The 143,677-nt window shown below is 41.5% G+C and overlaps 1 protein-coding gene across 3 annotated transcripts; it reads right to left on the bottom strand.

Annotated features, from left to right (window-relative positions):
• Window positions 1-5,578: 5,578 nt before the first annotated feature.
• NPAS2 (neuronal PAS domain protein 2) lies at window positions 5,579-110,274 on the bottom strand. Of its 3 annotated transcripts, none has more exons than XM_060233816.1 (20): window positions 109,616-110,274; window positions 59,449-59,502; window positions 52,763-52,911; window positions 52,067-52,158; window positions 48,107-48,196; window positions 42,430-42,550; window positions 41,297-41,410; window positions 34,472-34,590; window positions 33,212-33,294; window positions 30,629-30,735; window positions 26,369-26,516; window positions 24,670-24,751; window positions 22,032-22,173; window positions 19,512-19,612; window positions 15,971-16,081; window positions 12,645-12,833; window positions 11,615-11,802; window positions 10,694-10,786; window positions 9,394-9,580; window positions 5,579-6,792 (listed from the first exon to the last, which is right to left on the bottom strand). In XM_060233816.1, the coding sequence occupies exons 1-20, from the start codon at window positions 109,879-109,881 to the stop codon at window positions 6,622-6,624; spliced, it is 2,607 nt and encodes an 868-aa protein (XP_060089799.1). In that variant the 5' UTR covers window positions 109,882-110,274; the 3' UTR covers window positions 5,579-6,621. The 3 variants fall into 3 exon arrangements, with proteins under 3 accessions (XP_060089799.1, XP_060089798.1, XP_060089800.1); XM_060233815.1 differs by having other exon boundaries at window positions 15,971-16,117; window positions 109,616-110,273; XM_060233817.1 differs by lacking the exon at window positions 10,694-10,786 and having other exon boundaries at window positions 15,971-16,117; window positions 109,616-110,273.
• Between the last annotated feature and the right edge of the window lie 33,403 nt (window positions 110,275-143,677).

Consider the following 143,677-nt stretch of genomic DNA (forward strand, 5'->3'; position numbering starts at 1 on the left):
TATTGATCCACTTTCCATATAAAGAGGAAAACTACAAGGGATGGTAAAAAAAAAAAGATACAGAGCACCCCATTTCACAAAAGGAATGGGAACAAGCTTGGGGAATATTTCTAAAAATGTCATCTGTGTGTATATATACAAAAAATGTTCAATAGTAAAGTTGTTTGGGGTTCAAATTCATACTGTAGTTGCAAATATGCTCGATTATGACATATCATTGGTACCTAAGGAGTTTTGTTAGGACTGCTGTGAGAAGTTTAGCCACTACTATCATGGCTAAACCCTGTACTGCAAAAGCACAGTACAATCCAGGCTTCAATATTAATAATGGGCTAATACAACAAAATATGAATTGGTCCTAACAACAAAAGCTTCTTGTAAAAAGGAAATGTTAAGACCTCTACGAATAGATTCATGAGGAACTGCATCTTGTCTGCAGCTACTGGGATATTTATTTACTTCATTTATACCTCACTTCTCTCCCCCATTGGAAGCCCAAACTAGTTTACAACATTCTCCTCTATTTTATCCTCATTGCAACCCTGTGAGGTAGGCCAGATTGAGTGCATGTGACTGGCCCAAAATCACCCAGCAAGCTTCTCAGACTCTGTACAACCAGACTTTGTCTTTTATATTAGAATAATAAAAAATGAGGGGGGGGGGGAACGCATGCACATAAGCACAGCAAGAAGCCAAGTTTGTACACATTCCAGTTTAATGTTTAGAAGTGACAACTCGATGCAACTTCCTCCACCAGTCCATCTGGATTTCTACCAGTCCATACACCGTCTGAGAGTCCAGTTACTAAAATTCATCCCGCCTACACAATTCCCTACTCCTAAAGAATAAGCAACTCATTTTCCTTAGGCAATCAATCAACTTGTTTTGGACACACTTAAAAAAACCCCACCAGACCACCAGCATAATATTCTGCAAGACAATCGCCTGCCTTAGATCTTGCATTGCATTGCAAGGTCTATCCCGAGGTCCTTTCTCCGATCGCTATCATACAGAGACCAATAGTTTTTGTTCAGAAGGAGTACTAAAACTATAACGTGGGAAAAGAATCACATCACAACCTTCTAAGCTCCTCCCTTCCGCTCCACCGGCTGCACACACTTTATTCTCAAACTGTTTATAACACTTAAATAATCCAAGGCCCTTTTTAATTCCAAACGCGCTTTTCTCTCGCTTTAGACAAAGAGAGTGACTCTTAAAATCTCCAGCGACCGCAATGCCCCCAAAGTCTCTATGGAGAAAGCTGTCTAGGCCCGGGGGAAGCCACCGGGTGCGAAGCTGGGGGCAGACGGAATCTCGGTTCCTCCTGGCACGATTTCCGCGCCAGCCACAGAAATATCCAGCCCCACAAAAGCGTCACCAACCCAGGCAGCCAAGCCCCACAGAAAATCGCCGACGTGGGTCGCGGAGAGACGGATGGATCCCGATAAGAATCGCCCTCTTTACCAATAACAACTTACCTCGCTCAGGACTAGACCAGAAAGGAAGACGCTAGGGATTCTGGGAGAAAACTAAGGAAGCCGAACTTAACCATAGAGAAGGGAAAAAGCGAGCAGAACACTCTTCCGGGTTGGGAGAGCCTGGAGGGAGTTCTGTTCTATCGCTGCCGGTATTCTGTTGAACTTTTTACCATTCTCAGATACCAAAACCGTGAGAAAAGAGCGAATTCACTCAGTCTGGGGAGGAGGGCTTAAAAAAGGAACGGCTAAGAACTATACCCCAATAGCACTTCTGTCATTAGCTATCCTAGGCTGTATTTCTCTAGACCTCCAGGGAAGCGTTTGCTGTCTCTATGGTCTCTAACGCCACCTCTGATTAAGGTGGGTAGCTGTGTTGGTCTGAAGCAACAGAACAAAGTTTTGAGTCCATTGATTAAGACCAATACTCTCTCTAAGCTGTGGAGTCTTGTTATCAAAAATTCTACTTTGTGAGCTACTGGCATTAAAATTGTGAGCTGCTTCATACATTAGTTTGCTCTGAGACCATTTTTTCCTGAGCCAAGACAAAAATGTGCGAGCTGGAGGCTAGCTCACACTAACACTGTCTAAGACCAACGAAGTTTAACTCTGGGCATAAGCTTTTATGTGCAGGTACACTTTATCAAATACACTGGACTCAAACCTAGTTCTTTGATCTGTTTGTTAACTCTTGTATTTGTATGTTCATTTGCTGCCATTCACAGGCTCTTAACCACTGCTTTAATCCAATCTCAGCTGTACTTATTGCTCAGTTACTTATGCATCTCATTTATTTATTTCATTAGATTTGTATCCCGCTCTCCCCTTAGGGACTCAGGGCAGCCTAACAACATTTTAAAATCAACAATACAGTTTAAAAACAAAACAATATAATAAAACAACAATATACAAACAACACATCACTGCTCAACATATTGCTGACATTATTACTGTGACCATGTTGGTGTTCAGATGTCGGTATCATGATGCAGGTCGGACTGTCAATGCTGTGGTGTCAGTATTATAATGTAGTGGTTGCCTCCCTCAGGTGTTAAATGCGAGCCGAAAGAGTTTGTTCTTGTAGGCCCTGCAGAATCGTAAAAGATCTTGCAGGGCTCTGATTTCTTCTGGGAGGGCATTCCACCATATGGGGGCCGCCACAGAAAAAGCCCTTAATTCTAGCTTGCAACTAACCCCTCCCCTACTTATATGTAATGGTTAGTGGTGACTTCAATTTACAGTATCCGAAGAAGTGTGCATGCACACAAAAGCTTATACCCAGAATTAAACTTTGTTGGGCTTAAAGGTGCCACTGGACTCAAATCTTTATGAGCTCACCTGAACCAAAATTCTGGATGTGCTCATGTGTCCTTTCTCACTGTTTGCTGTGGAGACATTGCTTATAGCAGAACCTTCAGACCCGCCCCTTGGAATCATACTGGGAAGAGCTCAGAGCACCATTGGGGGGTTGGGGATGCAGACTGCAAGTAGTCAGCCAGTAGTGGCAGCTTGCGATGCGTCTTGGAAGTTCTCCCTCTTGCAGGTGTAAGGGGGCTTTTCATTATTTCTTTTGAAGTACTGATCCCAGTGCCATGAGTCAACAGTATGATTCAGTGGCTAAAAAGGCAAATGCAATTTTGGGGTGTATTGACAGAAGCCCCATGGCACAGAGTGGTAAAGCTGCAGTACTGCAGTCCGAACTCTCTGCTTACGACCTGAGTTTGATCCTGGCAGAAGCTGGGTTCAAGTAGGTTGACTTAGCCTTCCATCCTTCCAAGGTCGGTAAAATGAGTACCCAGCTTGCTGGGGGGGGGGGGGGGAATGTAGATGACTGGGGAAGGCAATGGCAAACCACCACGTAAAAAAGTCTGCTGTGACAACGTTGTGATGTGACATCACCCCAGAGTCGAAAATGACTGGTGCTTGCACAAGGGACTACCTTTACCTTTTTAAACAGAAGTACAGTGTCCAGATCACGTGAAGTGACGGTATCGCTTTACTCTGCTCTGGTAATACCTCACCTGGAGTATTGTGTTCAGTTTTGGGCACCACATTTTAAGAAGGATATAGACAAGCTATATAGACAAGCTGGAATGGGTCCAGAGGAAGGCAACAAAGATGGTAAGGGGGTCTGAAGACAAAGTCCTATGAAGAAAGCAGAACAAAATAGGAGTCAAGTTTCACCTTTAAGACCAACTTAGTTTTATTCAGAATGTAAGCTTTTGTGTAATCTCTAAGCATACTTCATCAGACGAGGAATCCAGTGAGCAAAGCCACACGTAGCTGGTAGTCAGTGGCTTAGAATGCAAACTCACATTTTGACATATTACTGTTTTATTGCTTTTGCATGCTCATGCTACTCAGATCAAACGTTTACTCAATTTGTAAATTTTACTATTCTGTCATTGAATCTTAATTTTTTTTTACCATTTTGCATTCTAAGCCACTTCCTACCAGATAATTTTACTATACTGTCATTGGTTCTTAAATTTGTACCAGTTTGCATTCTGAGCCACTGACTACCAGCTACGTGTGGCTTTGCTCACTGTACCGGATTCCTCATCTGATGAAGTGTGCTTACGTTCTGAATAAAACTAAGTTGGTCTTAAAGGTGCCACTTGACTCCTGTTTTGTTCTACTACTTCAGACCAACACGGCTGACTTGATCTATCTACATCCTATGCAGAAAGGTTGAAGGAGCTGGGTATGTTTAGCCTGGAGAGGAGACAACTGAGAGGTGATATGATCACCATCTTCAAGTACTTGAAAGGCTGTCATAGAGGATGGTGTGGAATTGTTTTCTGTTGCCTCAGAAGATAAGACCAAAACCAATGGGCTTAAATTAAATCAGAAGAGTTTCTGGCTCACCATTAGGCAGAACTTCCTGACAGTTAGAGCAGTTCCTCAGTGGAACAGGCTTCCTTGGGAGGTGGTGGGTTCTCCTTCCTTGGAGGTTTTTAAACAGAGGCTAGATGGCCATCTGACAACAATGCTGATCCTGTGAATATAGTGGGAGGTATTTGTGAATTTTCTGCATTGTGCAGAGGGTTGGACAAGATTACCCTGGGGGTCCTTTCCAACTTTCTATGATGTAGAAAAGTAGTACAGCAGGCTTGCCTTTGGATCCATGTCACTTTGAGAATGGGCAAAAGTAGGAGCTAGTGTAGAGGGTTGGACTAGGGGCACTTGGCTTCAGATGTCTTCTTACATTGAACTAACTGGGTGACCTTGGTTCTGTCACTCTCTCTTAGGATAACCTACCTCGCAGGGTTAAGATATAGGGAGAGCAATGCTGTCCATTAATTTACATTTTTTATCCCAACCTTCCTTCAAGTGGCTATGATAATGTACATAGGATAAGAAGTGGGGGCAGAATATGTAAATTATCATAGCTACTTGAAGGAAGGGAAGGATAAAAATACACTAAATTAAAAGAAATGCACATTAATGGATGGCATTTCTCCCCCAATATCTCAGCTGCCAGTCAGAAACAAAAATTACAGTTTAGAAAAGTTGGTGTAGTCCTGTTGAGTACACAAGAGTGAAGTTGGTGCTTAGTTCTTTATTCAACATAGAACTATATGAGCAACCATAAATATAAACCTGACACCACAGAATTAAGCTTTGGGACACCCCAGCTCCCATGATCAATAGATTCTGCTCTCCAGAATGTTCTGCAGTTGGCACCAGCCAAAATCTTTATTTTTGGGGGACATGCAATATGCAGTGCTTGCTGGCCAGTATTACTACTGAGGGACAAAACCAAAATCAGGTTTATTTTTATTCCACAAATTTTATGTCATTGGGAGACTGTCCTGCATGAGTTGCCCCGTCTTCACATGGAACCAATATATATATGTTGCCAAGTCATTCTTCAGGGCATGCACAGCCCACAGGCTGCAACAAACTCTATCAGATGCTGACTGAGAATCAAGCTGCAGGGCTGTTGTTGAAAGCAACATGAGAGAGAAACTGCCTCTACCGAAATATTAGGAATTATTAATATATTCCAAAATATTCACTCCTTGCCCCCCCCAAAAAAAAAGCACAAGAGAAAACTTTAGACTTGTGAAATGAATTGGTAGGTCATATACAAAATAATCTCCACATAATCCCATATAATTTTATTTTATATAGAAATAGGTTGGGTTGGGGTTTTTTTTAACAACAGCTATATAATACACTAACCTTTTATAATTACATAAAATCTTTTTTAAGAAACATCAACATAAAACATACAAAAGTGCAACTCTTTGAATCCTAAAGATCATAATGAAACAGATATGTAATAGTTTGCAGCATTTTCCCATTTAAGGGGTTGTAACACAGTGCATATTTTTTCCAGATGCTTATTCTGTGAAAGGGGCTGTTCAGTTTGTAGGAAACCCTCTTTAAAGTGTATAAAGAGCAGGACAAGTATGCTGAAACAATAGCTGCATGATTGTGCTTAGACTTGCTGTTTATAAATTGTAATCCACTGCATAAACAGAAACTGTCCAGTGTAATTTCTTTAAAACATTAGAAATAATAAGAAGGTAACAGTTGAATACTTTCAGGTTATGGGTCAGAGGACTATATACTGCAGGGCATTGTTTTAATCAATGGCGTTATGTTCTAGGTCACTGGAAGTGCTTGTTTTGGCCACTAGAACAGACTTCTCTTTACTTGAAAGTGCTAGGTTACACTCTTTGTGCAGTTGTGCAAAATAATAAAGTTTACATTTAATAAAATAATCTCTTGTTCTTTCTTCAATAGATCTCTCTGAATGAGTGCTTTTCATATTCAGTCAAAATAGTGAAGGCCAAGTAATTTAGGTCGACTTTTTGGGGAATAGCCAGAGTACTTTCTGGTTAAAGTATTCAGAAGAAGACTCTTCCACTGAGACACACCAGTTTGTGCCCCAGTTTGCATGTGATTGTACAGACTAGTATTACTGTTCATAACACAGTCACAAAATAGTGCAAACATCTGCAAAGTGATTCCCGCTCATTTCTATTGCACTATCCACCACAGTCTGCACTTGACAGTCTCTTTTTATCACAAAGCTTTGAAAAGAACACATGTGCAAAAAGCCAGCATTCCCCCCCACCCCACCCCAGCCGCCATTAAATAAAGCTAACTGTGCACTGATAGTGCTGATGTGATTCTACTGTAGACGTTGTGGCACATTTGAAGATTCTGGCAAACTGATGGTCCTCCTGACTGCAGACTGCTGCAACTGCACCTGGTGGTAGGCAATGCTCCCTTGCTGTGGCGAGTAGGAAGGCAAGATCAGAGAATCTCCTTGCTCACTGTGCAAAGAGCCTACAGGCTGCACCTGCAAACAAAACAAAAATTGGATTCAATCAAAAAACGCAGGCTCTGCTTCCTTATCAGACATATATGGCAAAGGGTTGCTATGCTATTTAAACCTTGCTGACTAGAATCCACCTTTCTTAATAGAAAAGAGCAAGAATCCAGTAGCACCTTAAAGGCTAATAAAATCTGTGGTAGGGGATGAGCTTTTGTGAGTCACTTCTTCAGATACAGCTAGGATGACTTACTCTTTTCTACTGCTAGAGACAAATTAACATGGCTACCCATCTTGATCTATTTCCTCTGCATAGTTAACCCTGTGATGTCTACAGTTGATCCAAAAAGCTTCTGTTACCAGAAATGGTGAAATATTAGATCCTTTAAGCTACTCACAGTTCTAGTTTTCCACAAACTATTTATTCTCCCTAGCCATATCACTGAATAATCAGCTGTGCTGTTCTCTTGCTTCATTATCAATGGGTATCTTTTCCATTATCTCTTACAGCAGCTCCACTCTTCAGTCATATCTGCCCAGGGCATAGCATCATCATAGCAAGATTGTTTCAAGACTGCAACCTTAATCTCACTTGGACACACACAATTCTCCTTATTTCCTTGTCCTGAGCAAATTGAATACTTTTATTTGCTACGTAATTTATCCTGCTCTTCCTCTAAGGAGCTCAGGGCAGCATATCTCCCTCTCCTCCATTTTATGCTCACAACAACCCTCTCATGTAGGTTAGGCTGAGAGCATGACTGGCTCAAAGGCACCCAGAAATCTTAAGAACATAAGAGAAACCATGTTGGATCAGGCCAATGGCCCATCCAGTCCAACACTCTGTGTCACAGAACGGCCAAAAAACCCAAGTGCCATCAAGAGGTCCACCAGAGGGGCTAGAAGACCTGCCACTGTGCCCCCCCAAGCACAAGAATACAGAGCATCACTGCCCCAGACAGAGAGTTCCAACAATCTTCATGGTAGAGTGGGGTGGGGGAGGGGGCGTCCCAACATGGATCACCCAGATCCTAGTCCAACACTCTGCCGCCCCACCCCCAAGGTAGATATTATTTGCATATTAGCTTGTACAAGTTGACCCTTATTTCACATTTTATATTTCCTGTTTCAGTGGGAGCTTGAAGTGAGCTTTTAGGGAGTTTTTGTCTGGTAAAAGAAAAAAACAAAACAAATGAATGCTGAAGCTATCAGGATTAACAAAACAAAAGGAAATTCACAAAACATGAATCCCATTGTGGCATTTCCTGTATAATCAAGACAGTTTGCTCTAGATCTCAAATTGATGTTTGCATAACATGAACAAAATATGAACAAGTTTTTTAAAATCACATTTTTGCCCCATGCTTCCTCAGAGAAGCTTAAGAGAACATACCTGGCTCTTTTTTCTTCCAATTTGTCCTCATAACAACCCTGCGAGATAGGCTATACTGAGAGAATAACCAGCTCACATTGTGACCTTCATAGCTGAGTGGGGATTTGAGCCTAGCTTTCTTCTCATAGTTCAGCCCTCTAATCACTATATTATATCAGACTGGCTTTCTCTGGTTATTACTATAAACTATTTGAAACATAACATTTTCTGAAGAATCAGGGATCTAACAAGAACTGCAGGGCAAGAATGATAACACAAAGACACAAATGTGGCACTAGAACTATTTCAGGACAATGGATGCACTAGAAACAGTATAATCCTCAGCAGAGCTTAAAAGGCTATATATTTAGGAATGTACTGCTAGTGTTTCTTGAGAAATGTCTTAAGAAATTTTGAGATTAGGCAATTAATAAACAATGGCTTTATGTCTCGTAGTATTGCATTTTAATCTCTGTTACTAACATACAAGATGTTTCTTTAGAACAACATGACAAAATACTTTACATTATTGAAAAATGCTCTTCAAATGTTTGCACATGCGCGCCCAGACACAAATTTTTAATGTAGGCTTATCCAAGCATTTAGGTATCTACAGCTATGCCTATTAAAAAGTGGTAAACTCTTTAGCTCAGGTAAATAAGATCATGTGAAAATATGTCCCAAGCTGATGCCTATAAACTTGTAACCAAGCATTTTCTTCTAAAATGTAATTGTTTTTAAAAAGTCAGTGCTTTTAGAATAACAGCAAAATCACACATTAGATGACCTCAAATGGCAAAAAATGAATGTCATCACACAGCAATGTGTGCTCCCCTGCTGAATCTGAGTGTTGTATAGTCTGTGCATGTACTACATCCATATATTTGCCCATGAGCAGCCTATTCCAATAAACACAAAGGTTACAGACAGAGCTTGATCTTACTGTCTTCTTCCCAACACACCGTCATTCTATCTATACATTTACTTGTTTATACCCTGCTTTTCTTCCCAGTGGGGATTCCAAGGCAGCTTACCATTCTCCTGTCCTCCTTTTAATCATCACAACCCTGCAAGGTAGGTTAGGCTAAGAATGTGTGACTGGCTTAAGGTCACCCAGCAAGCTTTCAAGGCAGAGTGGAGTTTCAGACCTGGGTCTCCTACATCCTAGTCCTACAATCCAGCCGCTGTATCACAATTCTATTCCCCTCTCCTTAGAAATACTGGAAAAGGCTTCTGTCATGTATGTTACAGCCCACCTGAAGGTAGCATTGCTGTTGATGCGGTTGATGCTCCAGTTGCATAGGTGGCAGAGATGACGCCTGAGAAGGCTGCGCTGCAGAGAACCCAGGATGTAATACTGCTTGTTCCATCAGCACTATGGGCGCGCTGTTGCCAGAAGCTTCCACTTCCAAACTTTGGAACGCTTGTAGGCTTTGAGAATACCTATCACAGGGGGAAGAAAGTCCAGCAGCACAATTACTATAGGCATATGGAAGGAACAGCAGGTGCTGTTTAAGGAGACTCATCTGTTACTGAGCACATGATGTTAGGCAGTCAAATACATTATTTATGCACAGTATCCCTCTGTTCAGTTGTTCACATTGAAAGCCATTTTAAAAGTGCTTACAAGTACTGGAGGAGCTGGATTGGGGCAAGGCAGAAAAGTACCCAGCTAACTGGGATTAACAAGAAGAAAATGCAGGGATGCACCAAATGGAGCAAAGAGATGAAGAAAAAACAATGGTGCAGTGGGAAGACTATTTTATTCCAATATGTTAATAAACCCTATGCGTGTTTCGCATTAAGCTTCCTTAGGTGGATCTGTGAAACAAAAGAAGCAATGTTCCCACTAAATCAGTTTTCATGGTTTAAACAAGCTGGTTTAGTGGGAGCATTGCTTCTTTCATATTTCACAGATCCCCCTAAGGAAGTTCAGTGCGGAACGTTTTATAAGGTTTATTAACGTACTGAAAGAAAATTGTGTTTCCACTGCACCATTGTTCGTTTCTTAGCTGATGGGGGTTGCAACAGCATAGCCTTTTCTGCTTTTGGGGTTAAGATGTCCTTGCTGTTTTGAGTGATCCAGGTAACTGGGAATATAAACAGAAAGAAACTATGGTCTGAGTTAGGTAAATTGGGTATTTAATGGCACCGTGGCTTCTGTCCATTTTGCATCATTAACTAGACTACTTTTCAAGTAGCCATCCTCAAGTTTCAATACATGCACCCTTTCTTCTAACTGCTATTACATCCCATTAGCACCCTGGTTCTTAGAAAGGTAACAGTCAGGAGGTACAAGAGGAGCTGCATACATGATAAGTGGAAGAGGGAAGTATTCAGCAACTGGGATGTAGGAAACCTCAATCTAAGGGGAGCTTGGCTAGACATATAAACTGTGTGAAGTAGGTACAAAATCTGGTCAGAGAGTGGAGGCATTCCGCCTTTGACATAGTTTGATTAGCCGAAGTACCTCACTGGATGAGTAGTAGTGTCATGATCTCACTCACTTTAAAGGTATTTCAAAACTTATGTTTCCCCCCAATAAATATTACATACTTAGTTTGATGTGAAGCCACATCAATGTCTGATGACTGCCTTGCATGACAGGGACCAGGCATCATTGGCTGAATAGGCTGACTGAGTAAAAGTCTAAGAAACAGAAAATTAAAGAATATTAATTCAATGCCAGTGAAGAACAAGTGAGTTGCATACAAGGGAGAAGGAGAATGGATTGTTCTGCAAAGGCTAGTTAGTTAGTGTATTTGGCAGCCGGGAGACTTGAACGGGCACTGGGTTCAGAGACAGACTTCCATTCATTCTGGAATAAAAAGGAATTTCAGGCCTTATTACCAGTCATGCACACTGCCTGCCACTTCTCTTATAAAATAATGTCATCTTTCACTGGGAGATATCTACACATTGCAATTGCCATGGGACTGTTGCAAAACAGAAATCCTACCACAAATTCTCCACACCACCACCACCACCACCACCACCACCATGTGCAGTATTTACATACCTTTACCACCCAATGTAATCATGTTGTGAATGTTAATAGGACAGGGATACTTCTAAGTTACTACTTGAGCCCACATTCTAGTGGCATCTACTGAGTGTGGGTCACTGGATTTTTTTCACCATCCTCCTATTTGAAAGAGGTATAATGCCCTTCTGATAAAGTGGTACCTAACTTGGAGCAGAGAAGCTTCCTAGTTTACATTCTTTTTTTTCTGCAGAGAAACACTTTTCACTGCAAACTGTTATCTTGCCTATGCTTTCATTAAAGGCCCAAATCTGTGTTCTTCAAAAACTTCCTGATAATCTAGTACCTCTCTCCTTCCTCCAAGATGATAACATGAACATTTGTCTTACTGTTCAAGTTCTTTAGATGATTACTGTATGACAGATAAATGGGCAACAACATCCCTTTTTAAGACAAAAGAAAGAACTCAGCAGTTTGTTATACAATGATTTTACCTCAGCTGTCGGTCGTGGCTGTAGTCTGGAGTACTAAGCCGGTGGCTGCTATCCTGTACAAGCTCAGCAGGTGGAGCTAGACTCACAGTTTGTGAGAGCACAGAAGAGTTGCTAAATTGTGGAGTTAAACTGCGAGAAGAATGGCAGTTCTCTTGCATCCCTTGTGTGGTTCTCACTGATTTCTGATCCTGGAACAGTTAAGAACAGTAATCAAAAGCTTTGAGGGGGATGCAAGGCTTCACTGTGTACATGGAAGGGCACTCACACAAGCAGGAGGGATTTCTGTTGAGATCCCTTCTGCAGTATCTCCAGTGCTGGATTAAACCCTGTGGAGGCTCCTAGGCAGTCAAAATCTCCGTGGGCCCCTTTCAAATAATCTCAAAATTGGAGCGCCCACCCTGCCGCCCATGGCCCCTGCTGCAGCCTGTAAGCACCTTCTTGAAAGCCGCTTTGACAAAGCTGCAGGGAAGAGGCAGAGAGAAACAAATTTGGCAACAACACCAGCAGCAACCGCACCAGGCAAGTTGGGTAAAGAGTGGCTTGGTTGCTGGCTGTGCGTGCAGGCTGGAAGGGCTGCAAGTGGGAAAAACTGGGGGAGAAAGCCAACCCAGCCCCCCTAAAGGTGTGGGGACCCACAGGTCAGTGCCTACTTGGTCTAATTGTTAATCTGGCCCTGAGCCTCTCACACTGCATCATATGCAGATTTCAAGGTTGCCCTGTCCCCCAGAAGCGGATTTTTTTGCTGTGCATTGGTAGGGGAGGTTTTTTTTAATAAATGCATAAAACCAAAGTAAAATGATTATCACAAAATCGTTCGTCCTAATCTCTCATACAGGAGCCTTATGTGATGCATTCTTGTAAGATTTTTAGGACAGCAAAGGGATATTTTGTAAAAATCCACACCCAGAGCAAACTAAATGAGAACTAGAAGAAGGCTTTAACATCATGCCACTTCACTGCTCTAAATGCATATGGCAAGTTTCCCTAATTTTTTTCTCTGTAGGACAGCTGAAGGGTACTGTATATTTACCTGGTTTGATAGGATATTTTCTTCTCTTAATATTTCCTGGTCTGCTGTTTGAGAACTTGCAGCCTGTCCTTGAAGATGAGGCCTTGGAATAACTTGCTGCTGCTGAGAGACCCCCTCCAACTTCCCCTGAGGATCTGGCTGTTGTAGACTGGCAAAATTCAGCGATGCTGTAGACTGCTGTAAAAACATCTGGAAAATGATTTTTTTTTAATGTCAGACAAATTAAATCAAGGAATATAACAATTTCAAAGTTGCAACTTCATGAATAATGTTTATGATGGATTTATTGGAAAAGTCATTTTTATCTAGGACTCTGTTGCAAAAAACAGGTTGAACGTGTTATTGCATTTCCACAGGTGCAGAAACTTCTACCTGCAGAGCATGACTTTCATGGATCCATCCTCTTATAGCAGCCCCAAATGCCCCCCAATCATGTTCCTGGGGATTTGGGGCAACTGTAGGAGGAGGAGGAATGATGAAAATCATGACCAGTGGGTGGATGTTGCTGCACAGGATCCAGGCCGCTGTGTTGACTGACAGGAGTTTTCCCTAGAAGAAGGCAAGAAGGTATAGGGCTGGTTTCATATGATCTGGTACACTAATTAAAGTTCCACCCAGCAGTGGAGGAAACCCTCTACTGACTCATGAAGTCATCTGACCAGTAGAAGACACCCTTTCTGTCAAAGGAAAGCTCCTCTATTAGCTCAATACATCCACAGGTTCCAACCCATAGGTTATATGAACAGGACAAACACAGCTCTCTAACCACGGCCATCTTTGTCACTTCTGGGAATAATGCAAGAACTTAAATGTATGTTGGATGGCATGAGCCCAGGATGACACTTCTCAGTTTTCACATTAAGAACTGGATAATAAGAAACCTGAATAAGAAGTGTTGGAGAATTTATGGCTTGGATCCACCAGAGATTTCTGCAGATGGAATGAATTGTCATCCATGGATCAGGACTACTCAACCTCCTTCTCCTGCTGGAGTCCAAATATACATTCCCCCAACGCAGCTCCTGGGACAAAGGGGACCCCCAGGAAGAAGCATGGGAGGCAGTATGAAGTCTGTAGCAGGAGGAGGAAGTTCAGGAAAAAAATCTCTTTCCTGAAGATGCTTCTTGCTAGAGGATGCAGGGTTTAAATGAATATTTTGGTGTACATATAGCTTAATAATGGCCCCTGTACTTTCTCTGAGCAGACACATTTCCTTTCCCAGCTGAGAAAACACACTGGATTATGTCTCCTTCTAGAAATCATCAGCATCAGTTAGGTCAAGAAAGTAATATAAGGTATATTTTAATTATCTAGCATATACAAATTTAGTTATCTAGAATACACAAATAAAAAGAAGACGCAAATGTGCCTTTAAGTGTTGGTGAAACTGCAATTTGATACCATTTGTTTAAATATTAAAAGCTAAAAAAACTCCCCATAAATGGTCAGTTAAATTGTTCCTAAAATGTAGCCAAACAGGATATATTTCATCCATAATAGCTACATCTGGGTGTGATAAATATAAGGGGTGTGAAAGCGGATTGGGAAGTGGTAGGAATGATGTCAACAAACATCTGTTTCTACCTCATTCAAGGCTGCACCTGTCTCCGCCCCTCCACTTCTCACCCTTTTCCCCATTGTACCTGCACAAAAGTAGACACAGGAGCAATTCTGAGTGCTTTTGTTCCCCACAGCCTATAATCTGGACTCCTGTGGGGTTTCCCCCTTGCGCATGTGGGGGAAAAAATCCCTATGTGGAAGCAGCACAAGTTTCTTTTTACCATGTGGTTAACCTGATAGAGTAATAAGCAGCTGCAGATCCCACTCAACAAAAAATGTTTTTCCCCTTGCTGCATGCAAATCTAAGTAGATAAACCAGAAAGATCACACTTGTGCCATCAACTAATCTTCGGACTCTTCCTGCAGTTTGTCAAGACATGAGAAGCATATTACTAATCTCTCCTAATTGGAACCTCATTAATATTCTCGTGAAAGAAGCAGTGACAGCACTTCTCTCATATCTGGAAACAGACACTATCATATTAGAAAAGCAATTGGAGAAAGCTGTTCCATACATGCTTTTTGGAAAACAGACATTTTAACCATCTGTGCTGATCAAATCAGGAAAATCTTAGCAAGAGCAATTATTTTTTTAAAAAGATGTCAGGAGGGAAGATATCACGCTCAAGTTATAGTTAAGGAACATTTTCTTTCAAGAGAGAGCATGAATTGTAAAGCACTGTTTTACAGATATTGTCTCACTCATGCCCTGGTGTGCATTCTTCCTCAATCTGAAGTAGATTAAAAAGACATTAGGAATATAAGAGAGAAAGGGAGAGCACTCCAAGCAAAGCACATCAAATATAAAAAGAAACAAATACATTCTCTACAATAGAATATCAAAGCCACATTTTCTTTTCCCTTTTTCACAGTTGAGAACAACTCATGAGCAAAGGCAAATATAAAAGTACAGGGGGGGGGTTAGAATCAAAGATTCAAAACATTCAAAATAAACATTCAAAATAAAGCATGCCAATACAAATAGAAGATATTTGATAGCTTGAAAACAAATTTAACCAAGAGCACCTCCTATGGACACCAGACACCCCCCCCCCAGTGGGCGTAGGGGCTTCCATTGCCAGACCCCACCCCCTCCGCCATGCATCAGTTAGCTGGGAGGGCAGAGTTTCTCCAAATACAAGGAACACCCAACATTTCAGCCATATGCCAACATGACTTCAGTGTAACCTGGAAGTGACATAGACATGTTGGGGCAATACTCTGGTTTTGGAGCAAGAACTTTATGTAAACCTAATTCTACTATAGAGTTTTTGCCCAAAAATCAGATCATTGTTCTGACATCCCCAACATGCCTACGTCACTTCTGGCTCACATTGGAAGTCATGTCGGTCCATTACTGAAATGTGCAAAGAAACTCCCAGCTCCCAGTAAGCTCACCCCCCCCATCCCCTACTGGTTGCCTGGAGAGACCTGGCATCCCCTAGCACCTCCATGTATTTTCAAAAAGAGCATCCAACTCAGTTAGAAATCTGCCACACCATATTCATTTCTACCAACCTTACCTACATAAGTGCCATCAAGCTGCAACCAACTATGGCCACCCCAGCAAGGGGTGAGAAAGAGAGGTGGTTTGTCTTTGCCTTTCTCTCCAGAGCCTTCCTTGGTGGTCTCCATCCTTCCCTCCTACCAACCTTAACACAGTATATACCCCATTAAAATACCTCATATATTCCCCCACTGATATGCAAATGCATTACTAGATGGACCCATTGTCCAGGGAACAGGGAAAATGTCACCATGCTCACCTGTATGTTGGACTCCTGTACCATGCAAAGCTGTTGCTGGATTTTCTGCAGCTCCTCCTGCTGCCACTGAATATTTGCTTGCAGGGTACGAGTCCGTTGTTCAAGCTGGTCCTTAATGGTTTGGAACATATTAAACTGGGCTGAGATCTTAAGGGGAAAAAATAAACATTTATGTTGTGTAAACTGTCCTAGTTGTATAAAAAATATCAAGAACTACGCTTTTACATTCTTTTTCTTTTCCTTGGGGCACAAAGAAATCTATTTTCTTTTAAAAAAAAATGCTGCATCCTCTCTAGTGTCTTGTGTTTTAAAGGTGTTACTGCCATTTCATAATCAGTTATCAGAATGGTTTAAACTGAAACTGCATTTTACTTCTTACAGTGGTAAACCAATCAATTATAAGTATAATGCTCTAAAGTATATCTGGGGTCAGCTGTTTCATTTCTAAGAGATTATAGTAGCACAATAATTCATTATAATTAGGAAGTCTCTACTAACTTCATGCTTAGATTTGCAGAAATCAGAAATCATCCATCTTGTACTGAAAGATTTATAATATCTGCAGCAAAAATAAAGCATGATGAACTAAGGAGAAGAAAAATAACAGACCTGGAGTACAAACAGCAGTGGGTGGTACAATATCTAGTTTGATCTTCATACTGGATTTTCCTAAGTGAGCCCCTCCCTCCCTCTAACTATCTATATCTATACAGCATTCAAACATCTCAAGAACTGGATTCAGCCCTGCACAACACTGTAAAGTCACAGCTGGGTCCAGCAACAATGTTGTCCATTCCATAGCAGTCAAAAAGCAAAAATATAGGAAATATAACTGAACAAGGATTTGTAGGATGCATCTCATTTCCCCTCCTTCAATATTTCTTCTTTCCTTTCCTGAAACCCCCTATAGCATCTCCCCTTTTCCTGTTCCTTCTCTCTTTTCCACCCAACAGCCAATTTACATTTATCTGCCCCTCTGTCTTTGGCTTCCTTCTCCCCTCCAGCAGTCCCTCTGTAGGAAAACTGTGGCCCAATTTTGTGATGTTGGTCACTCAGTATCAGGCCCACTTACATGGTAGGGAATCCTCAAGGACTAGTGAGTTGGCACCTCACTTTCCCCTGCATCTCTCACATCACACTATTTCTTCTTGACTTCTTCCTGGCAACCTTTCCTCTTTTCTCCTTCATTCTCTCCTTCTGGGCCATTCACCAACCAATCTTTTATCTGCCTCCCATCTTCAGCTATATTTATTATTTATTTGCTTCATTTATACCCTACCTTTCTCCACACCGCGGACCAAAGCATCTTACATTATTTTCTTCTCTCTTTTTTTTATCCTCACAATAAACCCTGTGAGGTAGGTTAGGCTGAAAGTATGGCCCTTTTCACACTTACCAGTGGAAACCGGAAGAGAGTCGGTATTGTGCCGCTTGCAGTAATCCGAGACAGGGATGGGAGTTTTCAGACACATGTTTTTTTTTCCGATAGGGTTCCGTGATTGAAGCGAGCCATTTCACACTGTTCCGCTCTTATGTCGCTTCCACCAGCGCCAGCCGTTTTTGCCTGCCGGCTCGCGATCTCCAGCTTTTTTTTTTTTTTTGGAACGTCGGGCTAAGATTGCTATAGCGCTATAGCGCTATAGCGACGTATCACACAGCAACACCATAGAGATGGCTAGGCTCTATTGACATAAGTTACCAGGTTTCAGCGGTGGCGATATCTGGCATCTTAATGGAGCCCAGGCATCCCTATGGTGATGCTATTGTGATACATCGCTATAGCGCTATAGTGATCTTAGCCCGACGTTCCCCCCCCCCCAAAAGCCGGAGATCCCGGGCGCCGGCGGGCGAAAAAAGGCGCGAAAACTGCTCCCGGGTTAGATACTGGACATTTCACACAGCACCCCATAGCGATTTCAACCCGGAAGGAGGGGTTGAAAAGTGGAAGAAGCTGCTCTTTGTTTGTAACGACTCAGGCACGCCTCACTACCGGGACAGCCGCGGGAGTGTGTGAAAAGGTGAGAGTATTCCGGTAGCAGCCAGTTACTGAATCGGGTCTGTCTGAAATGCCAGCAGAAACCCGTTACTGTTCAGTAACTGACCAGCTTCCATACCGGAATACATAGACTGTGTGAAAAAGCCCTATATGACTGGCCCAAAATCACCCTTCCATGGCAAGACTGGGGATTCAAACCTGGGTCTCTGAGACCCTGCTCGAAGCTCTAACTGGTTTTCCACCATGGCTTTCATAGGGTGGCTGCTGTTGAACAGCAGCGAGCAGCCATACCTAGTTAAGTCATGTGAGTCTGGTGGTACCAAGTCATTCAGTGGTTGCTGTTAGGCCCAGACCTGGCCCCACTGAGTTCTTCCTCAAAACAGCCCTAGAAAGGACGCTGCCCCCTCCCCCACCTTATACACGCAGGAAACAAGCTCTGAAATGCAGTGGTTACCTAGCAACTGCCATTAAAGGCTTCCATTTTTTTCAAAGCAACAGGCATTCCTTTTATCATTTTGGTTTTTTTTTTAAACTCTGCAGTGTATTTTTTGTTAAGTTTCAAATTTTTCTGTAAACCTGGGGCATTTTTCAGGTTTGTAGAAAGATCTGTCTTGCCTGTTAAGAGCTTTAGTCAGTGAATTTAAGTATCCTCAGATTTGGCTGATAAGGCTATTTGAATATATAAGTAGGGATACTCACAGGGGGAATCCCTTCCCCCTTGTACTTTAATGGCTTTTCCTCCTTCCACAGGGCCCACCAAGGCCTCCCCACTGCCACCACAGATTACCAGCCTTATGTGGCTTCTGGTACTGAGCCCCCCAAGGCTTGTTCTTCCCTATTGACTGACACTGGTTTCTATCCCTCAGCAACCAACATTAAGCAAGGTCTACACAGGTCCTGGCTTCTGTTGCCATGTCCACCAAGATTTCTCCTACTCTCATCATCAATGGGCCTGTTTCCACCCATCCCCCTGACATCCTGGCCTGGCCTCTGTCACCAAGTACTAACGCCTCTCCTCTCCAACAACAATATTGGCAAGCTTGTTCCCACCCCACTGCAGGTGAATCCCACGCAGTTATTGTCCTCTGCAGCTGGACCTGTTGTGGCCTCCTGCCACTGCAGTGCCAACTGATGGAGGAGGAGGAGGAAAAGGAGGTAGGAACATTGCCTGCTCATTTGCTTGGAGGAGGATTTAAACCCCCCAGGATATTTTTAAACTTGTTCAGGTTTTTCTGCAAACCTGCAGAATCCCCCAAGTTTGCCGAACGATCTGTTTTTAGTAAGTGTGGGCCAAATGGATTCAGGTATCCACAGATGAGCCCAGACATGACTATTAGAATATAAGATGATGCCCTAGCATCATGACAAGACTTTATCTTCTGGGTATAGCAAAAGAAAATGGAAAGTAAGGTCTTTCTTTTTTTTTTTTTAAAAAGAGCAAGATTAATGACTGATGGAGTTTAATACTTGAATTTAAAATATGGCTACATGATGGAATTCCTGTTGTTGCTTCTGTTTACTTCAGTGAACATTTTGAAACTTTACCTGAACAGTCGCAGGTTGGCTGGATCGCTGTACTAAGTCCTGGGGCGCCCTGGGGGTTCTTTGTAAGGAAGGAGCCTCTGTGAGGGCCTTTGTAGTAGTGGCTGTAGGAGAATAATCATTTTGATAAAATCTGCTTACTAAGTTATCACTATGACAACTGTTATAGCTGTTATTAATTAATACAAAAAACGACCAGATCCCTGCGACATCCAAATAAGAAGGAAGTCAGCTATAGAATTAACACAGCAATCACTGATACAGGGAACTAGATGAAAGAACTACATCTTAAAATCTCAGGTCTGAGTCACAAGCTTCTTTTCTATTCCTGTTCATGCCTGCAGCATTTTGGCTTTCTTGTGGAACAAACGCATTATTGAAGTTGTCACAGGATTCTTTCATGCTACACTGTACTCGCTTTTTAAAAGTAGACTTCACTACTGAACCAGGAGCAACAGCTACTCCTTTACAAGTATCCTCTCATTTTCTAAGCTCTTCTAGAATTAAAAAGGAAAAAGAACATACACAATCAAGGAAGAACTGCATGCGCAAACACAGCTTCCCCTTCTGTTTTCATCATAGTAGCTCTCCACCACATAAGAGGTGAGCCACTTTTAAAACTGAAAAGTACCTCTGTCACAGCACAAACATGCAAAGCTCTGTCTACATGCAGTCTTTTTCATATGCTCTTGGAGAGGGCAGCTGCAAGATGGCTGAAAGGATACTATTTATGTGTTACTAGGGCACTATAACAATCCATTGCCAACTGATCTATTTCAAATTTTAACAGAACTGAGGCGAAACTAAAGCAAATGTGAATAAAAGAACCAAAAGGGGGGGGGGGGAGGGTTGTCCCAGGAAGTTGCACAGCGGCTGTGATGTTTATGCCCTTGAGAGCCAATGCTGAGTCAGTGCAAAGAATATGTAGAAAGGGAAGTCAGACAAAAAAAAAAAAAACCAGAGGAAAGTGCACAGAAAATTCCCATATGTGAAGACTGCATTGCTAACGTACATGCTTCTGCATTCACAATGCACAGAATTTTCACTACACAGAAGCAACCTAGCAGTAGTTTTCCATAGTCCTAGGCAGAGGTCTTTAATATCACTTTCTACCTGATTCTTGTAATTGGAGATGTGTTTGGGATTGAACCTGGAACTTTCTGCATGCAAAACGGATACTCTATCACTGATCTAGACTAAAGAACACATTCCTCATTAAATCCTCGAAGAACATCATCAGTATTTTCCAGTACTTATCAAGAGGCTTTTCATTCTTTCCAGTGAAAGATGTATAAGCACCAAAGTAATGGTAAAAAAGCAAAGATTAGAATGCGTTTTGTTTTCATTTTGGGGTTCTGGCAAAGGAGTGTGAGGATTACTTAGTCTGAAGCCCAAAAGAATTTAGTGCCCTTAAAAAATCTTTTAAAAAAGTAAAAATTCGATATTGTTATTTAGTATTACCCGATACTGGGCTTTATAACATTATTGTATCATGCACCATAATTTTAAACTACTCTGCCAGATACCTCCTAAACCAGTCAACATATCCAGTTTAAAATCTGTCAGATTGTATGTTCTGCATGTTCTGCAAGCTTCAATAATTTTAGTAGTTTTCACTGCATAACTGTTGTAGCATAGTTGCTGAAAGTATAAACACTGTGCCAGAAAGTTTAAGCAGCTATTTTTAAAGCCCCATTCTACCCATATGTAATTAAAAGAATAATAATACCAATCTACCTTAAGAGGCCATCAGAAGGATGACTTTTAGGAATGCTAATTTTTACACTGGTCCTTCTAGCTGTCCCACAACAATTATGCCATGAAAAGTTTCACTGCCCATTTCCTTGTATTAAGCTTATATTAAAGAGATAAGACGTATTTTTCCTGGCCAATAAGCAAACAGTTACTTTTAACATGAAATACTACAAACACTGAGAGAAAAGGGGCTACATAAATACAAAGTATTATTTAATTTCTAACGTTTAAGTATTATTTAATTTCTAACGTTTATATGAATCAGAATGAATTTCTCATTCTTCTTTATGAAAGGAAAATACTATTTATGATTCTTTTTTGTTGTAGAAGGAAATAGGAAGCTGATGATTGCTTAGTGCTTTCAGTCCACGCTCGGAGCTGCTGGGTTTTAGTAATGTTGATACTAACTAGCTATCTTACTGTCTTTTTTTTCTTAAAACTACTAAATCCCACTTACTGCACCTTTGCATTGTGGAACTGAAATTCTTGTATCATATTGCAGCTGAATCTATCGTTCAGTTTTTTTCTTTTTGATCTTCCTGAATGTTAGCCACCAATCATAAATCTGGATGCTATCTGCATTTTTCCTTCTGTTGGTGATTCTCTTTGTGTGTATACATATTTTCTTTATATATCCTCTCTGTGCATATGTAATATATACATTTTTCTACAAGATAACCTTTGCACTTTTGGTACATTATGATTTATACTGCAATATGTTACAGTGAACATTTTAGAATCAGTATTTGTATAAGAACCACAACTTACATGCTATGTCAGCTAAGGATGTTGTCAAAGATTTGTGTGAACTTTCAGAAGATGCAGAAAGTGTCCGACTGGCGTTGAGAACTGGTACACCTAACTCAAGTGTATTAAAGTGCTGTTGAGGATCCAAGTCTGAACCACTGTCCTTAAAAACAAAGTAAATATTGTATTATATCTGATATTATTTTTGACAGTTTCAAACCTGAGCTTGAGAGTAGTCATAAATCTTCAGTTAGCATATTCATTTAAAATTTGTTCTTTTAAATATTCACTCTTCTGTGGTTATTGGTACACCAATTTTTATAGTCTTCAGCACATAACTTGGCCATTGAAACTGACCTTGATTTTTCTTTCTCAGTGGAGTATTCCCATGGCAGACCAAAAAAGACATAAAGCCAGATTCAGATTTCAGCAACACCTACTGAGAATACAAATATTTGCCCAAGCATCATGACATGACTTGGAATTTCAGTCATTTCTCCACCTGCCCCATGGTAGGTTTGTGTACCAACTAAAATTAATCTCTAGTATTGTTAATACAGTGACTGCCATCTTTTTTCTCTGCTGCCAGCCTTGGATCTGTATTTCTTAACTGGTGCTAGCAAGACACCAGTTAAGAAATACAGATCCAAGGCTGGCAGCAGAGAAAGAAGATGGCAGTCACTGTATTAACAATACTAGAGATTAATTTTAGTTGGTACACAAACCTACCATGGGGCAGGTGGAGAAATGACTGAAATTCCAAGTCATGTCATGATTCTTGGGCAAATATTTGTATTCTCAGTAGGTGTTGCTGAAATCTGAATCTGGCTTTATGTCTATAGCAAGACCTGGTGGTGAAATGTCTATAGCAAGACATTTCACCACCAGGTGGTTTTTGTATTTTTAATAGGGTGCTTTGATCCTTTTTTGGTCAGAAACCTACCAAGAGTGACAGTACAACCTGACACTAGCACCTTTAAAATCTGCATACTTGCTCAGCATTTCATACAAGATAAAGGCACCTTAAGATCATGGTCTGCCACATCCCTTTCTCTCTCTACTCCCACTTTTTAAAAAAATCCAGCCTGAAAAAAACCTTTGGAGAATTCAGAAGAGTGCACACATGGTTTTGCATCATCTTGGTGCTCTTAATAAAATTTAATCTAGTTCCCCTTGTAGCAATTACTGTTCTTTGCTGCTGGGAGGACACCATGAAAGCAGAAACCTTTATATGCCCCTAACTGGTAGACAGGTTTGTGCACGAGAATGCTGCTAAGCCAATATTTCTTGTTCATTATGAAATGCAGGTGATTATTTGAAGCCAAGCCAAGCTTACTGTATAGGAGAGCTGACAGGAAGGAAAGGGAAAGAATCAAAGCAGAAAAGTGGAGTCAAAGGGATGAAAGGTGATGGAATACTTTCAATGTCACAAATGACTAAAGGCTTATCAACTTTAGGGAGTCTGATGAAGGAGTTCTGACTCTCAAAAATCTTAATCCTGAAACTCTTGTTGGTCTTGAAGGTGCTACTGGACTCGAATCCTTTTCCTCATTAATGGTGTTTAAATTAAATTTCCAGGCAACCAAAATTTTAAATTGCTTTGCAAAATATTTATAAGAGATATTAACTACACTAAGCTCTGAAAATATAAATCACTGGAACTCACTGCTTTATATGTTATGTGCTACTGTATAATCTATTTGAAGGGCCTGATGTAGCAAGGAGTGAGCTAAAGCCACTCCCATGAGAATGTCAAACAGTGAGTGAGGATACTGACAGTTCATGAATGGAATTCCCAGCATATTTTTTCTTTAAATGGCAAGTGAATGACAGCCCTCTCTGGACTACAGTGCAAAGGGGATGGGTGCTGCCTATATGATTTTCCTGAACAGATATAGTCCTGCAGAACTGCTATTTATCTTTCTGGGGTAAACATATGGGGTACTTGTATCAGTGCTTAGCTTACAGTGAACTTGCTTTTCATTGCCTGATTGTTCCTAATCTCTGGTCTCTAAAGCATGTGCTCTTTCAAATTTCTGTTCAAGCATAGTAACCAAAAATCTCAATGTGTGGAGGGCTTTGCTGGTCTGTCCCTCACCTTTAAGCAGCCCTTTAAAAATCATTTACAAGAATTATTCATTTGCACAATTGCAGCAGCACAATGACTATACTTCCTGTCATTCCTTTCCAGATGGGAAACAGACTGGCCTGGGTTTAATAATCGTTTATACTAAAATTGGAGTGGATAAAGGCACAGCAACAATGGTGTGGAACAGGAGACAGAAGGCTATTCTTGGCCTCACATGTATCACATACTTTTATTTGTGTGGATATTGATAAGGTTGTTAACTGTCTTTAGTTCTTTATTTTAAAGTTATTCCCGTTAAAATGATATAAATAGTCCTCATTTCAGGTATCATAGCTTTATCATGTCCATTTTAGAAATTCTGTTCCAGAGAACTGAATTCCCAGTCTCTACCATGTCTTGTTCAAATCCTGGGATGCCCCCAAAGTACACTGAACTCACTTGAAAATACCATGAAAACAAATAATTCTAAATCACTAAAATAACTATTCTAGCTTTTGTTGATTTCTGGAATATAAACTGCATAAATCAGAAAATAGTACAAACACACAGAAAGTAGCAACTGGAACATACCTTCAGTACAGAAGAGATGATCTCTGAAGAACCGTCTTTCAAGATCAAATCTTGTTTCCTTTCCACTTGAACATCTGAATAACTGATTTAAAACTATATATTTATGTGAAGAAGTATATTCCACTCAACAATTCAGACAGCTGCTGACTACAGTTTTATTACTGATAAACTCTGCAATTAGAACCCACAGCTCACTTAATCCAGATGAATATAGTAATACTGGCTTGTATCCTACCTATCAAAAAAGTTTGCTTAAAATGCAAACTTTGAAGCTTTCCTCCAGCCTATGGAGCCTCCTTGCAGCTTTTCTGCAGAAGAAAGAGTCACTTAAGGTAGAGGGGGTCTCCTTAGGCTGGGGGGAAGCTTCAGCCTGTGCTGAGTAGATTGGCAGGATACAGACCATCATATTTGGCTTCTGATCATTTTTATTATACATGCAAAAGAACAGAGAGCCTTAGCTGTACTCTTATATATGCTTATTTCAGAGTAAGACCTACAGAAATTCCTGGAGCCTGAGGCAGCTTTCATATTTTACATTCAAGTAAAATCTAATCTATGCACACAACGAATGCTCATTTCAACATTTCATGTTATACAGGTACATATGACAAGCAGCTAAGATAGACTGTAATTCTGCAACATGTGTACTCATAATGACAAACACATCTTTGCTCTTGCACAATCTGTGAAGGAGCACTTGCTGCAAATACATAGGTGTGGGATTGAAACCTTAATTTCAATTGTATTATCTCTAGAGACTAAATAAACATGTTTACACATGCCTTAATCTATCCAGCTTCATATAACTCTAGTACAAAATACATTCTACATATAGTTAAACCTATTAATATCAATAAGGACATCTGTATACTCTTTTAACCTTTGACAGACTTGGATCCTGCTGAAAATAGACTTCTCACCTCCCTGCACAGCTGCAAATGTCCTAAAAAGCTGCTCTTGTGGTACAGGAAATCCTCATGAATAGCACAAAGAGTGAATTGGTGTCTGCCATGAAAGGTGGGAATCAGCAAAAATTGCCCCCTCCTCCCTTTCCGTCAATGGAAATTATCCATAGGATCCAGCCCACAGTTAAATATAATTTTCTTTAGGTCTCAGAGTGTACACTTGCAATACATTTTACAACAGTTGCATATAACGCAACTTCACTGAGATCGCTCCATGTAGTAAGTCATTGTTGTGGAGCAGCTTGCTATGTGGATCTGGCAATGTTCTCTACGCCACAGCAAACTTACAGGACTGCAGTAGCATGGTATAATTGGCAGAAACACACAGTAAACCGTTTGCCATAAGGGGAGTGCCTTATAAGTCGCTGATGCTTTGGGGCATGAGCTGGGATTTAAGCTCACTGATTTACTCTTCCACCATTTTTTAAAAGTCCCCAAAGCTTAGAATACCCGCGTTTCCCTTGACACCAAAGTGGGGAACAGTGGTCATTGTCTTCTATTGCTGTAATGAACAAACTTTTCTGAACCATGTTAAATGTTAGGACTGCAAACAGCAGACCAGCTGGAGGCTGTTTTAAGATCTGTATGGTTGAAGAGAGAAGATAATGAAGTGCAAGAAGATCTAGGTTTACAGAATATCATGCTTTATTAATACAACTCTATTATGTTCTGTTGTTCTATTCTGAGGACCCTAGTATTAGGGACGATAGCAATGTCACTACGTTTCCCCATACCTCACTACTGTGTGTGTGCATACAATGAATTCTGGTTTGGAGTTCCACTGATGGTAGGTAATGTAGTAATGTGTTTGCAGCCAGATCCACTGCTGTCCTTTGGTCAGAAACCGATAGCAGCAAGACTTCCCTTTTCCAAACTGCATCACTATTTGTGGAAAGAGAGAAAATGCACAACTGTTATCACAGATTTCAGAATATGAAAAATATATTTTAAAAAGAATTCTATGAGATTCTCAATGGGTTTCTTGGTAAAAAAAATTTTTCCCAATGGTAGTAACTTTCTCAGTGGCATCTATTCATATAAATGGCATAAATAGAAAAAGAAAACTGCAGATTTATAACCCCCCCCCCTTCTCAGAAACTCAGAGCGGCTTACAATCTCCTATATCTTTCCCCCCCACAACAGACACCCTGTGAGGTGGGTGGGGCTGAGAGGGCTCTCACAGCAGCTGACCTTTCAAGGACAACTCCTGCGATAACTATGGCTAACCCAAGGCCATTCCAGCAGGTGCAGAGGAGTGGGGAATCAAATCCAGTTCTCCCAGATAAGAGTTCGCACACTTAACCACTACACCAAACTGGCAATAACACATGATTATCTGAGTTTGTTTGTTTTATATAGGAGTAATGGCCTTTGTGGTAGTTGGGCATATCAGTCTATATCAGGTACATCCAACAAGTTCAAATATGCATCATGAGGTCATCTACACATGCAGCTGCATCAGCAGCATCCATGGATATTCTCTGTTATGGCATCATTTATTATTGAATAAACCCATGCATTAGCAAACTATGGCTTCCATCTGCTAAGGCACAAAGAACTTTGTTAATTTCTGAATAAAAGCACCTTAGTCCTCCAAACACAAATTCCAGTGAGAAAACTGAAATCACCAAAAGAAGATAGCTGAACAAACATAATTCCATAAGGGGATTTGTCAAGATTTCTCCCTTCCCCACAACTGTCCATTTCTGAAATTACCACTGTAGTTAATTTCATTACAAATTGAAGATTTTATGAGTATCCTACATGAACTGAAATTTTCCTTGATTGGATGCACAGTTTATATATGTATTAGTGCTGGAACGCAGTTCCATCTCTTGAGGAAGCTACAGTGAAACGAAGTCTGATATTAGCTAGCTTACCAATTGGCTGGGACTACATCACCAGAGACCATTGTTTGAACACTTCATTTTTCTGTATCAAGACATGTCTGGAAGAACTTTTTGATGAAATGACTTGATGTAAGATTGGTTTCTCTTTAGAGTCTTTTTCACTGGTTTTTGTTTTGTTAAGATGTACAGTAAATATATAATTGATATTCTCTGATATGGTTCTAATTGCTCATGGTTAAATCTTTTCCATCAATATAAATTATATATACTACTGATTTCTTTGGCTCCAAGCTAGTAACAGCTGAGATCCATCTGTATTAGGGCCAGGGTCGGCTTGCCCACTAGGCAAACTAGGTGGTTGCCTAGGGTGCCGAGAGGCAAGGGGCGCCAAATTGGGTTCCCCCCCTCTGATGCCCAAGGCAACTGGCTAGTTTGCCTCCCACTCCCCCCTGCAGCTGCTGCCGCCAGCCTCCTCCAGCTCACCACTGCCACGCTCTGCTCGCTTGCCCCCCTGCTGCTGCTGCGCTCCGCTCGCTTGCCCCCCTGCTCACCACGACTACAGCCCTACTGGCTTCTAGCAGCCTGTGCATTTGGTTAAACACCAGGAGAAGCCACAGCCCCAACAGCAGCCATACATCTCCCCTTTTTCCTGCCAGAGTTAAATAACTCTACAACTGATCACAGGAGCAGATGAAGAAGATGAAGAAGATATTGGATTTATATCCCGCTCTCCACTCCGAAGAGTCTCAGAGCAGCTCACAATCTCCTTTACCTTCCTCCCCCACAACAGACACCCTGTGAGGTGGGTGGGGCTGAAAGGGCTCTCACAGCAGCTGCCCTTTCAAGGACAACCTCTGCCAGAGCTATGGCTGATCCAAGGCCATTCCAGCAGGTGCAAGTGGAGGAGTGGGGAATCAAACCCGGTTCTCCCAGATAAGAGTCCGCACACTTAACCACTACACCAAACTGGCTCAGCTGAAGGGCCCTTTAAATCTGACAGGAGAGGGAGAGGGGCAGAGACTGACCGCACACCTGAACTCCAAGAGGTGATTTGCTGCTTGAAATAAAGTCAAGTGGGGCCCGCCTTGTGTGCCTCAGTTCCAAGCAAGAGTTGCCACTTCAATTTCAGGTGCACAAACCATGGCCCCACTCACAAAAGCCCTTAAAAGGACCACTCTTTAAGTGCTTTTTGCAAAAGGGGTTTCTCATGCCTGAAGTCCAAGCTGCTATGCTGCTTGGATTTCAGACATATGAGCCCCAGCCCCACTCGCAAAAAGCACCTAAAACAGAGGTGGGGAACGTCCATTCTGAGGGCCGTAAACAGCCCTTGAGATCACTTGGTCTGGCCCTTAGGGACTGCTGGGCCAAGTCAAGCCACATGGTGGCCTTCCTGGGGCCTGGCTGGCCAGCAAGGATTGTGGGACGCAGCTGCACTGTGCAGTGGCCTCCCCAGGGCCAGGCTGGCCAGCAGCGATCATGGGGCCCAGCCGCGCTGCATGGCAGCCTCCCTGGGGCCGGACCGGCCAGCCAGGATCACCGTGGGGCCTGGTAAAGCCTGCCACAGTTCAGGTAAGTTTCCCCCTCATTTCTTTATTTCCCTTTCTTTCTATTTCTTCCCCCCATTTCTTTGTTTCCCTTAATTCCCCTTTCTTAATTCCCCTTTCTTCCCCCCATTTCTTCTGTTTATTTCCTGTTCTCCTCCCCATTTCTTTATTTTCCTTTATTACCTTTTCTTCCTTCCATTTCATTTCCCTTTTTTCCCCCCATTTCTTTCTTTCCCTTTCTCCCTTCTTTCCTTAAGCCCTGGACCTAGGCATTTGTCTAGGGCAGTGGGGTGGACTGTGTGCATGCCAAATTAGGCTCTCCCCACATGACTTGAAATAGAAAAACCATTATTTACATTAATTTTGCTGGCCTGAATTGTTCTCCCTCGGCGGAGCACTGTTTTTAAAGTTGATAATTTTGTACGGCCCGCGAATGATGTTATAAATATCCATATGGCCCTTGGCACAAAAAGGGTTCTCCACCCCTGCCATAGGGTATAAGGGAGCTGAAAAAATTCAGGATTTCCAAAAAACCCTTGAATCTGAATTCAAGTTTTTTCGGGAATTCCAAACCTTTTTTAGTGGGGGGGGGCAACATATTTTTAAAAATCCCCTCCCCCCCCAATTTGTGCATACCTTTAATTATTAGTCATTTGAGTTGTATGAATCAAAATTAAGTCTTATTTTGGGGTATAGAGCACAAAGGTAACTGTCAGGCTGAGGCCCAGTTCAAACGTGACACTAGTCTATGGGATCATTACAGTCAATGAGGAAACAATCTGGGGGTATCCAGGGGTTGGAAGGGGGTTGCTTTGGGGGTAGAGGCACAATTCCAGTGCAGTTTCTGATGCCTATCCTCAAAAGCCTCCCCAGTTTAAAAAAGATTGGACCAGGGGTGCTAGTCTGTGGTCCCTTTAAAAGAGCTTGTGAAACTGCAGCTTCACCAGGAACAACATTTAAAGGGTCCGCACTCTCTTTAAATGATGTTTAACTGCAGCTATCATGTTTTCCAAGATAATGCTGAATTTCCCATATAACCCTGAATTTCCTGGATATTTTTAATGTTTATTAGCCAAAAAAATAAGCAAGCTCTATATCTGGTTGAAAGAATAGCTGGACAAATACCCATATTTTCCAGCTATTTCTTCAGTATGGATAGAGCTGCACTCCCCTACTAACAATTAAACAACAGGACAGAAATAATAGCAATATTTCATTGCACTTGTTTAATTTTGTTTATTCACCTTATGCAAAGCATTAAAATATTCTGTTTCAGCTCTTGTAATTAGGGATAATTAGTGATTCCTGAGTACTGTTGGCAATCTGCATGATTGTGACAGTGTCAACTCTAATTTCAGGTCTGTTAAATAGCTAGGTAATTCAGCAATATGATGAATAAAATATGGCTAAAATTAGCTTATGTGACACAATTAGAACAAATGATGATTTTTAATAACACTCTTTGAACTCTATGATGTGGTCATGAAGGTGATCGGTAAAACAAAATTAAATTCACTGACTAAGTATAGTCAGTCTTTGCTACTCCACAGAGACCAGCATTTCTCTGAATTCCTGTGTGTGCTGCTGATGAAATACTCACGGTGTTCATGGCACCGAGCCAAGAGGTGTAGGTCATCTACATGATAGTAATCATAACCAGAAGTACCCAGCACTTCAAAAGGCAAGTATCCTATGATTGGTGGTGCTCTGTATTAGGAAAAAATACAAATATTTCATTAGTTCACTGAAATAACAACAGCCACACTTTACACCACTCCCTCAACCTTCTCCCTAATAGATGGGCATGCAACCCACAAGTACACAAGAGCATGTTTCATTCTATGGCGTGCAACCAAAGGTGAGAAGGGGGGAAAAACTATTTTGGGTGCTCCAATGTCCAACTCCCCAACTTGTTGTTTTAGAGAAAATAAGGAAAATAGAAGGAAAAACAACAGCAAGGATGTCAAATTTACACCAGGTTAACAAAAAGAACCATCCTCTCATAGTCTTTACCAAGTCTCAGGCAGGAAGAAGGAACATATAAAATAGTACAATATTATAGTACAATAATAACTGTAGATAGTAGTGCTACAGAAGCCTGATAATATTTTTGGTGCACTTTGAAAGCAAGCGTCTCTAACATGAGGTAGTTTAGTTTCTTGATTTCTCTGGCTGTTACACACTATGATCTCAATGAAGTTAGATCTGTTAAGAATGTTTTGTTTGGATGATCCTACTGTTTCATTTTGTAAGGACAAGAGTTGTGCTAGGACGCAGAGAACACCAGGAGCCTCACAAGAACAAATCATGACTTCTGCAAAGAATAGTCCTGCTTCACCAAGTTTTTGAAGTTCTTTGAGAAGGTGAACAAACATATAGACAATGGTGACCCAGTAGACATTACATACGTCAACTTTCAAAAGGCTTTGACAAGGTACCTCACCAAAGACTGATGAGTAAACTCAGGAGTCATGGGATAACAGGATAGGTTCTCTTATGGATTAAAAACTAGTTAATGAACCAAAGAGTAGGAATAAATGGAGAGCTCTCACAGTGGAGGGAAGTAAGCATTTGAGTCCTACAAGGATTGGTATTGGAGCCAGTGCTATTTAATTTGTTCATAAATATTCCAGAATTAAGGGGGGATAATACACAAGTTTGCAAATGATTATTAAAATTATTCAACATATACAATTATTTTAAAAGTACAAACTTATTCAAGATGGTAACAACCAAGGCTGACTGTGAAGAGCTCCAGAAGGATCTCCACAAGTTGGGTGAGTGGGCAACAATGTGGTAGATGAAGGTCAGTGCTTGTAAGTGCAAGGTGATGTGGAACAAAAAATCCCAACTTCAAGTAAGGCTAATGGGGTTTGAACTTGCTGAGAATGAGAGGAGGAAAGATCTTGGGGTTGGAGTGGATAGCTCAGTGAAAGTGTCACTGCAGGGGTGAAAAAAAGACAAACTCTGTGTTGGGAGTTATTAGGAAAGGGATTGAAAACATAACAGCCGATATTTTAATGCCTCAGTATGGCTCTATCGAGTAGTTTCATTTGTTACTATATCTCAAAAAGGATATCACAGAGCTGGAAAAAATATAGAGCAAACAAGATGATTAGGGGGTTGGAGCACCTTCCCCATAAGGAAGAGTTAGAAAAGAGACTAAGGTTTAGAAAATTATGCACAGGGTGGAGATAGTTGAAAAAAAGGAACTTTTTCTCTCTTTCCCAAAATATGAGAACTCAAGAGCATTCGATTAAGCTGATAGGCAGAAGATTCAGGATGGATAAAAGGAAATACTTCTTTACACAGCAAGTGATTAAAATGCGGAATTAGCTGCCAGAGAATGTAGTGATGGCCGCAGGCAAAGAAAGCTTAAAAAGAGGTTAGAAAGATTAATGGAGGACATTATGACTATGGTTAGTGACTAAAACGAACCTTCATGTTCAGAGGTAGTAAGCCTCTAAATTCCAGAGCCAGGAGGCAACATCATGGAAAGGTCTTGGCCTCTATGCCCTGTTTAGGACCGCCAGAGGAACTGGTTGGCCACTGTGAGATGGGATACTGAACTAGATGGATCATTAGTCTGATCCAGCAAGACTCTTCTTATGTCCACATGTTATGTTCTTAACTTACAGTTTGTGGCAACTGATTCCAGTGGAAGACTGAGCTCCCAGCCTGTGTTTGCCTTGTAATATTTACAAGAAAAAATTAGTAGGCAGAAGGAGAGGTGCTTAATCCTTCCTTCACACCTTGATTCCCCAGTTGGTTCTTTCTAACATCCCCCCTCCATCCAGGCTCTGAGACCAGAAATACTACCATTTCGGGGCATTTTCTACTAATGTACACTGCCCTGAAAATGCCTCCCTGTGCTTTAGTAAGCACAGTACTGCTGACACATACTTGACAAGACAATATATACTTCTAAATGAAATTTCCAGGTTATTTTTGTTCTAATACAAACTAATTTAACAGCTGAATTACACGTATGTGGTTTTTCTAGCTGCTCAGTTGCTAGACAGATACATTAGCATAAAAGTTCTCGTATGAGTAGTAGCTATCGTAGTGAGTGACCTTTTGCCAACATAAATCATCTCGCCATCAGACAGAGCAAAACTTTGCAAGTGTTGGCTCATAAGAGCATACAAAAAGTATCACGTACAGTAGCACTATTTGTACTAACCTGTGATCCAGAAATAAAAATTTCCACTCCAAACTGTGTCTCGAAGTAAATTCTTCTAAAGGTTCTTCAGCTACACACATTTCCTGTATTGGAATTAAATTATGTTATTGAGGTCAGAGCTCTGCTTTTTGCTAAATGTCAATGAACTTCAGGTGAGAGGAATACAACAGAAGGTTTAAAAGAAGCACCCATCTATTAGACAGCACTTTATAAGCTCTATATGTAGTTCTGTGGGTCTCATCTGATGCTGAACATTACTGTGGTTGATCAAAATAGAATTTGTAACCTTAAATGCTATTCTGTAGACTGTATTCAGGATGTAATTGTTTTAAAAAAAATACAGCTATTGTACAACATTTGTAAACACAAATGCCCATTTTAAATTTCTGGAGAAATGCCACTGAAAATTGCTTCACTGAGGCCGATTCCAGGTGTCATGTTTGTAAGTGCTACCTAATACATGGATCACCATTGTCTGTACCTCCAACAGATGTCCCGGGAATTTTCTGTCTGACTCAATGGGTTGGATCCAACAAGTAAAATCAAGTAAAGAGCTCTGCATGGACAAAAGCCACATAGGACAGGGGCTGTAGCAAAGTTAGGTTCAGCAAAGCTGGCTGGCTCCAACCCACCGTAACAATGGCAATTTCTGTGATAGTAAACATTATGCTTGAAGGGAGGGAAGGTCACACAACACAGAGGAAGCTCTTTTAAGAAGCTTTAGTGTATTGGTCCATTGTATCCCATTAAAATTCTTAGGGTGCTTTTGCAGGTAAGAGATGCAGTCTGATCACTGCAAGTTATTCTTTTGTCTGTAAAAATGTGCAATTATTTTTGGATATATGACAAATCCACCAATACTATAAGAACTGGCTACCCCCCAAAATAGAGTTCTGCAATGCTCTCTAACACTGATCATGCTTTACAGAGTTCTGAGGGAGCCCATATAACAATATCCTTTTAAATACACTTGTTAGGGTGTCTTTAGACAGTTGCAAGAAAATATTTGCATTATCTCACGGATCTTCCTGCTGAATATTGCTATTTTCTTCTCCACAAATACTTAGTATTTGCCTCTTCCACAAATTCTTAAAATCTTATATGGTCATTACATCATCTCATACCTTATGAAGGATAGCACAATCACTAAATTTATTCTCTTCCCTTCGTACAGGTCCATAAATGGGAAGAAAATGACTGAAAGAACTAGTATTACTGCAGAGACTTAACGTATTCCAAGACACACACATACACACTTGCCTTTAAAAACTGAGGTGTTGCCAGCCGGACAGTAGCAACAAAGCAGACTTGTTTTCCTGCTGGAGTTCTGTAACCTCTTGGAATGGCACCCTCAAAGCCATTACAGGTGGATATAGGCACTGGATGAGAAAATTACATGGCAAAGAGTTGCACCTCTTAGCTTATTTGATGCTACGGATTATTTTACACACTTTAAAAATAGATATTGTTCAAAAATATGTCTTAACTTGCTTTTAAAGTTCCAAAAATCAATCTGGGAAGGAGCATCTATTTTAGATGTATATTAGCTGCATCAGAAAATATATTTTGTTACCTATGCCACAACTTGGTGACATGGGTCTGCACCCATGTCTTCAAATATAGGCTTCAACTTTAAATAGATGGAAAAGAGAAGAAGCACAATATGCAGCAAGTGGGATGAGGTACTGAATATCACAGGTAGTGCCCCGCCCTCAGCTAGGCTTATTTCATCGAAGGTTCCTAAGTAAATTTAGCAGTCATTGGGATAAAAGGACAACTCCACAAACAGGAAACAAATAGTTTTCACAGTGGAAGGTGGTAAGCAGTGGGGTACTGCAGGGCTCAGTACTAGTTCCAATGTGTTTTAACTTATTAATTAATTATTTGGAATTGGGAGTAAGTAGTGAAGTGGCTAAGTTTACAGATGACATTCAGTTGTTCAGGGCAGTGAACACCAGGGAGGATTGTGAGGCACTTTAGAGGGATCTGTCAAGGCTGGACAAGTGGGTGTCAGTGTGGCAAATGAGGTTCAACGTGGATGAGTGCTAAGTGATGCATATTGGGCCAAAAATCCCAACTATAAATAAACATTTATGTGATGCAAACTGCTGGCAACTGACCAGGAGAGAATCAGAAATCTTGGAGTCACGGTGGATAATTCAATGAAAATGTTGACTCAGTGTGCAACTGTGATTTTTAAAAAGAAAAATGCTATGCTGGAGATTATTAGGAAGGGAACTGAAAACAAATCAGCCAGTATCTAATGCCCTTGTATAAATCTATGAGGCTGCTTCATTCGGAATACTGTGTACAGTTCTGATCCCCACACCTCAAAAAAGATATAGCAGTGGAAAAGATGCAAAAAAGGACAACTAAAATGATTAAGGGGATGGAACACTTTCCCTATGAAGAAAGGTTAAAGAGCTTAGGGCTCTTCATCTTGGAGAAATGATGACTGAGGGTGACATGACAGAGGTTTACAAAATTATGCATGGGATAGAGAAGGCAGAGAAAGAAGTATTTTTCTCCCTTTCTCACAATACAAGAACTCATGGGCACTCAATGAAATTGATGAGCAGTAGGTTTACTCATAAAAGGAAGTACTTCTTCAGCAGAGAGTAATTAACATGAGGAATTCACTGCCATAGAAAGTGGTGGCAGGTTACAAGCATATACAGCTTCAAGAGGGGATTAGATAAACATAGAGCAGAGATCCATCAGTAGTTATTTAGCTGCAAGGTGGATGCTCTGTATTCTTGCTACATGGGGAGCAACAGTGGGAGGGCTTCTAAAGTTTTGGCCTCACTGGTAGACGACCTGATGATACCTGGTTTTTGGCCACTGTGTGACACAGAGTGTTGGACTGGATGGGCCAGTGGCCTGATCCAGCAAGGCTCCTCTTATGTTCTTATTTCATGTTTTAGGGCCCAGTTGTGAGAAAAATGGCTCTGTAGAGGAATCTGGAGTGGAGAGTGAACCAAACAGAGAGCAGTCTCCTTCTCCCACCCGCTCCTTTTCTGATTGAAAATCCTCCACACTTTATAGCTACTCAGCATGACCTGCATTTGAAGAAAACTGTCATGTTTTATTTGGCCCTCACAGAAAAAGGAATTAGCATTGGTTTGGGGGGGGGGGTATGACTGCACCTTAAGCTGGCCCCTACAAGCTTCTTAAGGCTACCTTTCTTTTGTTGTTTACCAATAACTGAAAGCTGTGTTAATAAGAATACTGCCTTGTTTTTATAAAACCAAGCTACAGCACCAATGACAAGTGACAGCTATTATTCCCAAGCTTATGATTTATTTATTTTTCCCAGGAGCAGAATTTTTAAAAGAGAGAGAGCTATTCTGTTATGAAAAATCAGCTGCTTCTCCTAAAGTGTGTGTGTGTGTGTGTACAGTATCTATAGTGTGAAACTGGGGAAAAAACAACAGTACAAAATTCTGCTGCGTGACCAGCTACTAGACTTATACTGAAAGAGAAATTGAGGAGGGGGACTTCTACAGAATTTTTTAAAGAAACCTCTCCATGTCAAAATTATACTACATTTTCTTGCTCATTGAAATCAGTATCTGTTTTAGCAAGTTTATTCCGTTATGTCATTTGAATATGTAGCTTGTTTTCAAGAAAGTAGACTTAATTCAGAGAAAAATATATCCACAAGAGATCTACTCTGATTCAGATAACAATTTGCATCTGTAATAAGATGAAGATGCATATTTGGCCTGGGAAAGCTCATTTCCATATGCGCATCACCGAACTATTTCGTACGTGCAAACTTTGTTCAGTGTTCAGAGGGTCTCTGGACCAGGGTATTTAAAGGGAATAAAAAGGCAGCCTACGTCAATAAATTTAGTGTTGGAGAAATCAACAAAAGACATTTATTTTTGCCATGATTTATGGCCTTTTATGTTTCAGTCATACAGTTTGAGATCAACAAGTTATGTGAGGTCAGTGAAGATTCGCATGCTGTGGAATTGGAACAGGCAGAGAGGAGGGGTTTGTTTGTTTTTTAATGCTGAGCATGACCTATTTGGGCCAACACCAGCAACTTTTGAAGCACTGCTCCCTGGAGTGAATTCCAGAAAACAGCTAAAAGAAAATTCAAGCAATAATAAAGTGGAAGCAATAAAGGAGTGATTTCTTTTTTTCAATATTGCTGCATAGCAACCTTTTTATTAGAATACATTGTTAAAAAGTTGAAATAAAATACCAAAATGTAATTCTCAAATAGCTTAAAAGAGCAAGGGTAAAAATACAGCACTTAGAATAATGGTAGCACTTGTGTGGCTGTTGATTTTCTCAGCTAGAAGTTAGAAAGATAAAGGAGTAACTGAACATTAAGCTACTCTCCAAAGCTCTAGCAGATATTCTGACCTTGATTCCAAGATAATACAGATTTAAAAGGAATATTCCAGGGGTGGCCAACGGTAGCTCTCCAGAAGTTTTTTGCCTACAACTCCCATCAGCCCCAGCCATTGGCCATGCTGGCTGGGGCTGATGGGAGTTGTAGGCAAAAAAACTTCTGGAGAGCTACCGTTGGCCAACCATGGAATATTCCATTCCCTGCATCACTTCAACTGAAGAGAAGTGCAGCTAGCTAGAAAGAATCAATTTTGCAGGGTTACATCTTTCTAGATTCATCCTTCATCTAAATCAAGTTTTCTTGCATATTACTCATACTTCTCTATATTGCAATCTTTTTCAGACCATGCTCAGGAGAATCTTCACAGTAAGATTATATCTGTCGTGATTGACACTAGTTTAGTTTAGCTTATTTGAATTATATCCCACCCTCCCCACCAAAGATGGCTTGTACTCATTTTATCTTGCCCTGTAAAGCCAGAGAAAAGCATCCAGGGATCTCAAACTGCATTTTTATTTCCTGGACAAAGTCCTATATAAGATAGGCAGGTGTCTTATTTTGTTTTAGAACATTCTGCAGAATATTCTACATTGGCATTAAGGTTTTGTGTCAGAATGCATAGGTTCTTTGACAGATAAGTCCATGAAGAAAGGAATCTCAGCGGGAGAATTAAAAAAAAAGCCTTATGCACACTGCAGCCATAAAATACCACAAACCCAAGAGCATGCCTACATTGAATGGACTTGGCATCATGAGCTGGTTCTGTTTTTCACTAACTTATAACAGATCTACCTGAATCTTTTTTTGGGCCAAACTTTATGATACATTTTGGGTCAAGTCAGGTCCAGTTCCTTGGGCCAGACTCACTTTCTCTGAAGCCACACAGCAGCTGTGGGGAATGTAATTTTTAAAATTGACAGGAGCCCAGTTCAGCTCTAAATTCGGCTAACCAACATCTACTGGCTGTCCCTGGCCCCAAAGACTTCTGCTTAGCCTCAACCAGGGCCAGGGCATTCTCTGCCCTGGTCTCAGCCTGATGAAACATGTTCTGCTTGAGATGAGGGTCCTGCTGGACCTTCTACTGTTCCACAGGGCCTGTAAAATGGAGCTGTTCCACCAGGCCTTTGGATGAAGTGATAGAAGTCCAATCAAGTTGGCCAACCTTGCTGTAGATCTCCTTCCTATTCTGTCTAGTTTAAGAAGATCTTTAATGGCACAGTGACTTCAGCTTGAGTTCATATTTTTAATCGATGGCTGTCTGCTTTTTATCTGTGTTTCAACTGTTTTAATCTATTGAATTATTGTGCTCAATTTATTGTATCTTGCTTGTAATCTACCCTGAGCCCGCTTGTGGGGAGGGCAGAATAAAATAGGAAGGAGGGAGGGAGGGAGGGAAGGAAGGAAGGAAGGAAGGAAGGAAGGAAGGAAGGAAGGAAGGAAGGAAGGAAGGAAGGAAGGAAGGAAGGAAGGAAGGAAGGAAGGAAGGAAGGAAGGAAATGTTATTTTTTCTAAATATATTAACTCAGAAAAAGCTTCACTAGTGGTTTTAAAGGAACTTCTAATGATTGTTCTGCAGATCAATCATCTTTCATCTTCGCCTTTGTATCATTAAACTCTTTTCAACAACAATATAGAATAGCAGAAGAGAGTACTGGAACAGTGGAATAGTAATAGTTCAAGGGAAGCCTTGCTGTGAGAGGGATTAAAGGCCTTCCAAAGAATGTGATTTTAAAAACCTAAACAGAAGGTTAATAAAATGGCAGATCATTGCTGTAGATGATCCGCTTTGCTGCTTTTGGATGTTAGAAAAAGAAACAACCGATTAAGTACTCTACACAGCAGTTGCAGAATGTGAGAGCGTCCAAGAAATTTTTAAAAATCAAAAACAACAAATGGTGCAAGATGAACAAACTGTGTGTTCATCACTAATTATAATACATGAAATTGCACAAATGTCACAGGCATATTACTGGCTATCTTTCTATAATCACAGTATAAAGTTAAAAGGCGAAGTTTTGTACTTTCCCTAGTACAAAATGTAGATGAGTACTAGAAAAATGCAACCTACCTGCAGTATAAGCCTAGGTTTTAGGGGAAATGGTGACGGAATACAATCAGCAAATACTAACTTTTATTATATATATATAAAATGGAAGAAATGGCCTAAACTTGCAGTCCTAAGTAGAGTTACACTCTTTTATGCCTAGGGACTTTAATGGACATACAATGGTGTAACTCTGCTTAAGATGGTACCATAAGGGGCAAAATACATATAATATCTACCCCATGATCAATGTGGGGATGCAGTTATATGGCAGATTTGAGTTCCCTGTGGGAACACAAATTCAGAAGATCCCACAGGGACCAGATTCAGATAGGGACCACAGAGTGTGAGGAGTGGCTCCTGCTTCCCCCCAATACAATTTTTCTGTCCCAAAAAGCCTGTGCAACCCCCAACAAGGCAAATAATGTCCCAGGGCTATTTGTGGTCAGTAACACAATGCAGGGGAGAGGCAGGAGCCCTTCCCCCTCCTTCTATAGTCCCAATCTGAATTGGGCCCATGTGTACCTTCTAAATTTAGTTCCCATGGGGAATTCACAGATCTAATACAAATTCCAGTGGTGATCACATGGTATTAGTGAAGTTCCTGCATTGTGCTCTGGACTAGATGAACCTGGAGGTTCCTTCCAACTCTGTGATTCAATGATTCGATGATTCTATGGTAGATATAACATGTAGTTTGAAACTTACTAAGCTTAAAATTACATGCAGCATTACAGTCCAATCACAACCATGTTACCTCAGACATAAGTACCTGGGATGAGAGTGAGCGACCTAGCAACCCAGGCAGTGGTGCTACCACAGCTGGAGAGGGCAAACCTGCACCCAGACTTACCCAATCTCCGGGATAGGAAAGGGGCCAAGAAGGTAGGCAGAGCTGCAGACAGACTCTATACCCAGACTTCCTGGGACCCCACCTCTGCCGGGTCTGAAGCAGAAACCAGAGAGATAGCCACCAAGGGTGCCAGTGGGGCTAGGTGTCATTGGGGAGCAGCAACATCCAGAGGAGATGGGACAAGCAGGCGGTAGAAAACTGGACTGCAACACCACACCTGGCAGCACTGCAGCAGGCCAAGGCAGAGCCCAGCTCTGGGAACAAGATAGCAGCAGAAGCAGAGGAGGCAGCCCCAGCAGCAGGGAGCAGATGGGAGCAGGAAGGCCAAGAAGCTGAAGATGGGGTGAGCATGGAAGATATCCAGGGGTGGGTGGAGCCCAGGACTGAGCCAGCAAGTCCCAACCAACCCCAACAGCACCAGGGGGAAGGACAAGAGAAGTGGCCATATACTGGGGGAAGAGGGCAGGGTCAACAGGTGGAGGGTAGGAAATAAAATGGGTCTCCAGCTGACTGATTAGGGAGGAAGACAGCCATTGTGTCCAGGTCATAGAGGGGACTTAGTGGAGAAGGGACAGGGTGAAATAGAACCCCCTCCCCTCTCTTTCTGAGGGTCAAGTAGAAGGTAGGCCACTGCCTGAGGGGACAGGCAGGGTATAACAATAAGTCAAGCCAAACTAAATGAGACTTCCAGTTGTATACTCAGGATTGCCCTTTAGTTTTATCCCATGGAAATGTTTCCTTTTTAAAATAACTACATTTTGCATAGATTTAGTCATTGATTATATTAAAACTGGTTATATTAATAAAGCATCTGGAGCTTACCATGACTGTAAGACAGAAAGTTCCCTACACATTTTATGTATTCATATGTTGGAAATTCCTTTGGGTTCAGACTTCCTCTTAGAAAATGACAGTAAAATTCTAAATCATTGTCAGCTATAATTTTAAAGGAAAAAAAATAAAATATTATTCACAAATTAACCAAGTTGGGAATCATATAGTCAATCAAAGAGAAGTACAGGGTTCAGTCGATGGCCTCAGAGGTCCACAATTTGCTAGAGGTAAGTTGATCGGCTGTTCACATAGATATTTCTCATGCACCTTTTGAAGCTGACAGTTTGTCTCTGACACGCTCTCTTAATAGAGTAGGCTGGGCTTCACAGAACAGAACATTCCCACTTTCCCTCACTGCTGCAACCCATTGAATCATCTCAAATTTCATTCCTGGTGGCCAAAGGACCCTTGGGAACAGCACAGGGGGAAAAGTGGGGGTCTGCAGTGAAAGGGAAAAATCAACATAAATCATTGCCCCATCTTCCAAAGTGATCTTAAGTCTTCAAAAAAATGGGTATAAGTCAATGACTGGTTTCAACTAATACTTCTCCATGAGATAAATCATATTAGTTTATCATAACCAAAAGTAATGCAATACTAAAACCCCACAGTTTGCAGCTTTTAATCAATTTTGCTTTTCAAGCATTTAAAATTATTTATACATTTTTAAAATTTATATTTAAAATTTATATATCATTGATTAGAACATGGCAGCTATCAATAAAATGGATTATGCATCCTATTATTGTGAATTCTTGATTTCACTTTTTTAATAGTAAATAATGTGATTTTAGAAAATAATTAAATATTCCACAAATTATTTTCCCATCCAAATATGTATAGTACACAGCTACAGTTTCCCAAATTGTCCCTAAAGATTCCCCAATGTAACTGTAATGTCAATGCAAAATCAACATAACTGCAAATAGTATTTTTAAAAGTAAAATAAATGTAATTTTAAAATTGTGCAGAAGAATCATTTGTAGTAGACCAGTTTTGCCTAAACATGAAAATGAATATATGAGAAATATGTTTTTAGGCAAAATATACTCAAAGACACCCTGAGCAAGTATTTACAAAAGGAAAAAACCCTCTTAGAACTCTTTGATTTTAACACTCACATTTTAAGTAATTTGATGAGGCAGAATCCACCATAAGCATATGAGAAGATAATATTTTACAAATGTCTGAATGCTGTTGTTCTGGAAGGAAATTTAATAAATTCTTATCCACTACATCAGACTGTAAGAAACAAAAAATACAAATATTACAAAAAAATACAAATATTACAAAAATATCAAAAATTGCCATTCACATTCTGCAGCTATGCTTAGATGAGTAAAACAACTCTAAAAACAACGCCTAATTCTCAAAAAGTATATTAGAAATGTGCATGCAGTTCTATTATTCTAATTGGACTGGAAATTTTGTTGCCAGGATCTAGAGAGAGCTAAGGTGTTGCCTCACATGCATAGATGGGTTGCCAATTTTATTTTCTGGCTGAGAGTCCTCATGCCATATTAAATTCCAGTCAGGTGTGTCCACCCCCCTGCAGGATCAACTTTTAGGGAACATAAGGATTACAGAGTTAAAAGGTAGCCTGTAAAATATTTTTGGACATGTGGAATACCACAAGTAGCACTTCAGTTCCTATCCAGGATTACTAAACAGAAAGCGAATTTTTTTCAGGTGGGTAGTCATGTTAGCCTATAGTAGAAGAACTAAAAAGGATAGCAGGTATGGGGGCCAAGTGGAAACATTCGCCTCTGTCCCTGGTAATGTGCAATGCCAGGTCCATAAATAATAAAACCTCAGTCCTGCAGGATTTTTTTTATCAGGCAGGACATGGACCTGGCTTGCGTGACGGAGACCTGGGTGCGGGATGGGGAGATGGTTGCTCTCTCCCAAGTAGCCCCGCCTGGGTTCTCCATTCTTCACCAGGCTCAGATTAGCGAGCGGGGGGGGGGGGGGGGAGGGGTGGCCGTTTTCATACGGGAGGATTGCTCCTTCAGGGCACTTCCGTCACCAAAGATCATGGGCATAGAGTGTGCTGGCCTGATGTGGGATGTTGGGGAGAGTTTGGAAATCTGGCTGGTGTACCGTCCACCTAACGCCTTACCAACCCTGACGGAGGCTGTAGCAGGCTGGGCATTGGAGCATCCTTGGCTTATAGCCCTTCAATGTCCATGCCGAAGATGCGGCTTCCACTCAGGTGATGGACCTAGTGTTTTCCATGGCAGCACTGGGACTCTCCCAATATATAACAGTGCCCACGCATCGGGTTGGATACACATTAGACCTGATCTTTGCGGCGGGAGTAGTAGATCAGATTTCTGCTGAGGCAGTGCCATGGTCTGACCACTATGCCCTGAGGGCCCGTGTGGATGTTCCACCCCTACCCTGTTTAGGCAGTGAGCAAGTTTTAGCTTGCCCGCGAAACCAGATGGACCCTCTGCGGCTTCAAATGGCTTTACCACCTGTCCCTCTGGTGACTCGTTGGATGAACTGGTGGAGATCTGGAATAACCAGCTCTCTACAGCCTTCGACGAGATCACTCCCCGACGTCCTCTTCATCCTCGTTCACAATCCGCTCTGTGGTATACCACGGAGCTGCGATCGATGAAACGGCGATTAAGACGACTAGAGAGACAATGGCGATGAACTCGCGACGAAGCTACGAGAACATCTTATAAGTCATTTATGCAGACCTATGAGATGGCAGTCCAGGCCACAAAGAAGACTTACTTTGCGTCCCGGATTGCGTCTGCGACCTTGTGCCCAGCACAATGGTTTAGTATAATTCAGTCACTAACAACTTTACTGCAAGGTAAACCAAACATTAGAGAATTGGAAACTGTCTGTGAGGGTTTTGCGAGTTTTTTCGCAGATAAGGTCTCGTCGCTCCAACGAACCTTCCCGCCATAATTGATAAAGTGAAAGAACGTGGAGCACCAAGCACGTCTTCTGGTCCAATTCTACATTCCTTCAATCCACTCAGCCTGGAGGAAGTCAACAGGATCCTTCTCGCTGTATGCCCTACGACCTGTAGGTTGAACCTGTGCCCATACTGGCTTATAAAAGCTAGCCAGGCGTTGCTACGTGAGCCACTGCAAGGTATTGTCAACAGATCCCTGGTAGAAGGGATCTTTCCCACACCTCTTAAAGAGGCTGCGGTCCGTCCCCTCTTGAAAAAAACATCTGCAGATCCGGCCATATTGGTGAACTATCAGCCAGTATCAAACCTTCCCTTTTTGGGTAAAGTTATAGAGCAGGTGGTGGCAATTCAGCTACAGGGATTCCTGGATGACACTCCCATCCAGGTCACGGGATGGAGATGGTTAAGGTCGCCCTCGTAGACGACCTCATGAGACATCTGGATCAGGGCGGCTCAGCGGTGCTGTTATTATTAGATCTGTCAGCCACATTTGAAACGGTTGACCATCAGCTACTAACTAGCTGCCTTGCCGACGTGGAGATTCAGGGGTCCACCTTACAGTGGTTGGCCTCCTTTCTCCAAGATCGGGGACAAAGGGCGGTGATGGAGGAATCATCCCAAAGGCACCCACTTATATGTGGTCTGCCACAGGGTGCGATTCTGTCCCCGATGTTATTTAACATTTTATGCGCTCCCTTGCCCAGATTGTCAGGAGGTATGGGCTGGGATGTCACCAATATGCAGATGACACCCAGCTCTATCTATTTATAGGTGGCCAGTCCGACTGTACTCCGGAAAATCTAGACCTGGCTCTTCAAGCCATAGCATCTTGGCTCAGGCTGAGTTGGCTGAAGTTGAATCCGACGAAGATTCAGTCCGGGGGTGGGGGGAGATCCATATGCCAGCTCTTGATGGGGTGTCACTAATACTGCCTCCTAAGGTCAAGAGCTTGGGTGTGTTTCTTGAGACCTCTCTTACAATGGAGGCCCAGGTAGCAATCACTACTAGATCCACCTTTTTTCATCTTCGGCGGGTGCGGCAGTTGGCCCCTTTCCTGGAGCATGACGACTTAGCAATGGTGATCCATGCTACGGTCACCTCAAGAATAGATCACTGTAATGCTCTCTACATGGTATAAACTTTAATAAGTCAAAGCTCACTTCATCAGTTACACAATTTCTGTAAACAAGGTATGATGATTTCAAGGCCATTTTAAATATTTCTGATCACTGTAATGCTCTCTTGATGCTGACTCAGAAACTACAGCTAGCGCAGAATGCTGCAGCACAGCAGTTAATGGGGCTCCCCTGATGGGAGCACATTCGGCCAGTGCTGAAAGAGCTGCACTGGCTACCTATTGTGTTCTGAGTTCATTTCAAGATGTTGGTATTGACCTTTAAAGCCCTTTATGGTCAGGGGCCTATCTGCAGGACCGCCTTTCTCCGCATGTTCCCCAGAGAGCACTGCTTCAGGGACAACAAATCTATTGTCCATCCCGGGACCAAAGGAGGCTAGGTTGCGTTCGACACGAGCTAGGGCCTTCTCAGTGGCAGCATCAGAATTGTGGAATGTTCTCCCGGAAGCCGTAAGGGTCCTGCAGGATCTTTCCACTTTCCGCAGTGCCTGTAAGACCGAACTGTTCTGACAGGCCTTTGATATCTAGCCGGGAGAGAACTGTCACCTGACATCCTATAGAGTACTAAGTGATCACCATCAGAAAAGAACTCACCTATATTGTAGTGATACAGCACCACGAAATGTTATTAAAATCCTAAATTGTAATTACGTTTTATTGTTTTTTACTGGTTTTAACTTGCGAATATGAATGTTGTCAGCCACCCTGAGTCCACTTGCGGAGAGGGCGGGATAGAAATTTAAAGTAATAAATAAATAAATAGTCCAGTGGCATGCTAAACACCAACAAAATTTCCCACGGTATAAACTTTAATAAGTCAAAGCTCACTTCATCAGTTACACAATTTCTGTAAACAAGGTATGATGATTTCAAGGCCATTTTAAATATTTCTGTCATCCTCTATGACATCATCATCCTTTTTTTGCTATATCAGATATAACATGAAATACAAAAATAAAAACCAAATTATTAGTAAAATAACCAACAGTGATTGCAAACACTGCTGTCATGCAAATATAGTAGTAAAAAATGTCAGCCAATAAAAACATGTTGCCAAGCCTACACACTGTAGCTTACTACAGTACTCAGTGTGCAGCCAATTCTAGCTCCCTCTAGCACTATATAAACCCCAGCCAGGATACCTCTATATCATATGACAGATGTGTGGTATGGGGCTACATCTCTCTGAACTCTTGCTATACGCATTTAGAATAAACATGGAGGAGGTTCAAGACAGGAACCCAAGAGAAAAGACTTTGCACAAACAGCCAAGAAGAAGAACAAGCATTGTTATAGCATACTGCTAACAACAGCATGTATGCAGGCATACAACTTTGGTTGATCTCATGCCACTATAGCCTCACAGCAGATGAGGGTGGGAACAAGGCAATGTCAGGTAGATGTGCCAGCATTGCAATGCTTTGGTAGATTGCTTCCATATATGCAAGGCATGGGAGTGTTGTTGGTGTGCTCTTCTATAACTTGTGGGTCTATAACTTGGCTGTGTTACTGCCAGCACAGGTAGTGATAATGATGCTGGACTGTAATTTGGGAGGCCAAGGTTCAATTCCCTGTTCTACCATGATGCTTGCTGAGTAAGCTTGGTACAGTAACTCTCATTCTGCACAACCTCCCTCACAGGGTTTTTTTTTTTTTTTTTTTGTAAAAATGCAACAGAAGAGGGGGGAATGGTGAATATCAACCACCTTGAGTTTCTTGGAAGAAAGACAGGATTATAACATACTAAATAGACAAACAGATAGATAGGCAGGCCAGTTCCACATGGGTTATGTACCCTGAGTTCAGTGCTGTTGGGAAGAAGCCCCCCCTCCCCAATTCAGCACAACATGACCCCAGTTTTTCTCCTATATTTGTCAAGCCTCACTTTGCTACACAGTTTTGAGAAAGATTGCAGTAAAACCTGTATGGCTGCTGAGTGGGTGGGAAGGTTTGGTTTTTCCCACCCTAAAAGCAGCTTTCATAAACCCCAATGAGGCATACTCATATGAGGTAGAGCCAGATGAGCTGGAGGAAGATACAGGAACACTGTCTAAGACAAATCAGGAAACTCCAGCTCCACAAGCCTTCCCTCAAGCCCAGAACCCCTGGCTTCCAAGGCCATTCCCCAAGAGCCTTTGCCACTGGGAGATCTGGAGCCTCAGGTTCCTGAGGCTGTGCACCAAATTAAGACCTTGCCACTGGGAGACCCAGTAGCAATCCAGTGACAGCTCTCTATTGATTGGTCTGAACTAGGTTCAAGACCACCAGCCCTCCAGGCTCTGCCCTGCAGGATCAGCAGAGACAACAGACCTGTACAGAAGCAGCCCAATGGAGACAAAGCTCATGCTGCAGCTCTTAAGCCAGATCACTGCTCCAACTGACTTAATCCTAGGATTCTGGACCCAATCAAGCTCTGGAAAGATGACTCCCAGGTGCTGTATTCTGAGTGGACTGGGCTATTTACCTTTCAGTCTATTTAAGTCTTAAGCTGGAAGGGGAATGTTTATTGATCAACTAGTTTGCAAAGGTCCAACTCCTGTGCTCTGGCTCCAGTCCCTGAGCTCCAGAGTAGACAGACAGTGATTCCACTGTAGTTTCACTCCCAAATCAATAGGAATTAAGTTAGTTCTCTTTCCATGTGAGGGACTGCCTGATAGCCTATGGTCTGATTCAGAGATATATGGACAGCAAACACACAGTGCATCTAGGCTGAAAACAGTATACTCACTGGCAGATGTCCAAGAAGAGCTGTGATACTGTCAGAAACATACATGATGATTCCATCTGTTGTAACACCAATAACAAACCCATCTAATGCCTAATGATTGAAGGAAAGAAGAATACAGGCATAAATGGCTATAAACTGGTTATTCTCAAATTTCATATATGTATATTTCCAATTCTTGGAAAATCTTTCAAAGAACCACAGCGGTTTAAAAACCAAATACAGATATTTTGTTATTTATTATTTATATTATATTTAAACTGTGCAGTTCCACTAAAACCCATTGAGATAATTTTTCCCTTCCCTTAATAGTTTGGGTTTAATTATCTTCTCTTGTAATGTCGAACTTTCCCATCACTATAATATTTTTGGAGGTCTGGAGCTAAAGCTTTTTGGAGAAACTTATTGGGTGGCGTTTACACTCTTACACACAATGTACACATTATTACTACTAGCTTCTTTTTACACACCTATAAGCTTCAGGTTCGAATCTCCATTTTGCCATGGAAGCTTGCTGGGCCTGTTACACCGTCTCAACCTAACGTACTTCACAAGGTTATTGAGGACAAAACAGAGGCAAGGAGAATTATGCAAGGTGCTTTGAGTCCTAGGGATGTCAGCCCCTATGTCTGGGCGGGGGAAACTCCACCCCCGAACAATGACATCTCCATTTTATGTTGCCAATACAAAGATGCCACATGAAAGTGTTGTAATCACGTCAGGGACCTCGTTGCATCAGTGACTTTCACATGACACAACTGCATCAGTGATGTTGCTGTTTGGGGCAACATCCTTCCAGGAGACTTCCTCCCTTCCCCCTGCTCCCCTTCCAGGAGACTTCCTCCCTTCCCCCACTCACAAGAGGTAAGGACCTATTGAGTTCCCACTGGGAGAAAGGTGGGATATAAATGAAATAAAATAATAAAACAAAATCAACCTGAACAACTTGCCTCCTTGCTTTTAAGACGCTAAGAATTAAAATTAGACATTAGGAGATATGGCACATTTGGACTTTGAACACATTTCACTATTGCAGCTCTGAGCTCAAAGCAGAAATAATCCCCCAGAGGCAGCTAAATTGAGTTTGCTGCCATGGAGATTTTGCTTAAGTAAATAACTTATTTTGAATTCATTATATATTTTGCAGATGGACTGGCATCAATATTTTATAGAAGAATCAAATCAATGTATTCAAACATCATTCTAATTTTTGTATTTCTGTTTGCAAACAGTTTTTATAACATGAAGGTGGCACATTTCTCTGCATTAATTACTCATCAAAACAGACATGGATGCTAGTAACAGGTACAAGACAAGCAGAAATTCACCAGGAGAAGCCCTCCCTGTGCTGTGGATACAATACTGAGGGGGAGAAACTTCACCTGCTAAACTTTTACTTGTTATACAGCTGTCAGGAGAAAGTTCGCAAATCATCATCATTGTGTGTGTATGTGGGGGGGGGGACCATTAAGAAGATATGCCATGAATAATATCTCTTTCTACAGATTCCTATTATAACATCAAAAGGTACCTAAATAGTGTGTATGAGCGGGGGGACTAATCTATACATACACACATAGTGCTAGTGTTCGAAATATCATATATAATTTACATTCAAAAGTGCTAAATATCATTTAAAAACCACAGTTCAATGGTTCTGCATATGAGTACCTAATCCTAATGTAGAGACAAATGTTCAATCATATAACTAAGGGTTAAAATTATATAAAAAGATAAAGGTAGTCCCTTGTGCAAGCACCAGTTGTTTCCAACTCTGGGGTAACATTGCTTTCACAACGTTTTCATGACAGACTTTTTACGGGGTGGTTTGCCATTGCCCTCCCTAGTCATGCACACTTTCCCCCCAGCAAGCTGGGTACTCATTTTATCGACCTTGGAAGGATGGAAGGCTGAGTCCACCTTGAGCCGGTTACCTGAAACCCAGCTTCCGCCAGGATCAAACTCAGGTCCTGAGCAGAGCTTAGGACTGTAGTATAGCAGCTTTACCACTCTGTGCCACGGGGCTCTTTTAAAATTATATAAAATCATATAAATACAGACACAAATAATATCGATATACTAAACCCAATATTGAACCCATTTAGGAAAAAAGCCTTCCTCAGTGGTAAAATTCAAACTGAGTATTCCATAAATTTAACAAGAATATACATAAAACTCATCATACACAGAATGGACAAAAATGAAAGGGGGGAATATGGGCAATTCATCAAGATGTACAATATTGAGGAAAATGTGATGCAACAGAGGAAAGAGAGAGAAATGATGACACCAGGGCCTTTTTTGTGGTAGGAACTCCTTTGCATATTAGGCCACACACCCTCATGCAGCCAATCTCATGGAGTTTACAGAAGGCCCTGTACTAAGAGCCCTGTAAGCTCTTGGAGGATTGGCTACATCAGGGGTGTGCAGCCTAATATGCAAAGGAGTTCCTTCTACAAAGAAGCCCCTGGATGACTCAGGGGTAATCAGCAGCACCTGGGACAGCAGCACCTGTGTTGTCACATTTTCCCCACTTCTACCATTTCCATATATTTAAGGGAGGTGTTGATTCTTTTCTATTTGTACTTGAGTACTCCATTGGAGCTTTGAACATTGCAGATTGGGCCTAAGTAGGTAAATATTGCACAATTTAGTTTTTTCTCTCCCAGTTAGCTACATACCTTTTGTCTAAAATGTAGGAGACCTTTTAATTTGCAATTGTTTAGTCATATGCTTTATGTGTATTTTAGATCCATGGGCAAATGAAATATTATACATCTTGATGAGTTGCCATGTTGCATCTTGAAAGTATTTATCACCACTTACTCCACAGGTGAACAGTGTAAGACAGTGATCCCAGTTTCATATATTTAAAAATATTTAAATTTTCATTTTTTTGTTGCTTAACAGACATATAGATAACTATTTTTCTCCTTTCCCCTCTCTAACATTTTAGGTCCATTCTGTGTATGATACATTTTATGTACATCTTTGTTAAATTTATAAAGTGTTCTGTTGGAATTTTACCATTGAGGAAGGCTTTTAGCTAAAATGTGGTTGGTATTGGGTTTTGCACACGAATATAATTTGTACCTTTTAACCTGTATTTATATGATTGGACATTTGTCTTTATATTAGGATTATGCAGAACAATAGGACTGTGGTTTTTAAATGATATTTTAGCATTTTTGAATATATAATTAACTGTACATTAGCACTATGTGCATACCTATATTTAGGTTTCTTTTGTATCAATCTTTTTGGTTACCTTTCTCTTGTAGAGTTGTGTTTTTCTCCCCATTTGGGTCACATTTAACTAAATAGCAAGAACAGACATTTTCATGTAGAGTATTCAACAAATGGAGTTTAGCCATTTAAAATGTCAAAGCACTCCTGGTTATTGCTATAATAATTATAAATTATTATAATTTGCTGATCTAATATGGTGGCATTTTGGGAACTAATGGTTGCTACACTGTGTATGTTGTGTTTGTTAGCTTCCAAAGCAACCTTGTATCAAACTATTAAGTGCATTATAGTTTAATTAGTCTGATGCAAATTTTTCAAAGTCTGGATTTTTAGCATTGATACTAACTTATAGTGCTTTGATAAGAAAAGACAAAAAAGAGAACAGGTGCTATAATTTTCTTCATGCTATTATAGAGCACCTGCATTATGATTAGCAGGAATGCTACCTGTTGAATTAAAATTAGTTTTTAAAAATACATTTTGCTGCCTAGCTCACTTAAGTTTATTTACTTATTTATCTTCACAGTCTATTTCTGGAAACAGGCATACATGGATACACAATGATCTCTTGCAAAGAAGCAGGTGTTTCCAGTCTTTATTCTGTACCATTCACTCCACCCCTAAAGTTGCCAACTAAAATTATTCTGCTTACAGAACTATAGCCACCATTACTCTGGAAGAATTCATAAGTTTGTCAGAATTGTTTTACTTCACCTCTAACATCAGCTGGGTGAATTCTTCATTACTGAGAAAGGAGGGCTTCCACTCCTGCTGAGCTTCACAGATCTCTGCCTGTGATGAGAATTCTAAACAAATAAAATATCGAGTCACCTATATGCAAAGCAATATACAATGCAGATTAGCGCCACCACTAAACAAGCCCCTCCACAGATTCACATTTTAAGTGGAAGATTTTACATTGGCAAGCAGAACCTGACTTTTACATGGTTGACTTTAACACTGCAATTCATTGGGAAAAATAAAAGCAAAATCCATCTTCTCTTTCAAAGCAAAGCACTGTCACAACTAGTGTTAGGTTAACAGATATGTGAAGCCTATAATGCTTCATGTTGTTGAATTGATATGCTGTTCTTCACCACTGCCTTCACTCCGTATCTACTTACTGAATTTTTATTCTACCCTCCATCTAAAAAGCTCAAGATGGCTAGATAAAAATTTAATACAGAAAAAGTCATGCAGACAGATTATTGACCACTTTGATGAGTCCCACATCTGAAACTTGCTAAAATGGAATGACTCTTCAGCTTATCACACTCACCAGAGTCCTGGTATTTTAAATTTCCTCTCATTCATAATATGACTGCCACTTCTTCTGGTGTGTGATAAGGACACAGGTGCCAGGTTTTAATCTTTAAGGAATTTAAGGAAGCCCCTGTTTTATTTTATTACCATTGTGTTTCTGGAGAAAGCTGATGACTTTTTCAAGCACAGTCGTTTTGTCCATTTTGCGGGTACTTCCTGGAAGCATTGAGCTGAGTTCCTTGATGAGAACATTGAACTGGTCGCGCCTCTTTTTTTCAGATTTGTTGCGTGAAGCCCTGTGAAAAGGAGGAAAGTGGACACAGACGCACAAAATGGAGTCATCAATAATTCTCTTTCATATGGTTTACTAACAAAAGTAGGGTTTTTTACATTAAAATCCAAGGACTAAAATTTGGAATCAGATCAAAATTTCAAAATGTCGTTCTTTTCCCCCTCACCCACTCTAATTTCTTCACTCAGGAATTACAAAGAAAACATCACACAGGGAAAAGAGATTTAAGTTAGGAAATAACAGCACGGGATTCACTGCTTAATGAGTTTAATATTATTTCCATAGTGATTTGGCCACCATGTTGTTATCCTTTTGTTTATTTTCTAGTAAAGCATGTTTTTGGCTGCAATCCAGAGGTGTGCACACACACACACACACACACAAATATTTGGAGAGTTTTTCTCTCAGCAGTTGTCCTCACAAACCTTACCCTTTCCCCAAACTCATGTGAGTTGAAAAAACATCCCACTGTTTCCATTCCATTATTTCAGCTGAGAAAAATATCCTTTTACCAGAGGGTGGGAGAATCTGTTAGATGCCTGAAAGAAAACAGTTCCTAGTTCAATTTTCCTTTCAATGGCCCTTATAACCCAACTCTAATACTGTTGTTCTGTTAGGTAAGATAATATAGAAGCAGCTGCAAGAAGGGTTTTTTTTTCATGTGTGCAAACTATTGGGTCTGTCTCTATAAGTCCCTTTTTATAGAAAAATAACGAACCTTGTATTTTAAGTAAAATTTCTGCTAGTTTGCATGAATACACACACACAAATATGGGAGGGTGAGTGTTTCCACATGAACATTCCACAAGCACATTCCACACATGCTTCTTAGCTTATCTATGAGTCAGAGTTCAAATCTGTTGGCATTCCCTCCAAGTTCTACAAAATGGATGAAGGGGAGGGGATGACAAACGAGTCCTATGTAGGTTAAGTAGAAGGTGATGGATACTGAACCAAAAATCCAAGCTTTAAATACATGCTGCCGCAATCTGAATTGGCAAAGACTGGGAACGAAAGAGATCTGAGGTTGTTGCTGGGAAATCGAAGAATGGAATTGGAACAACTTTCCCAAATGGAAAGAATAGGCCTGCTCCATCTAGAAATGACTAAGGGAGGACATGACACAGTTTTAATCAAATTATGCATGGGTTACAGAAAGTGGATAGAGAACTTTTTTCTCTCTCTCTCTTATAATACTAAAACTTGGGGTCACCCAATGGAGCTGATGGTCACTAGATTTGGGACAGACAAATAACTATTTCTTTATGCAACAAGTAATTACATTGTGGAATTCACTGCCAGGGGATGTAGTCCAGATGGTCCCTCCAACAAACTGGCTGGCCATTGTATGGAACAGGATTATGGTTCAGACACAGGCTGGTTTGATCCAACAGGGCACCTCTTATATTATGTTTTTATGCTTGGTCCTGATGGTCTTGTCTTTGGCTTGCTTGTGAGGACATGGGGTTAATTTTTTTAGCTATCCCATGTCCAGCAGGAGCTGATGCTTGTGCTTTAAATCCCTCTGTCCCTATGTTAAATACATCATCACCATACAGAAAGCATACAAGATATTGGGGTGGGGCAGCTTTTATTCTTCATGATACTATGAGTTATACATAGTAAGGCAGAAAGAGGGCTTGTATTTTTGCCTATGGCCTTGACAAGTGTATTATATGGTTAAGACACCAATAAACATCATCAGTTTATTGCATTAATAAACATGCAGCAGTTGCACAAAGTGAATATTTTTATGATGTCAATTTCACTTTCAAGTCTGTGAAAGCTGTGGGAAAATAAAATTTGCCCTGACTGGTAAGCACCAGGCCTTGGTATGCAGGGACACATATATGAGATAAAGAACATGTGAAAATCATCTTCATTCCATGGTGATTTCACCAGCCAGTGCTTGCAAAGCATACATGCTCCACTACATGCACTGGGGAAGGCTCCGGGTCAACATTTAACATAGTGCCTGAATATAAGAATTTTCAACATATGCTTGTTGCATTTAATTGCATCACTCATGTCCAAAACTCCTCACAAACCGTAAAGAAATGCACATTTTTAATTCTGTATTGCAGACATGCACTTCATTATCTATTATATTACTAGTGAAAAATATTAACCATTTACGCCAGCAGCAATATGCAGGTGAGTAGCTGAGGGGTAAATTGCTACCCTTTTTTAAAAAAATAAGAGAGTGGATTTCTGCATCTTGATAAAGCAAACATTAGAAAAAAGACTGCGAAACTTGGTAACAGAGTAACATGACCTATATTAGTAAAGAAAAGCTGCAGGGAATGAAGAAACAGGAAAAGAGATAAGACTGCATCAAATAGCAATGCTTAGACTAGAAATTCTTAGAAGAAAAATGAAGAAACCAAACCAGATGCAATCTAAAGCTCTGTATAAACCAATTAATCTGCTGACTTCACAAAACTGATAAAATAATCAGGAAGGGGGGGGGATACCAACAGCAAACAGTTGCTGTGAAACTCCAGATGTCAACCAGGTCTGACAGTTATTATAGCCTTTTATTGCACCTGACATTTTTCTACTTTCTACCCCAATGTGAAATGATAGCAATCTCTTTTGTGTGCCTTTTCCAGATTTATTGTATGAGTACATAATACTTGGGTGTTTGTGCCAGGCATTAAATGAAATATGTAATGTTTCCTTGATATAGAGAGAGTTTGTGTTGTTGGAAACATTTCATTTCTCCTTACATTACGCCTTTGACAGTAAGTGGGGCAGAAGGATAGTACACTTGATAGTTCCAAGTGTATATTCTGGTTCCATAACTTGCCTTGTTTTCCTGACCAAAATAGCAGTTATTTTCCCTTGTAGCATTCCATTCCAAATACCACTTCTTGCTTTAGAGAAGAACTTGTCTAAAGCATTTTCCTTTCAGAGATATAGCATCACTTGTACAATGCTTTGAAAGCTTTGAGGGTTGAGCAGCCTCCATTCTACATCTACACCACTATTCCAAGACCAGGAACTTACAGCAGCTATAGTCCTGCACCTGGAATTCAATTAGGACTAAAGCTGCTACTCATCATGATTGGTGGATTGGTGAAGTCCACCAGGAAGCTGGTCCTTATCAGGTATGACAGTGTTAAAGTATCCAAAACTTTGTTTGCAGCTGAAGTTCCTCATAGTGTAGGAAGTAAGGAGCAGATACTTCCCTATCCAACCTTCCTTGCAGAATGCTGTGACATATGTAAAGTATGGAGGATTAGACACACTAAACCAAAACAGAAAAACCCAACACAAAGAAACAACGAAGTTGGGTACCCAAAGGCTGGATGAAAGAAAATTATGAGAAATAAACAAAATATATGTATCTATTAAAAGTGCACTAAAACACTAGTTGAAAAACATAGGCACATTCCACTCTTGAAGCAGCGAATATTTGAACTTAGAAGTCATGAATCTATGTAACATGATACAATTCAATATCTCTAGGACGGTTAAGAGCCATCAACCAATAAAACAGGACCAACAATTCAGTATCTCTAGGTTCTGGTTTAAGATTATCAACCTAGAGATATTGAATTGTTGGTCCTGTTTTATTGGTTCAAGGCTTCAAGCCTAGAGGTATTGAATTGTATCATGTTATACAGATTCAGGACTTCTAAGTTCAAATATTCACTACTTCAAGGGTGGAATGTGCCTATGTTTTTAAAGCAGAGTTTTAGTGCACTTTGGATTAGCCACACTAGTCTTATTTATCCAACAACAGCAAACATCACTTTGACCAATGGGAAAATGCAATTTCCCCAAGACTTAGGTGTTAGCTATAAGCAAGATGTCTACATCCACTCAGACCCAGGTGCCCAAAACCACGATGGGATTATGATGATCGCAGAGATCTGATGATTTCCTTAGGGAGGCAATTTTTACAACTTCTTGATGGGGGTTACACAGATTCCCAAGAGGCCTTTGGGGCCCCAAGGGCCATTTATTATTACACCTTACAAGGAATGAACATTTGCCACCAACCTGCCCTGTGAGTTTCTAGGTGTCATAAAGCATTACTCATTGTGGGACTAATTTATCTCTGGGAATATTTTTATTCATATGAAATATCCTCTTCCATATGTTAAAATCCACAGGCATGAAGCTCAGACTTCACTTCCTATCTATTAAGACTGTTAAGCTGAGGAGAATGTTGGCTAAAAACCTCCCTCATTGTGGCACCTCTCTTCTAGAACCAACTTCCAAATGAGACCCCTCTAAGCCAGTGTTTCCCATTTTCAGGGTCGTGACCCGGTACCAGGTCACAGAAGCCTCACTACCGGGTCACAAGAAAAGCCAAAGCTAGTCCCGCCCCCAGCAAAGCATGACCTCTGCTCTGCTTCCTTCCTTCCCCATCTCTCTGTTGTGCAGAGAAAAGCTAGCCTTGAAGACTGACACAGGCTGCAAAGCCTGTGCTCTGTTTGGCTTCCTTCCTTCGCTCATCTCTCTGTTATGCTACCTTTCACAGCAATTCCCCAGGGTTTCAGCCAAAGAAAAGTATGAAAAATAGCTGTCGAAAGGTTTTTTTGAAACCAAGCAAGCTTGGTTATAGCTTGAGTCAGGGTTCTAGTAGTAGCAGCTGAAGGAATGGCCTACTAAATGTTTCAGCATATTTTGAGGTAGAGTAGCTGCCAGGGCCTAGTGTGGGTGATACACAGTGCTGTCATTCCTGATGGCAATGGCAACAGCACTCTCAACTGTATACACTGCCAGTGCTGTTGAGGAAGGGGTGTGTAGGTGGTGCAGGCAATTGAACATGGGCATTAGGAGTGCTTGCAGGCTGGAGAAGAACACACAAACAGATAGGTGCATGCAGGTGTGGGAGTGGAAAGAGAGGACCGCCACTTTCCACCCCCATTTTGGCTCAGCATGAGTTTCAGAGAGATTTTTCTGAAAATGAAGTTACTTTAGAAGAAGAGGCAGGTTTGGGGTAGTGCCCTGGAAATGACATCTCAGGAAAAGGTGGAGTTTTGGTTCCGTGTGCCCCGGAAGTGACATCACTTGGCAACACCACAGGAAATGACATAATTCCTGGCTTCTGGCTCCACCCTCAAAGTCTCTTGGCTCCATCCCAAAATTTTAGTGGGCCACGAAGGAGAAGTGTAAAAATAACTGGGCCACAGGAAATAAGATAGAAGAAGAAGATATTGGATTTATATCCCGCCCTCCACTCCGAAGAGTCTCAGAGCGGCTCACAATCTCCTTTACCTTCTTCCCCTACAACAGACACCCTGTGAGGTGGGAGGGGCTGGAGAGGGCTCTCACAGCAGCTGCCCTTTCAAGGACAACCTTTGCCAGAGCTATGGCTGACCCAAGGCCATGCTAGCAGGTGCAAGTGGAGGAGTGGGGAATCAAACCCGGTTCTCCCAGATAAGAGTCCGCACACTTAACCACTACACCAAACTGGAAAAAAAGTTTGGGAAACCCTGCTCTAAGCTAAACACTGTCTGTCTTTAGAAACAGGTGACATATTTCCTTTTTACTCTTACATGTGGATTGCAGGTTGCTCTTTAGTTTTAATTTTACCATGCTTCATTTGTTATATATATTTCATTACATCAGTGCGTTGGAAAAACGCCAGCTGGAAACCATGTGTATGAATCTGCTAAGCTATGCTGTTTTAACCGTTTTTAACTATTTATAATTCATTTGATGTTTTAAATCTTGTAATTGGCCCTGAGCCCACCTGAAGGGAGGGCAGCGTATAAATTGAAATAATATATAAATAAAACAGTTGGTCCATCTAAATATAAGTAAATGATTCACTGTCCCACACTTCTGATCTGATAACCAGTTTGGTGTAGTGGGTAAGTGTGCGGACTCTTATCTGGGAGAACCAGGTTTGATTCCCCACTCCCCCACATGCAACTGCTGGAATGACCTTGAGTCAGTCATAACTCCCTCAGAGCTGTTCTGCTCAAGAGCAGTTCTTGAAGAGCTCTCTCAGCCCCACCTACCCCACAGGGTGTTGTGGGGAGGGGAAGGGAAAGGAGATTGTAAACTGTTCTGAGATTCCTTCAGGTAGAGAAGGGCTGGGTATAAATCCAGTCTCTTCTCTTCTTCTTCATATATTAGATGAGCTTTGTCCAGCCCACAAAGTATCCTAAACATCTTCCACGTGTCTACATTTTTCTCATAACAGAAACTGATCTAATACCCATTGTACCTTTATGATTTTTCTGTTACTTTGTTGATTTCTATAAAAGAAAGAAAGGCATTTCAAATACTACAGAAATATGGGATTTATGGGAACAAAGGTAGTGTGTTTATGTATGTGCATGCCACACTGACTTTATTCACAGGATTGAATTATGATGGCTTTTTATTTTGGAAGAATGGCAAACAATAAGTGCTTTGTGATTCACTAGTCTTTCAAGCTGTTATTATTTTATAGCTTTCTGTCTTCTCTTATTGATTTGTTAAATGAGCAAAGAATCTTCAGCAAGCAAACAATTAGGTATCCCACAAAGTTGACAGTTTTACACAAGAAAAGAAAGAAGGATGGAGGAGCACTTACCTTTTCGCCCTGTCTTTTTCATCCTCATCCATTAGATTGTTTAAGCAGCTTTTTCTGTTGAAAGAATTCAAGATATAAAACATTGTTTTACTAGCTTTTAGTGATTACTAGATTTCAGACAGAATTATTGTTGCTTTGCCTATTATGGCACCTAAATGTCTTTTGTTGCTCTACAAATAATTGCTAGGTTCTGCTTATTTGCTTATGTTGGCCAGATGACAGCCACATTTACGCTGCAATTCTGATCCCTCTGTATACAGTGAGTAGGGTACAGAGGGGATCATGGGCATATTGATCAGTCCAACAACTGTGTTTTCCCATGATTCCTCCAGTATTGAAGCCTGATTAGGTCCAACTGGTTTTTCCACTCATAAAAAGGGAGGGTTCCCTTTGACCATCAAAAGGCCTGTGCTGGGAATCAATGTATGAAAGGCATATAGGATTCGGACTGTAACAAAGAGGGGAATGAGGTGTGATTGAGTGAAAAGGCTGGCTGGATCCAGCCTCCTGTTCGCAACAGAGCAGAGTTGGAAGGAACAGAGCGCTGAATGTTCAAGGTGAAATACAAGAACACATAATCTTGCAATAAACGACGTCCATTGCAATGTGTCAATTAGTAATGCATGGGAAGCACTGTGGTGGACTTAAGAATTATAGTGAGGAGTAGGATTGTATCCCAAGTCTTGAACAGCTTTTAAATCATACATTTATTGTTTTCAAATGCAGCCTCTACAGGGGATCACCAGCTTCCTTAATTAAGGGAAAACTGCTTCAACCTCATCAAATACAACTAAGGCAAAACAGAAAAATGAAACTATTATTTTTCATTCTTAGCAAACATGAAGTATTCAGATGTACATCAGTGATACTGATTTAATAAATAATATTCAAAAAAATTAGTAAATTTTAATCAAGTACAAGATGAATAATAGGAAAGATAAGAGTGTGTTCATTAGATATATCATTCAGAAAACTGGAAAAGGCCCAAAACAGCATCTTGTAGACCTCTAATGATTTTGATTGACTAAAATCGCTGCCCATGGAGGGAGGCAGAATTCTAACCCATATTTTGTAAAGAGAAATTCACTGGAGATAGGAGAAAGTTACATATCTGAACTTAATATTAGTAAATATGTTCATCAGTGGGTGCGTTTAAACACACTAAATAACACAGCTGGATTTGCAACTGGATTTTAACTGTGTAAGAATGGAAAAATCCACTTGCAAGCAGTCACTGTGTGAAAGACCCAGTGACTGTTTGCATATCTATTAAATATATATGATCTTTAAAACACAGTAGAATATCGCATGTCAATTGCTTAGGGCAAACGACTCCAAACTTTGGTTTCAAACAATTTTTATTAGTAACATATGGCAATATATTCAATTTCTTATATCATTAATAACTACTTTTTTTTTAATCCCATATATTACTTTCTACCTACCCCTCCCCCCTTTACTTGACCCCCGCCGGTGTCTAAATTTAAAACATCATTTTAAAAGGTACCCCTAATTAATAAGAACCAAAATTCATATCTTCCCCCCATTTATACTTAATCATTATCAAAGATTGTCCAATGTCCTTTTATTTTCCATTCTTTTTCTACGTATCTTCTGAACTTCTTCCACTCCATCTTAAATACTTCTAAATCATAGTCTCTTAAAGTTCTTGTTAACTTATCCATTTCACTCCATGTCATAACTTTAACAATCCAATCCCATTTCTCTGGTATTTTTTCTTGCTTCCACAACTGCGCATGAAGGCAAACAACTCCAAACTGTAAGTACTATGCACAATATGAACTGGACTCATTTAGAGGGGAAATTAAAAGAAACGTAGCCCTTCATCCAAATACATCTGAGAATGTTCATGAAAGCAGAGGTGCCAACTGACTAACAATTCTGTAACTTGAGACATAATACAGTTATAGCATTCTGAAATGGTTGAAGAGGCAAGATTTGTTTTATTATATTCTCAGTCAACCCAATAACAGTTTGAGCATTGTCCACTAACACTAGAAAAACAGTAACAGAGTAAGCAACCTTCTAGGCACAAGTGCCAAAAAATCAAATCAACCAGTGTCTGTGGGCCAAACTGGACATAACTTTTTTTCCCTAGATTGGCTGATCCAGAAATCCAGAGCGCTTATGCCTGTGGGGCAATGGTAGAATAGTACTGGACTTAAGTAGAATTCCCACAGATTCTCCCCAAAATAATAAAGTGTCAATCAGCAGAAGGATACTCCTCTGTGGCAAGGAAATGTCCCAAAGTTCCTAAAAGAAAGTTGAGAGCCCCTGAGCAATCAAAAGACAACAGCCCCCTTGACTTGAGTCTCATTCTTCTCAATCAGATGTCAGCTTCTAGGACCTAATTTCCTAAGTGTCATAGGGTTCAAATTCAGATTGGGGCCATGGCACAGGCAGAGAAAGGGCCTTCGCATTCTCCAACCCCGCCCCCTAGCCACACAGGGGAAAGATAAGGGTTATACTAGACCTGGGGGAGAATTGAGCTCCAGTGGCACTGCCAGTATCTCAGGGGCATACAGTTTTTCATTATCCTTGATAAGGGTTTCCTATACCTCAGCTAACACTATTTACTGTTAGCCACAGTCTCAAAAGTTGTATTTGCATTTGCTCACATTCCTTCTTTGCTCCTTTCTTCCATTCTTTTCTTTCACTTTGTTGTCTCTCCACCTGTACTAGGCACTGATAGAGGAATAATTATATAGTAAAAGCATCGTTATCTGACACCCATTGAGAATGGGGGCTGTTATTTAAAAAAGCTGAATTTTTCTAGGTCTACCGAAACATTATTAAAACAGTGTATCCACCATTTGTGAAAAGTAAGATACTCAACAGACCAGCCTTATCTTACTTTACTCCCCAATATCATGTGAGGGAAGCAGCCCCTGCAAGATGTTGTCAGGAAAGGATGCAGCTATTTTGCATGACAAGCTGCACTCACAGCACTCCTGGGACTGGCTCAGCTGACACACAGCCAGTTTTGCCACACTCTTTGGGGGTGCTGGGTTCACAACCACCCTTGTCATAAACTGCACCACAGACAAAAGCTTATTACTTACCTTGGGAGGAAGTGGATAGGCAGCAGTGAGCAGGCCTTCCTTCTCCACGCAGGGACTAGTAAGTGCAGGAATGGGCAGGGCCTAGGGATACCAGCCTCCAGGTAGGACCAAGGGATCCCCTGGAATTATAGCTCATCCCCAGACATATTGCTAGTCAAGAGTTTACAAACTTTACTTCCATAAGTGCCAGAAATGGGTGCCAAATTGGTATCAGAATTTTTCTGGTTAACTGAAGGAGGATTTGTATTGCCATCTATGACAAATGCCAGTTAACAAGCTGTCCACATAACAAACTGTTGCATAGCACAATTTTTACTGTGTTACAGGATAATCTGCCTGTTAACCTGTTTTGCAAAGGAAAATTTTCCTTCATTTTAGTACAACTTATATTTGACCTTATTTAAACTCAAATTACAACCAATTTCAGTTTAAAAAAAAATTGAGGTGGTGCAAAAGCACCTTAGAAATTGCAAAAATCAATGTGTGTATTTTCTGAATAGCCAAATTGTAAAGGCAATTAATTTTGAGAAGAAGCAGATGTTCAGGGTAACTGGCATAAGGACTAATTTCTTTTTTTCTTTTTTACTAAGGATTTGGCTTGTTGGTGTGAAAAGAATAATGTATTGTCAATTTCTAGTAAGCATCATTTCCCCCACCAGCACCAATAATGCTACAGCCAGGAAAAACTATTTTCTGGATGCATCTTTGTAAGACAACCAGATCATCTGGATATCTTTTACTGTAATAAGAATTCCAACGTTAAATATTTATCCCAGCATATCTGTCTGTTATAATGCTGAATTCAGAAAAATCCAAAAGCAATACAGCCCAAAATCATAGAACCAAAACATAATGAATTTTTAAAGAAAAGAAGTAGCATTAGATGCCTGGCCTAAGGATACCAGCCTCCAGGTGGGACCTGGGGATCCCCTGGAATTTTAGCTCATCTCTAGACTACAGAGATCAGTTGCCCTGGAGAAAATGGATACCCCTGAGGTCTCTGTCTACTCCTGACTCCACCCCCAAAACTCCAGGAAATTTCCAACTTGGAGCTAGCAACCCTACCCCTCCACACCCCACCAGTGGCCAGGGAGGACCTGGCAACCCTATGACTCTCCAAATAAATCCAGACACAAAGGAGTCAGCTCTAGCACTGGGTAAATAACCTTTGAAAAACCTTTGCGATTTCTCAAGAATATAAATGTACGAAGCAGACAATGCTGGTGAAGCAAGAAACTGAAGTCTGGAAAGAGAGAAAAGACAATCATTCAAAGTTGAACTATAATGCATGAAGAGAATGAAAGAATGACTAAGACCAAATCACAGAACTGGATCTTCAAGACGGCTGAAATTCTACCATTGTTATTACAAATTAGGGTACATAATGAGGAGACATTTGTCAGTCTCTTATGATAGCAGAACCTAAATAGCAGTTATTAAATAATATTCATACATTAGACTCCACTGTTGTGCCAATGTTCTATTTGTAAGATGCCCTAAGTATTTATTCAGTCAAAAGTAATCTGAGGGTTCTATACACAGCACTTACAGATCATGGAGTCATTGCTCCTTTTTAAACACAAAAAACAGCCTTACAGTGCAATGCATGTATACTCGGAAGTAAGTCCTATCATATTCAATGGGCCTTGCTCCTATTATGTTTTTTTAGGACTACATTCCAGTCATTATATTTTCAGCACTGGTGTTCTCTTGTATCTGTGGCTATACCAGGCCAAACATACTGCTTACCAGTTCTAGACAGACCAGTTTAGACGGACTACAATCCTAAAATCACTTGTCTTAGAGTAAGCCCCATTGAATAGACCTGCCTAGAATTGCTCCCCAAGTCTAGAAGTCATGTCTTACTGTAACATGCTTTTTACAGTGCTGCACTTGAGAAATGTTTGGGAAGCTTCAACTAGCACAGAAGCAGCTCACCTTCTTACTGGACAGTCAGTAAGAAATAGGTCACTAAGAACAGGTATCCTATTGCTCAAGACTCTTCACTCTCCCACCTCCATCCCTGGACTTGTTTACTCAATTCAAGCTGCAAGTTTCTTTACCTACACAGAATCAACAGTGCAATCCTAAGTGGAGTTACACCCTTTTAAGGCTCAGACTAGACATTGCTACTTTTTATAGGTCATGTTCCCCCCACAGTCACACAAACACTGGGGGAGAGTTGCCCTTTTAAAATGGCACAGGGACCTAATTCTACATGTGCTGCTCCAGAATGGGGCAAGCAGGGCTTTTTTGGTAGAAAAAGCCCAGCAGGAACTCATTTCCATATTAAGCCACACCCCTGACATCACCATTGTTTCACATAGAACTTTTTGTAGGAAAAGCCCAGCAGGGATTTATTTGCACATTAGGCAACACCCTCTGACACCAAGCCAGCCGGAACAGCATTCCTGTGCATTCCTGCTCAAAAAAAAAAAGCCCTGGGGGTAAGTAACACCCGCCCTGGCTCAGGAAAACAGTGTAATCCCCTCTTCCCTCCTTGACATAGTCCTGAGCAGAATTGGCTCCTGTGCTCTTTTAAAGGCAATTCTCCACAGTTTGTGTGTGACTGCATGGAACATGAGTTAGGTCTGGAGAACTGAGACTGAACTCACTAAACGTCATAACAGGCTTAACCCACTGATGACAATGGACTTAAGAGGGGTGTTACTCTTTTATGATTTCACCATGAATGACTTGAGTTACTTGCATGCCATTGAGAACTCTTTCTCCATGATGTTCTGCTGTGATCTTTGAGGTCATCCTAGAGTATCCTCTTATTATTTTGTCATCCATGCCACTAATGTGTGAAAAGCAATATCACATCTACCCCTCTACTTTGTTCTCTTGGTTCACACAGAGGATTGAACCTGTGCATTTTACAGAAGCAATGGAAAACATTTTTATTTGAGACAGATTTAAAAGGCAAAGCTAAACAAATACAGAGTAGTTTTGACTCATGTAGAGTATTTTAGAATTTGGATGGGCTAAACGCTTATTTTAGTTCATAATTTTATTAAAGTTTTTTATAATGGATTAGGTACAGTGAGCTAGAATTGGAACAAATAAATGAATACGTCTGTCCCTCTCCAGTATCAGCACCACTGAAGCATTTTTCACTCTTCCGGCTGTGTCCTCTATTGTTATAATTACTATTGTCGGTTTTTAATAGCTACTGTATTATTTTTCAATAGTGAATCAAGCCATGAAGCCAACACTAATGTTGTACGCTAATGTTGCACGCACAACAAGAACAGTTTTAGATCATTTGGCTTCTTTTGTTTGCTTGCACTTAATAGCTTTGGGTCTAGCTCTGGGATTAAAGTTGCAGTGCAAATATGTATGAACAGACACTTCTTATGAATATTGCCACTAATCTGCCCTTTGCAAAAATAGGCTGTCTCTGCTGCCTGAGTTCAAACTGACATCCTGGTCACACTTCACAGACAAGAGAAGAACAAATGATTTGAACAAACGATTTAAACAAACATTCATCAGCGAAGACTCTGCCATCTGCACAACTCAGAACACTCTTTGGTGTGCCTGTTCCCTCCCAGCAATGCTAAACAGGATTAGCCTTCCGAACGCAAAAGCAGGAAAAGTAGGTCACTTCAGCAACACTGTTCCATGTGATGAACTGACAGTGGGTTTGTAATGGTCTGCTCACAGCCATCTCTTTCTCGGCTGACTGCTGCAAGTAAGCAATGGAACACCTATGCAACCTATCAAATGAGGCATTTCTAAGGGCTGTTATGTGTTCCACATGTGGTATCAGTGCAATATCCAGCATCTAGCATTTGGCATGCCAAAAAACTTAAAACAAGTTTGCTGAAAAACATAATCAATGAATGTCTGCACTAAGCCCCATCCCTGCATGTAGGTACCTCCTTGTGATCAGGACGATGTTCAGTCTGAAAAATGCTTTTTGCAGCATTCCTGTTCATGTGTACAAAATATCCTGCACATGCTCAGAACCTTTCTGCAGTAATCTGCTGAATGTACAGATATCTGGCAGTAGGACCAATGCTCCCTCCAAGCTGTGGAGTCTTGTGAACAAAAATTCTACTTTGCGAGCTACTGGTATTAAAGCTGTAAGCTACAGCATAAATTAGTTTGCTCTGGGGCCAATGTTCCTGAGCTGAGACAAAAATATGTGAGCCAGAGACTAAAAAACTTTGAGCTAGCTCACACTAACTCAGGTTAGAGGAATACTGTGCAGGACTAGCTTCTCTCTCCCTTGCTAGACTTATTCATTTCAGTGAAGATGTCAAGAAACATCTAAAGACAGCTCAAACTCAGTGAAGTATCTGGAATTAAATAAGGGCTTTCATTGTTCAGGAGACACAGCATCAGTTTGTTCATCTCCCCCTCATATTTTTCTGTGAATTCCATGGAATATGGCACAAATACAATTCCAACCATATTCCTTTAATGGATCCCATATGATGTAAATTCTTGAGATGCAATCCATCATCCTCTATGATAGTAGCACATTTTGTATGGGATTAAATAAACACCACGTTCAAGAAAATAAGCATTTGACAGCCATTTTTGTTTTTGAAAACATCACTCTCCATTGCTCATTTAAATGTAGGGGACCCTGAAGTGGTCCTTCACCAATGACCAGCCCAGGCTGAAAATCTAAGCAAGAGCATCTGGACCATTAAAAATAGTATGCACTAAAAATCTGAAGTATAAAAGCACTCCAGTTCAATCCACAGTATACAGCTGGATCCATACACTACCAAGTTTACATTGCTTGACACCAATCATGGCCTGCCACACCCGGCTACCACTTGTTTTTGTTTGCTACAGGGAGGAAGACTAGCCCAGTCCAGCAGCCAGATCCATAGCATTGCCAATCCCCAGGTGGGGGCAGGGGATCCCCTAGTTTGGAGGCTCTCCCCCCACTTCAGGGTCATAAGAAAGCGGGGGCAGGGGAATGTCTGCTGGGCACTTCATTATTCCCTATGAAGACTGATTCCCATAGGATATAATAAAGAACTGGTCGTGGGTATCTGGGGCTCTGGGAGGGCTGTTTTTTGAGATAGAGTAACCAAATTTGCAGCAGAGCATCCAATACCTCTCCACAAAACACCCTCCAAGTTTCAAAAGGATTGGACCAGGGAGTCGAAGTCTATGAGCCCCAAAAGAAGGTGTTCCTATTCTTCATTGTTTCCAATGGAAGGAAGGCATTTAAAAGGTGTCCGGAGCCTCTAAATGTGATGGCCAGAACTCCCTTTGGAGTTCAATCATGCATGTCACAACCTTGCTCCTGGCTTCACCACCAATGTCTACTGGCTTCTCCCCCAGATATTTCTTGAATTGGACTTGGCAACCCTACCAAGACAGTATTTCTGTTTTTACACTCATTCCCCCCCCCTCTCTCGGCTTGGCTTCGCGAACGAAGATTTAAGAAGGGTGCAATAGTCCACGTTTGCTGCAGGCTCGCTGGTGGCTGACAAGACCAATGTGGGACAGGCAGGTCCGGCCACAGCGGCTGCAGGGAAAAGTCTGATTTAGGGTTGGTCCTGTAGCAGTGCGATTCTTCCTCAATCTCCTTTTGTCCTCAAGACCAGCTATGCGTGCGTTCTCAAAGGAAGAGACAGCCTGGTGGATGGTGTGCCTCCATGCTTTGCGATCTGAGGCTAGGTCAGACCACTGGTGATGGTTGATGTGACAGGTGCTAAGGGATTTCTTCAAGGAGTCCTTGTACCTCTTCTTTGGTGCCCCTCTATTTCGATGGCCGGTGGAGAGTTCGCCATACAGAGCAATCTTGGGAAGGCGGTGGTTTTCCATCCTAGAAATATGCCCTGCCCAGCGCAGCTGCGTTTTCAACAGCAGTGCCTCGATGCTGGTAATCTCTGCCCGCTTGAGGACTTCAGTGTTGGTCACAAAGTCACTCCAGTGGATGTTGAGGATGGTGCGAAGGCAGCGCTGATGAAAGCGCTCAAGGAGTCGTAGGTGATGACGGTATAAAACCCACGATTTGGAGCCATAGATGAGGGTTGTCATCACAACCGCTTTGTAAACATTGATCTTTGTGCCTTTTTTCAGATGCTTGTTGCTCCACACTCTTTTGTGCAGTCGGCCAAATGCACGGTTTGCCTTTGCCAGCCTGTTGTCAATCTCCTTGTCGATCTTGGCATCTGAGGAGATGATGCACCCCAGGTAGCTGAACTGCTGGACTGTCTTCAGAACTGATTCACCCACAGTGATGCAGGGAGGGTGATAATCTTCCTGGGGTGCAGGCTGGTGGAGAACTTCTGTCTTCTTCAGACTAACTTCTAGGCCGAATAGCTTGGCAGCCTCTGCAAAGCAGGACGTCATATGCTGCAGAGCTGATACCGAGTGGGAGACGAGTGCAGCATCATCAGCAAACAGTAGCTCTCGGATGAGTTTTTCCATTGTCTTGGAGTGTGCCTTTAGTCGCCTCAGGTTGAACAGGCTGCCATCGGTGCGATAGCGGATGTAGACACCATCGTCCTCATCTAGATCTACTGCGGCTCTTTGAAGCATCATGCTAAAGAAGATCGTAAAGAGAGTTGGCGCGAGAACGCAGCCTTGCTTTACACCTGTGCCTATTGGGAAGGGCTCCGAGAGGTCGTTGCAGTGTCTGACTTGGCCTCGCTGGTCTTCGTGTAGCTGGATGATCATGCTGAGGAACCTTGGGGGACATCCTAAACGTTCCAAGATTTGCCACAGGCCTTTCCTGCTAACGGTATCGAAAGCTTTGGTAAGGTCGACAAAAGTCACATACAGAGCCTTGTTCTGTTCCCTGCATTTCTCTTGGAGCTGCCTGAGAACAAATACCATGTCGGTGGTGCTCCTGTTAGCTCTGAAGCCGCACTGGCTCTCTGGGAGGAGTTCTTCTGCAATGGTGGGCACCAGTCTGTTCAGGATTATTCTGGCAAGGATTTTGCCTGCGATGGAGAGCAGGGTTATCCCCCGGTAGTTGGAGCAGTCTGACTTTTCCCCTTTGTTTTCCCCTGACTCATTCCCACTCTGCCACCAAATCCCACTCAAACCTCAAAACCATTTCATTAATGACAGGAAAGTCAATTGGTTTGGAGACCAACACTTTGCCCTGACCTGGATGGCCCAGGGTGGCCAAATTTTATCAGATCTTGGAAGCTAAGGCTGGTTGGCCCTGGTTTGTACTGAGATGAGACACCATTAAGGAAGTATTGGGTCGCTACACAGAGGAGGGCAATGGCAACCGTTCTGAATGTCTCTTGCCTGGAAAACCTCATATGATTGCCATAAGTCAGCTGTGAGTTGATAGCACTTTCCACCACGTAGCTCCTCCTAAGAAACAGCGCTCTTTTTTTTTTTTTTTGGAGCTCCAGAACAGCAGTAAGCTTTTTGATGCACTACAAACTTAAGCAATCATACTCTGCCCATGATTCAGTCAACCCGTGATACAGTGATATGGTTTTCATCTATTAGGGTAAAAATGCCTATTAGAGTAAAATTCCCTCAGCCTAGCAGGATTGTTGTGAGGATAAAATGGAGGACTTGAGAATGATGCTGCTGCTTTGGGTCCCTATTAGGGAGAAAGGTGGGGTACAAATGAATTAAATAAATAAAATTAAGAAGCTGATTTAGAAGCAGCTGCACTATTTTTAGTCCAAATGATACCTTTATTTTCCAGGGCTGACCTTAGAGAAAACAGGTTCTACAAGATTGCACCAGAGGCTGCCTATGCATAAGCACCAACAGCTTGATTAGTAAGATATAAACAATATATCTTGTTTTTAAAGTTCCCAATAGGAATATGAATAGATTGCAGATATGCAGGGCTTTTTTGTAGCAGGAACTCCTTTGCATATTAGGCTGCACCCCTCTTATGTAGTCAATCCTCCAAGAGCTTACAGGGCTCTTCTTACAGGGTCTACTGGAGGATTGGCTACATCAGGGGTGTGTGGCCTAATATGCAAAGGAGTTCCTGCTACAAAAAAAGCCCTGAAGTTATGAATGAACTAGTCATGCAGAGGTTTACAAAATAATTTTAGCAGACAGTTCAACTGAAGGAGGGAGGGACAAAACTGAACTCTGAAAAAGCATTACATTTGCTGTTGTGTATGTCGGTGAAGGAAGCCAGGAATACACACTGGCTAAGGGACCTACTATGTTTTTAAAAATATATATATTACATTCATATTCTCCCTGTTTTAAATCTACTGAATGAATGACTCATGCACTTTGTAAAACTCCATTAAAATTGTTATGATAAATTTGAAGCAAATATCATGAATAAAGATCAAAAACTGGTGCTTGAAATCCTCTAAAATTCTATGAGTAAGAATACAAAAGGCTATAATTAAGTGCTTTAATTAATTCTAAAATATAAACTGTGCAGAAGAAGTTAACAGTGGATTTTGCACTTATATTCATGCCTGTTGCTAGGTTAATAAAATTATAATATGGCACATACAAAGGGCACCCTTCTTAAAATAACTGCTTGAAGCTGAGTGCAAATGACATAAGATGAAGAACTCCTACAACTGCCCTGTAGGTTTTTATACACTTTCTCTGAATCATCAGTGATGACGACATGTAGCCATCAGATATTAGGCCAGTCGGTGACAAGTCTTGCAGTTTGTGCATTTGAGATAAGCAATACGGTATGAATTCTAAACCAAAGTTGCAACAGAAACTAATATTAATCTTAGATTATGAATGGGGAAGAACAAAGAGATAAGTAATTGACACTAGTGACAGCACACAGAGACAGTGTCATACTCTTATCTGATGATGGTACAAAGTTATGCTTGCCTCCAGTGACCCAGATTGCAACTGGCTCTGTTGATTCCCAGACTGGCACAAAACTAGCGTTCCCTTGCATTTTATGGACAGCACCCTGACCCTGGCCGATCTGAGACACAAATAGTTTCCTCTCAGACATACTAGTCTGATTTCAATTTCCTGAGGAATCCTAGTAGTACTTTCCTGGATCCTAGAACCATTTGAATTACACAGGACAACATACAAAGACCACAGTTACTCTGGAACATTCCAATATTTGTTGACCAATATCTCACTCAATGCCTGCCCAACAAAAGGCTTTTGGGTTAAATCCAAAGGTCACTTTCTGTCACTTCAACAAGCAGAAGAGAAAGACAATTGCTCCATTTCCCCCCCTCTTGGTACAGCCTGTCATGTTTCCCAAAAGGTGCTCCTAGAAAGTGACTCTTAAGGATAGCATGTGGAGGCAGAGGTGATATCTGCAGCGAGAGAGGGCAGCTAGCAAAAATGACCCCCCCTCCCACCCACTGGCTTTGACTTCAAGTGAATTGCAGCAAAGAGTTTATTGCAGATAGGATAGAAAATCTGAAAAGACAGAAATAAAATAATCAAACAGTAAAATAAAACTCCAACATAATATTTGCAATAAGAAGATGTCTAATTACTAGATATCTAAACTAATGCTCCGAAGAAGAAGAAGAAGAAGAAGAAGAAGAAGAAGAAGAAGAAGAAGAAGAAGAAGAAGAAGAAGAAGAAGAAGACTGCAGATGTATACCCCACCCTTCTCTCTTAATCAGTCTGTGGCTCACAATGTTCTTTATCTTCTTCCCCCACAACAGACACCCTGCAAGGTAGGTGGGGCTGAGAAAGCTCTTACAGCAGCTGCCCTTTCAAGGACAACTCAGTGGGAGCTATGGCTAACCCAAGACCATTCCAGCAGCTGCAAGTGGAGGAGTGGGGAATCAAACCTGGTTCTCCCAAATAAGTGTCCGCACACTTAACCACTTCACCAAAGTAAGGGATATGTTCAAGTGGTAACTAGATCACATTATGCACAAGCTTAAATAAGTTTCTATGATTTTAAAATCTTGCTATCAACATGTTATAGAGGCAAGCAAGGGCAAACTACCTCTGTTTGTCTCTTGCCTTGGAAATCCTATGGGGCCGCCATAAGTCGGCTGCGACTTGATATCACTCTACACACATACACACACATCAATGTATCATAATGCAAATTGAATAAAGAGATAAGAACAGTCAACTACAAAGGTTCACTCTGGTCAAAAGGAATGTATAGAAATAATATCTGATCCGTTACCTCTCCCACCAACAATATAATGTATTATCCTATGTCCAGAGCTACTTTTCCTTTCAATGACATATGCAAATACTTAGCTGGAGGCTTATCAATAAATTTAATACGGACTTAGGTGAAATGGAAAATGCATGGCAATGATTTCTAATAATGCAATGTTTACTTTTTTGTAGCAAAGTAAAGACAGACAGGATCTGAATACCACCTAATTTTATATGCAAGCAAAGACAGACAATGATCGAAGAACACAAACACAGGCATCTTAGTAAAGGCAAACAAAAGCAATAATAATGCACACAGTAATTGTTACATGACTATTAAATTCTAAAGTAATTTTTTTAAAAATAAGATCTTTTACACAGGGCAGTGGTAAGCTTCCTTATTACAGTAAATTGAGCTTCCTAATACGCATATTTTAATGCTGAAAAAATTAGTCTGTGTCTGAATGATTAATGACGATAAATCCACCATGGACAGCAGCTGGATGATGAATGCCCCAAGATAAGGTATATCTTTTCAAGTAAGACTGTTGTATACAATGGCCCTTTGCCTTCACACTTCTGACACAGCTGCAGACATCAGTACCAACCTGTACTGTAAGTTTTATGGGTTAACTGCTTAAAGTTAAACTGGTTAAACTTAAATGGTTAAACTGCTTACATTCAATGGATATCTGCTAGTGGATCAGCATTATTACATTCATGGTGCTAGGCTCACACTGAAGGACATTATCAATGGCAAGGCAAACTAAATAACACAGTATGTTCCTCTTGAAGAATATTTCCTTTCTACGTCCCCAGTTTGCACATACTAAAGTGCCCCCATCCAAACATGTCAATTGCAAATAGGCATCATGAAGTGTTGTAATAAAACTCCAATCAACCATAAACCTAGTTCTTATGCTGTGCTTACATGTGTCTCTCTCTGTTCCTATCTCCTGTTGCACACAACACTTTAACTCTTTTTGGTCTGATGAACTTCAGTTTGCCTTGATGTCTGATTTAGCAAAAAAATAGACTTCACTTTCATAAGGAGTTCTTTACATAGCCTTTGTAGACCTTAAGGGAGCATTTAATGGCATTTCCAGATCAAAACTTTGAAGCAAATTGAGGACACCTACTATGGATAGACAGATCATGGTAAGTCTTCATATTGGCCAGAGTGCTCAAATCCATTGTAGTGTAGAAGGAGGTCTGTCTAAAAGCTTTTCCAGCAGGGGTGCTTGTTAGCTCCATTCTTATTTAATTTGTACTTAAATGATTTATCCAGTTCCCTTGACAAAAACTTGGCCACTCTCCCTGTCTAGCTGGCCTAGAGATCCCACTTTGCTGTCCTGTTCTTGCATTGGACTCTAGAGACTATTGAACAAATTTGCCATTACTATCATTCTGAAGATCTAGAAATTAATTATGGTAAATGCAAAGTACTCCTCTTTTAGAAGAAAAGGAACCCTTCCTTGTACTGATGGTCCACTAATAATATCAGAATTCAACTAGTGAAGGAATTTACATAGCTGGGAATAGTTTTCACATATAATTTAGTTTGTTCTTTCATCAAAAAGCCATGCTGAAGAAGGCAGGACTTAAGGCAACTCAAGTTTTCAATAAGAAAATTATCCCTATTCTGCTTTTTGGGGGCAGCAATCTGGATCTAATCAGTCAAAGAATCTTTAGATCTCCCTTCATGTTACTTCCTTTGTAAATTGACCAACACACCAAAATGCATAGATTTAGTGTCCCTATGAACAGAATTCAGTCTATCTTCTTTGGAGACTCAAGTTTGGCAACTGGTCGCCAATTTGTACCTTGAAGTGCTCTATAGTAACTCTGGATACCTAACTTTATTAAAAGCAGATTTCCATAAATCCTCTTGGGGCAAGATTCTTGACACAAAACTATTATCTTATTGGAATATGCCCTGAAATCATTCAGGGCCTGGAACCTGCAGCTGTTAAGTTTTATATCAAGAAGAATACTCAAGAAAGGGATTACTTGAGCACATGGTCTTGTGCCCACAGAGTTTGTTCTGTATTTTTTGGTATTCCTCCACCAAAATAATTATCTTCCTATATATTTTATCTAACTTTGCCAAATTATTTTAGAGCTTTCTTATTAACTCAGTTGAATGCACAGCCAACTCCCATTATGAAGGGAAGGTTAAGAAAGATTCCTTACTCAGACCCCTTTTGGATTGTCCTCAGGGGAATATTGGTACTTTAATACATATTTTGTTGGAGTGTCCTCTTTATACCAGCCTTAGAAACAGATTTTTAACATCTCACCTAGATAATTTTCCATCTTTGTCTCACTATAAGCTAGTTTTACTCTTTTTATCTGGTTTCCAAACCTTACCCTTGCTGTTATGAGATGTTTACATTGGTTTAATATCGCATCTAACCACCTGAGTTCAATCCCAGCAAAAGCTGGGTTCAGGTAGCTGATTCAGCCTTCCATCCTTCCAAGGTTGGTAAAATCAGTACCCAGCTTGCTGGGGGTAAAGTGTAGCTGATTGGGGAAGGCAATGGCAAACTACCCATAAAAGTCTGCCATGAAAACATCATAATGTGATGTCACCCATGGGTTGGTAATAACTCAGTGCTTGCACAGGGGACTACCTTTACCTTTTACCTTTTCTTAGTGTTGCATCTAGATGATGTTACTTAACAGATGGGTTTTTTTTTGACTGCTCAAGACTTTTAGTCAAGAAGCTTTAATCAGATTAAAGGAAAAGAAAAGAAAGGATTGTAGGCAGTTCAGCAAATTGTAGTTTGCTTCCTCCACCCACTGGAATTCTAAGTCTCAGCTAAATCTCAATTTAGAAGCCTGATTTGTGTGGAGTAAATGAACTCTAATACTCATAGGCATTTGGGTATTATGGTGCACTGCAGCCGAGTCAAACCAGGAAGTGTTCGAACAAGCACCATGCATTAGAGAAGAATTGAGATGGAACAATCAAGGCTGCAGACAAGCCCAGCAACAACTGTATTACTGTGTTTATGCCAAAAAGGAGTTTAATGGCAACACTAACATCTGAATCTCAGCCAACATGAGACATCGGTTGGAGAAAGGTGAGTTAAAATGCCCTAAACAAACAACTTCATTAAAGAACATCCTGGTAGCCCTTCCCTTCTCATGACACCCAAATTCCTCTCTTTTGTAATTTCCTTACTGCAATGTACTCAGCTAGGAGATGGGCACATTTCTGTAAATTTATGCTGCCACCATAGGCACTGTACATTTCAGAAACATGCTGAATTCCATCACAGCAGTCACTTCTTCAAGGTGGTTTATGCAAATATGAGCTTTAGACAGCAGTTCTTTACAGAGTCCTTTTTACAGAAGGGGGAAAGGGGTGGGGAGGCACAAGGAGCAGCAGAGAACTGGTTGGTTTTTCATAATGGAAATACCCAGTACGGAACCTGGTATGGAAAATGAAGTCTCTCTTAAACCACTTCTAAATTCATCTTAATATACTTTGGCATTAGTTCCAGCATGTTTAAACTTAGAAAATAACATCGATTTCCTTCAGAAAACAATAATTCAATAATTTTTCCACAGCTGCCAAATGGTGTAAATTGAAATGCCAGTCTACACATGCAAATGCCAGTTAGTTGCTCTGAAGTCCTGGTAATTTTTTTTTTAAAGGAAAGCTGTGCATTCAAAGAGGCATCTTAAATGATACTGCAATGACATATATCATCTTCTGCATGCCATGTGAAGCAATGTAATTTTTCATGCCCCAGTAGGTTTGCATTGGCCCAAAGTAACCGGGAGTGCGAATGTGCAGTGACCTGCTTTAGAGAAATCACATTAACTGCCAAGATTAAGTGGGAAGATGAGACTCTTAAGTACAGCATGTTTATTCCTTTTCTTCCTCTGTAAACTACAGCAGAAAATAGACTTGTAAGATCAAGCCTGTTGAACTTGCAGTGTCTCCTAATTCTTTCTTCCTCCCCCCCCCCCAAAAAAAAACCCCTCTATTATTTTAGTTTAAGGAAGGATTTGAAGTGCATCTGTGGTTCTTGCAGTAACTCTTCCTTTTGCATGGTTTCCCTACTATGATTCCTTTGAACTGATATTAGCCCCAGAAAGGAAAAAATATATGCATCTGAGTGTATTTGTGTGTGATTTCTATTGGGGAAATGGTACAGTGGGACGATTAAACCTTCCATTGCCAGTACAGCAGTCAAATTGGGGATCTCATGGCTGCTTTTTAACATTAAACATTGGGACATCTGATAACAGATTTCCCACATACCCGCAGAGTTACCAAACAGCTATTTAAAAAAAAAAAAAAACACCCCATGTTTTCTGTATCCAGGGGTTGCTTTGTAGAAAAATAGGTGGTGGAGCTCATCCAGGGATTGTTATGCAGCTGCACCTACTATTCAATGGACAAGGTTCAGGAGCTGTGCTCCTGTGAGCTCCTGCTGAATTCAAGGCCTGTCTGTATCTAACACATTGTTAAGACAGAGTCAGTGATTGTAATATATAGGGGGACATCAAATCTGCAAATAGTAACCCTGTAGGGTTTTCAAGGAAAGAGATGGTTTGCCATTGCCTGCCCCTGCAATAGTAACCCTGATCTTCCTTGATGGTCTCCCACCATGGCCAACCCTGCTTAGCTTCAGAGATCTGACAAAATAAGGCTAGACTAGGGCAGGTCCTGGGGTACAGCCCTGTGGTGCAGAGTGGTAAAACTGCAGTACTGCAGTCTGAACTCTCTGCTCATGACCTGAGTTTGATCCCAGTGGAAGCTGGTTTCAGGTAGCTGGCTCAGGTTGACTCAGCCTTCCATCCTTCCGAGGTTGGTAAAATGAGTACCCAGCTTGCTGGGGGAAAAGCATCGATGACTGGGGAAGGCAATGGCAAACCACCTCGTAAAAAGACTGCCATGAAAACGTTGTGAAAGCAACATCACCCCAGAGTCAGAAATGACTGGTGCTTGCACAGGGGACTGCCTTTACCTTTAAGGCAGGTTTGGGCAGTATATGTAGTACTGGGGTATATATCCAAAGTTTTCAGTTCCATAATTCTGCAATGGCAGAGAGCAGAAGAATACCACTAGGATACACTGCATCTAAAATCAGAAATATTGTGTGACCTGCAGCTGTCACTGCTCCAAATGCCATACAGATGTTGGCACAGTTATTTGTTTCAGTTTATAGTGCAGATACTACAGCTCGCTTGACACATATTTGACATCCTCCCAACCAGCCATGTGGCCCAGATTGCATAGGCTGTTGAAGATACAGATCAACATCAGTTCTGTTTGGCGATCTGGGACCATGCAGATAGATGCATTTAGCTCTTCTAAAGATGCAGTGACCTCATATTCACCCTCTCATAATCGAAAATCGAATAAAATAAATAATGAGCACAAGATCAATACTGACCTCATGTGTTTTGCAAAGAGTATTATATTATTCAAAACAGCAAATGATAAATCTGTGTTGCTGAGCTTCCAGTCTTGCTGCCCATCCTCCTCCATCAAATTCAAATAGAAGATTATCAGGAAGAGATGCAGTTGTAACAAGTTTGTACAAGTTTAGAATTCTAGAATTTGTAGCAAATACTCCAACATACTCATCACCATTTTAGCTAAGACTTCTTCAGCCCTGCCCTGCCCTGCCCTGCCCTACCCTGTACAGGGTATAAGAGAGTTTGCTGTACTATATTATACTGGCTGTTAAACTATTGTTGTTTTTTTCTTTATTATTCCATAAATAAAATCCAATATTGATCAATCTCAGGCTGGATGCCTGAAAATGTATCTTAGTTCATTTTCTGTGCTGAATATCTTTTGAAGCAAAACACAATTAATTGTGTGTTTCCAAAAACACAACAGGAAGAAGTTTCTATACACTGCCTTTCTCTACCCTAAGAAGTCTCAAAGCAGCTTATGATCACCTTCCCTTCCTGTGAGGTAGGTGGGGCTGAGAGAGTATTAAAAGAACTGTGATGGGCCCAAGGTCACCCAGCAGGCCTCATGTGAAGGAGTGGGGAATCAAACCCAGTTTTCCAGATTAGAGTCTAACACTCTTAACCACCACACCACACCACACCAGTGTATTTTAAAATGTTTTTACAATAAAAACAGAGTTTAATATGAACAACACAATCCTGGCTGGGTGCGGGGAATGGGCAGCTATTCTGCCAGTATATCTCTGAGATACGCTGGCATATCACCCCATCACCACTGTCATGGTGCACAGTACTGGAAAGGCACCTGTGGCCCACCGCTGGAGAACCACCAGCACAGCTCCCTGTGCTGGAGGAAGAAGAGGAGGGTCCATTGGCATTGAAGAAATTAACTTCCTAAGTTGTTCCAGCCAAAGAATACCCCCCAGGCAACAGTGAAGAGGGAACCCTGAATAATTAATGAATACCTCAATAATAATAATAATAATAATGGAAAATATGGTTGCGCCTTCAAAAGAGAATGTCTGATGCAACATTCAGAATGACTGTTAAGAGGCCCCTCACAGGAGCTTCTGCTAAACTGTTAAAACCAGACAGGCTAAGGGTGTGAATCCAAGATAACAGGGGCCCCGCAGAGAAGGAGCTTCTTGCTGATAACACAGAGGGACAGAGCAGGGGAAAACTACAAGAAATTACTGGAAGGAAAGCAGGAGGTGGAGCATTTGAATTAGATAAGAGGGGGCTTGTCTGCTTGTTTTGGGGATGAATAAAAATGGTCAGACGGCTGATGATTTTAACTTAGTCATTTTGAGCTTATGCTGACAAGTTCTACTTTGATGTCAAAGTAAAATACCTCGCTTCAAACCAAGCAATGTGTGGGGTTTCGTTATTTACCTGCTACATAAAATGGTTGCTATTTGCCGGAGAATGACAAGGTAAGGATTTTTCCTTCCCTTGGATGACTGCATAACCGTCTGCCCTCTACCCTCATGGCAGAAAGAACAGACTAGGTGCCAAGGTCACATTTTTGACTGATTCCAGCTCTCTCTGCCTTGGTGGGGGGAGGGTGCCCAGTCAGTCAATCAAGAACCCGAGCCTGGTTGAACCTACGTGTGTAGGGAATTGGAAGATCTTCAGGATTGTGAGTATGAATTGTTTGGGAAATCGGATTACCTCTCCTTAGGAGGAAAGAAGGGCTTGATCATCCCTTAAGCCTTGTTCAGTAGGCTCCATTCTGGCGCTGAAGCACAAAGGCTAGAAACTGGGAGGATTTCTGTGGTGTGTGTGAATGAGAGACGAAGCCTCTAAGTGAGAGGGATTTTCTCTTGTGTAGTTCCCAGTAGGAAGATCTTGCTGGATCACAAGAGAAAGGGAGTGTAAACCCTCAGGGCTCCCTGGCTGCCCGACCCCTTACTGGCAGCTCCTGATTTCTGTTTGAGAGCCAGTTTGGTGTAGTGATTAAGTGTGCAGACTCTTATCCGGGAGAACCGGGTTTCATTCCCCACTCCTCCACTTGCACCTGCTGGAATGGCCATGGGTCAGTTAAAGTTATCACAGAGCTTGTCCTTGAAAGGGCAGCTTCTGGGAGAGACCTCTCAGCCCCACCCACCTCACAGGGTGTTTATTGTGAGTGGGGGGGGGAGAGATAAAGGAGATTATGAGCCGCTCTGAGACTCTTGAGTGGAGGGTGGAATATAAATCCAATGTCTTTTTCTTCTTCTTCTGTTTTCCCTAGAAGTGTCTTGTCTAAATGTTTGGTGCCACGGGGAACTTAAAAGCCAGAATTCTGGGAAATGTCAGAGAATGGTAGTTCCACATGGGCAGGCAAGGCTCCTTTGTCTCTAAACCTCCCCCTTCAAGAAAAATCTAACTTTTGGATTTGAATGTCTTTTAGAATTGAGAGACCTGGCTTTGTAAGGTAGCAAGGACCTCTCTCCCCTTAATAAAAAAAAAGAACAGAAGAGCAATGATTTGGATTAAAATTAGATGAGACCAGTTCTCAGGGGGAGGCCTGGAGATCTCCTGGAATCACAGCACAAAGTTCCAAGCTGCAGACTTAGTTTTCTCTGCAGGGTAATGGAAGATTGGTGTGAGTGAGAGCCTGGTTCCCTTGGGATTTCATCTTTCTTTAGACTTCCATTTTAGATCTCAAGCAATCTGTCCTGTCTGGATATGGCAACCCCATTCAGGAAATAAAACTAACTGTAGAGAATGTGGCCTTGCCCAAAAGATCAGGTCTCTGTTAGTGTGACAAAGTCTGCCACCTGTCTGGCCAAGGTGGGTCAGCAGACTTGCTAACTGATAGTCCAACACAGGTCCAAAGTCTGGTATTTCCCCCAGAAACACCAGGAAGGTAGGTTGCCACAAGACTGGATAAATCCTTTAGCACAGAGGCCCTAGTCAAGCCTCTGCCTATTAGGAAAACTCTAGAGAAAACCAAGCCACACCACTGCAGCAAGGGGTTCCCCAAGTCAGTTTTCACAAATTGATAGTAGGTATTTCCAAAGGCTAGTGGATAAGTTTGGCTCAGATTGTGGTGGCCTGAAAGCAACTAACCACACAAATAAACTTAAAGAAAGTTTATTTTATCAAATAGGCATGAAAGCATTGGTTTTAGTGAGTGTTCAATAAAATTAGTTAACTGGGTATAAATTCAGAGAGCTAGATAATATCATACAGAGTTCAAATGTCCAGATGGAATCCAAGGGTTTCCCCGAATGGAATTATGTCAGGAGGCTGTTTAGCAAAATAGACTCTAGTCTAGGTTAGGCTAGGCAAAGAAATGTACTTATGTTATTTTTATGCCTCCCAGACCCTTGTGGTGTATCCAGTTAAGGCTATTCAGCTACCTCAGTATTAAAATTCAGTGGTGCGTGGCTACTGCATTACAGTTAGCCCAAAAGAACTTAGGTTCAGCTCCATTAAAATGCAGCCAGGATGCAAATTAAATAAATACAATTTATTGCCATGATTGAGAAAGAGATTTAGAGAGTTGTACCTTTATTTTCACCTTTAAAATGCCAGAACCAAATACCTCTGAGAAAGAGAGATTAAACTAGTTTTGTTAAATATATACTGCTTTAGTTCTATAAATTTCAGGCTCAAGGAAAGGCCTCTGAGTATGTACAGAGAGTGCCTAAATCAGCCCCAAATTGGAGCCTGGCATAGGGAAGTTAAAGATTGCAAATTTGAAGTCTTCCTGCCCTCCCCCCACAAGAACACCATGGCACAGAGTGTTAGAGCTGCAGTACTGCAGTCCTAAGCTCTGCTCACGACCTGAGTTTGATCTCCAGTGGAAGCAGGGTTTTCAGGTAGTCGGCTCCAGGTTGACTCAGCTTTTCATCCTTCTGAGGTTGGTAAAATGAATACCCAGCTTGCTGGGGAAAGTGTAGATGACTGGGGAAAGTGTACATGACTGGGGAAGACAGTGGCAAACTACCCCGTAAAAAGTCTGCCATGAAAATGTGAACTTGTGAAAGCAATGTCACCCCAGAGTCGGAAACGACTGGTGCTTGCACAGGGGACTTTTCCCTTTCTGCCCCTTCCCCCACCAGGAAGGAATGCTAATCCTCTTCTCTTTACTCAATCTGAAATCTTTAACAGAACCAGAAAAGAGAAGTAAATTTGCCAGCATCTTTGCAAAGAGTCAAAGTTTTCTCTTTTGCAAGGAATTTATGTCCTAGCAACTTTCACTGGATTTTGGCTAGGAAAACTTTGCAGACAATCTTTAGCTGTTTTAGGAAAGAGAAGACACTTAGCCAAATTAAGTCTTAATTGTAGAAATAATAAGTGTAAAACCTGAACCCCCACCAGGCAGATATCTCATCACCTTCCCCATCTCGTGTTTATATTGCAAATTTGAAGTCTTCCTGCCCTCCCCCCACAAGAACACCATGGCACAGAGTGTTAGAGCTGCAGTACTGCAGTCCTAAACTCTGCTCACGACCTGAGTTTGATCTCCAGTGGAAGCAGGGTTCAAAGGGGGGGAGGCACAATTGAGATATTTTTCTGAATTCTCATATTCTCCTGGTTTTGGGTCTAAGGATACAAATTCAAACTTTTGAAATTCTGCAAGAATGTCTCCACAAATAACATGAGTAGTTTTAGATGCCTGGAAGGAAGATGTGCATATTTTAAAATAAGCAAGTCAGTTTGGAAGCTCCTTGGCTTGCTCAAAACACTACTGTTTTGCAAGGGTGCCAGTCTCCAGGTAGAACCTGGAGATCACTCCCAAAAATATAATGTAATGCCCAGAACATTAAGGCCACTGCCACTTCCAAGTTGTGCTTACAGGAAAAGGAATTCCTTTTGGCTGCAATAGAAACAGATTTTCCTGTGAAAAGATTGTCATGCATAGAGCACTTAAACTCTCCATGAACTCAAGAAAGAAGACTTTTTGTTAGACTAAGGGAGGAGGGGAATAAGGAATTAGTCAGGAAATGGTTTTTGTATTGTAATAATGTGGCCAATGTGGACTGCCCACAACTGGCAATGTTTCCAAGTATGTCTGAATGTGTGTATCTTAATCACCTAGGCTACAATAAGGTGTTTGCCATAAAGGCACATGAGTTGATTCAGTTTATAGCATGTCATTTGCATATGTCTCTTGTGTGTTTTAGAAATGAGATGAGTTCTTGCATCATAACTAATAATGTTTTATTGATAAAGAAATAAGTTCTCTAGGATCCTTCCAAGATCTATGTTCACAGATTTAGACTGGACATGTGTAATTATTCAATGCACATACCATGAATGGATTATTTTATATTTTTTAACTCAGGCAAAGCCTGTTTTTGGTAATTGACATTCCTAAAACCCTTTCCCTTTGTCCCAACTGTGTCTCAACCCATTGTCTGATCAGCAATGCACCATGAAATGTGACACACACCCTGCAAGGACTGGACAGTGCCAAAGAGGAGGAATTGATACCAGAGTGCTGCCAAATAAAGAGGGTAGCCTTAAAAGACAAGGGGGAGCCCTCTCAAGCTAGTCTGTGTGCCCAGAAAGGCCCCATAATGGAGACCAGGAAAACTCCATATTGGAAGGCTGGGCTGCATAGCCAAGGCATGCCTCTGAGTGACCTTCTTCCCCCCACACACACCTTCTCAAGATGGAAAATACTGGGATGTGCCAGTGTGAATGGATAATCCCATCACTGTTTCTCCTCCCATGATTCATCTATACCCCATCTCTGTTAATACACTATTACATTACCCCATTGTAGTGTCATTTCAGTCTTTCTTGGGAATGTTGAAAACCAAATTGTCACTTAGCTGCCCTTCTTGAGTGGGCATACAGAATTGATTTGTTTAATAATGATGATGGTCAGTCTCCTTCAGATTTTAAAAAGTAATAATTAAAAACTTTCAGACACTGAAAGGGGGGACTGAAGAGGGACCCCCGAATAATTAATGAATACCTCAATAATAATAATAATAATGGAAAATATGGTTGTGCCTTCAAAAGAGAATGTCTGATGCAACATTTAGAGTGACTGTTAAGAGGCCCCTCAGAAGAGCTTCTGCTAAACTGTTAAAACCAGACAGGCTAAGGGTGTGAATCCAAGAAACAGGGGCCCCGCAGAGAAGGGAGAAATGCCCCTGGTCACATGGACTCCCTCACCATTGAGGGCATGCTGTGGCACCCCCTAGGTGATTCAACACCTTGCTCATGTCCTCCATGTCCACGGGCCAGCTGCCAAGCAGCCGACTTATGATGGCCACCAGCAGGCCTCACAGGTAGCAATCCATGCTATGCTAGAGTCGCTACATGCCCTCCACTACCCTCTCCAGGCACTGCAGGATGGTTACCACTTGATCCAGATGGACCTCATGTCTTGTTGGACCACCAGTAGGGACATCAGCAATGTCTGGACAACTTGCCAAAGGCCAACAGCTTTTAGTGTGTCTACAGTATAGGGAAGGTTTGAACCAAGGGCCTCCTAGGTTACAAATCATTCTCCAGGAGCATTTGCTTATATCTAATACAGAATCCAGATTTGACTGTTGCTTTTTGTTAAGTGTACCATTTGGTGGCAAACTCATACCCACGGACACATGAAGCTCCCTTATATCAGGTTAGACAGCTGTCAGACCATTGCTATATCTAGGTCAGTATTATGTGCTCTGGCTGGCATTAAGTCTCCAGGCACAGGGTCTTTCAAATCACCTCCTACCTGGCATGACCCTTTAAAGTGGACATGCTGGGGATTTGAACTTGGGATGCAGAGCAGATGCTCCACCACTGAGCTACAGCCGGTGTACCAAACTCATAGTTGCCCTGCAAAATGCATGCAATGCCCTAAAGATACTGCCAGAATTGCTTGTTCCACTGAATGAAATCACTGTCAGTGGCAGAAATATCAGGAATAGGTTTCCTTACTAGCAACTGATAATGCTGTTAGCAGCAGCAAGATTATTTTTATTACTAAGAGATCATCTGTTAAGGAAATGGTAGAAAGTAATTAATGTTCCCTAAAAGTCACATTGGGAATTCATGTAGTATAACGTTAATAATATACATTTTCCCAGTAATTAATGCTCATGTTTCTCTCCTTTGGGATGCTTCCCACTATCCTCAGAATTAACATTATTTTAAGAGCTAATGTTGTGTGTAGTAATTCCCACACACGGAAAATGTTTATATTAAAATGCAGTAAAGTATTTGGCAGGTTGTGCTGCAAGTGTAGGAAACATCTCTGAGATGGATTTGGTAACACCTCACTCTCTTGTTTGAGGATCCTTTCCGCAAATCTAGATGGACTTTGCATTGTGATCTAACTCTACACACAGCTACTGTAATCCTGTAAGAATTTTTAAAAAACTACATCAGGTTACTGCTAATAATCAGTCATTGCTGCAGTTCTAGGCATCAAATAATAATGGCCTGGATCTCTGAGCTGTTAGATAATTTCATCAGGGAACAGAAGTTGAATTATTAAGCATTTTCTCAGGTAAAGTGAACTACATTCTAATTTAAAATGTAATAAAAATACACTGCAACTACAGTTTATCTAGTTTCATGTTCTGCAATTGCAACTACAATACTGAAATTCTGCAAAAGCAATGAGAATTTCTTAGTTTAAAAATGAATTTTGGAGCTGGATTTTTCCAAAAAGTAAGAAGAACATTTCTCTTTAGGTTTTTTCCCCCCTTAAGGATGTCACAAAACAAGGAAGGCACAAAGTAAAGATCACTGGTTCCAGGGCTTTTTTGGTAGAAAAAGGGCAGCAGGAACTTATTTGTATATTAGGCCACACCCCCTGAAATCACCATTGTTTCACACAGGACTTTTTTGTAGAAAAAGCCTAGCATGGACTCATTTGCATATTAGACCACACCTCCTGATGGCGAGCCAGCTGGAACTGTGTTCCTGTGCGTTTCTGCTCTAAAAAAGCCGACTGGTTCTATCAAGGTCTTTGCTACAATGAACCCTGCCATACCAGACACCATAATCATGACAGCAGGCATCCCAATAGGCATGCTCTGAGAGAAGCCACTATGATTTAGTGGATGGAGTGCTGGATTACAACTAAGAGGCTGGCCTTTAATTCCATTCAGTCACAAGGCTACTTGTGTGACTTGTGTCAGTCAACATCTGTGTATGTCTAGCTACCTCACAGGATTGTTATAAGTGGGAAATGAGGGAGGGGATAACTGTGCACACCACTTTCAGCTCCTTATAAGAAGGCTGGAATAAAAACTGATGGACAGATTCCCTTCCTTCCTCCCCCACCCCCGCCTGCCAGGACAGAAAATGTTGTGATGCTATGCATAATTTTCAGGGCTTTTTTTGTAGAAAAAGTCCATCAGGAACTATATTAGCATATTAGGCCACACACCCTGATACCAAGCCAGCCAGAACTGCATTCCTACGTGTTCCTGTTCAAAAAGCCCCTGATAATCACACAGGTAAACTCCACTGAACTCTGTAGAAGTTCTAACCTAAATAAACAGTCATATGATCCCTTGTAATTTACTAAACAGAAAATTCGCTGCAGGCCTCTTAGTTGCATTCAGTATCCAGCAGGAAACTTCTAGGAAGTAGATGTGATTTAGTTATGTTAATTCTTTAGCGAAGTAGCTTATTGACCTATCGCAGGCAAATCTGTATTTTTCAAATATATTCAGGTCTCCAGATGGTACCTAGGATTTTCCAGGATACCAGCAAATGAGTCCCAAAAAATCCTGAAAATACTTGGGATTATCTGGAAATATCAGGAGCCAGCATTTGAAGGTCCCTAAGACCCCAAACTACTTTAAAGAGCTCTCTCTATGGAAAAACTGCAACAATTAAAATGGCAAAAAAGATCTTCTCAGAATCCTACTTAGGCCTATTCAATGGGGCTTACTCCCAGGTTACAATGTCTTTATTTTTTCATTTTTATATAATTAGCCTAACATTTATAAGGAACACTGTCTCACAAATGTTAGTGGAAGAGGTATCACTGTGGTTTGTCCATTCACTACACATTACAAATGACTATCTGAAGAATGATCCAGGTGGGCAGCCATGTTGGTCTGAAGCAAAAGAACAAAGTAGGAGTCCAGCAGTATTTTTAAGACCAACAAAATTTTATTCAGAATATAAGCTTTAGTGTGCATGCACACTTCTTCAGTTGAGGCATGAGGTACAGTGATCAGAGCTACATATAGCTGGTGGGCAGTGGTTTAGAATGCAAAGAGGTCCAAAGTTAAAATCCAAAGGCAGAAAAGTAAAATTAACAAATTGAGAAAACCTTTGATCTGGGTAGCATTAGCGTGGGAAACCAATAAATCAGTAACCTGTTAGAATGTGAGAATGTCTGTTAATTATTCTATTGTTAGTAAGCCTGGACCAAATTTTTACTTTTCTGCCACTGGATTTTAACTTTGGACCTCTTTGCATTCGTGCTACTGGACTCCTACTTTGGTCTTAAAGGTGCTACTTTGTTCTGTCTGAAGAATGACATCATGATTTTCTTTAAACAAGTATTTCTATTTTTATTTCAACTGCTATCAATTGAAAAATAGTGTAAAACTTCTACTGTATTGTACTGGTATCCAAGCAATACCAGGTTGGGCTCAGAGGACATCTCCTACTGTTGTACTTCCAGCACTCAATGCACTCTCAAAATCAGCAGATGCATTAAACCTTTGGAAAAGGCATTGAGTCAAGGGGAGAGAATCTTGATTGACTACAAGTGATGCCACTACCTGTTGAATACCAGATTGGGCCTCAAAGGACATCTCCTACTTATGTTTGCCAGTGAAAGAGATTCCCCTTTCTCATTGCAGACTCAGTTTATTCCCCTTTCTCATTGCAGACTCCTCCATACACTTACACTGTTCCAGCCTCCACACTCACTTTGTGGGCCAGAACTGGTTGCTTCCTGTCTTGTAGCCACTCTGAGCATGGACTGGCACTGCAAGCCTGGTTTGGGCCAAACAGCCACATCAGCACCAACACTGCCATGCTGGAACAGCCCAGTCTCACCCAGCCCAGGAGAGGCTTGTCTGCCCTAGATGTCAGCTTAGGGGACTTTACCCTCCTCAGGCCCAGTGAGTCCAGGAGAGCAGGCCTATGAGAGGTTTGGGGAAGGGAAGTGAAGTGAAGGGAGGGTGGCCATTGGGAGGAGCTGTGACAGCCTGGCTCAGAAGGCATTGGAGGAGGCTGAGGTAAGCCTACCCCCAGGAAGCCCTTTTTTAGGTTAGCCAAGGTCAGGGAGGAGAAGCCAGGCCTCTCCTATGCTGCCATGGAAGAGGAGGATGGCAGGAGAGAGAGCAACCTAGGGTGCCCCTTCCTCTATATATTCTGAGACCTGTGTTAAGACCCACTGAAGAAAGGGGTCCTGGAGGGCACAGCAGCCCAAGACCCGAGTCTGGGAGATGAACTGGACAGTAACATTCTTGAGCAAGGTGACTAAACTAGTGGTAGCTGGGCAACTTCAAGGATTCCTGAAAGAAGAGAATTTATTCCAATCTGGTTTCAGGCCTGGTCATTGGTCTGAAACAGCCCTGGTCACCCTGGTAGATGACCTGTGCCAGAAGACGGCCATGGGGAGTGTGACCCTGTTAATTCTCCTGAACCTCTCAGCAGCTTTTGATACTATCACTCATTATGTTCTTCTGGAGCATCTTTCAGGGTTGGAACTGGAAGGCACTATTCTGTGATGGTTTTGGTCCTACCTTGAAAGTAGGTTTCAAAGTGTGGTACTGGGAGACTTGTGTTCTGCCCTTGGCCTCTGAGATCCCACAAGGTTCTATCTGGTGTAGTGGTTAAGTGTGCAGACTCTTATCTGAGAGAACTGGGTTTGATTCCCCACTCCTCCACCTGCACCTGCTGGAATGGCCTTGGGTTAGCCATAGCTCTTGTAGGAGTTGTCCTTGAAAGGGCAGCTTCTGTGAGAGCCCTCTCAGCCCCACCCACCTCACAGGGTGTCTGTTGTGGGGGGAGAAGATATAGGAGATTGTAAGCCACTCTGAGACTCTGATTCAGAGAGAAGGGTGGGGTATAAATCTGCAATTCTTCTTCTTCTATCTTTTCCACCCCCCACCCCCACACTATTCAACATCTACTTGAAGTTGTTGGGGAAGGCCATCCAAAGATTTGGGCTGAGTTGCCACCAATTTACACTCAGTTCTACCTTGAGTTTCTAGCAGATCCCAAGGAGACTGTGGAAAATTAGAACAGATGCTTGGAAGCGGTTTTGAGATGATTGAGGGTTAACAAACTGAAACTTAATCCCAACCAAATAGACTTGCTACTGGTGATGGGAAGGTCTTTCCAAAGAAGTGGGGTATCTCCTGTTCTGGACTGGGTTAGACTTCCCCTAAAGAAGCACTTTCACAGCATGGGGGAGAGGGTTTCCTGGATGGCCACAGTGGCCAGAGGTGCCTTTCAGCACTTTCAACAGGTAAGCCAGCTGCAGCTCTTCCTGGGAGGGAAAGACTTTACCACTGTGCCGTACACTCTGGTAACATCAACATTAGATTACTGCAATGTACTGTACATGGGACTGCTCCGGAATCTACAGTTGGTACAAAATGCTGCAGCCAGAAGGCTGACCAGTGTGTGTCATAGGGATCACATCACTCTAGTCTCCAAACTTGTTTATCGGTTCAATGCAAGGTACTGATGTTGACCTTTAAAGCCTTATATGGCTTGAGGTCAGCACACCTGAAGGGCCACTTTCTCCCAAATGAACCTACCTGCCCACTGCAGTCATCTTCAGAGGCCCTGCTTTAGATGCCCCTGCCATCTGAGGCTAGATGGGCAGCAACTTCAAAAAGGGCCTTCAGGGTCATGAAATCAAAAAGCTTGAAACTCCATCCTCAAGGAGACTCATCTGTTTCCCTCTATCACTGTCTTCTGTCAGGGAGCTAAGACTTTTTCATATTGTTTGGCATACCCTATCCAACTGTTATTGGATCTCCTCCATGGGTTTGTTAAAATGCCAAAGATGCCACTGTCCTCATGCAGATTTTCTCTCTGTGTTTTGTACTTGTGCATTAATAGTCAAAGAAAGGAATATTAGAAGTAACTTTTCAAATGATAAGTTATTGCTTGCCACATATTACAAATATATTGCAAAAACACAGTTTTTAAGAAAGATCTAGAATTAATATCATATCTACTGATGTGTATATTCTCTGCAAGAAAAACTCAGTTCCACCAGTGGTTTAAACTACCTGGCATGGTAAAACTATAATTAGTTTGTTGAAAAATATTTCTTATCCATAGGGTTGCTAAGTCCAATCCCAGAAATATCTGGGGACTTTGGGGGTGGAGCCAGGAGACTTTGGGGGTGGAGCCAGGAGACACTGGGGTGGAGCTAGGGGGAGGGGGAAAACGGCGCCGGGGAGCGTGGCGAGCTGCCCCGTCTTGGAGCGGGTGACGCCGCTGCACGGCTGCCGCCTCTTCTCCGCTCGCTGTGGCTGCTCCTCCGAGATGGGCTCAGGCTGAGCCCATCTCAGAGAAGCAGCTGCGGTGGGGCGGGGGGGGGGAGGCGGCAGCAGCGCGGCGGCCTCGCCCGCTCCGGCTCTGGGGTGGAATCGGAGGGGGGGGTGGAGGCGGGCCGGGTCCGTGGCGAGCCGCGAGTCTGGGTCCTAGAAGGGCCCGGATTTGCGGCTCGCCATGCTCCTGGCCTGCCTCGCTCTCCCCTTCTCTGGTTTTGCCTTGCTGGTTTTGCCTGCACTGCTGCCGCCTCTTGGCTGCTCCTCCGAGATGGGCTCAGACTGGGCAAAACCCTGGGAGGAGCAGCTGCAGTGGGCGGGGAGGGGGCGGCAGCAGCGTGGCGCGGCGGCCTCGCCCGCTCCAGGATCGAGCGGCTCGCCATGCTCCCCGGCGCCGTTTCCCCCCCTCTCCCCGCTTCCGTTTTTTTGGGGAGCGGGGGAAGAGGGTGGAAATCCTGGGGTCCCCCGCCAGGGCGGGAGGGTTGGGAAGCCTACTTATCCATTGCACAGTGGAACAGCTGTTTCAGAATACTGTTCAACCTTATGCTTTATTTTCACTAGGATAAATAATTAATAAGGAAAGTATTATTTTAAATATTTGTATTATATTAAATAAGATTTTTAAAATTGGTAAGACAAGGAACAACTGCCCTAAAGCCGGATGAGCTCACTGGAGCAGGGAAATCCATGAATGACACCAAGTCACTCTTATGACTGTGCACTGATATAAAAACCAAGGCTAACACAGGAGCAGGCATGTCTGTTTTATGCTCAGTTGAGCCATGCAAACCAATGCAGTCATTTGGAGCTGCTGCCAGCTTGCATAAACCAAAGTAACCTTCAAATTATGCTGATTTACTCTAACATACATTTGATTAGAATTTAAAATCTGATGTTCAGATTGGCTAAGTGGAACATATGGCAGATTTTCTGGAAGAGACACAAAGACTTGTAGAAAAACACCAAGAGACCACTGCAGATATAATTGCTGATACCACATCACCACTAAAGAAAAAGCCACCTCCTTCAAAGGCCCTCTTTGCACCAAAAAAGTTGCAGAACTTCACTACTCTGCTCATAGGCTGGAAGGAGGGCCTTCTTTTTCAGCAGTTTTCCATAAAGAACTTTGCAAAGCGTTTTTTTTCTTCCCACTCCTCAGTGTGAGAGTGACAGATTTGGCATCATATCAATGCCAAGATGCCAGCCATATCTTCAAAGCTAAGCAACAATAAGGGGAATGGAGTGTCCTTTTAAAAATGCTACAGTTAAGTGAGTGTCACAAGTTAGACTAGAATTCAGAACTGGCTTCAAATCCTTTCAGACCCAAGAAAGTCTTTGTCAGCCTAACCTCATAGACTTGAGGATAAAATGAAGAGAAAACTATAACATGCTCTCTTCCTGACTTTCTTGGAGGAATGGTGGGATAATAGTGTGATAGAAAAAAAGGTGTTGAGCAGCAGGGGGGACCAGAGTTACTGCTACTATCATAAAGACACAACAGGCAGGAAAAATGTGCAAAAAGAGGATCTTCCAGTCTCAAAGTCACCCTTTAAAATTCAGTACATTTGCTTTAAATGTACTACCCCTACTAGAACCCACTCCCTGCATTTTCCAAATAAAATTAAAGCATCCAAACAAACACAAACTTTGTACTATCTTTTTTTAAAAAACAGCCTCAGGAGAAAGCTACATATATCTAAGTGTTTCCTGTAGTTTTAATCTTAATTTACATAATTTCCCATGGTACAATTTGCCCAAATATATGCGGATTTTTTAACAGTTTCAAATTAAAATCCCAAGTGTGTTTCAAGAAAGATACAACATCAGTCTAAATATTTGTCTGCTCTATTTTACATTGATGCAGCCTTCCTTTTTATAAAGCACAGGAACACTTTTTCCCCCTTCAGATTTTGACCAATCTATTACCATGACAACAATGAACTGACTACAGTTGTAGCTGCTGGACTTCAAAAAATACTAAATGGTCTCCTTGTAAGTCTATAGCGGATATTTTAGCTTCTGCACCGTAAGTAAAAAGCAACTTCTCTAGACTGAATCTGTGAACAAGCAATTTATTATCACTTCCAAATATTTCCTGCTGTTTATTACCAAACTGTAACTATTCTAATGTTGTTTTAAATGTAATTAAGGCTTTAATGAAAGAGGAAACCCCTGGAGCTAAGCTACTCGGTAATTACCACAGGAAGCATACACATAAAACATGTTTACCACATTATTCTCAGTTTGGTGCTCTTGTCTCTACTTTATTTTTCAAGAAGTATTACTGTATTTGTAACCTGCCTTTCAACCCCAAGGCTTTCACTGAGACAGCAACAGAACAAAGTTTGAGTCCAGTGGCATCTTTAAGACTAATAAAGTTGAAGTTTTATTCAAAGTACAAGCTTTCACGTGCACAAGCACAGCTTCAAATACAATGAAATGGAAATTACCAGTCCATACATATAGGTAGAGAGCAGTAAATTAGCATACAACACTGTGAAGATGTTTAAGAGATTCAAGGACCAAACAGAAATCATAAGCTTAGTTTATATGGTTACCATTTGTTTGAGTTTAATTCCAAGGGATTTAATGAAGGAAATAAACAATGTCAAAATTGAAGACTTATGGGCAGATATAATTGCGGAATGTTGAGAATAATTAACCCAAACAAATGGTAACTACATAAACTAAACTTGTTATTCCTGTTTGGCCCTTGAATCTGTTAAACATCTTCATTATGTGGTATGCTAATTTACTGCTCATCCTCTACCTATATGTATGGACTGGTAATTTCTATTTAATTTTATTTGAGGAAGCGTGCATGTACACAAAAGCTTATACTCAGAATAATACTTTGTAGGTCTTTAAAATGCCACGGGACTCAAACTTAGTTCTGCTGCTTCAGGCCAACACAGTTATGCACCTGAATCTAACAGCCAGCACCAGACAGACACACACACACACACATGCACAATGATGGAATTCAGTAAGGGAAAACAAGGCTTCAACTTTCCCCTTCAATCACAGAGTACTCCTTGGTCCAGTTATTTTTTTTTTCAGCCTGATCTAAGACAGCCACAATTAGAGCACTGGACTAGAACTGTGGAGACCTATTCAAGGTTGAAGATCATTGGGTGGCAGCAAGGCCAGTTATACTCTCTCAACATAAAATCTAATTCGTAGGTTTATGAAAGGGGTAAAAGGTCAGTCCACACTTGACTATTAGAATGTAAGATTGGATAGTCCCAAATGTATGTCACTCAAAGCTTCTTGCATACAGTGGGATATGAATATGAAGGTAGGCGAAGACATCACATTTGATCTACACTGACCGCACTGTGCAAAGACAACTGAAATAAACCTATAGAAACCAGCTGCTTTCAAGATATTCATCATGTTCCATGAAGTTATGTCACTAGTATGTGAACATCTGTCATTTTCTGTTTTTATTTCTTCTGTTTTAAAAAAACAGCAACAACAAAAAAGGGAATATTCCGAATCCAGCAACAGGAAGGAAGACAATAATATAACAACAGTGGTGACAGATAGACAGATATACACATAAGTTTTCTATTAAAAGTTTCTAAATACCTAAAAATGTCCATTAAAAACTGCCATCTATATGCCATCTTTGATAGAGTTCTAAGGTTCTCAATCCGTTGATTTATCAGAAGAGGGCATTTATCTTCCCAGTGTTGTAATACAAGCTGTATTTTAGCTGAAATAAGGACATGGAGGATCCAGTTTTGTTGACCACTGGTTAACCTCCAGTAGATTGGCAGGTAGTATAAAAGAACATAAGCATTCTCAAAAATCCATGAACATTTGAATACAAAATTGATATGAGTAATAATTTCCTCCCAGAAAAAATGAATTACCAGGCATGTCCAAAGCATATGTTTAAGGGATGTGATCTGTGAGTTATCATGCCAACACATAGACACTATAACTCAAGCCTTTGCTAAAGAGTCCATGTGGTGTCCAGTATATTCCTAAATTTAATTTTTTGCTGAATAAGTCTCAGTTTAAGATTGATGGAGAGTACAAGTATAAGCTTCAAGGCCGTTGCTTTGGCGAAATAGGGCACTCTAGATCCTTATTCCATTACTCCTGAGACCCTGCATATTATATTTATTAATCAACATAAACTATTGTAGGTTTCACTTTCTGCATCGATTCAATTAGAGTTTCTGGGAGCAAAGGGTAATCTGAGACATTTAATGCCACAGGGCTGTATTAGAGAGCCAGCATGGTGTACTGGTTAAGAGCAGCAGACTCTATGAGAACCAGGTTTGATTCCCTGCTCCTCCCCATAAAGCCTGCTGGGTGACCTAAGCCAGTCACAGTTGAGAATTTTCTCATCCCCACCTACCTCTGCCTGTTGTGGGGAGAAGTAGAGAAGGTGAGACTCCTTTCAGTAGAGAAAAGCAGAGGATAAAGCCTACTCTTCTTATTCTAGATACCAACAGATGTTGTAATTGTAAATTTTGCCATTCAACAGAAGTTGACAAGTCATATCCACACCTCAGCTGAGAAAATGACAACTTATTATAATAGTCTATCAATTTGTCCAATACAAAAAAAACACAAAACCCTACCAACTCTTATCAATCCAAGCTAGGCTTCCCAATCCCCAGGTCCCAGAAGGGCATCCCCAGGTTTTACAGGCTTCCCCCCACCCCCAGCCAGTTAGCTGGGGAAGCCCCACCCCCACAGCCACCAGGCAGCTCTAGATCTCCGGCAGGTTTAGAAACCTGCAAACAGGTACATTTCAAAATGTGTGTGTGTGTGTGTGTGCCTTTAAAGTTGAGCAGGAAGTACTTCATGAGAAGGATCAGCAACACAGTCCCTCGGTTTGTTTTGCTTTCGTTTCAGAGCAACTAAATGTGTGTGTGAGAGAGAGAAAGGGAGAGCAGCGTAGCCCCTGTTGTTGTGGAGGAACCAGACCCAGTAAGTGTGTATGTGAGAGAGAGAGAGAGAGAGAGAGAGAGATGGTTGCCAATCCCCAGGTTTGGGTCATCAGAAAGCGGTGTGTGGGGGGGGGAGGGAAATGTCTACTGGGTGGGCAAGCCTTGCATTAAAAAATATTTTTTCCCAATTTTTAGGCCTGGATCGGCACATAATGTTCATTTACCACATGAAAATGGATCAAACTGATATTGTTATAATTATACACCATTGTTCTGAAGATGCAGAAACTGAAGGAGGAATGGGATCCACTCTAGCATAAGTAAACCCTAATACATGCCACTTAGAGAGGGGCAACAGACAAGAAGCCTCCAAAAAAGTCCAAGGTGGACAGTCCAGCTGCAGGGAGCAATCTCAGTAATTAATATAAGGCAATACGTATGCCTGATGATATAAACTAAGGTCACTGAAGGGAAGCTGCATTCTCTTTAAAGAATTCAAGGCAATAAGGAATCCCCACATGAATTTCCAAAAAAAAGTATTAGTTTTATCAATATATCTGTAAGTATATGGAAAGGAGCTGCATGTAAAATATAAATAATCCTAGGCATAATCTTCATTTTGAGCCTATTTACCAGGGATCCCCAACCTTTTCCAATCTGAGGGCACATCTGGAATGTTGACAGAGGGTGCTGGATGCAACCACAGAATGCTTCCACAAGAGGCAGAGCCAACCACAAAGTGGTTGTCATGGGAGGTGGAGCCAACTGTTTCTGACCCCCCCACTGCTGGCCAAAAGGGAAGGGAGGATAATGGTCAAGATGTTGGGCAGCTTTCATGCAGAAGTGAAGATCTGTGTGCTATGGCTATCTGCCATGACCAATGAAGCAATTTTTTTTCTGTCTGCAGAGCCAATCAGAAATTTCCTCAGCAATCTGAAGCCTTGCTAGGCACAAGCTACTCCTGCTCCCACCCACTTCCAGAACATGTTCAATGGTCATCAGAAAAGGGACCTCTGGTTTAAAGTTGCTGATCTGTCCAAATTCAAAGATACATCAACATTAGCTTGTTAAAAATTAGCATAATCACACACACATGATCTCTAGGAATCAGTATTTCAAAATAAGCAAGCCTGAGCACCACTGAAAATGTCCATAGAAAAATACACTCCATGATATAATGTCTCCCAGTGGTATCAACTCAGATTTTGCCTAATTAATCTAATATCCAGACAAGTCTCCAAAGGTATTAATCATATTCATTAATGCAGGAATAGAAGACTAAGGTTCCAAAATAAACAATAAAAGATCATCTGTATAAAGTATCATTTTAAATTCTAAAGAGTTATGTACAAATCCACCACCACCACCATCATCATCATCATCATCATCTTGTTTAATGGCAGAAGCCAAAGTTTTAAAATAAGAGGAGAAAGAGGGCAATCCTATCTAATACCCTCTCAAAAGGAAATGCCACAGAAAATATGGCATTAGTCAGCACCCTGGATCTGAGAGATGAATAGAGAATTCTAAGCCACTTAAAAATGTATGAGGAAAACCGAAGTTAATTAATGTAGCAAAGAAAAATTTCCAGAATATTCTGTCAACAAATTTCAGCATCAAGTGAATGGCAACCTGATCAGATCTCTTACTATTTAAAGCAATCCTATCAGCCTATGACTCTCAGAGCCTTGCCTGACTCGTATAAATCCTACCTGGCCTATGTGTACCCAAGTTATAACAACTTTTGAAATGTGTTAGTAAGAACAGCAGTTAATATCTTTGCATCTACATTCATCAAAGAAATAAGTCAAACATTTGCACGCTGAGTATGGTCTTTGCCATGTTTTGGAATCACTGTGATATAAGTATCATATAATTTAAAAATCTGAAAAGATTTTATATCATTCAGTAGGCAACCCATCTGGTCCTGGAGATCTGCCATAATTCATATTCATCATCATTGCCTTTATTTCATCCATATGCAAAAGTTCAGCAAGAATTTGTTGCTGAATAATATCTTAACATAGGAGATCCAGGTGAGAAAAAAATGCTTCCAAATTGTTTTCTGAAAATTCTTGCTGAACTTTTGCATATGGATGAAATAAAGGCAATGATAATGACAATGAATGATGGTGCTTGGGAGGGGCAACAGTGTGAGGGGTTCTAGTGTGCTGCCCCACTGATGGACCTCCTGATGGCACCTGGGGTTTTTCTGGCGACTGTGTGACACAGAGTGTTGGACTGGATGGGCCTTTGGCCTGATCCAACATAGCTTCTCTTATGTTCTTATGTTCTTTGCCTCTACTGTACAATTTAGAATAAAATTTATAAAACTAAGAATTTATTTCAGTACAGGCAGTGTGTATTCTTATAGTATCTATCTATCTATCTATCTATCTATCTATCTATCTATCTATCTATCTATCTATCTATCTATCTATCTATCTATCTACCTACCTACCTACCTACCTACCTACCTACCATCTATCTTTGAAATATATAGGTTGTTGTCATATACAAGATGCTAAAATTTTACCTGGTCTCCCACCACTTTCTCAATACGACTGGTGCAGACAAGTTAAAGTATATTCTGCTTTCATTTATAGTATATTATTTAGTCCATATTAACCTTTTACAGTTTCCAATAAAAGATCTGGTGTGGGAGATACAGCAGACTTACTTAGCAGATATTTATTTATGTCTCGAAATCACTTCTTTCATTTCTATAAGCTTCTTATGAGGAGCATATACAATGCTTCTCCCTCTAACAGAAGCTTTGAATAAATAAAAATGATAGCTAATAAATAAATAATAAATGAACAGATAATATTTAAAACAGGGGTGTGGAACTCATTTGTTAGGAGGGCCAGATCTGATACAAATGGGACTCTGTGGGGCCGGGCCATGTGTGTCATAAAATGTAATGTGAGGTAGTGGAGATACAAACTTTATAAAGGACACAGACAAACACAAATAACATGTTTTAACTGGACCTTTTTTTTGTAGCAGGAACTCCTTTGCATATTAGGTTACACCCCCCCTGATGTAGCCAGTCCTTCAAGAGCTTGCAATAGGCTCTGTAAGAACCCTGTAAACTCTTGGAGGATTGGCTACATCGGGGTGTGTAGCCTAATATTCAAAGGAGTTCCTGCTACAATAAAAGCCCTGGTTTTAACTTAAAATCCAAACATGCTTAAACCTCTTGCGATGTTTTGTTTAAAATGGAATGGTGGGGGAACAGTGGGATGTGGCAAAGCAGTTTTTAAAATGCCTTCCCTCCATTTGAAAATCATGATGGATGGGGCACCATCTTTTGGGGCTCATAGAATTGGACTCCCCTGGTTCAATCTTTTTGAAACTTTGAGGAGGGTCACCAGATGCTATGCTGAAAATTTGGTGCTTCTACCTAAACTAACAGTCCCCCAAGAGCCCCAGATACCCACAGATCAATTCTCCATTATAACCTATGGGAATCAGTCTCTACAGGGTATAATGGAGTGCCCAGCAGACATTTCCTGCCCCTGATTTCTGACAACTCTGAAGCAAGCCGATGGCCTCCAAACTAGGGGATCCCCTGCCCCCAACTAGGGATTTAATATAAAGCCACAAAAAACTGTGGAAAAATAACAAAAAAGACTGAAAATTACGTATTTTTCGGACGATTAGACGCACCGGAGGCTAAGACGCACCTTCCTCCTGGGGGGCGATCCGCTGCCTCTTCCTCTGATCCGGCGCTTCCCCCGCGCCTGCTTGCCTGGCTCCATCTTCTTCAGGCAAGCGTGGGATCGCTCCACGTGGCCCCAGCGCTTCGCAAGCGCCGGCCACGGAGGAGGCAGCGTGCTTCCTACTTCCCTGTGTGCCTGCCTTCAGCTGTGATGTCTAAAGCAAGCGCTGGGATCGCTCCCTCCCCCCTCTGATCCCAGTGCTTGCTTTAGACATCACAGCTGAAGGCAGGCACACAGGGAAGTAGGAAGCACGCTGCCTCCTCCGTGGCCGGCGCTTGCGAAGCGCTGGGGCCACGTGGAGCGATCCCACGCTTGCCTGAGGAAGATGGAGCCAGGCAAGCAGGCACGGGGGAAGCGCCGGATCAAAGGAAGAGGCAGCAGATCGCCCCCCCGCCCCCCGAAGGTACGTACCTTCGGACCATAAGACGCACACACTTTTCCCTCCACTTTTTTTGGGGGGGAAAGTGCGTCTTATGGTCCAAAAAATACGGTATTTCAAAAATATATGTGATTACTCAAATGCCTCTTAAACAATATAATCATTAATATCACTATAAATTCAAAAAAAGGCAAATGTGCAAGAGAACAAGTTTACACCGTCCTTTCAGTTAATCATGTCAGTTTCAGTTCATCATGTCGGTTCAGACTTCAAGTGCTCAATGACTATTCACCTGGCTCCGGAGGAAGAATAAAGTGCCAGTGCTGACCAGATTTTAAGTGCAGATGAGTTTAGTTTTTCAAAGATGTTTCTTCTGTTGCAGGTGTTCTATTAAAACTTCCATCTTTTTAAAGTAATTTTAAATTCAGTGGGTTTTCACAGCCTCTAACAGTAAAGCTGCCTGTAATACTGTTTCACTTTCCTTTATCTAAGAGACGTTTCCCACTCATCGACACACAAAGAAAGCACTTCTCATAGCGCTAGCTCTGGAGAAAACTCTCCAGAACAACCACAAAGTATTGATCAAACGTGTCTGTTGAGACCATATTTGAACCATATACATTAATCATAACAATATTAGAAACAGAACTTTTTATTACCAAAATAATAAAACAACCATTTGGATTGTAATCATTTGCTGAACCTGAAAAGAAACATGCTTGTTTTTCTATATCTCAACAAACCAAACCTTACACAAGCAATTCTTATTCTTTGCCATTATATAAGTTTCTTGCAAAAAAGCCATACCAGCTTTAATGTCTTTCAACCAGGAAATAACCTTTTTACCAGGACTTTTTTGCAGAAAAACCCAGCAGGTTTTTCATATTAGGCCACACCCCCTGACATCACCATTGTTTTCTGCAACAAACCAGCAGAGACTCATTTGCATATTAGGCCACACCCCTGATACCAAGCCAGCTGGAACTGGGTTCCTGTGCATTCCTGCTTTTTGCTTTTTTTTGTAAAGCCAAGCTTTTTACTCTTCTTGAAACCGTCAGGCCGTTAACCTTCCAGATACCACACTGAGCATGATGCTTGAAAATAATATATCCAATCCATAAGGCCCAATATTCCAGTCACAAAAGAGTCACAAAGTATCATATTGAGAACATTTATCAAAAAAAAGTTTTAAAATACAGATAAAATAAAAGTTACCGAGATAAGCAAAAAAAGCAGGAAAATGTTTTCTAAAGTAGCCACCAACTATGCAACAAAACTATTCCCCTCCAAAAAGAAAAAGAAAAAATGAAAACTCCCCAAAAAATAAACATAAGCAAACTAATCAACAACAAAAATTTTCTTCCAGGTAAGATTCCAGAGTTCTCTACAGTGTTGATCATTCCCATCCATTTTATTATCTAGGTATACGTGGACCTCACTTATTCCATCAGTGACAGAATAGAGGGGGGGAGGTCCATGGAGACCTCTGATTAAAGCCTGAGAAGGATATCAGAACAGAAAAAAGAGACAAAGAGAGAGAAGAGAAATATGGCAACAAGCCTAGACTGTTATCTATAAACTGGCTGTAAGCCCAGACAAGTTAAAACTTAATACTGGAGACAAAGAAAACAAAAATTAGCTCTACTCTAAACCAAGCTGATTAATATAGAAGTGGACAATCTAATATTCTTTAAATGATTATGACTAGCAGTTTTCTTCAAAAGACCACAACAGACTGCGAATTTCTCTGCAGGAGAGTCTTAAGGGTCTGGAGCAGCAGGGCGTAGATTGCAGTCCAGCAAGAAACAATTTTGCAGCCATTGAAATCTGAAACTTTTTTATCTAGCCTCGATAGCACATGCAGAGAACAGAAGGACATTTAATATCATATTGCCAATTCACATACCTTACAAGACATTATGCTTTTGTAAATTAGTGCCAACAGAGAGTTGACTGATTTGATACATGGTGTTGGAGGAAAAATTTATGAATACCATGAACTGCCAAAAAGACAAGTGGATTCTAGATCAAATCAAGTCTAAACTCTCCCTAGAAGCTAAAATAAGCAAACTGAGGCTCTCGTGCTTTGATCATATCATGAGAAGACAATCACTGGAAAAAATAATAATGCTAGGAGAGGTTGAAGGCAGCAAGAAAAGAGGAAGACACAACATGAGATGGATGATTAATTCAAGGAAGCCACACACGTCAGCATGCAAGACCTGAGCAAGCCTGCTAATGATAGAACATTTCTCAGGTCATTAATTCATAGGGTCACCATACCTCAGAAGTGACTTGAGAGCACTTAAAACAAATTGGTGCCATTGCATTGATACTTCTCTGGTAAAATGTGGATAGAGCATGATCCTATTTTTATCAGAATCCCAACAAAGATCCTGTTTCAGTCTTGCAAGGTGGAGGAGGTGATTTCTTACACTCACTCACAAAAGCTGCACAATCACTGGAGATGGCTTATTTGTGTTGCTAGGTACAGAAGAGATCTGATAAACTCCTTCAACTTGCAAATGAAAATCTGATGGAAGCTGCAAAAGCTCATGAAACAACTTTTTCATAAATTCCACCAGCTTTTACTGGCCAACCATGAGGCTCTTCTGAAAGATGAAGAACACAAAGGTTAAATTGACTTGTGCCACTTGAGCCAGGATATCCAGCCGGACAAGACATGTTGAGACTGCTGTTTCATGAGCTGCGGTTTCAACTTCAAGAGCAGCTGTTTTGGACTCCATCTGTTGAACTTGTGCACCAGTAGACTCAATCAATCTCCAAAGCTATTGAATTGAATTGCTGCTTGTCTTATCATTAGCAGAAAGTTGTTGTACTTCTATAAAATGCTGTTTCAGTCCTTTGGACTCCTGTTTTAGTTCTTCAGATTGTTTTTTCCAGATAGGAATCATTGTTTTCAGCCAGAGAATGACCTCTTCTTGACCCTCAGTGGCAGAATGTTTGGCAGCTAAGTTTCTTTTCCTTTACAACTCACAGTTTTGAAATTACAAGCCACTTTATCAGAAGAAAAGAAACAAAAGTAGCATAATATAGTGAGAGTGAATAGCTGCAGTTATCAAATAAGATTCAAATCAAAGCATGATATGCAGAAGCAGCACTGGAGCTTCTCCTGATTAGTCTGCCATCTTAACTGGGAGTTCCACCATTTGTAATTTTCAAGTGAGCAGAGCTTAGGAAATATGGCTCAGAAATAAAGACAAATATTCCAGGTTGTAGGTGGTAATGCTTATCACAGACGGCTTTGTAACTGAAACAAACAGTTGAAATTATACCTCTCTCTCTCTCTGCCTTTCTTTTTTCTTACCTTCTTTCTTTCTTTCTGGAGTTAGGGAAATAGTGCCCTGACAGAAATTTGCTGCCAGAAGCAACTGCCCCATCCTGGAACAGCCAGCCCTGCTAGGTCGATGCATTGTAGTACACAGTTGTGGTAACACAAAACACATTCTCTTTAAAATAAAAATATACAGGGATTAAAGGACTATAACAAGGAAGTATGTACCCAGATTGGATACTAACAGTATATAAAATATTTCAAAGAATATTGATTCTATGTGATGTGCAACAGAAGTTTGGAGACTCACAGATTTTTTTCCCTATAAAATCTGTGCTTGATATCAACCTGAGAACAAAACCAACAGTTACAAGTATTATACAAAATGGGTGATAACGGACCGGCAATTAGGAGCAACTCAGATGCTTCAGAAACTCACCCAAAAATCCTTGCAAACCCAAACATCTGCCACCTGGCCCCATCCCATACTCATCCCATCCTCTGGAGGCCTCAGAGCAGCTCAAAAAGCTACCACTCTCAAAGTAGTAGCAATTTTTTGAGCCACACGCCAGTCACCACTTCAGCATCTGATGAGGAAGTGCGCAAGCAAGGCACCTTGACAATGTGAAAATGTCAAGGTGCCCTAAGCCGTTTCCGGCTTTTTTGTGTGTAAAACCTACCCAGAGCACTTGAGTGCATGAGTGCTTGACTCTTTGGGGGAGAAAAAGAGCAGTCCAGCCTCTGAGACCCGCCTCCAGTCTGATTGCGCCAAACTGCCTCACAGACGGAATGGGGCCACCTCACCGGGGAGTATGTGGAGGGTTCAGGATGGCTTTTTTTGAGCTGGTCCGATTTGAGCCTCCAATCCGCCCCTAAATACCCATCTGTTATCACCCTATATGTGTTGAAAACACACTTATTTCCAACCTGTTGTATTCATTAGCAATTAAGTGGAATCAGTTTGTAGCTAGTTCCTCAAACACATTTAGTGTATACTTCTCTACATGCTTAAAAAGATGAATTCACTACCAAACACATCTCATTTCTTAACAAGAGGCAAAAAGATCATTCCAGAACCTAAATCAATTTGCAGTCTAAATTCATGCTATTTTCTGTTCCTTGCAACAAAATTGCATATTTCAAGAACAAAAAGAAAGAAAATGAATAGAAAAGAAAGATACCGCCATTAACACATGTAGCTGGTGAAGTTGGTGCCATTTTTTCTGGCCTGTTGCCAGTCAGATACACTGCATGCCCACTTGCATCTCATATCCACCCCTGTACATTTATAAAAAGATGAAAGACTTGTGAGCCTTTGCCACTGAACCAATAAGAAGATACAGGAGTAGAAAATAACAGAAAAAAACAAAAAGAGACAAGAGAATGAAGTAAAAATGACGCAGAAATGTGGGGATACAGATGTGTGGCAGTACAGAGAGAAAGAGACAGAACAAGATAGAGGAAAGACCTGGGTGGACTGGAGAGGCAGAAAACAGAGTGTTGTGCACTGTAGAGAGAAAAAGAAGAAGTTGCCATAATGAGAGAAGCATACAGAGATACCTATAGTGCTGCTATGGAGACAGAGTCTGTGCTATGGGGGTACAGAGAGAAAGAGAGAGCACACTGTGAACAGAAACAAGGGTGAACAAAGAGAGGGATTCAGAAAGACCTGCAGAGGTCTTAAGAGAAGCACAACAACAAAATAACAGACAGCAATAGGAAACATTGATTTAAGTGTTATTAAATGGTACTTCATGGTTAAGTAGCTTTCTAGAACTAAGAAAAATCCAAAAGTGCCCTTCAAAATGATTTAACTTGTACAGTTCAGTGTTAACACAACAACATTAAAAAACAACATAATAGTCTCATAAACACCTAACCAATTGAGAAGAATAAAAATAGCTGCAGGGAAGTCGACAGTCATTTGCTTGTTGAGGTCACAAATGATCAACAAAAGTATTCATAGGCAGGATAGCAAGTTTAAAAAACCCTGTGGACTGATTAACTTGAGGTCTTCCTTGAAACTCTACAAGGTAATTAGTATCAACATTAAAGGTAGTGTGATTTTCTAAACTGCTGAGCTGAATTCACATTGGTTACTAACAAGGGCACCCTTTGAAAGAACTGCAAATGAACTTCAAAGGTTGGATCAAAAAGTTGCTGTTCTGCTGGTGTAACAATACTTACTAGGGGAATGGTACTTCCACTGGCAAAGAAAAAGGAAGAGAATTTTTGATGATTCACCCTCCCACATGACATACCTCCACTTTCTCTTCACTCTGTTTGGAAGAGTACCCCAAGTCCCCAGAATTTAAGGGAGGCTCAGAGCCAAGCTACACAAAACACCCAACATGTGCCAGGTCACTTGTGTGCAACTCAGTCTGATGTACATCAGGGGAATTCACCTTTAAAATACTGCAAGAGAGCCCCATAAGGTGGGAGAAGGAGATTCCACATTTCCTCCTGCACTGCTTTTGAGGTGAGGAAAAAGCAGGAGGACTTTTCAGCCTTTCTCTCTGGCTCCAGATGTCCTTCCTAGGGCACAGAAAAGGGGTGAAATCCCCGCCATCAGCCTTTTGGTTGTGCATAAGTGACCCAGCTCATGTCAGGTGTATCATGTAGCTATGCCCTCAGTGGAAGGGAACTGGATGGGTGTGGCAGGAAAGTCCCATTCCATGAGCTTTGAATTGTTCACAGTATTTTGAATCCAACCTCAACAATGCAGGTCTAAGTAGAGTTACACCCTTCTATGTCTACTGAAGTCAATTGGCTTAGGAGAGTTTGGTTTGCTTTGGATTGCACTGTTAGATCTAGAAATATATGAAGTTGGCTTATATTCATTCAGGTCCATCAAGTATTGTACATTTCAACCAGCAATGATTCTCCAAGGTTCCGTAACAACAATTTCCCAAGCTATGCTACTTTGGATGCTTAAAAAACAAAAAACCCTATAGATTCTGGGCTTCGTCCTGATATCTACTGTATGTTCTTTATTAGCTACAGTCTACTTTCTCTGGGGATTTTTGCCAATCACTGTAAAAGTAGTTATCTGTGGTAAATGAATTGCAGATTGTAACCTAAACTCCTACACTGATGCCATTATGACATACTACCATACAAAACATATAACCATATTCCTTATCAAACTCTTCTTGTCATTGATTTTAAAACCTTAACAGGCCAGTTCACAATTTTAAAAAATCAAAATTGCACCCCTCTTTGTACTGATTTAATGATTTTAAAATACCTGGAATCAACAGAAATATTTCTATGGATTTAAGAACGGGGGAGGAATGTGGAGTTTAGGCGTCCTGGGTAATTTGATTCTGAAACTTAAAAACATAGAGGCCTTGAAAAAAAAACTCTATTAAAAGTAGGCCTCGGATTCAGTGGGAGCTCACAGGAGCACAGCTCCTGAACCTTTCTGAGAGTTCTACCTCCTCCTGCCTACCTTGACCACTGAATAGTAGGTGCAGCTGCATAACAATCTCTGGATGAGCTCTACCACCTATTTTCTACAAAATGGCCCCTGATTAAAAGAAGAGCAAAACCAACATAACTAAAACATCCGAATGCAAATTATTAATACTGGAGGAAGGAAAATAAAATACATTGTAACAAATACACAGCCATTTAACTATTACCTATTTTTTACTAATGCAGTATTATACTAATGTATATTTTTATAATAATACTATTATTATAGTATTAAAAGGGTTTTCCCTGTTATATTATAAAAAGATACCCTCTGCAATACTGGAAAAATAACAGAATTTGTATAGCACATTCAAGTGTTCCAAATATTTTACATATACTCGTTCATACCACTTCTCTTTACATCTTTGATTATATCCGTGTAAACAAATTGTCAGTGCTATGAAAGTGGAAGAATGTATTACATGTACACTGAAGGTAGATTTATCCAACCATCAAACCATGGCAACTGAAAGCATCCTGTGGACTATTATGTCCTCCCCTCCTGTGAGTTTTCTCTTTCCTTTCCTGGGTTGCTGTATTATAGTGATACCCAAATCAAGCAAACTAAGGATAGTACTAAACAGAATTGTCCCTAAACTCCAGTTTCAAGTTATGATTTCAAGAGGCAATTTCTTCTTAGTATAATTTGCCAAGTCTGGATGGCGCAGGAAAACTACAGTTAAAGCTAAGCAGGAAAGAAGAGAGGCAGTATACATGAGAGAGACCTGGAAGATTAGAACACAACTAACCTGGCATCGGTTTCAGTCCTGCAAATATCATTCCTTTACTCTTACAACACAAACAAGTTGTTGCTGATGATCTTAGTGGAAATGGTCTTTTTTCTAGTTTTCAATGAGGATGGCAAAAATCAGGGCACATAAACCCTGGTCATTATACATCCTTATAAAAATAAAAGCAGTGCATAAGAGGAAGTGTCAATTTGTTTAGAACGATGAGCTCATGAAGTGATGAGAACATCAATGTTTCACATGTTTACTGTTCATGAATAAGCCAAGTGGCTTAGAAGCTGAAGCAACCTGCAGAAGTAGCTAATATGCAGAAATATTTTCTGAGATAAACTGAATTCTTGAACTGACAGATTATGAAAATAGAGCTTTTCCTTGGTAGGAGAAGGTAGTGAAATCTAAAGTTATCTGTTGCAACCAAGGTTGCCAGCCTCCAGATGGGGCCTGGAGATCTCCTGCTTTTACAACTGATCTTCCCCTAGCAGAGATCAGCTCCCCTGGAGAAAATGGATGCTTTGAAGGGCATTGTACCATGGTACAATGCCATTGTACTCTATGGCATTGTACCATGTTGAGGCCCCTCCCCTTCTCAAACCCTGCCCTCTACCAGATCCACACCCAAAGTTTCCAGGTATTTTCCAACACCAACCTGGCAACCCTGATTGCAAATGTCACACCACAATCAGATCCAGAGCTGCAGGGTGTGTATATTTGCTACAAAAATTCTCCTTAAATAAAATAAAAGTCTAAAGAGAATTTCTCAGTAAGTACTTGCAGTAGAATTCTTAATATCCAATATGTGTCCATCTGCATTTTCCTAATGTCACTCTCAGGTGAATGTCAACACCATACAAAATAAGAACTTCCTAGTGGTCCCTGGCCTGAGAGATATCCAGCTGTCCTCAGCTAGGACCAGGGCTTTTTCTGCCCTGGCCCTTACCTGGTGGAATTCTCTGCCAAATAACATCTCTGTCCTGCAGGACTTGTTGCCATTCCGCAGGGTGTGTAAGGCAGTCTTAGAAGCGATTGGATTTATACCCCACTCTTCACTCAGAGCAGCCGCTCTCCATCCACTTTGCCTCCCCACAACAGACACCCTGTGAGGTAGTTTGGGCTGAGAGAGCTCTGACAGAACTGCTCTTGAGGGAACAGCTCTTTCAAGAACTGTGACTAACCCAAGGTCACACCAGCAAATGCATGCAGAGGTATGGGAAATCAAACCTTGCGCTCCAAGATCAGAGTACACACTTCTAACCACTACACCAAACTGGCTTTCAAAGATGTTACACCAGGCATTTGGCCTAGGACAGCAGTGATCCTTCATCTCGTTTGGCACTCCTCTTCCTTCTTCCCTGCCTCCCTCCTCTATAAGGCAGTAACACGTCCAGGAATTATCACCATCGGACTGGCTTAGTTTGCTGTGAAATATATTTTATGTATTATTTTAATTCAAACTTTTGTTAAAATTTGTAATTTTTATCACTGTTGTATGCCACCCTGAGCCCTATTTTTCAAGCGAGAGCGGTCTAAAAGTCTAATTTAATAAATAAATGTTTCTTTCTTATCTCAGCTATGAACAGATAAACCTCTAAGCTATGAACAGATACACTTACAGTATGATAATTTCAGAAAGAAATTTGTGCTACTTCTGAGCTTGTTTATCAAACAGTCAAACAACTGGAACAAACAAAGATGCAACACCATTGCTGTGTGGCAGGAATGTTTTGTACATCCCTCTGAAGTCCATTATATCGAATCCAGAAGCCTCAAAGACTATGGCAGATATTATTTAGTTGGCATCAGCTTTGCAGAAAATCACAGTCCACAGTCAAACCATAGTCCTCAGTTTGCCATACCAACCAGTTGCAAAGATTGGAATAATGTACAAAAACAATAGCAATTGTAATATTTTTGTCTGCCTAATTAAAATGTATAAATTTACCTTTTGTTTTGGATTTTTTTCTCTTCATGTAGAGCTCCGTATAGTTTTGAAATAATGTTCCATATACATTACACATTCTCCACATGCAAGGGCTGTTGTGCAAATGTTTATATAACATTGCAATGTGATTTTATGGAAGCTCACCACACTTGCAAAACTTAAGCCTCCATGTCTCAGACCACTTCACTTGCTGCACTCAAAACTAGCACTTTTTTCAGCCTGTACCATGCTATTTTTGTGCTCACATAAATATTACTCATAAGTTTGTTTGTTTGGAAATCCTATGTTTAAAATGCGGTTTCGTGTTCTGGGTAATGAAGACAGTACATCTGAATTACCAGCATGAAAAATGCCAGAGCAAATCAAGAGTGGTGGTGAGGAGAATGGCCTCATTCAGAATAGGCATCCCTCTGCATTTCTGCATGCACACATGACTCAACCATCCATCTTCCAATGTACCTGCAGAAATCTTCAGTCTCCATCCTGAGAGATTGGGGGGGGGGGGGATAGTAGCTTCTGTTTTGGAAGCCTGTGTCTAGGGGCAGGGGGTTGCCATGCCACCGGATCCAAGTGCGCCACCTGCGTACGCCTGAGAACACGCGAGGGCGCCCCCTAACGTTCACCGTGGGAGAAGCAAGCCGCCTGCTGCTGTTTATCTGTGTCACTGTGTCAGGCGTCGCCTGCGCCTCTTACCTGAGATGCCGGTGCTTGGGGAGGGGGGCGCGCGCGGCCAGGACGCGCCAGATGCTGCTGCTGTCCGCGGTGGCCACCTGGGTGTGCGGACGGCTCTCGCTGCCGCCGCCGCCGCCGCTTTCGTGCTTGATTCGGCCACTTTCCTTGGCGCTGCGGTCGCTCTTCCAGTCGTAGCCAAGGCCGGGCAAAGTCACCCTCTCTCCCGCGGCTTCTCCTCTCCTGGGGCTCCTAGTGCCGTGGGTGCTGCACCGCCGGCTGTCTCTCATGGTGTGAGGGGACGCCGCATGCCGGGCTGGTATTCCCCTCAGCGCCAGCACTGCCCCGAGACTGGCGGGGAAAGCGGCTCCGCGGAGAGCCAGAAGCAGCCGGGAGCTTCCCGGGGAGGAAGATGGAGACGGAGGAGGGCTGCGGGACGGCGGCAGACGCGAGCTGCTCGTGGAGCATTAAGTTGCAAGCGCTCCGGCTCCAGCAGGGGCTTCTCGGCCGGAAAGTTGCTGCCCCGAGGGCGAGAGGGGGGCATTCTCCCAGGCAGGGCCTCATCTGCTCCCACCCCCGAGTCCGGAGGGAGACTCGTGGGGCGCAGCCCGCCGCCTTCCAGCTCCCCTCAGACCATCGGGGGAGCCTGGCGCGCGCCCGCTCGCTCTCTCTCTCTCTCTCTCGCCTGTGCCTCCAGCGGGAATAGGAAGTGTGTGGCTCCTGCTTGAGGAGGACGGGGGAGGCTGGAGCAGGGGAGGTTCCTCTGGCGGGGGCGGCTGCTGCTGCTGCTTGCGAGAAGCGAGCCGGGGATTCTCTGGCGCAGAGGAGCCGCTGGAGTCCGCCGGGGCGCGCGAGAGGTTGCGAAGTGGGTCAGGGATGAAAAGGGACTCCCGGGTCGCCGCCTCCTCTGGGTTCCCCTCCCCCTGGCAAAGAGGTTGGGCTCCGCGTTTAGGGAGGACGAGAGGCAAGCTGCGGCGGGGAAAAGGGAGTGCTCCCTCCCCTGGCTTTTGCACAAGTGCAGGAAATGTTCCACTGACCTACATATTGTTCCCAAACATGCGTGACCTTTCCTCCTCCACCTTCTCTCTCTCTCTCTCTCTGTAGGAGGAGGTGTCAAAGAGTCTGAAAAGAAAAGGAGAATTCGAGCATGAGTTTGAAACCCGAGAGAAGAAGGTGACTTAGCAGAACCAAAAAAAATTTTTGAGGAAAAGTTTGTGTTAACTTTTTTAAAGCGAAAGTGAGAGTCCAAAAGGTACATTAAGGAGCCTTTGGTGCACACAGTCTAGAGTTCTGCATCTAGGGCCACAACTTCTGGCATACAGTCGTTGGAAGCCCATAAGCCATATCGTTTGACACATTTTTCAGTCTGCTAAAACAAATAAAAATAAAAATTCTTGCTCAAGTTCATAAATTCCAAATACCATGCGGAAATATCTGTTTTTTTAAACAATACATATAAATACCCCACAACTTTCACATATTTTAATGTTACATTTTTAAAGCTTTTATTGAGCCTTTATCTGCTGGCTCAATAATTCTGATGGGAAATCTCAACCCCTTCTTCCTCTCACTTTTCTGGCTCATACTAAATTTCTGGAAGGCAGCAAAATATTCCAGTATTGTGTGCATGTAATATTCTGACTTTTAAAAAAAATTGGGGAGAAGATACACTACCGCTCTCCCACTACATAATTTTGTAACTACTTCTGTGTCTAGACTCTATGTACTGAAAAAATGGCTAGGCTTGCCAACCTCCAGGTGGGGCCTGGAGATCTCCTGCTTTTACAACTGATATCCAGCTGGCAGAGATCAGCTCACCTGAAGAAAATGGCTGTTTCAAAGGGTGGACTCTCTGCCATTTTTACCATGTTGAGCTCAGGCCCCTCCCCTCCTCAAACCCCCCCCCCCTCTCTCCTGGATCCACCCCCCAAGTCTACAGGTATTTTCCAACACTGACCTGACAACCCTAAACAGGGTGGGAGGGTGCTCAAATATTTTGAATTTTTAAAAATCACCAAATTTGAATTTGTTTTATACTCTGCCTCTTTTTTAAAAAATTAAATGGTTTAAAAACATATGCAAGAGGATGGTGCAAGCATATACTTGGTACTAAAGCGATGGTAACATGGTACTAAAGCGATGGTACCATGCTGCAAGAAGTGTAAACAACAGACTGTTGCTAACATAACTAGAACCCACTCTGCCACTACCAATTGCACCTCACAGAAACTCCAAGCATTTTGCAAATGAATCTGAAAACAGTTTATATTTCCCACATCTGTCAACACAAGGACAGTGTATCTCCTATTAAAGTTACACTTTTCTTTTTAAATAATAATAATATAGATTCAGAAATGATGCATTCAAGAATAAAGGTGTTCTTAGCGTCACTTCTGACAATGACTGAGAGAAAGACAGTACATTACGACATAAACTTAGAGACTGCTTGGTTTGCCTTGTGACCTAAACACCTGCACAACTTTCTTCATAAGACACATCTATATATGCATAGGAAGAATCATCCCACACTGTTGTTGTCCGGCATGAGCACTGTTTCCTTATGAAGTTTTATACATAGAGCCACAGAGTTTCCAAGACACAGTTTGGTCCCCATGGCTATACATACAAAAATGGAAATGATTCACTCCAAATCTTCCTTACCTGGGTAGAAGAGACCAGGTGTTGTTTCTGCATTCCAGCAGAAATTGAAACAGAATGGAAAGCACCAAAGTTTTCCACTCCTGAAGGCATAAGTAGTAACTCCTTATTTGGTTATGCAATGCCACACGGTCAATTAGAGCAAAACCTTTTCACAGAGCTCTTTTGGAAAAATAGGTCAGTCTCTTTATTTCCCACTTGCATTATTTTTGTCTAATACTCTCTCTAAACACTAGCCAATGTGAGGTACAAGGAAGTAAATTCGATCTTAAGAAGCTGCTTAATTTTTTACTTGCAGTCCAAATTAAATAGGGTTTGGGAGTTTTGGTTTGGTTTTTTTTACAGTTTATGGTGCATTTGCAATGTCATGCTTTAATTATTTCTGCCCCCAGTTCCAAAGTATAAGGCTTTGTTGTTGTTCTTTGCTGTTAAGCACTCATTGCCTCTGCTTTAAAACAGAATGATTAGAATGGTGCACTCACAATCACAATCAGATTCAATCCAGTGTTTATAAATGAAACAAATCTCTGTTACTTTGTATTTCAGCCTTTCCCCTCTTTTTGGAAATTGCAAATAGAGGTTAAATGGCCTAGTGTTAGACTAAATTGCCTGAGGGACTGAAGTACAACAAAGTGGAGTAAAAGATTTGTGTGGTTTTACCTTCAAGGGAATGTATTTAGGATTCTGGTGTACATCTAGGAACATCAGAGAACTGATCACATTTGATGAGTACTGAAAGTAGTATTTATTAGTGTGAGCTTTTAAACCTTAATCCGATGAATTTTCTGATCCCAGTTTCATGCTTGAAGATTCTGTTCATTATAACAGGAATTTCTTTGGGGTCCTCTTTGTCTGCCTGTTTTCTCTGATCATCCAGGATAAAACAAAAACAAAATAAAAATTCTTTCTCAGTATGTGCCTGCCCTAAATTCAAAAAAACAATCTCACGGGCAAGTTACTATAAAACAAATGAGAATCTGAATGCGTAGTAATATTTTGTTAGAAAACTAGATTCTGTCAAGCTGGGATAGAGATAGATACATTCTAACCATTATTTTTAGGAAGCAAGTGTTTCCTGCCTCCTGTAGAAGAATGATTAAGAAAAACAAATGCTATAGAAAATCTTCTGTAATTCACTAAATGGCATAGTGTAACGTTGGTAAACATATCTTGATTTGCCTAATATAAATGAAAGAGGTGGGTTAATGATGTTCAAGTATGCAACATCAGTTTTTCAAAACATTTTTAATAGCTTGATGGCAATTATCAAAGCAGCTACTTAAAAGCAAATGACTACTGTAATTGTGCAGCAAGGAATAATTTTAAAACTTCATGTCTGAAAATAAATTATTTTGAGATGCTGAAGAATAACAATTCTAAAAAATCCTAACTATAAATATGTGTGCCATCTGCGCCTGGTGATTTGTCAGTTTTTATCTTTTGTTGCAAAGCACAAAAAACTTGGGATGCAAGTATCAGTCAAGAGAGCCAGCATGGTATAGTGATTAAGAGTGGCAGACTCTAATCTGGAGAATCAGATGTGATTCCCCACTGCTTTGAGACTCTTTAGGGTAGAGAAAAGTGGAGTATAAAAAGCTACTCTTCTCTGTCTTCTTCAATCTGCATGACTGTTATCAAATCTGTTATCAAACCCAGGAGGGTTTTTTTGTTGAAAAAGCCCAGTGGGAACTCATTTGCATATTAGGCCACACCCCCTACCGACAATCTAGCCAGAACTGTATTCCTGCTCAAAAAAAGCCCTGAAACCTGGTAAATGCACACTGAAAATTGACTGTTTTTTCACCTGTCAGGAGCTTGTGATATACACAATTTTAGAACTTACTTTTTTGTCTATACTTGCACAAAAGGATAGTAGGAGAAGGGCTGAATGTATTTTAGCTGGCAAATAGCAGCCATAAAAATGGCTAACAGGCCATTTTTAACTTGGCCTGTCAAAATATAGGAAAGGAAGTAGTCTTTTTATGTGTTACGTCACTCTGTAAAGTACCCCATACTTTGATGGTGCCATAATGAGACCAACAAAGTCTTTTTGCATGCTTGTGAGGAAATGCAACGAAAGGTAATGCTACTTGAAGACATTATGAGATTTTTCTTTTAAGTAGTACATAATAGCATTAGAAGTAAGTCCCATTATATAGATCCCAATGTGTGCAGCTTCTCACTTCAATCCACTTTCAGCAATGCTGGTTGAGGAACAGAGAATTCATGGGCAGCAATTCACAGTCTGAGACCGTGTTACCATGGTATGATTTCATATCTTTGTACCTTCACAAATAAGATTCCTAAGCCTTTTTGGCTATATAGTTCTTTTCTTCTTTTGTTCCTCAACCTTCTCTTTAAGGTATTGTTACGGGTGCTAAATAATCACCCTTTGTCAAACATAAACAAAAAAAAATCTTGCAGCATCTTTAAAAATAAGCACGACAGAGAAAGTTGTAAATAGTAGGGCGAGAAGATATATATTGTGACCTTTCCAGGATGCCCAAATTATACCAGATAAACACAGGGAACTTTCAGCAATAGGTAGCACAATGTTCACAGATGTGCTAAGCCAATTAAACGCCTTCAGTGTAAGAGAAAACCATTGCTGCAATCAAGATTGGATAGGACAGAATTTCCTGATAAATTCTAATATAGCAATTTTATGTTCAGTGAAAGGAATGTGGAGTCTAAGGAGGCTAAGGATAGCTGTCCAAAATGGCAGGACCTAGTTGTTGAGCAGGGCAAGGTAGGTCAGGAGTAGAGGAAGCCTCCCTGATTTCTGTAGGAAGGACTGACAGTGACACAGAACATGATAAGGAGTGTCTTTGGAGGAGCTGTAATGACCACCAAGGAGAGAAGGCAGAGCAAAGCAGAATGTCCTGGACTCAGTGTCACAAGACTGCAGAGTCTTGCCGGTTTCAGGTGCTCCCAGCAACGTAGTATCAAAGGATACTACTACTGTTGGCTGGATAAGCAGATGACTGAGCAAGTCAGGGAGGAGTCAGAGAGTGGCGGAACAAGGATGGAAGGAGATAGCTGGGGCAGGATAAAAACATAGAATAAGGAAGAGAGGTAAATTTAGCACAAAGGAAAAGCTAAATGAGAAGGAGAGCCAAATGAACTTGGAGGAAGAAAGAGTGAAGGAGACCCTGTAGGGTAGACTTTTCTATGCTGTAATAGACCAGTCCCAAACCTAGAAAGGTTCCACCCTTTAAACAGGAGCCCACTAGACAGAAACTAGGAGTGGATGTAATCTCAGTTTCTATCCATATCACATGCACATTGTTGGGATCAGCAACAATAGAGGACTTTAAGGTTGCCCCATCCACTATATTAGAATCTTTCTAATGAGATGATGTCCTGATTGCCAGGAATCACTCTGCATCTACATTAGAGTTTGAAAGATGATAGCTAGTGTCTTGGATCCTAACAGATATTCCATTCATCCAAGAGGGAGAATGGGAAGTGCTGCACAATGGTCCTCACTGAAGCTCCATCACATTGGGACTTTTTTTTTGTCCTTGCCCAATTTCCAGCTTTTCAGGGGTCAGATCCTATTGCACAAGCAAAGAAACTGGTAAGATCCTGTGGGAAGGATACAAAAAAGAAGGAAGAGATTGGATTTATACCCCGCCCTTCACTCAGAGTCTTGAAGCCACTTACAATCTCTTTTCCCTTTCCCTCTGCACAACAGACACCCTGTGAGGAAAGTGAGACAGCTTTTTCAATAACTGGTTTTGAGAGAACAGGAGAGAACTTGTGACTGACTCAAGGTCACAACAGCAGCTGCATGTGGAGCAGTGAGGAATCAAACCCGGTTCTCCCAGATTAGAGTCCATGCTCCTAACCACTACACCAAACTGGCTATTAATTTGCAATTTGACTAGAAAGGATAATCAATTAAAGAGCTTTTGATTAACTGTCCTTTCTAGTCAAATTGCAGAACTGTTTCCAAATTGTTTCTCCAATTCTCTATTCAAGCCGCCAGAGAGAACTAGAGCAGTGTGAACTGGCTCATTGTAAAAAACTGAGGTGCAGAGGCTCTCGCTGGGGCTGTGGTGCAGAGGCTCTCACTGGGGCTGTGGTCAGAGAACAGACTTAAAGTGATCTGGCCCCAACTCAAATTCAGGTGTGTGTGTGTTTTTGTAATGGAGAGTTTTGATCAGACACCCCACCATAAACTGTTTCAGCGCATGCTCACTCTGTGGTTGATTGCTCAGATTACTGATGAGTGGCAACCATGGAGTAGATGGTCAGGCAGCTTTTTTAGTGTTTGCCCTCTGAGCATGTGCATAAGTGCTTATGGGAAGCAGCACTTCAAGCTCCTGGCAGGATAGTGGCAGCTGATGGCCAATGTGATTGCTGGAGGAGGCTGCTGGTATATGTAGTTCAGCATGGAGAAAATATTTTTGAAACTGTGCCTTGAAGATTTTCTTTAAAAAACCCCACAGTCTCAAGAAGCTCCCATGAGAGACAGAAAGAGAGATAGATGTCTGTAAACTGTAAATAATGCACAAGTGGTGATTGATGACCTAGGGGCAATTATGCACTTACATGTATATCCCTACCTGATAAAAAAGGGAGGGGAAATGGACAGAAAAGTTCACACTTTCCCACTGTCTTCAGTTCACTACAGGGGAGTTCAGTCAATTAGAAATGTGGGATGAAAGCACTGACATCTGTGAGGACCAGATTTCTTCAGTGCCTAATAACTCCACTTCGAAAGTGGGTCAGAATTGGGTGCTACCAACTGGGGAGGCAGATGTCATTGTCTGATTGTGCACTTTAAATCTGGAAGGGAACAGCAATGACTTTGGATCAAAGTGTTTCTCTGAATTAAAAGACTTAGCATGTGCAGTGGCAATGCCTAGAAAGAAACATTTACAGGGCAATACTTTTGCCTGCTCTACAATGCTCTGACTGTTGTGTTAGCTAAGAGAGCAACTGAAGTGTGTGCTTTGTGTATTACTGATGTAGGAAGCAAAAAAAAATGCAGATGCGTTTGTCTTGTAAATTCCTTGTCAGGTTGACACTGGTGCGTATCCAGTCATCCTTGGACTCTGCAGAGTGGAACTTTTCCCTCTTCTGCTGTGACCTACTGAGCCCTCCAAAATATTGTTCTCGGGGACAGGAGAAGTTCAGGAGCACTATGGGGAGCAAGGTGGGTAACTGCAATGGGAGTGGGGAATTGGCAGAAATCACCACTCTCTTCTGTAGACTTAAGTGCTATTAAGTATTTGGAACTTGGATATATGCCAGTCTCTCAGTTTTGTGCTTATTTAACAAGAGGTTATCCTAGCAAAGCACCTGTTCACTTGAGTTACCTTTTGCCCATCTGTGGTACACACCTATGTCATCTCTGAGGTATTTCAATAGTAAATAGAAAAGGAACTGGTTGTACTGGTTCAGCATACATCACAGTGCCAAAGAGATCCAGTTGCGTTTTATACCACCCTTTTGCACAAAGATGTATGTTTCTTTATGAATATGGCTAAACACTAGGTGAAAGGATTTTTAGACTCAGGAAAAAAAAACAACTCACAGTGTTATGAGTCTTTGGAAACATGGCCCTTTTTCAATGGAAGATTTGTCATACATCTTAATTAACCTTGTGAGTACATAAATGGCTAAATAAGCCTTGGCCATGCCCAAAATGTTCCACTACAAGTTGGATCCTAGCCAGAGGAAGTACTGGAAATGCAGGCTGTTCTGGAAGAGAGCTTTGCTGCTGGCCCTTAGGCAGAGTTACACCAGAGTAATTCCAACACATTTGATGGTATTCCTCCACAACTTTGATCTCGTACCTGTTGTTCCAAGATCCAATACTCTACAGCTTAATAACTGGTTTAAGACATTATCAATGAGATAATTTAGAAACAACAAACTACAACTTGAATATATCTCCTTATATACAGCTTTTGCGAATGTGTACTGAAAGCATAGAAACCCTGGGATCTCCAGCAGATTTCTTTTCTAGGCTGGTATCCTTTGAATGGAGTTGCCAGGGGTCTTCTAAGCTGTGGACCCCTTCCATGCCATATGTTTATGAGGATGTTCTACTTGTATTTGGGGCTGTTGCAATCATTTTCTTTATAATGATTACTATGTTGCAAATTTAGAAGAAAAACACTGTGATGCAGCTATTTAGTTCTGGTGATTCATTGCTTAAGCTTTTGCAGAAAGAAGCTATTAACAGCTGTGTTGTCTCAAAAGCAAAATCCCAGACCAAGAACACAATGTATGTAATACTTGGTATTAGGACCGATCAAAATAACAGTGTGTGCAGGCTTTTGAGTTCACTAGAAATCTTCCTCAGGCTGGATGTTACAAAAAATAAAAAGGAATGGCAAGATAAAAGGTAAAGCACAGAGTCATAACTGACCCATGGGGTGACATCACATCATGACATTTTCTTGGCAGGCTTTTTACGGGGTGGTTTGCCATTGCCTTCCCCAGTCATCTACACTTTACCTCCAGCAAGCTGGGTACTCATTTTACCAACCTCAGAAGGATGGAAGGCTGAGTCAACCTTGAGCCGGCTACCTGAACCCAGCTTGGGATCGAACTCAGGTCATGAGCAGAGCTTGGACTGCAGTGCTGCAGCTTACCACTGTGCCACAGAGATACAGATACTATTAATACTCTGTCTTTAATGCTGAGAAAGTTTGCAGATTTAAAATAGTGCTGGTCTTGCATTGCACCCCTGCCTTTCTGGGAGCAGAGGTAACAAATGGTTTCTCCCTACTGTAAGGAACAAAGACCAGCAATACCATCTCTCTATCTTTCCGAGTCTTTGCACAGAGGCAAAAGTGGTGCTGCTTACATAAAAATTAGAGAACTGCATGTGTTATTTTAATTCATTATGTTACAGTGGAAACTATACCATGCCATAGAGACACCTACTCATAATTCCACACAAGAAGCCTAAAATATCTTTATCATGCCAATATAAACAGCATGGTTCTAAAAAGAGCCAGCTAAATACTTTTAAAATATAACATCATCCATTTTTCTCTGCAAGAGACACAAACAAGCAAACAAAAAGATAAACAATAATTATAATTTACTAAGGCGTGGGAGGGGGGAAGCTCATCAGCTATAGGAAGTATTTATGCTTACAATAATAATTTAGAATGTTGCAGAAACTGTTCATTAGCAGCAACTTCCCCCTTAAAAGGAGGCATTCAAGCCATGGTTTATTAAGTGAACCATAGGAATAAGACCAGTGGTCCATTCCCCTTTACAACTAGAGTCACCAGATTCCAACTTGGATGCAACCAGGGCTTTCTTCTTCTTCTTCTTCTTCTTCTTCTTCTTCTTCTTCTTCTTCTTCTTCTTCTTCTTCTTCTTCTTCTTCTTCTTCTTCTTCTTCTTCTTCTTCTTCTTCTTCTTCTTCTTCTTCTTCTTCTTCTTCTTCTTCTTCTTCTTCTTCTTCTCCTCCTCCTCCTCCTCCTCCTCCTCCTCCTCTTTCTTCTTCTTCTTCTTCTTCTTCTTCTTCTTCTTCTTCTTCTTCTTCTTCTTCTTCTTCTTCTTCTTCTTCTTCTTCTTCTCCTTCTCCTTCTCCTTCTCCTTCTCCTTCTCCTCCTCCTCCTCCTCCTCCTCTTTTTTTGAGCAGGAACACCATTCTGGCTGGCTTGACATCATATGCACATTAGTTCCTGTTGAGCTTTTTCTACAAAAAAAAAGCGCCCTGGATACCACAGCTTTGGTTTGAGGGGTAGTTCTCAGGGTTGTCAATTAGCCCACACATTTGCAAGCTTCCTTTAAAGACTTGTACTTGCAAAAGCTACTGTTCCTGTAAAGCAGAGGTAGAAGGAAATAATCTGACACTAACTAAATGTCACTAATATGGCATTTAACACACAGTTAATCTCAATTGTTATTTTTTTTTTTTTAAACGTGCTGTGAGTAGTCCATCTCTTGTAACAAACCCACACTGGGTCTGTGTGTTCTTACATGTGTGTTTGCCTGCACGTAAATAATGTTTGTCTTCAGTGCCACCACCCCAAGCTATAAAACCCAGCCTATCATGAAGCCAGCAACTTTGGGAATCCTGATAATTATTATTATGATAAGGCTGCCACTGAGTAAGTATAAAGGGTAGAGCTTCCCCCCCACCCCCGCCCACATGCATGCATCTCCTTTGCATGTAAGAGCAGTCTTCAGCATGTGAGTAGGATTTGAACCACAGTCTACTTTCTTAACCGGGAAAGAAGCTTTATCACTCAATATTAAACTAGGTCACATACACAAAAAATAGCTGCCCAGCCTATCAGATACAGATCTAAGGAAAGAAAAATTAAATGTAAGTCTAGCAAAGTTACAATATAAGACAGTTAGTTGCCTTAGATGGAGCAAACACATCCCCAACCTCTTTGCTGTCCCCTTGAGGAGAGATTGGATCATAGCATCTAGGCAAAGTATTTGAACCCAAGAACAAAGGAAGGTTCCGCTTTTTTATCCCTTTGACCTGCTTAAGTGAACCTGTGTCTGGAGTCAGGAATCCTATCCCTTCTGGGAGATACTCCAAGCTCTCTCAAGTGGGCCATTTGGCAGGTAGCCCTCCACTAAGGGTCTTTATGACCAACGTCCATCTCTTCCATTTGGCATTTAATCCAAATGGGCTATCTCCAGTACAACCCAATTCCTGTCACTTGACTCTTCCTAGCACATTCAGTAACACCTTCTCATGTGAACATAAACAATTGCCATGGCTTCAGGGTCCCCAGTCATAACACTGATTACACACATTCACAGATACCATAGAGTATGACTCTGCATGTCCTACAGGTGTGTGGAAATACCAATTTGATGGCATCATTGATTGTTCTTGGAAACTTGAGGGAGGGAGCCTTTCTGCTGGAGATGGACTGAGGCAGGATGGAGAGGCTTTTGGTGGTTGCCTACCTTCCCTCTGATGGTCCCATTGATGATAGTTCAAAGCAAAGAAGGAAGGCCACTCTCAGAGAAAGGTGGATCCAAACATGGTACAGGGGAGTCTGGCTGCTTCCTGCCCCTCTCATGATGCTTATTGATGGCTGTTGGAAATGAGAGGCAGTGAATCCTCAATGGTACCTCAGCTCAAGCTGGCTGCTTCCTTTTCTTACTCTGTGAACGCATGCAGAGTTCAGAATGTAAAGTTCAGTGATCAATGGAGGAAAAGGAGGAGGAAAGAATTCAAGGATAAGTAGGGAGACTAAAGGCTGCAAACCTATGAGCTCTTAACTAGAGCTTTAGTTCCATGGATGTTAGTGGGTTTAACTCTGGGTAGTTGTGGCTTAGCATGTAGCCTGTGAATTATACCCTGAGAAAACAGGAACTATGCTCAGTGCAGAACCTGCTCAGAGCCCATATATGTCAGCAATGTTCCCTTTAAGCTGAGTTAGTATGAGCTAGCTCACAGGTTTTTTTGCCTCTGGCTCACACATTTTTGTATCTGCTCAGAAAGGGTGGCCCCAGAGCAAACAAATTTATGCTGTAGCTCACAACTTTAATGCCAGTAGCTCACAAAGTATAATTTTTGCTCACAAGACTCCACAGCTTAGAGGGAACATTGCATTCTGCACTGAGAGTGTAGTTCCTGTTTTCTCAGGGTATAATTCACAGGCTACATGCTAAGCCACAACTACCCAGAGTTAAACCCACTGACATCCACGGAACTAAAGCTCTAGTTAAGAGCTCGTAGGTTTGCATGTCAGTAGGGCATAAATTAGAAGGACATCAGTCAGTATGCGTGGAAGAGGAGCCATTTTAGATGGTTCACACTGGCAAGCTTTCCAAGTGGGAGATATTCCAGGGCCGGCCCTGCCACCTGGCAAACTAGGTGATTGTCTAGGGGTGCTGAATTGAGTGCCCCCCATGTGACTTGGTGACATTATCAGTGCAGGGGGGCGGGGAGAACTTAGCCTTGCCTAGGGTGCCAGACAGTCTAGGGCCAGCCCTGGATATATCTCAGCAAAGTTTGAAGACCAATGGAAGGTTTGAACATTTAAATGGTCCAGGTACCAAGCCAAGCTGAGCATCCCCTTTTGACGTTAGGAGCCAGCATGTGAATAACTACTCAGCTCACTTGGCCAGCAACATAAATGATAGGCAGCAGTTGCCTTCTGCACCACCAACATTTGGATGGAAGGGGTGAGTCGATGCCAATCATAGTTGCTGCTGATGGGCCAGACTCCTGCAGCACTGGTGGAGCTTCTGTGGCTTGGCTCTGTTTGATGGGAAAAGCTTCACCTGACAGTTCTGTCATGTACTTCTAATGGCTTCTAAAAGGTCTTGACAAAAATGTTGACAATTCTGCCTGGGAGTCTTCAGTCTGCACATGAATGTCTCCGCCATGGATAGGATCATTCTATGGCCAGTGTGGTGATGTAGTCTGTGTATGCATTTCCTGTCACTGGTGCCTCAGGGGGAATGCTGGCTTCCATTTGTTTACTATAATGCCAAAATTAGAATGCAGGAATGATCAGTGTAAAATTACCTTTATAAAGAATTCTCAGCTGATGCTGGCTGATACCATTTTCCTGCTATCAACAGAACTGAATTGGTGTATAACCAATAAACCCTGTGGATCTGACTCTAGCACTTCAGTGCGGTATTGTCTTTGTGATCTGAATATGTATTCTTGCCAGTGACTTCTGAGTTGATTGTTCAACTGCTGCTCTGGTTTATCTAAGCTTGGCAGACCTGATTTCCCTAGAAAGGTTTGGGAATAAAATATTACCAAGGTAACCCACAAATCTCTAACAGCTTTTCCCCCATTTATTTTCTAGAAAGAGGCAAGGAAGATAGGGAAAGAGATTAATCCATCTAATCTTTGCAATAGTTGTATTTGCTGTCAAATATGTATAGAAAGCATAGCTCAATCTGTGCACTAAATGGAAAAGCAGACTGAAGCATTATCACAGCAACATAAAGAGCATAGATATTCCACGTTCCCAGGAAAGCTGACAAATCTATGTTGCTGCTCCATAGAACAGGTGAGGGAGGTGGACAAGGAAAATTGAGGGTTTGATCAATTTGGAGAGCAGCGTCATCATGTTTGTTACATCCAGCTCTGCATTTTCATCAAGCCCAGATGCTGATATGCTATCCTTGCATGAATACCTGAATATGGCTGTTGGCTAGATGAGTATTAATAAACTGGAGTTTAACGTGTGGAGATTAATGTGATTAACATAGGACTCTACCTCTGGGCTGGTTCTTTTTTTGATCAATGGTCCAGGTAGCAGCGCTTAGAGATGTCTTTAATCAGATTCTTAGCTTCTCTCACAGACAATAATTGGACCTCTTGCTTTCAATAATCTCTGGGAGACTTCTGAAGTCACTCTTCAGCAAACAATACAGCTGTCCAGAGACAGAATTATAGAATCATAGAGTTGGAAGAAGCCATACAGGCCATCTAGTCCAACCCCCTGTTCAGTGTAGGATCAGTCAACAGCATCCCTGACAAGTGTTCATCCAGCCATTGCTTAAAGATTGCCAATGAGAGGGAGTTTACCACCTCCCTCAGTAGCTGATTCCACTGTTGAACAACTCTTACTTTTAAAAAGTTTTTCCTAATATCCAATCCATGCCTTCCCACCCTTAACTTAAACCCATTTTGATGAGTCCTATCCTCTGCTGCCAACAGGAACAGCTCCCTGCCCTCCTCTAAGTGACAGCCCTTCAAATATTTATAGAGAGCAGTCATGCCCCCCTCGGCCTTCTATTGTCCAGACTGAACATTCCCAAGCCTTTCCTCATAAGGCTTGGTCTCCCCTGATTATTCTTGTTGCTCTCCTCTGCTCCCACTCCATTCTGTCTACATCCTTCTTGAAGTGAGACCTCCAAAAGTGCACACAATACTCCAGGTGTGGCCTGACCAATGCAGTGTACAGTGGAACTATGACATCTTGTGAACTGGATGTTATGCCTCTGTTGATACACCCCAAGATGGCATTTGCCTTTTTTGTTGCTGCATCACACTGGCTGCTCATATTTAATTTATGGTCCACCTGTATCCCAAGATCTTGTTCACACACACTGCTACCCAGAAGTGTATCCCCCATCCAGTTTGTATGTTTTTCATTTTTGTTACTGAGATGTAGAACTCAGCATTATTCTTGTTGAATTGCATGTTGTTCACTTCCACCCACTTTTCCATCTCATTGAATTGTAACTCTTATCTTCTGGTGTCTTCACTGCTCCTCCCAATTTGGTGTCATCTGCAAATTTAATGAGTAGCCCTTCCACACCCTCATCCAGATCACTGATTAAAATATTGAAAAAGTACCAGGCCTAAAACTGAGCCCTGAGGCACCCCACTGGATACTTCCCTCCTCAGATGAAATGTCATCGACAACTACTCTTTGAGTGCGGTTCTCTAACTATTTCCCAATCCACATAACTATCCTAGAGTCCAGCTCACAGTCCTCAAGTTTGCCCATCAGAACATCATGGGGAACCCTGTCAAAAGCTTTACTGAAATCCAGGTAAACAACATTAATAGCATTCCCTTGATCCAGTAAGCTCATCACTCAATCAAAGAAGGAAATGAGGTTGGTCTGGCAGGGCCTGTTGGGGACAAATCCATGCTGACTACGCCAGATCACCAAGTTGTCCTTTAGGTGCTTGCAGTTGCAGATTGATCCCTTTAAAATCTGTTCCAGTATATTCCCTGAGACAGAGGCCATACTGACTGGCCTGTAGTTTCCAGGGTTATCTCTCCTCCATTTTTTAAATATTGGGATGACATTTGCCCTCCTTCAGTCTTGTGGCATGTCTCCTGTCTTCCAAGAGGTCTGGAAAATGATTGACAAAGGTTCTGCAAGCTCTCTAGAAAGTTCTTTGGGTGCATACCAAATGGCCCAGGCAATTTGTACTCATTCAGTGCAGCCAGGTGCTTCTCAACTAGCTCTCTGTCCATGTCAACCAACAGTCCAGATGCTACGCCTTGCCAACTACCCTCTCTAGATGAGTCTGTACTCTTTTTCAGGGGGGGAAACCTAGACATTAACCTTTCTGCTTTCTCTCTGTCATCTGTCAGAGTTTCTCCATTTTCACCCAACAGTTTAGGGTTGCCAAGTCCCTCCGTGGCCTCTGGCTATAGAGCTTTCCCTCCCAAATCGCTAGAGCATCTGTGGAAAACCATAGAATTTCCCCAGAAATGCCTAGAGTGTCTGGTGTGTGGTCACGCAATGACGTCACTTCTGGGTGATGCCATTGTGCTGGTGACGTGGGGGAAGGTTTCCCCCGCCAGCCCAATGCGGGCCGGTGGGTTGGGAATCTCCGGGCCGGAGGAAACTCCACCTGGCCCGGGGCCTTGTCAGCCTACAACAGTGGGTCCAATGCCTCTTTTATCTTACATTTGCTCCTTACATATTTGAAGAAGATTTTCTTGTTGTAGCAAGCCTCCCTGGCCAGCTTTAGCTCACTGTGAGCTTCAGCCTCTCTGATGCCTAGCAACATACAGACACTTTTCTTTAGAGGTATGTCCCTGCCTCCATTTCTTGAACATTTCCTTTTTTTTCTCTTAGCACATCTCAGAGTTCTATGTTCATCCACATTTTGGATTCCCTTCCATGTTCATTCTTGTTGGAATAGTGATGGCTTGACTTGCAAGAGCTTTTGTTTTAGGAGAACCCACACCTCACTTGCATTATTTTGATTCCATTGACATTTTATTGATTTGAGTTACAATGATGGTTGATTTTTTGAAAAGCTATGTACTTTTTGCCTTCCTGTGTATCTTTTGTAAATTGTACATTAAAGTGATTAATGTTCTTGCCAATGTGACTAATATATTTAGCAGACATAGGAAATATCCAAGCAGATAAATGACAGTTACCAAGACTGTGTGACCGAAGCGATAAAACTCAGGAGGCTATGATGAAGCTTGATGGATGGTGCAGTCCTAAACAGACTAGATACACCATTGTAAGCACATTGACTTCAATGGCCTAAGTATGGTGTAACTCTGCTGAGGATTGTACTGTAAATCGCTGAGGCCATAGCAGCAGGTTTAGTCCATACCCCAGTGGGGCCATAAAGTATACCTCTTTACTTCCTTCCATATATGTCAGTGGTTGCCATCCATTCTTTTGGAGAAAATAAATAACTGTACATATGAACAACACTGGACTGAGGGCTTTCTCCACCCTGGTATCAAGCTGTCCAGTAGCTGATGCCGGCAGGGGTCAGTTTGTTCTTGTGTGCAAATGACCTCTGTATAAAAATTGTCTTTGCAACAGTAAAGACTCCACACATATCCCATGCCATTAAACATTTTGTTAGATTTTTATAGAGATTACCTCAAGTTTATAAAACTGTGGGAGGAGTTGGTGCTTCCTAACATACAAAGTGCATCTTCCAATTGTAATGGTTAATTCAGCCTTTATGCTGTAAACTGCTACAATATTCCTGGAGGCTATACTCTGCCTTGTTTGACATTCTGTCTAGTGCTTTTTGCTCTTGCATGAAAGAAGTACACAAAAACAGATTTAGCATAGTGACAGGAAATTGGGGATGTGGAATAGAGACACACTTGACATGTCTCAAACTGAAAGGGTATTTGAACTTTTGTTCTTAGCTCTTCTGTCAAATTACATTTTTTCTAATTGTCCTGGTGGAGAAATGTGTTGTGTAGCAGTGGTTGTGCAGCAATCAGAGAAAATAAGAGTCTTTTCATACATCTGTAATAATGAGGAACATGAACTGTAAAAGTCCAAGTTGATGTAAAACACCACTTGGATGACATAGTTTTCTCTATTTCTGCCCTGGTTTTCCAGAAAAAAGACAGCACAAAGCCTGTTCCTCTAGGCTTTTGGGAAGAAGAATTGGTTTTATACTCTGCTCTCCACTACCAGGAGTCTCAGTGCAGCTTACAATCTCCTTCCCTCCCTCTCTCCACAACAGACACCCTGTGAGGTAGGTGGAGCTTAGAGAGTTCTGAGAGAACTGTGTCTGACCCAAGGTCACCCAGCTGGCTTCATGTAAAGGAGTGGGGAATCAAACCCAATTCTCCAGAGTAGAGTCTGCTGCTCTTAACCACTACATTACAGCTGGAAGGAAGGCAGGGCAACACTACCAGAAGATTGCTATATTTTTTGCAGATATCCAACCGAGAAGAATGAACACAGGTAAGGAATTGTGACAGCAACTTCCGCTCCAAATGATATGCATTAACTACACTGTGTAGCCCTTTCCAGCCTTAATGATTTGGTGCTCCAACTTTGCATACTTGGATAGTGTGCTACATGCTAGATAGGTATGCATTTTATATGTCTATGGCACTGTATGTATTTTCCAGCTTTTGCTCACATGCTTGGGAATCAGGCTTGCGGGGATAGGGTTAGATCAAGGGTATCAAAGTGTAGAGTGCTTTTTTACTTCATGAAGTAGGAGCATCAAAATATGCAGAGAACCATAAGAACATAAGAGAAGCCATGTTAGATCAGGCCAATGGCCCATCCAGTCCAACATTCTGTGTCACACAGCGGCCAAATATATATATATATATATATATATATATATATATATATATATATATATATATATATATATATATATATATATATATATATATATATATATACACACACACACACACACACACACACACACACTGTGGCTAATAGCCACTGATGGACCTCTGCTCCATATTTTTATCTAACCCCCTCTTGAAGGTGGCCATGCTTGTGGACGCCACCACCTCCTGTGGCAGTGAATTCCACATGTTAATCACCCTTTGGGTGAAGAAGTACTTCCTTTTATCCGTTTTAACCTGTCTGCTCAGCAATTTCATCGAATGTCCACGAGTTCTCGTATTGTGAGAAAGGGAGAAAAGTACTTCTTTCTCTACTTTCTCCATCCCATGCATTATCTTGTAAACCTCTATCATGTCACCCCTCAGTCGACGTTTCTCCAAGCTAAAGAGCCCTAAGCGTTTCAACCATGACCATTTCACATCTCAGGTCCTTTTTCTCACAGGGATATCCACAGCCCCTGCTAATAACAAGCCTTCACTCACACAGACTTTTTTTTGGGGGGGGGGGGTGGGCTGGGTCTCAAACATATTTCATTCATATGCTGCCACCATTATCCTTCTTTTCCGTCTCAATGTTCCAACTGCTGTTCATAGCTGCTTTTTTCAACTGACTTTCCCCAACATTCCATCAGCTCTCATTGGTTAGTCTTAGGGAGAGGTGGAACCTAACCTGTCCATCACACTCCTTAAATTTGCAGATTATACTAAATTGGGAGGGACAGCAAATACGGTAGAAGACAGAATCAGGATACAGGATGATCTTGACAGACTAGAAAACTGGTCTAAAAAATTTAAATGAATTTTAATGGGGATAAATGTAAAATTCTGTATGAATTTTAATGGGGATAAATGTAAAGTTCTGTATTTAGGTAAGAAAAATCAAATGAATAATTATAGGATGGGGGAGAGTTGTCTTGGCAGTAGTATGTGCAAAAAGGATCTAGGGGTCTTAGTGGACCATGCACTGAACATGAGTCAGCAGTGGAAGCTAAAAAGGCCAATGCAATTTTGGGCCATGTCAACAGAAGTATAGCATCCAGATCATGTGAAGTGATGGTATTGCTTTACTCTGCTCTGGTTAGACCTCACCTAGAATATTGTGTTCAGTTTTGAGCACCACAATTAAGAAGGATATAGACAAGCTGGAATGTGTCCAGAGGAGGACAGTGAAGATGGTGAGGGGTCTGGAGACCATTCTGAGGAATGGTTGAAGGAGCTGCTTAGCCTGAAGAGGAGATGACTGAGAAGTGATATGATCACCATCCTCAGATACTTGAAGGGCTGTCATATAGAGGATAGTGTGGAGTTGTTTTCTGTTGCCCCAGAAGATCAGATCAGAACCAACAAGTTGAAATTAAATCAAAAGAATTTCTGGCTAAACATTAGGAAGAATTTCCTGACAGTTAGAGTGGTTCCTCGGTGGAACAGGCTTCCTCAGGACGTGGTGGGCTCTCCTTCCTTGGAAGCTAGATGACCATCTGACAGCAATGCTGGTTCTGTGAACTTAGGCAGATCATGAGATGGAGGGCAGGAAGAGTTGCATGCTAAGTTCTCATGGCTCCTTCTTACATGCCCAGAGAAATGTTCAATTTTCTCCAGGCCAGTTTGGCCAGGGATCCTGGAGGATTTTTGTCATCTTCTGTGCATGGAGCAGGGCAGGGATTACTGGCAGTGTGGGGGAGATATTTGTGAATGTCCTGCATTGTGCAGGGGGCTGGACTAGAAGATCCTGGAGTTTCCTTCCAATTCTGTGATTATAACATTCTATTCTATGATACTGAAAGTGAGCTGGACCAGAAGAAAATACTTTAAAACAGTGTAAAAGGTAAAAATGTAAGCACCAGTGCAAGCACCAGTCGTTTCTGACTCTGGGGTGATGTTGCTTTCACAGTGTACATTACTTTTAATAGAGCAGGGGAAGAAAAAAAAAATAGATGCTGTAATCTCTAAATATGTATGTTGTGTAAAATAAAAATGAATGCCTGTTTTCCCCACAAATATTTTTATGTGGCTTTATCCATTATCTCTAGGGATAAATAAGTGTCTGGACTAGAACTGTTTCTATTTTGTTTTTATGTGGAGCAGATTTTTGTGTATGAAGAAGATTCTGTTACAGATGTGGTACAGTCCAGAATCAGGTTTACCACCCCAATAAGTAACTGTCTGGTTTTTGAATAAAAATTATTTTCCTTTTGACAGATAATATGGGATAATCTTTTATTTTTACATACTTTTTTATTACCATTAGGGCACCTCACTGCTCATCAGCCTTACTTTACTGAAATGCCTTTTTTCTTCAAGACTATACTAAGATTATCAGAATAAATTTTACATACTGAAAAAGGCAAAATAGTCACAACAAATCAACCAGTTAAATCCACATCATCTCTAATTACACCTGCTCATGCTTCTAGTAGAAGCAGAATTACTACCCTCAAGGTGGGTTTGGAGTTCTCCTCAAATCACCTCTGATCTCCTCAGAGATCTGTTTCTGGGAGAAACTGACAAGCCTCTGTGGGATCACATCTCTGATAAATGCCCTTCCCTTCCCAAACACCTCACTCCCCAGGCACTGCCTCCAAATCTCCCATAATGTCTCAAGCCAGATTTGGCAACCTCAAGTAGAAGTTACCCAGACACAGTTCCTTATTAAAAATATTTATTTTGGTGGCATTACAATTTTTTTAAACATATATGTAGCAAAATGTTCTAAGTGAATGCAACGATTAAAATGCTTGTGTTGTTATTGACTTTACTAAAATTATGGACCAGTCATGGAAGGTTTCATAATCTATGTGAAGAGTATACTTAATAACATATCTTTGGTGTTTCACAGTTAATAGATATACTTTAGTTATTTTGTTGTAGTTACATCTACAACTAACCAGAAATGCAAAGTCCAGGGCATTCCTCAATTCAGTCATAAACAATAATCCAATCTGACTAGTAATTCATTTTGAGAGATCAGATGTTGACAGTGCAACAAGCTGTTATTCTTGTTTTTAAATGTGAATACTAGTTCACATATTCAGCATAATTAAACCAGCTTTACAAGGGCGTAATCTTTTTTTAAAAATTGATTTTTTTAAAGTATCAAAAATATAACAGTAAGAATCATTATCCAAAAGTCAGTACAAATACAAAGAAATATCATTTGGACAGAAATATAGAATAGAGAGACAACAATAAGGGTGTAATCTTATATAGGAGTAAGTACCACGGAATGAAGAGGGACTTTCTTTTGAGTATACATATATAGTCTTATAATGTTTCATTGCATTGTTCTCCACTTTTGTAATGGTACCTTATTGTATGTGTTAGTGTACTATTTTATAATTTTGTTATCTTTTATGTATTTTTCTGTTGTCACTGCACTGTTTTCAGTTGTAATCACCAAGAAAGGTGAAATAATATACATTTTTCTGCATAATACCATACCTATTTCTAAATTGTCTTCCTTTGCCTAGCTTTTTTTTTTTTTAATCCAGGACAGAAACAAAATGAAGCTATTGTGTTCTTCATTGTCTAGTGTAATTATGGACAGTGGTCAAGGGTAAAATATACTGTGGATATGAAAAAGATTCTCACTTATTGAATAGGTATAGTGCTGGAGTTAGTGACTCAGCATGCCTGGAGCAATTCTAAGCAGGTCTACTCTGAATTCTACTAAGGTCTATTCAATGGGCTTACTCCCAGGAAAGTGTTCTTAGGATTGCACTGTTAGTGTGTATATGTGTTATCTCCATGAATGGGATGACTCTATTTGTCTTAACCTGGGACAGGGCTGGCGCATGGGAGTTGGAGAGGTAGGTGGCCGCCTGGAGCACCACTTCGCTGCAGGGGGGGCAGGGGCCCCTTTCCCCGCTCACGCCAACCCTTATGCTCTTCCTGGCTCCCTCTGAGGTAGGAGAGGGCCGGGCATGGGGCGGGCCGAGCCGTGCGTTCTTTCTTCAAGAATGCACAGCTCAGCCTGCCCTGTGCCCAGCCCTCTCCTGCTTCAGAGGGAGCTAGGAAGAGATCTTTCCAGCTCCCTTTGAAGCAGGAGAGGACCAGCCATGGGGTGGACCGAGCATTCGCGCTTCGTTCGCCTCCGATGATGTAACTTCCTGTGACATCATTGGGCCATGTGTGAGTAGACCCCTTGGGAGGCAGGGGCCCAGGGTTTGGCCTGGGGCGCCAGAACCCCTAGCACCAGGCCTGACCTGGGAGCTTCCCTCTGACCCCCTCCTATCTCCCATTGTCCTCTCACTCATAGCACATGGTCCTCCATGGAGACATATGTCTCTGCTAGTCTCTCATGTAAAGACAATACTCTCATACTCACACACATGTGATCCCATACAAGCTGGCCATTTGTGATAGGGAAAGTTCTCTTTAGATTAGGTTTCTTTCTGTTCTATTGACTGAAATGTGAATGTGAGCTGAATCTACTTCAATAAATGTAAATTTACTTTTTTTGCAATGTACTTCCTGTGAGATTTATGTACTGCACTCAGTATTGCGCTTCTGTGACTGGGCAAACTCTGCTATATTAACCAAATATCCCAGTATATAGTACCAATTTCATTATTGTTAGTACTTGCTGCTGATATCTACATAATACTAGAGTTTATATTTGGTTGGTGTCAAACAGTAATCCAGTAAACCTGCATTTCTCATATGACTGCTGTTCTCCTCTGACTAGTCTGTGTTGGATTACAAAACTTCAAGGGTTTAATCCAGTGACATCAATGATTTTTATAGATCTAATTTTAATATGTTCGCATACTGCTAATGTTTTTAAACCGTTGTTAGCCGCCCTGAGCCTGTTGGGAGAGGGTGGGATATAAATCTGATAAATAAATAAATTGGGCTTTAGAGCACTGGAATGTTTTTACATTATAAATTTTACCATAATGTAAAATATGTCCCTAGTAATAAGGTTTAGAATTTTTGTAATGGTTTAGATTAAGTCCATTATCTGAAAACCAACATAGACATAGGATCCTGAGTCCCTGTCCATTTGAAAAAGGTAAATTGTGTGTACAAGGAATCTAGACTGGATTGGGGCTGCCTTCAGATGAAAGAGGGAATTTAACCTTCATTTGCTTCATGTTGCTAATTGAAACTGGGATCCCCAAACCATCATTAGCATTTTAAAGAGTAAAAAGCAATTTCCATTTAAAAACTCATTTTTCTCTTTTAAAACGCTAATAAAATATGAACCCAGCTTCAATTACCAAAACTAAGTTTGAATGAAGGGTTAAATACTCCCTCCCTTTCCTGTGCATACCTAATTAAATTTGTGACTGTGCATGTGTGCAGCTTATCTTTTGCATTTAGAAATCAATGATAAATGTTATGTTTGCTTTGCAGCCAATCTTGTAAGGAATATCAGTAGATAAGATGGACAGGTTCCTGAAACCAGGAACTGAATTTATGGTTCAGGCAATAGTCAGTTCATTGTGTAACCTCTTACTATACTAAGCTATTTTAGCTGCTATGGCCATATTATCCTTTTAAAGCCCATTTCCCCAGTATAGATGTGCTGAATCTAAAACAGTTAAACTTTTTTCTCATTGTTGAACAGTTAGCAGGGGAAAGGAAACAGCTGACTGATTCCTCCTTCTATTTGGTGAAGTGTACCCAGGGCTTTTTTTGAACAGGAATGCATAGGAATCCAGTTCCGACTTGGTTTGGTGTCAGGGGGTGTGGCCCAATATGCAAATGAGTTCTTGCTGGGCTTTTTAAAAAGACCTGTGCAGAACAATGGTGCTGTCAGGGAGTGTGGCCTAATATGCAAAACAGGAATGCAGAGGAATGCAGTTCTGACTGCCTTGGTGTCAGAGGGTGTGGCCTAATATGCAGATGAATTCCTGCTGGGCTTTTTCTACAAAAAAAAAAGCCTGAGTGTACCTCATGAATGCTGCAATTCATGCTCCTTGAAATCAGGACCAGAACAGCTTGCACAACCCTGATGGTTGGATGCAAGACATTCCCCTTTGGACAAAAGATGGCTCTGGGAATAGACATTGGACAGCAGCTAAGATCCCATGTTTTGGAAGTGTAGGGGTGCAGTCAGACGTACCATTAGTGGCGACACAGCTCCGTCTCGCTGTCGGATTAAATGTGTTCATTCAGACATCCACATCTGGCAATCGAGCATCATCCAGGGTCATCCCAGCTTGCTGCGCCTCAATGCCGCATTAATTTGACAGCGCAGAAAGTCCGGCCCTTTTTCAAAAATGCGGCACAAGATCAGCTTTTTCCTGTTTGGACAGCTCATGCACGATACTGTCCCTTGGAATGTTTACCGCCCCTCCCACCTTTTTTTTTTTAAAAAAAAAGCCCCAGCAGACATGCGCATTGCCAGACCATCCGGGAATCTGAGGTGACGCTTCTGCTTCTCCAATCAACACAGGATTGGAGCGGGGGGGGGGGGGGGGAACGTTATCCCACTATTCAGAACAGGAAATTTTTTTTTTTCAATGTGGAGGATTTCCAGATATCATTGTCACTGCCAATTTCTAGGAAAGTAATTCCTGGCAGTTTCCTGGTTTGAATCGGCAACGTTAATTCTGGAAACTTTCCCCCCTCCCCCCCTGCCTCTGAAGCAACATTTGATTTCCCACCTCCAAACAGTTGGGTGCATGTTCAATGGACCCTTCCCTCCCAGAAATCACCATCTGATCATGCATGCTCCAAGAAAAGAGCGTGATAGTATTGGATGTCTGATCGTTCAACAACAGAATGAGTCGCATTCTTGGATGCTTGTCTGAATGGCCCTACATCGAATCAATATTCAGCGGTTCAAATTTGAGTGCTACACACCCACTTTTAATGTGATGTGTGACCGCACCCTATGCCACTGTTCAGCAATAGTAACCTCAGCTTCCCCTCTCCCTGGATGCTGGCAGTGATACCACTTGGGCCTCCTGGAAGGATTGCCTGTTCCTCCTCTGTTAACATGCATGCTACCACCATACGTGGCAATGGTAGTTCCTCCTCTTCTTTCATCTTCTGCTCTGCCAGATAGTTAGCAAAGGCTGCTTGCTGCTTAGTAAGAGTAATTATTATCCATTTCACCACTGCAGTCTGGCAAGGTGCAATTCAAATGATCAATATGTGGTGGAGACTCCATGCCAGATATGACCTCACATGGTAAATTGTTACAGATATCAGACATGCTTTAGAACAGCATTCCCGACCTTTTTGGCACCAGGGACTAGTTTTGTGAAAGACAATTTTTCCATGGACCGGGGTGGGGGGTGCGATTAGGCTTCCCAATCCCCAGGTTCCAGTGGGGGATCCCCCAGTTTTACAGGCTTCCCCACCCCCAGCCAGTTGACCAACAGGGGAAGCCCCGCCCCCACAGCCACCATGCAGCTCTAGATCTCCGGAAAATTTAGAAACCTGCAAACAGGTCCGTTTCAAAATGTATGTGCGTCTTTGTGCCTTTAAAGTTGAGCAGGAAGTACTTCATGGGAAGGGTCAGCAACACAGTCCCTTGGTTTGTTTTGCTTTTGTTTCAGAGTAACTAAGAGTGTGTGTGTGTGTGTGTGTGAGAGAGAGAGAGAGAGAGAGAGAGAGCAGCGTAGTCCCTGTTCTTTTCAGATGTCGTTGTGGAGGAACCAGACACAGTAAGTGTGTGTGTGTGTGTGTGTGAGAGAGAGAGGGTTGCCAATCCCCAGGTTTGGAGGCCCTCCCCCCCCGCTTAAAGGTCATCAGAAAGTGGCGGTGGGGGGAGGAGGGAAATGTCTACTGGGCAATTATTCCCTATGGAGAACGATTCCCATAGGGAATAATGGGGAATTGATCCACGTGTATCGGGGGCTCTGGGAGGGCTGTTTTTTTAGTTAGAGGCACCAAAGTTTCAGTAGAGCATCTAGTGCCTCTCCCCAAAATACCCGCCAAGTTTAAAAATGATTGGATTAGGGGGTCCAATTCTATGAGCCCCCAAAGAAAGTGCCCCTATCCTTCATTATTTCCTATGGAAGGAAGGCATTTTAAAAGGTGTGCTGTCCCTTTAAATGTGATGGCCAGAACTCCCTTGGAGTTCAATTATGCTTGTCACAGCCTTGCTCCTGGCTCCGCCCCAATATTTCCTGGCTCCACCCCCAAAGTTCTCAGATATTTCTTGAATTGCACTTGGCAACCCTAGGGGCAATGATTTTGGGATGATACAATTGTGCTGTCATGGGTGTTGGAGACCCTGCAGAAGAAGCTGAGCCTGCAGAAGAAACTGTGCCCCTGCCACCTGCACCAGTGCCCCTGCCTCCTACTGGAGAAGATCCAAGCCCCCCTGCCTCGCCCTCTCGGGTGGCTTGTGTGCGTGACCGCCTTCGTCAGGACCTCAGGGATCGGAGGAGGGCGGCACGCTCACAAGCAAGATGCTCCCTGAGCCCTGAGTTCTAAAAGGATCCTGGCCCCTCTAGGAGTGAGGATGCTTGAGTCTCAGCAGGATCCTGGCTGCCCTCTGAGTCAGCAATTAGTCCAAATGGGCAACAGACAGCAGAGGGCTCTATAGCTGTGGGCTTTGGGAGAAGGCTTTGTGGAAACAACTAGTCACTTACCTTAGGCTTCTGGACCCCTTGATGTTGGCTTTGACTTCTGGACCCCCTGACTTTGGCTTCTGAACCTCTGACCTGCAATACCTGGACTGTGATTTGGTTTTGGCGCTTTGAACCCTCTTTGCTCACCAGCTACAGACCCTAGACTTCACCCGGCCTGGCCCCAGCTTGTGACATGTGCACTCAAAAATTAAGGGTGGCAAAGTAGAATTAAAAGCAGAGGAACAACTGCAAGACAAATTTAATTGGTTCCAGATGCTATAAATTAAAAGTTAATGGATAAAGATATCAGGACTACAGGTATAAGGCAAGATCAGACAGAAATGGAAAAAGTGCTATTAGGGGAAGATGAAAAGTTGATTGCAAAGATGTATAAATTGTTATTGAAATGGTCTACAGAAGACGAAGTAGTAAAATCTCAAATGATTAAATGGGCAATAAATATGAATAAAGAAATTTCAATGGAGACATGGGAACACCTATGGAAGAACTCTATGAAAATATCGACATGTAATAATATAAAAGAAAACTGTTTGAAAATTCAATACAGGTGGTATATGACCCCTAAGAAGTTAGCAAAAATGAACAAACAGGCATCTGATCGGTGTTGGAAATGTAAAAAGCATGAAGGCTCTTTTTACCATATGTGGTGGACATGTGAAAAAGCGAGACAATTTTGGCAAATGATTCAACAAGAAATGCCGAAGATTTTGGGATATGCAGTTAAAAGGGCACCAGATACCTTTCTGGTAGGATTACAAATGGAAAGTTTTCCGAAGCAAGACAGGACTTTGGTGTGGTATATGTTGTCAGCTGCAAGAACATTGTTTGCACAAAGGTGGAAGCAAGCTGTAATACCAGATAAATGGGACTGGATTTTAAAAACTTTACATTGGAGTGAAATGGATAGACTTACTAGAATCTTGAAAGACAGTGATGCAGAAAAATTTAAAGATGAATGGAAGGAGTTACGGGACTATATTGAAAAGCAATGGAGAGTTAGACATTTAGTAGTTTTTGAAAGTATAACCTGAAATTGGGGGAAATGGGGGAGACAGGTGATTAGAAAGAATTTTTTTAATCAATATACGATAGCTCCTTTTATTAGCAGTTAGAAAATATAGTGATAATTACAACAAACAGTTATAATTGATGTGATAATAGATCGATGAAAGATAAGTGTAATACTATGGGTGAACTAAAAGGTTAAGGTGATATGATTTAGTATATTGAGATAAATAAGTTCAAGATGTGCTAACAATGTCCTGAAGGAAAGCTAGAAGACCGAATTATAAATAGAGCTATAGAGATGTTATTAGATTTTATGTAAGTTTTATAGTGCAAGATTCTAAAACGGATGGTACCTTAATTATTTTTTCTCAATAGCTTGAAGCACCGACGGAGGTCAAAGAAAAGAGGTGGGGGAAGTGAGAAAAAAAAAAGAAAATGTGTAATGTATTGATAAGGATTGAAATATTGCTTTTTTTTCCTTTTTTATTATTTGAAATACATTTCAATATATTGAAAATTTAATAAATTTGGTTAACACACAAAAAAAATTGTGCACTTTATTTCTTTTAGTTTGGTGTGGTGGTTAAGTGTGCGGACTCTTATTTTGGAGAACCGGGTTTGATTTCCCACTCCTCCACCTGCAGCTGTTGGAATGACCTTGGGTCAGCCATAGCTCTCACAGAGCTGTCCTTGAAAGGGCAGCTTCTGGGGAGAGCTCTCTTAATTCCACCCACCTCACAGAGTGTCTGTTGTGGGGGAGGAAGACAAAGGAGATTGTGAGCCGCTCTGAGACTCTGAAATTCGGAGTGGAGGGCAGGGTATACATCCAATGTCGTCATCTTATTATTATTACTACATTGTAATATATAATGAAATAATTATACAACTCATGGCCCTGTTGCTAACAGGCCAAGGACTGGTACCAGTCCATGGCCCGGGGGTTGGGGACCCCTGCTTTAGGACATACCATGAAGAACCTCAACAGAACAAGAATAGCATGTACTTTTGTGGTCTAATTTGTGTAACAGCTACCTATGCTGGATTAAAAAAACCAAGTATTAGCCATCTAGAGACAGTACAGTTTGAGAAATGAAGGCCATGTTTTCTAGCTCTTGGGGGAGGCGGGAGTTGATCAAAGCACCTTTTCACTTTAATTCATCCCTGTGCATAATCAGACATTATAGTGGATAATAAAAAAGAGTTCTGTTCTTTATTGGCATCAAAAGATTCATGGCCAACATTTTAGGTTTATTTTTTCAGGAAGAGAGGGAAAAAGACAAGGGATCTGCTTTATAGTAAATTACCACTTGACATTCAAGGCTAACAGTCCTCAGGTAAATCTATGTATAGTGACTGTTCCTGTTCTTCTTTTAAACAGACATCTCAACCACTTAGACTGCATTATAGCTTCAACACAGAAAAAAAGACTGTTTGGCTTCCTGAGTGATGTTCTAAATTATGAGGTGGACAGGTGAAGCTCATGTCTTTGTATGTTTCTCCTGAAGTGTGACAGACCAAATATTCACCAAACTCTGATATTTGTCAAATAGCTGAAATTTCTGAGCAAGTATCTGTACACACAATTTCCCCATGTAGCCAGAAAAATGTGGTGGTGGAACCCTGGGGGGTTTTCTTTCTGGGTGCACCCCACAAACCAGGGACCATGTCAGGTGTGGAGTACCACATTAGGTACACTATCAAAGACCAGTATATTTAGGAAACACAATATGCTACAGTGGAGCAGGGCAAAAGCTTACTTTCCTTGAACTTTTGCATATGAACATGTGTTTCATAGTCTTTCTTACCTGTTATATATTAATGCATTTGTAAGCTGCAGTACTGCAGTCCTAGATCTGAGATCGGTAAAGTGAGTACCCAGCTTGCTGGGGGTAAAGTGTAGATGACTGGGAAAGGCAATGGCAAACCACCCCATAAAAAGTTTGCCAAAAAAGTCATGATGTGATGACACCCCATGGGTTGGTAATAACTCGATGCTGCAGATCTTTTCCATAGCTGATAATGAAGTGTACTAATTTAAGTTGCAAAATAAATTAGATCCAGTGGCCCTATACCAAGTAACAAAATTTATTCCAGTGTAAGCTTTCTGAGTCAGAGCTCAGTTTTACATGCATGAACACTCTGGGGCAACCGCTTCTCCCCCTCACTTACCAGGCTGCCCTGGGGTGGTTGAGAAGGAAATGTCATGTATAAACGAAGCTCCTGCCCCCTGATGGATGCTTGATGCAGTCTGGGCTTTCCTGGGCTGCCAGAGATGTGGGAGGAACCAGGGAAGCCAATTGATGGGCTCATAAGGAAGTTGCCAGCCTTATATGGAAATTTCCAGCTATTGCTGGGGATGGGATGGGTAGGTAATGGCGCCAACGTGCCTCACTCAAGTCTCTCATGAGGAGCTGTTCTCTTCATGAGTAGGCAAGCAAGCTCTGACTGGGCTGGTGCACATTTGGGGGTCTCTGACTGAGGATGGCTTGAAGCTGCCTGCTTGGATGGAAGCTTGAAGCAGGTGGACCCAGTTGGAGAGGTATGGCTGTGCTAGGGCTAGCTGGCTAGCGGATGAAGCCCAGCCAGCAGTTGGTCAACACAGAGTTGGGATGTGTTTTCTGAATGGAGGCAAGTCTGGGGTAAGGCACAGGTGGGAAAGGTAGAAACTGGCCTGAGCTGGATAGATTTCTGGATTTGCAATAAATCCATGAACTCCCAGGAGTCCCCAACCCACAGGCTGGGAAATATTGATGAATACCTTGATTAGGTATTGGATGAGGACGACTTTGAACATTGTACACAATGAAGTCGCAATGTGCATAAACATTGTGAATACAGAAATGTTATGCTAGGAATATAAGAAAATACCTGTTTCCTTGGAGGCAAAGGAAGTGATGGAAAAGGGGCAATCACCCAATTATTACATTATGCTATTCTGGCAGTATGCAGCATATGATGGTACTGCTTTATATCTCTCTTTGAAGAACTGGTAGCAGTGAAACATATCATCCCATAAGCTATGTTAGCTGCTCCTTGTTTTGCTTTTCTTTCTTTACATCACTTCATAAAGACCAGATAATGCTTTGTCACTACTTCAGTTCAAAGTTCAGATCTGAAGTTCCTCAGCAGTCTTCTTGATTAAGTTGTCCCTCTAGGCATCTTCCTTTGCCAGTTCATAAGCAGTTGGGAATGGCCCACACACCCACTTGGAATGGATACTTTATTGTTTTGTTGTTGGGATCTTATTTTCATTTGTATTTTGCAAAGCAGTCATCTATGTCTTCAACACTAGGCCTTCTGGCAGTCCCCTGTACTCCTTCTGTTTGTGCTTTTGTGTTTATATAGAATAGATATATACAGCGGCCATTTTGTAGAAAAATAGGTGGTGGAGCTCATCCAGGGATTGTTATGCAGCTGCACATACAATTCAATGGACAAGGAGGTGGAACTCTCAGAAAGGTTCAGGAGCTGTGCTCCTGTAAACTCCCACTGAATCTGAGGCCTGGATATATATATATATAATCTGGCAGCTGAGTGTTTACATTTAACACATCTGTTGCAGTAGACACCTGTGAGTCTTTAAAGGACTACACAATTTGTTATAGCTATTGTTTCCATTTGCACTGCTTTCCTAGAAGGAAGAAATGTGTGCTATAGATCAGTCTCACATTTACATTTGCAAATTATTTATCTCTGTTGTTACATACATTACATAGCAGCTAGCCCAGGTTTCCCATTCAGTATATACTTGATAGGGGAGTGCACATCTAAAATTGTATCATACAAAAAGGCTCTAACAAGAGGGCTATATGGTGCAGTGGGAAAGAAAGGTCACCATGGCAGTGCAGAAGTCTGCTGAGCAACAAAACAAAAAGCACTGAAAAGCTTATTGTTGTTAACATAAATTGCATTTATAAGTATGACAATTTATAAATTATGATAATCCCAGATGTAGAGGCTCTTTTTAAAACAAAAAGATCAGATGGCAAGAGTCCCTAGAAAAAACAATAATGCTGGGAAAGTTAGGCTACAGGAAAAGAGGAAGACCCAAGATGAGATAGATTGATTCAATAAAAGATGCTGCAGCCCTCAGTGTGCAAAGCAGGCCTTTTGAAGAATGTTAATTCCTAGGGTGGCCATAAATTTGAAGTGGCACACACACAAAGATCAGATATATGAAATTAGCTTCTGAAGGCACTGGCTTGTAGTGGCTCACCATTTTTTGTCTTCCATCAATAAATCATAAATACCTTTTGATTTTTGGATGTTCCTTCCTGAAATAGCCGTTGAGAGATGGAAGAGATACATTTCAAGTCAGTTAGCACAAAGAATCCCAACAGATTAAGAACTATGACCCCAAATAAAGCAGGGATCAAAAATAAATCATAGGCAGATCTTCTCAAATACTTAAATGAGGAAAAAGTTTTCAGTCTGGGTATGGTGCTTTGGGTTATGGTCCTTCACTGATGGGAATTTAACTATTATCTCTTCTAAAACAATTAATGAACCAGATAAATATTTTACCCCCATAGAAGTGGCTTAACCTGTTTGTTTCAGCAGATAGGAATTTCCATAACACCTTATCAAAGGCATCCTACCACATTTTGGGTAATGATCTTTAATTATGTAAGTGATTTTTAAAAAGCTGTCTTAGTCTAAGTTGTTACAAAACTCAGTGAATATATTTGTTGTACAGTGCCTCTTTCTGTATTTAAGAGTCTGATGTGGAAAGGGGGCTAGTGATCTGTTATATCAATTAAAGACCTTATTCATCACAAGCTTACTTCTAGTTAGCCTTCTCTTTAGTCTATGAGCTATACCCAGACCACAAAACAAACAAACAAACAAACCGAAATCCACGGACATTTTTTCTTTATTTTTTCTTGGCATGGTCGTCTTTTTGCACACTATGTGCTGTTCCTGGATATTCTTTACTGCTAATATATAGACCTATATATGCCTTTAGATGACTGAAGTGGAAAACTATGTGGGCTAGCATTGCATTTTCATGGCCTTGGTGTTTCTTCCAGCTTTCCTAACAACTCAAATAGGGACTGTTATGGGGAGAGGGAGTTCTTATGCTGGATGGTAACTGTGCACAGGCTGAAGTGGTTTCCCATGTGCAGAGTACACCAGAGAGGGTCTCCAATGCTAATGTGGGATCTGTTAGAACATTTTTCTCCTCTCATCAAGGTATCTATTGTATTTTGATGCCTTTCTACATAAAAACACAAATGATTGCTGCTGTTGTGCTCTGAGGTATGATTCAGTGTCAATATAATTGCCGAGATTTAATTAATTATTTGTCACATTCTTTCCTGTCAAACACAAATGGCTGTCCAGTGAGGCACTGTGGCAGAGAAGATATAATTGAACAAGTCCATTGGAAAGATGGGTATTAGAGACCAAAGAGTCTGAAGCATGCCATAGCCTACCCTACAGCACCTTTTCAAGTTGGATTTCTGTTATGGCTTAGTTCCTTTCATGTTAAAGTCTTATTTCTAATGCCAAAAAACTGCAGTGAGTCAGGTCATGAAGACACAGAGAACTATTATTAGGAGCATGTTTATTTATAACAAGCAGTTTAGCAGTGTGCAACTAGATATGACAGTCTATGCTTTATTGAAGGCTTATTGCATGCCTTGGCGGAGAAGGAATGCGAAGGCCTTTATGCCACCTTTAAAAAATACAGGAAGCTTACAGGAATGCCCTGGCACAAACACCTATGACCGTTGTTCTAATTTTGTTTACATTTCAAACAAGTTTGTTCCTGTCAGTGGTTCAGTAACATGAACACCATAGTATGGAATCTATGCCTCTTTGCACATTACCTTGTTGCTGGATGCACATTTTTCACATGTGGCAACTTTGTATTTGCAAACACAGGTATGGTGCAAGTGCACTGAGAGGAGAGAGATGATTTGCTTCAGCTCCTTGTTGAGTGTACCATCAACAGTTTCCTTTTTGTATCTTGATTGATTAGGCTGATTCCAGTGGATCTAGCCACATTCTAACACCATGGAGAATATAAATGTTCCTTGAGAAAAATCTGGATACCTCTTCTCTATTGGAAAGCCAGTTTGGTGTAGTGGTTAAGAACACAGACTCTAATCTGGGAAAACTGGGTTTGATTCCCCGTTCCCCCACATGTACCTGCCGGTGTGACCTTGCATCAGTCACAAGTTCATTCAGAGCAGTTCTCCAAAGAGCTCTCTCAGCCCCACCTACCTCACAGGATGTCTGTTGTGAGGAAGGGGAAGGAAAGGAGATTGTAAGGCATTCTTGAGACTCCGGGTGAAGGGTGGGGTATAAACCCAATGAGAAAAACATGAAAAAATT

Source organism: Heteronotia binoei, chromosome 3, assembly GCF_032191835.1.
Source record: "Heteronotia binoei isolate CCM8104 ecotype False Entrance Well chromosome 3, APGP_CSIRO_Hbin_v1, whole genome shotgun sequence".
Classification (NCBI taxonomy): Eukaryota; Metazoa; Chordata; class Lepidosauria; order Squamata; family Gekkonidae; genus Heteronotia; species Heteronotia binoei.

Coding starts and splice junctions, on each gene's coding strand:
- NPAS2 (XM_060233815.1), bottom strand. CDS start 109,881: ATGAGAGACAGCCGGCGGTGCAGCACCCACGGCACTAGGAGCCCCAGG. Junction 52,159..52,762: donor CTTTCTCCAGAAACACAATG/GTAATAAAATAA, acceptor TTATTTGTTTAG/AATTCTCATCACAGGCAGAG. Junction 11,803..12,644: donor AAAATATCCTATCAAACCAG/GTAAATATACAG, acceptor TAACTGTTCCAG/GATCAGAAATCAGTGAGAAC.